The 144,179-nt window shown below is 36.8% G+C and overlaps 3 protein-coding genes across 4 annotated transcripts; all 3 read left to right on the top strand.

The window, feature by feature from the left end:
* The first annotated feature begins 13,524 nt into the window (after positions 1–13,524).
* KERA (keratocan) lies at positions 13,525–32,343 on the top strand. 2 transcript variants are annotated; one of them, XM_082636257.1, is made up of 4 exons: positions 13,525–13,770; positions 24,870–24,920; positions 26,240–27,134; positions 31,381–32,343. In XM_082636257.1, exons 3-4 carry the CDS (start codon positions 26,249–26,251, stop codon positions 31,554–31,556), a joined length of 1,062 nt encoding a protein of 353 aa, XP_082492383.1. In that variant the 5' UTR covers positions 13,525–13,770; positions 24,870–24,920; positions 26,240–26,248; the 3' UTR covers positions 31,557–32,343. The 2 variants fall into 2 exon arrangements, with proteins under 2 accessions (XP_082492383.1, XP_082492384.1); XM_082636258.1 differs by lacking the exon at positions 24,870–24,920.
* A 37,692-nt stretch (positions 32,344–70,035) lies between these two features.
* Positions 70,036–104,847, top strand: EPYC (epiphycan; the record flags this gene model as incomplete). Its single annotated transcript, XM_082634955.1, has 6 exons — positions 70,036–70,200; positions 91,291–91,462; positions 96,735–96,893; positions 97,730–97,932; positions 99,235–99,330; positions 104,677–104,847. The coding sequence occupies 6 exons, from the start codon at positions 70,036–70,038 to the stop codon at positions 104,845–104,847; spliced, it is 966 nt and encodes a 321-aa protein (XP_082491081.1).
* A 6,706-nt stretch (positions 104,848–111,553) lies between these two features.
* CCER1 (coiled-coil glutamate rich protein 1) lies at positions 111,554–112,685 on the top strand (the record flags this gene model as incomplete). The annotated part of the gene is given in 2 exon segments (XM_082636243.1): positions 111,554–112,596; positions 112,598–112,685. Coding segments are annotated over 2 exon segments (1,131 nt in total).
* Positions 112,686–144,179: the final 31,494 nt, after the last annotated feature.

Raw genomic sequence — 144,179 nt, 5'->3', positions numbered from 1 at the left:
TACAGAGTGAAGTAAATTGGTACATTGGTACAACTACTTAGGCAAACAATTTGGCATCATCTTGTAAAGTTGAAAATTCATTTATCCTGTAACCCAGCAATTCCTTTTCTACAGTGTTTCTCAAACCTCAATGTGCATACACATAAAACAGAGATCTTGGTAAATTGCAAATTTTCAAGAATGTGCCAAGATTCCATGTTTTTAGCAAGGTCCCAGGTGATGCCCACACTGCCAGTCAGCTCACACTTTTGAGTAGTAAGACAAACCCAACACGAACTTTGCATATGTGCAAAGAGAGATGTGTATAGAATATCCATAATGGTCCTTTAAAAAATAGCAAAAGAGTAGTAAAACCAGGCTTCCCTCGTGGCGCAGTGGTTGGGAGTCTGCCTACCAATGCAGGGAACACGGGTTCGTGCCCCGGTCCGGGAAGATCCCACATGCCGTGGAGCAGCTAGGCCTGTGAGCCATGGCCACTGAGCCTGCACGTCCGGAGCCTGTGCTCCGCAATGGAAGAGGCCACAACAGTGAGAGGCCGCGTACCGCAAAAAAAAAAAAAAAAGAGTAGTAAAACCCAAATGTGCATCAATAAAAAAATTAATGTAGTATCAAATGGAATATTATACAGTGGTAAAAATAATCAACTATGGCCAAACAGAATAACATGAATGAATCTTGGTAATAGAACACTGAGTGAAAAAGCAAATCTGAGAAGACTGATATATTTTTTATAAAGTTCAGTATTAAGTAAAATAAGGCAATATATTATTTATGTATAAATATATATGAAACAATTATAATTATGAAAGCAAAACCAAAAAATGATAAACACAAAATTCAGGACAATGGTTTTCATGGTGGGAGTGGCCATTAGAAGGGTAGCATAGGCACTAAGGTACTAGGCTCATGGAAGTGACAGGTAACACTCTACTTCTTGGACTGGATGCTTTACCCATGGGTATCATTATGTTATTAAAAAATGAATTTCAAAAATACATCAAAATCGAGAGAAAATAATATCTAATAGTATATATTTCAGTACTTCATATGTATTTTATATCTTAGAATTTATCCTCTCAACATTCCTATGCATTTGATATATCATAAAATTACAATGAAGAAACTGAGGAAAAGAGGTAAGGTAACTTTCCAGGATAATAAATGATATCCAGAGATTTCTCAAGACAGCAAACTAGAGAGCACCCTTGCTTCTTCTCTTACTCTTGTACCTCACATCCAGTTTATCAGCAATTTCTAATGAATAGGCCACCAAAATGTACATCAAACTTGTCCATTTCTCCCCATCTCCACTTCTACCATCCTAGTGCAAGCTTCAGTTGATCTGGCCTGAACAACTGCAAAGTTTCTCACTAATCTTTCTGCTCCCTCTCTTACTTCCTGTTATGGGTTGAATTTAAGCCCCCCAAATATTCATATGTTGAAATACTAACCCCCAGTACCTCAGAATAACTATATTTGGAGATCTCTATAAAGACATGGGCCAAAGCCTGTATTTTTAACCACTTCAAACACTGTTCCTGTCAGGTTTCCAGAGTTAAGTTGCTTTGCTTCAAGGGCCCATACATCACTGAAAGATTTGGGCTAGGTAATACCCAAAGAAACTTTCATTCTAAAGTCCCTCATAGACTAGCAGATTCCTTGGCTGGAAATAACCTATTCAGAGACTGTCTGGTATTCTAGTCTCCCTTAGGTGTTATGCAGATTCCCATTCTACATCAACTCAGTTTTAAATATTGCTGTTAAAAGATGAAGGAGAGGACTGGAGAGATCATTTGTTCTGCTAATTACACTTAGCCAGTTAACACTGGCCAAGGATTGACACTCCTTTGAGTATTTCTATTCCCCAGACAAATACATAGTCTAAAAATCGGGGCCATTTTTATGGGACCTGAGCATTTTGTTGATAGGAGTATGGCTTTTCTTCTCTTTAGTTAGAAAGACTAAAGCTTTCCAAGATTTTGCAATCACTTTTCCCATTTGTCAACTCACTGGCAAAAAAAAAAAAAAAAAAAATTCCATCTGTCTTCTCATTTCTATTCCTTGCCATTTTCCCAGAAAAATTCTGGGAGGAAGGTTCCATTTCAATTTTTTTTAATGGCCTTTAGTCCTGAGTACAATCATCTTAATTCTAGGTTTATTATTAAAATTTTATTGTTCTAAGAAAACAATAACCTTTATTTGTCTAAGATGGAAATTACAAGTACTATGACTTCATGGCTAGTAGGATGTATAAAGAGGTGTTCAAATGTCTTAGCCTTGAAAATGGCTTTGTCCAAATTCTTAACTAAGACCTGCTTAAAAAAGGATTATTTTAAAATTAAAAGAATGGGAAATCTAATGCCATTTGCTAAACTTTTTGATCATGACTTAGATATCACAATTTAGATCATTTCAATAAGAGACATTGCCTGGTAAATAGACCTCCAGATTTTATCAGGAAAGACTGCCAGAAATGCAAATAAATCACCACACTCTCAGAAGTTGATGTACCCACTTAAATTATTTTCCAGATATATATTTTGAAAAGCCCTTGGGGGAGAGTTTCTTGACTATTATAATCTTAGGAACTACTTCTAACTCCCAGTTCACCACCATTTTCATTGCTGTTTAGGCTATTGCTAAGGTTGGAGTTTCCTCGATTACTGCTAGCATAGTTTTAGCTATTCCAGGGTTGTACTTTCCCTCTATTCACCTCATTCCACTATTTTAGCAACAGCTGAAAAGGTAATACTGTAAAAAAAAGAAGGTAAGCCTAACGAATGCCAGAAAGTAACTCTAGAGAAATTTTAGCTTATCTTTTTGCAATAGGTATATTTTTAAATATTCTCAATTTCAAACAGGGCAACCATTCTAAGTTTGCCTTATCTCTAGCCTTTCTTTATCCTTCCTCAGACAAGAAACAAGTGGAATTAGATTTCACTTAGACCTTGAAAAAGTAACTGGAGACACACTTCAGGGCTATTTGTAACCATGATAGATGTCACCACACTCAGTACTAGAGAAGCCTTTCATTTATGTACTTTTTTTTCTAAAGTGTATCTAATTCTCGCTTCAGAGATGAAGTATCAGGCAGCAGTCAGCCAGGTTCCAATTCATTCTTTTACTGTAGAAGTAAAATGCTTCCTTTGTTTCTCAAGTAAACCCATCTAGCACCTGCTGAGCTGAAGTATTAGATACACAAATTCCAATAGCATGAGTCCAAGATCTCCCTCCTTGAGAGGGTGAGAATGTTTAGCTTATGATAAAAGAATTCTCTCTCACTTGTACCTTTTCCATGTCGAGTTTAGGGTGAGGACAAAACTGGAAGGTTTGGTTATTCACTTGCAATGTAAGCTGTTATGCTGTCTCCTCTCTCTCTTCCTCCTCCTCTTCTTTCTTCTTTTTCTTCTCCTTCTTATTTTATTTATTTTTGCGGTACGCGGGCCTCTCACCGTTGTGGCCTCTCCCGTTGTGGAGCACAGGCTCCAGAGGCGCAGGCTCAGCGGCCATGGCTCACGGGCCCAGCCGCTCTGTGGCATGTGGGATCCTCCCGGACCGGGACACGAACCCGTGCCCCCTGCATTGGCAGGCGGACTCCCAACCGCTGCGCCACCAGGGAAGCCCCTCTTCTCCTTCTTCTTCCTCTCCTTTCTCCTTCCTCCCCCTGCCCCTCCCCCCCCTCCTCCTCCTTCTTCTCCACCAAAGACAATATAATGTAAGTATGTAAGCTGTGGCAACAAACAAACAACACTGATAAACGATTCCGTCTGTACAAACAACCCAAATACGCTATTTTAAAAAATCATTAACAGTTTTATTCAAAACCCTAATATAATTACCTCCTTTAAAAATCAAAAGAGTTCCATGAGATAAATCTTGCCCTTATTTTACACACCAGGAATTTGAGGCTCAGGGAATTTATATTAACTAGCCAAATTTCATACCGATGGTGAGATCTGAAGCTGAGGTTTAAACACAAATCTGTCTCATCCTAAAGACTATGAACTATTCTGTAGACATTCACACCCATTTTTGAAAAGAAGAAGATGAAGCAAAGTTTCCTGGCCAAGTAGGTGGTTTTACAGAGCAGAAAGAACACTCAGTGGGAATGGAGAGGCCTGGGTTATAATCACAGTTATGCCACTAAGTATCTGGCTGAGTGATTACTTCTTTGATCTTTGTTATCTTCATACATAAATCAAGAAGACTGGAATAAATGAGCCCACAGTCTTCCGAGCTGTAAGAGTCTATGAGTTTTAACTGATTCAAGGCCACAGAGCAAGACTTTGGGATCACCATGTGTCTTGACTATCTCAGTATTCTTCCTATTGGTCCCCTTGATGACACAGGTTACCCAGGCAATTGCAGGGAGCAGGGCTAGACATGTGCCATCCTACAAAGGAGGGGAAGCTGGACTTTGGCTCATCCTGGGCTGTTGCCTCTTTCGCTGTCTCTCCACAGCTTATTGTTTCCAGACTGTCCACTCAATCTCCAGTAGCCTTATCCTACCTAGAGGCTGCTGAGAGACACTAAGAAGGACACCCCAGGCAGAAAATAACCCATGGGCTCTTCTTGATTCTTATACTCTTAAGAAGAAACAGGTTACTCAGTTTTGTAGATAGATACAAATTGGTTCCTCTCTTTCATTAATTCAAAGGCCTACTCCATACTACTTACCCTTTTCCATGACCTCACCTCTGCAAAACTTTCCCACCCCTGTAATAAGCTTCCTCTGCCTTCTATGGTCATTCTGCTTTTACTACAACCTGAGATGAGTCAGTAATGTTCTTTCCCTTAAGAATATAAAAAATCCAAAGGAGACACAGAAAAGAATGTGGTCATCGCAAGGTAGCTAAAGATGAAATCCATCAACTCCTGGGGCAGAAGCCTGTGGGTAGCTCTTTGGTAGTTTCCTTCTAAAACTATAAAGTATTTATTTGTTTGCTTTGTTTGTTTGTTACATATTTGCTTATTTGTTTTCTCTTCCTTGCTTATGCATGTAACCCTGGTATCTTTCTAATGAATCTGCCTCTATGTTTAAACTAGCCAGAGTTGCTTTTGGTAGTAACTCAAAGAACCTAAATTGATTCAGAATGGTTTGCTTCCTTCAGATCCTTATAAAATGTCACCTTGCTCAAATTCCCTTAACTAATTTTTGAAAGCTCTTCACACATCCTATCCCATTCCTCCACACTTGTCACCACCTAATATGTATATTTTATTTAATTACATTCTCTTATTAACTGTTTTACCCCTAATAGAATATAAGTTCCATGGAGGCATACATTATAGTCTTTTACTTCTAATGCTCTCTCTCCAGGGCCTACTGAAGCATTAGCTCCTGACACATATAAGTCACTTAGTAAATATCTGTTGAATGCATAGACGTTTATGGGACTAAAGTGTTGGGGTATTGTTTATCTCTCTCAGGACATTGAGTCTCCTAATAATAAACTCTTCTCTCTTCTCTTCTCTTCCCTTCTCTCCTTTCTCTCTTTCTTTCTCTATCTCTCTCTCTCTTTTTTCCACAAGGCTAAATTGCTTGTTAGTTTGCCTGTTTGCTAGTTGACAGATTTGTAGGATGACACAGAATAAAATTTTCCCTACCAGACTTATATATACAGCTCACCATTCTCACCTATCTAATAATATAGAATAGAAAAATAAGATTTAGTTGTGGGCTTGGGGTCTCCAGTGTTGCTGGCCTCTGATGTCTGACCCTCATCTAGAAAAAGAGTGTTTTCCATTTGGGCCAACAGTGTTACGGAGTAACACTGGGAGTAAAAAATCATCTCAAAGAAATTTTCATCTGTATGGCTTTGACTTCCGTGCATTTATTCTCCAGATGCCTGGGGTGGAGAAGAAGGGTGGAATGCAGGACAGGATAGAGACATGATGAGTCCTTGGTCTTGGCCATCATTCAATATCTTTTTCTCCTTGGATACGGGAAATTGAAAAGTTAAAAGAAAAGACGAATGCTCAGAAAATACAATAAACAGAAACAACTTGATGAAGACCAGATTCCTTATTCCACATGTAATCCATCAGGTTTTCTCACATTATTTTTTAAAAAGTGCTAGAACATTCCATTCAAAGAAATAAAATAAGTTCATTTATAGTATAAAATAAATATGCACAAATTCTAGACGACGACACAAAACTTTTTCCTTTGTTTTGGGAGATCCTCTGTAATGCTTTTTTTTCCTTTCCGACAGGAACCACAATAGGGTCAGCAAATTGTGACATTTAAATCAATTTTACTGATTACAGGAGAAAAATGGAACACCTGAAAAATCTCTTTTAAAAACCTTCTTTTTCAGAGATTAACCGGCCTTGCTCTTTATGTTTTCGATAGAGAGTAAAGAAAAATTTGTGATCTAGTGTCTTGATTAGGTAAGAGAAATATGAGAAATACATTCAGGTGTTACCAAGGGCCCATAGTTTCTTACAAGTTCTTTCTGATCTAAAGTGCATTTCTTTACTCCTTCTGAACTGAAATCTTTGATTTCTTTGCACCACCTCTCCGTTCTCTCCCCCAGCTCTTCCCCTAGTCTCTGAGGAACGATTCCTTGCAGAATCCTCCTACAGGGGACAAAATATCACTTAAAGAAACCTGATAGAAATAAAAGTATATGAATTCATCTACTTAAGTTGTAAAACGTGATGCAGGTCTAGTTGTTCTCAGACATTGTCAAGATTACGCATTTTTAATAAAAATCAACATTACTGACAAGGATGAACTTTGAGCATAATCTCATGAAAAAACCGACCACGGCTAAGAAGTTTGAGTCCTTATCATCATGTGCTCTAAATGTTAAAGGAGAAAGAGAAGTTCTCAGGTGCTCAATGAAAACTGTTCTCATTCTCTATAGCTCCCTCCAACCCATATTTCATGCCCTAGAGAACATCCCTGGCTAAATACTGATCGACTGAATGTAGTATCTGGGAAGGTGTCCTCAGCAATAATTCTAACACTCCTTTAAAGACCTAGTCTGACCACTCAATACTCTTAATACATCCTACTTTCCCACCTCCATGTCCAAACACTTTAGGGAGGATTTAAATGCCACTTTTTCTGTAAAGTCATTATTGCCTCCCATCATGAAATCAAATCACAGTCTCTTTCCCTGAACTTCCTGCCTGTCTGTCCCTCTCCCCACACCTCTAATTCTTTTTCTTTTCTTCAGGTGAGCTCTATGACAGTCCCCACTGTCTCATGCCACAAACCCTTTTATACCTTGTGTTAAGCTTGTTTACACACCTCTTCTCCACCTGTCTGGAAGATGAGTTCTATGGAAGAGGTGTTTATCTCCATTTATTCAAATGATTACTAAGGTAACACGTTCACCCAAAAGTGTTCTTGGCTTGGGGGACAGACACAAGGTGGCTTCCCACCTGTAACTGATGTCTGCTAAATGCACCAAAGCATCTCTTGTGCTGGACCAGTGGGAAAAGAGGAAAGTTTCCTTTCTCTACAGCCAGGGAATAAGCTCATGATAACAAAGAAGCCAGCAAAATGAATTAATGCTAAAGACTAATTATTATCTTTTGCAAAGATGTTTATAAGTTTCCCAAGAGATAGATTCAGTGCCTAGAAATAGGGATCCTGTCAGTGCTGGAGCTGACAGTTTGTCTACAGCACACCCCTCCCAGCCTGAGCGGCTTTTAAAATGGATTGTTATGATAGATTCCATCTGGTGAAAATGGAAAGAAAACCATGCAGGTTTTTCATTACAGTCCCCACATTGGCATAATGGCCAACTGGCAGAGTGTGCATTCAAGGTTTCTCTATTTTTCTCTCCCTTCTCATAAGCTATGGAAAGTTCTAAATTTTAAAGAACAACAAGGCTATATTTCAGAGGTGCCAGAGTGAAATTCTACGCTGTTCTCTCTACCTCAAGCTTAAGTAACTCTTTAATAACCGATTATAATATAGCTAAAGAAAATTCCCCAGCTTTGAAAACTTCTGCTGTAGGCACTGGTCTTCCAGGAAACACAAGGAAAAAGAAAATGGTTGAGATCAGTAATCACAATTTAATAAAAAATAGACAGCAAAAATTTTCAGAGTGTTTTGTTTGAACAATCTGAATCAGTGTCACCATGAAGTCATGATAAAAGTACAGATTCCTGGGCTCCATCTCAAATTTACTAAGTCAGAGTCTCTGATACTAAAGCTTTGGAATGTGAAAATTGGACAAGTTCCCTGGATGATTCTAAATTTTAAGAATCCCTTAGGTAAGGGTATGGAAAGAATATTGAAAGTTTCTAGAAGGAATCTTCATTTAAAAATGTGCTTCTTTTTATCTTTTTGGATAATTTATAGAAGGCATGATTTTTTTTGAATTTTATTTATTTGTTATACAGCAGGTTCTTATCAGTTATCTGTTCTATACATATCAGTGTATATATGTCAATCCCAATCTCCCAGTTCATCCCACCACCACCACACACCCACCCCACCACCCCCCGCTTTCCCTCCTTGGTGTCCATACGTTTGTTCTCTACATCCGTGTCTCCACCCCTGGAAGGCATTATTTTGAAAATCTGAATTTAGATCATTGTTTTTCTAAGAATTTAGAGAAGGGTAAGATGTGTATTTAAAATTACTTTGAGGTACTTTCCCTAATATTCATAGATTGAATAAATTAAAAGCAATGCAGTTAGGTGGCCATTAAAGGACTTAAAAAGCCAAAAAAATCACATATTCTTGCATAAAGTTTATGAATTTGAGATAAAATCCTAGAAATGATTATAGGGAGTGAGTTGTCAACTTATGAAGCCAACAGCTTGGAGGCTTTTTGAGCAATTGAAAATGAATTTAACAGTGAAAATATTTATTGTCCTTTGGCTGAAAACGTTATTTGAAATGAATATGTTTGGCTTGGGAGAAATCTGTGAATGTATAGTGGATTATGGGGCCAGTTCTTTTTAGATTTATAATATTTCAGATACAATCTGCAATATTCTACCTGAGGGGAAAAATGCTTACTAGCAAGTACTCCCAGCCAAGTCACTTTAGATTCCAATAACTTTGCTTTACTTTACAAGAATTTTTTTTTTTTTTTTTTTCCCCTGTACGTGGGCCTCTCACTGTTGTGGCCTCTCCCATTGCGGAGTACAGGCTCCGGACGCACAGGCTCAGCGGCCATGGCTCACGGGCCTAGCTGCTCCGCGGCATGTGGGATGTGGGATCTTCCTGGACCGGGGCACGAACCCGTGTCCCCTGCATCAGCAGGCAGACTCTCAACCACTGCACCACCAGGGAAGCCCACAAGAATTCTTTTCTATAAAATGTGTATGCTTGTTCAATTTTCCCCTTGGATTTTTCTTTTTCTCTAACAATTCTCTTTAGCTAAATTCCAAGCAGATGGAAGAATAACTTTGATTATAATGGAAAATATACAAATGTGAGAATAATAACAATCGTTTCATTTTGGGTACGGATCTCTTTTTAAAAAATTTTATTTTTATTAAAAAATTTTTTTATTAAAGTATGGTTGGTTTATAATGTGTAAATTTTTACTTTTTTTAAAATTTATTTTATTGGATACAGATCTCTTTATGAACAAAATGCTTAAGCTCACTACGAACTTTCAGGTAAATGTGGAGAAACTATTTTGTAGTTTGAGGAGGGAAGGAAAAGGATATTTTGAAAATCCAATGTCTATCGGTCCTCTTGCTGAGGTGTTAAGTCTGATTTAAGTGTGCAGACAGTGTAAAGACAAGTCCAAAGGGCTTCAGACAGTCATTTGACACTGTGATAGCTCAGGTGGCCCAGCTGATCATGTTTCCCCAGGCAGAATTAGAAAGTGTAAGTTTTTATAAAATTTTAATTTGATATTGGTTTTTCCTTACTGGTTTAATAAGGTAAATCCATCTTTACTAACAGCAATCTCACACATACACTCTCTCTCACAAGCACAGAGAGACTGAAATATTAAGGATTCTAGAAATAAGGTCTTCAGAATCAATAGACACAGTTAAAATGATATGGTAGATAGCATTCCCTAGAATCTTCATAGTAGAAAAGCCAAATATGAGGAAACACAGCTATTTGAATTGGATTTGCGGAAAAGTTCTGATTGTGTGACATTTCTGTTATAAAACTAAGAACTGTCTCAGAAATGATTTATTCCAGGCTCCTCTAATACCCTAGCACACATTTTGTACTTATTGCATATGATTATTTCATAATAGCCTTAAACACAAATTATGGCACAGAGACTTTGAGTGGGTTTGTTATAACAAATTAGTCTTTGGGAGACTGAATAACTGGCAAATGGATGAGGAAGTAGTTTGACATCTCAGTTCTTAGGAACTGTGGGGTAAACTATCTCTTCTATATTGTTTGTACCTTTTATAGCATTTAGCAAGGTAAATGATGGTAAACTTGATTTGATATGATCTAAATCTGAAATATTGTGACATTTCTTGGCTTAAAAACTTGATCCAGCAGCCACATAATCAAAAACTTTCCCCAATATAAACTTTCCATTTATATCTTTCACATTGTTTTTCTTTACACACAAAAAACAGCTCATGTTAAGGCCATCAGTTACTGCTATCAAATTCTAAATTAATTACAAGCCAAGTAAGTGACCAAAGACACTGACCATTTCAAAATCTTTATGCTCCTTGAACTTTCTGAAGCACTGAACACTGATAGATAATTGGTAATAAAATTTCAATAAATGAAGATTCTTTCTATTATTGACCTTGAATCACACAGCTTCTTCTTCCTGTTTTCTCTTTTGTTCATTTAAATACTACTTTGTTTGCATTTTCACCAGGAAAAACAGGAAATTACACTGTATACAAAATTGTGAAAAATAGTATGGTCCTGAGAGGTACAAAATTAGTGATGACATTTTTTAATGCAAAAATAGTTAATTAGTTAATAAGTTTTCCTTCAGACTACGAGAAGGTATCTTTATAAAAAAACTGGTCAAAGAACAAAAGGCATTTGTTTGAGGTTTTCACAGCACAACTGCAATCACTTTATTTCTGCTTCCCTAACTTAGCAGATAGAGTGAAGAAAGGTTGGCTGTATTACCACCAGTGCAGTTTATTTCTTCAGATTCAATAAATGAAATTCACAGTGGTTTCTGGAATTTCCATTACTGTACACTGGCACCAAGCATAGAATAACAAACACATTTTATTTGGTTTTATTCAAGAAAAGTAGGTTTGTATTACACTTCTTCAGTACTTTAGCTATGGTAGTCAAACAATAGCACCAAACATTTTTTTCTTTAGAGTTTCTTAAATTTTTTTTTGATCCCTCAATTAGGAATGGCATCCTTCTAGTAAAAAAAGAAGGCATCTTATCCAAAATTATGAATATGGAAAATATGGATGTGGTTTCTAGCCAGGAACATGATATTCCAACATGAACACGAAAAGAACATTGTTATACAACACCCTAGCTGTTTTTAAAAGATCTGCTAAAGAAAAAGCCAGGCTTTCAATTACAGGTCGTGGACAAGATGTACACATTGTAAGGTTGAATCATAAAAAGAACTCGCTGGTTTAAAAAGTAAGAAACAGTGAGATATAACCAATAACATTTATATAAATTAAAAATGCATTAATATAAAGATACATATTTTAAAGGAACAAATACAAACCAAAAGGTGTATATTAGATTAAAAGTATTGTTCATAAGGAGGGGCACAAGAAAAGCGAATGGTAAAAACTGCAAAATATTAACAAAACACATGAGAGGCCTATATGGACAATTAACACAATCAGCCACACTTGAAGTCTGGCTAAATAAACAAACAGAATGCCAGTTTCCTGATTCATTAAGATGTGTTTGAGGCACATTTCTTACTTTTAAAAAAAGGCACTTCTTTTTCTTTTTTTATACTTATTTATTTGGCTGTGCCAGGTCTTAGTTGCCACCTGCAGGATCTTTAGTTGCGGCATGCAAGCTCTTAGTTGAGGCATGTGAACTCTTAGTTGCAGCATGCATGTCGGATCTAGCTCCCCGACCAGGGATCGAACCTGGGCCCCCTGCATTGGGAACGCAGAGTCTTACCCACTGGTCCACCAGGGAAGTCCCCCGAGGGACATTTCTTGAATCAGCTTTTCACTACAATTCCAGTTAGACCTTTCCCTTTAGCGTTCTGACGCTCTTATTCCTTAAAATAGCAGTGATGTTAACAGCTAAACTTTGATGATTGCCAATGTTCTATGTGTTTTTTTTGTTGTTTTTTTTTTTAATTTTTTTTTTTTCTTTTTTAGCGGTACGCGGGCCTCTCACCGTTGTGGCCTCTCCCGTTGCGGAGCACAGGCTCCGGACGCGCAGGCTCAGCGGCCATGGCTCACGGGCCCAGCCGCTCCGCGGCATGTGGGATCTTCCCGGACCGGGGCACGAATCCGTGTCCCCTGCATCGGCAGGCGGACTCTCAACCACTGCGCCACCAGGGAAGCCCTATGTGTTTTATATATTGATTTATACCTAATTTTCAAAACAACCAATGAGGTAATGTCATCATTGCCTCTATTTTACTAATGGAAAGGGCTGAGTGAGTGACCCAAAGTCACAGCTAGTTAGGTTCCTGACTCTGGAGACTTTCTTAACCATTATAATCCAGTTCTCACTGAATTCTTGTGTATAGTTGAAGCCAGTGTTTAGTGTTTAATTACATACTATCTTTAGCTATCCTTTAAAAAAATAATTTACCTTCCAGTGAGGAAACTACTACAGCAATGTTTTTATTTAAAACTATTTTTCTCTAACATATTTTAAAATCTGAGGAAAATACAAAAAGGCCATATTCATAGGTGATTTTTGCCCTAAAAGTTTTACTAAATGCCTAAAGTATTTAGTAAAAAAAAAAAAAAAGGAAAAAAAGGAAAAACCTATACATAGGGAAGAAATTAATTGGAATATTCAATCCCAGAGAGTAATTACAATCAGTAGAACTGAAAATTCCTATTGAGATAAATGATAAATATGCTAATTATTAATAATATTAAATATTTTATAACCAAGTCTCACAATGGAGAGAAGAGTTAAGAATTAAATGCTTAAGATTCAAGGGGACAGGTAACTGAAAATTATTTTGTTAGGGAGTTAATATTGGACTAAAAGGGCTATGAGAACTATTGACCGAATTTAATTTATCTTCCTCATCATATAAGCATCCGTTGGGCCCCTATGATATACCAGCACAATGCTGCTAGTCAATGGGGGAAAAAGGCAGAAAAAGAATCGCCTGCCCTTCTCCCTGTCCCCTCTCCACTCCTTCTTCCTGCTGCGTCCAACCTGTGGCTCCAGGAAAATCAAGTGGATCTGCGCTCAACTGTCCAGGGCCATGGGGAAAGCATATGAAAGTGATCCTTCTCGGAATTACAGCTGGAGGCTGCTTGACAGATGCCGGCCTCACAGCATACGGCAGACGCTGGGTTAAGCTGCGACAACAGCGCTGCACGCCACCAGGCAGTAAATGGATTTCAGTTCCGCTTTAATTTCTAATGAACGGCCATGACTACGCCACACCCATCAGCAGGAGGAGACGATCCTGCCGCACTGACAGCCTTTCTTAATGGCTGCCCTCCCGCTTATCACACCTCAGCCTGATTAAATTGTTATATAAAGAGAAATGTTTTTGCAATAAATATCTGTCGGGAATTTCAATCGGGTTCCAAGGCCAAAAAAAAAAAAAAACAAACAAAAAAAGAATTGCCTGTCATCAAGAAACTTGTAGCCTAGAAGACAGAAAAACAATCACAAATTGTTAGCTGGAATTGAGTCTACATTGGGTAAGTAGGTTCTAACAGGAGCATGCACTTATTTCTAAAGGAGAGTAGTACTGAATGCCTTCGTTGAGGAAGTGATGCTGTATTTGAGTGTTGTGTTCTACGGACGGATGGGTGGTAAGGGGATTTTTGGTTGAGCAAGCATCATGAGCAACGCTTGGAGCGAAGATATAACAGTAAATTCAGAAAACTGCAAAAATCTGGGTAAGGCTATAGCAGAGGGCTTGTGGATGCAGGGTGGGGGACCCATCGAGACAGAGTCCTGGAGTAAGCAAGGGACAATCATGAAGGCTTCTGTGCCAAAAAGTGTCCAGTTCATGCTTTTAATCAGGGAATTACATATTCCTGAGTAAAGGTCTGTCCCAGCTCCAGACCTTTTTCTTATATGTAGAAAACTGCCCTTGACTGTAATCTTAGTGGGGCTCAGTAGCCCCCAAGTATCTCTTCTCTTCCCAGCCTCATAAAGCCAGGGTGGAGTTTATGGCAGGCTTAGCCAAGGAGAGGCGTGTTCTTGGCTTAGAATTCATCTGCGGTGGCCCCCAGTGAAGGCTGTTGGTAAGACCCTCTGCTTCCAGTGATATTCAGCAGTAATGGCAATGCGTCCTGGCCAGATGATTTCTATCTAGTTTTTAAAAGCTTCCTTATCTTCTGCCTGTTTTCCATGTTCACTCTTCCAGCCTCTTCTCATGTATGTGATTCCACCTATCACTTTCAAAGAAACTCTTTTTTTTGTTGAAACACCCGGAATTATTCTCTGGTATTTATAGCCAAGGAGTCTAGTAGAAAAAGATACCAATACCAGAAATCCATTATTGACATCAGATTGTTGGGAAATATTGGGGAATTCACATTGGTTATCTGCATAGCTTAGGTAAAAAGCAGTCAGAACCCTGAAATTATTCAGAGGTAAGAGTCTGGATGACAGTGACCCACAAAAATGGGACATGGGCCCTGTATAGTTACCAGATATGACACATTTCCTGAGGGTAAGGCTTTGAAAAACTATACAGTAAGTCCCCTATGTACAAACGAGTTCCTTCCAAGAGCACATTAGTAAGTCCAATTTGTTCATAAGTCCAACAAAGTTAGCCACTGATCTGGAAATAGAGGGCCACCCAAGAATTGGCATAGGGATTAGACAATAAGATACAGATGAGAAGGAGTGGTCATGATTCCCAGCCCCACCGAACCTCCTTTGTTTGCTGAAAGAGCCCCACACTACTTGATTTGTAAAGCAACTCCTTCCTTTTTGAAGATGCAACTAGTTCCTCAACTCAAGGCATTAACTTTGCGAGGGAATTTATTCTTTTCATGCCCCATTCCCCTTAACCTTCAATGATTCCCACCTACAATAAGAAGGAGCAACAGGGTATCAATTAGAAAGTAAAATCTAGAGATGGAAATACTGTTATAAATGAACTACAGAAATTGCCTAACTTATATTGGCTAAATATTAGAAAAGATGGATGGATTCTGAGGGTACTCAACCAAGGAGAGAGAATGACAACATTAGATAAAGCTGAATTAGTTACATGAGTGTACTTTCAGAGACTGTGGATCCATTAACATAGTTTAAGGAGTTGGGAGTCTGTTAGTTTGCTGAAACACCGCAAAATGGAACTCAATGGAAGCATACATTAAGGGAAGTTGATTCCTCGGCATAGTATAGAAGCACAAAGTAAAATTTTTCACAAAATGGAATTCTTATACTATATGATAAAATGGGTTTTTATCATGTATAATCCACCCATCCATCTTCACCAATTGAGACATATACTGGAGATGGGAATACCAGTATCTTTAAAAAGACTTTAGTGATGTCCATGAATTGTTGGTGGAAGGCATAGCAATGAAAATATATTCCCTGATTTCAGTGAGGAAGGGCAAATCTGGAGTGGAAGAGATAATGTAGTGTCATTTAATGAGTAAAACAGATACATTTTCCATTAACAGATATCAGGATCAGTACAAAGTCAGAATAGTCTGATCCAAAAAGAACTTAACAACCAGTTGAGAATTAGATTTCTGGGAATGAAAGAGATGTGAAGTCCTCTGTAGAGCTATTTGATTTGTGAAATTAATAGCCCTCCAGAACTGCTCATCAGAGCCTTGGGTGTGTCATTTTGACATATGATATGGAATTTCTTCCCTCCACTGAATTTTTAAAACATAGGTAAATCATGGACTTCAAGTCACCAGAATGAAAGAGAGGGCATCTTGTCTTAAATAAGTACTTTACAATGATATCTCAAGTGTGTGCTACTATTTTTTTTTTTAACCTAGTCTTTGCCTAAAAGAACCAGAGTTCGTTGCCAAAGTAACTGTGCCCTGTGAAAGAAAACATGGTTTTGAAACACAACTAATTCCTGGGGACACAGGACACTTCTGCAGTCCACTAGTGAGGGTATTTTGATGCTAAAATGACAAGTGGAGAAGCTACCTTTATCCTTCCCATATTTATTACCCAGGTTCTTGTACAGCTGGAATAGATGACTTCAAAATATGATGGATTCTTACATCAGCTCTGTAACCCATGCAAAAGGAACATTTTGATTGGAAATACCAAGTTGAAAATTGCAGAGCTTTCTACTCCTACAAAAATATTAAATTAATAGCAATAATGCTTCAATAAAAATCAGAAATATTAGTGCCATCTTTAGTGCCTTAAAAGTGCAGGGCTAATGATCCTCAGCGGATTCTCATTTGTGTTTAGTAGTGGAAGGATAGTTTGAGAAGATAAAAATGGATTTTCCAAAGTTTAATTAGATGGCAACTTCTGTTGCCACTGCTGTTCCATATGGGGTCCAAATCATTATAGCTCTTAGTACTTTGTATAAAGCAACTGATCTGAATAATGTCTTTCTCCTCTATTCCAATAAACAAAATTACTAGAAGCAGTCTGTTTTATTTCACCAGGCAGGAACAGTAATATAATTTTGCCATACTGTTTCTGGATTGTGTTAACTCCTTGGCTTTATACCACATTATAGTCTGCAGAAATACCATCTCACAGAACATCATGTGATACAACCTAGAGGGGAAAATTTATTAGCTAGATACATCAATTAGACACTTGAATGCCAGCACATTGGAGCCAAATACAATGGAAGACTATAGGGCTGTCAAGTTACTGATTTATTTTAAAGGTTAAGAGGTCTAAGGAAAGTTGGGCTAGCTCTCTAAAGGGAAGACAGTTTGCTGAACCACGTCTCTATGACCACTAGGAGCATGAATAGTCTCTTTGAATTTTGGAGGCCACATATTACTGCATGTGAGTCTGGTGCTGAGAAGCTGTAAGATTGGAGTTTGTCCCATGGCAAGAGAAGGCTCTCCAGACAGCTGAGGTCACAGTGATCCTGCTAATTATCACTCATCAGATTAAATGATGTTTAAAGGGTTCATAGTAGGTCAGGTTGCTATATGTAGTGTGTGGTAAGCCTTAGTAAGAGAATTAAAACCCTAGCTTTCCAAAGCAAGGATATGCTTATATTTAGCAAATAATTACTATCCTTTTAAGAAACTGGACCCAAGGGGAAGCTAAACAACAGTTTGACGTTAACTACTCATAAACCTAGTATTACCTGATCTATCTAGCCTAATCTCAATTGCTCAGCAGTGCTGACTCATAAAGTACACGGGGGCTCATGGGGGCTTTCTCTATGACCAGCTGACTAAGAAGAGTATAAATACAATTATAGTTATATAAATTATAATCAAAATTATACGATATGTAGGAACAAATTGAGAGTGAAATGCTGCAACAGTATAGGACTGACTGGGATGCCCTGGAAGGCAGTTTGATAAGAAGCTAAGGAGAACAAGAATACATATTTGACTCAATGGATCTCCTCAACATACTGGAGACATGATGAGTCTAATTCTCACTATTCTGATGAAATGCCTTCTTGTAAGAGACCTCTTCTGAAGTGCTTTGGAGGTGAGCTTTAAACTAATTGGCTTTCAAGTTGCTCACTTCCTGTTATCTTAGTATCCTCTGAAAGCTAATAGTGCTAAGGTGGAACATTTGTAGAAATGCAGAGAGCTTGAGAAGCTGGAGGAGAACAATCCTAGAGCATATTGGTTCTGGATAGTTGGTAACACAGCTCACCCAAGAATCACAGAGATATTTTTATTTTTATTTTTTGATTAGGTATTGAAAGTCTTCTTGTAGAGTCTTGGAGGAACCGGCACCAGAGAGAGTCATAAATATCAAAGTTGAATCAAAACATAAACAGCTTATAAGTGACAGGGTGTGCTACTAGTTTCAGATAAATTTTGGACAGCATAGCCTCAGGACGCTTCATATACAAAGGCTAAGCTATGCATGGAAGGTTATTTGCTATTTAGTCACAACCAAAAAAATTCATGTTAGCAGTTTTAATTAAAAAAATCAAAGTTATAAAAAGTACACTAAGAAGAATAAGTGTTGACTTTTTCAATTTATTCCCAATATGTGTGTGTATGTGTGTAATTTATATAAAAAAGAGAGACAGAATACCTGACCCTTAGCTGACAAGTGCTATTGATTCTCACAGATCTTCTAATAAGGTTACTAGTGCTTCTTCTTAAGTATCAAAATTCAGCAAAGCACCATCAGCTATGTGAGGAATGTTTCCAATGTGAAATACCTCTATAGGTCAAATCAAGCCAAGAAAAAAAAAGATATCAAGGGAAATAAAATTCTTGCAGGGAGCAGAAAAAAACTCACAATACTATCGAAACCTTGTTTTTAGTCTTGTTTTGAAGAGATTAAAAGAGAAGGTAGTAATTACATAAAAGAAAAGAATGCTTTAGGAAGGGAACAACCGGAGAATGTTTCCAAAGTAAATACATGAAGTATGATATAGAAATTTTAAAGAAGACAAAATTAAGGAAATCTGTTGGAAAGCATAAAAATCTTTTGATAATGGAAATAGAAAAGAAGAGATAAAAGATTTAGACAGTGTAACAAGGAGGTGCACCATCTAAGACTTTCAAAAAGAGAAAACAGAAAAAAATGGATGGACCATATGGACGTGAATTTCCAGATTGAAAGGACTCCCTGGATACCCAGTGAGTGAGTGAAATACACCCTCTCAAGACATATTGTTGTAATAGTTCAGAAACTGAAGATGAAAGGAAAATCTCAAAAGTTTAATTAGAGCAAAAAAGGTCACATTCTAAAAACTGAAAATTAAAATTTTATTAACCTTTTCTATTTCAACTCAAGAAGCAACAAGACAATCACTTTCTTGAGTATCTTCAAAATTTGGAGGGACCAATATTTCAAATTACAATTGTATCTAGTCGAAATATCAGTTAAGCGGATGGGCTGAGTAAACACATTTTTATAAACGTGACTTCACACACACACAAAAAAAGAGAGGAAACTCACGTGCACAGGAAGTGATCAGAAGCTGTGTTCCCCCAATGCAATGGAGTTAACCAAGAAAGAACAGAACACAAGATTCAGAAAGTAACAAGGGATCTAACCCAGGAGATGGGTGAAGGAAGTCCAGGACCACAACAATCTCACTGGACCAGAGACCAAGGATTCTATTATTCATAAATGTACTTGAAAAGACAGTACTTTGTCAGAGACAGCTGATTTTGTTGTTTGGTTTTTTTTCTTTGACGTATCGTTGATTTACTATGTTGTGTTAGTTTCAGAGGTACAGCAAAGTGATTCAGTTATATATACATATATCTATTCTTTTCCATTATAGGTTATTATAAGATATTGAATTTGCATTAGTTTTGACACCTTAGGTAAGCTTAGTTAACATTTGAAGAAATCTTATAATGGAGACTCACTTCATGAATTTTTAAAATATTTGGTGCAAAATAAAGGTCTGTTATGTAATGTACAGTTGAACTTATTTTCATCAAACTTAACACCTCTTTGTAGGTTGTAGGGGAAGATTCCTATAGCCCTCATTAATTATGAGTCAACTGAAATGTACCATAAAGAACTTAAAAATTGTCATTTACCAAATTTGCTTAGGTTGGTCTACAACAGCAAGCAAACTAGATTGAAGTAGGAGGATATGGAATTCCAGAAGAAATATCTCCCAGGAGAAAAAAGTGAACTTAATATTTCTGTTTGTTGTTTATTTTTTTTATGAACACTTTTACCATGTTCTAGGTGCTTTAAAAATACTAACCCATTTAATTTTCATAACAATCCTATGAGGTGGTATTATTACTATGATTATTTACATTATTATTATCCTTAATTTACAGATGAGAAGACTAAGGCAAAGATAAATAATTGTTCAATATTTCACAGCTAGTAAATAAGAGAGATTTATTCAAGCCCAAGCAGATCTGACTTTTAACCAGCACACTATGTTACCCTACCCTCTGGGTGCAAAATATTTCCAAAATGGTTTTATAATTCTGTTTGAGAAACAATTCTGTTATGGAAAATATTATTGACATAGATATATATGTATAGAGAACGTCTCATATATATGTATGTGTGTATATATATATATATATATGGCAAATAAGTGCAATACAATGAAGGAATTAAACTAATTTTGCACTGTTTTCTTCAGCAGTAAACAATATTTATATTATGTAATAACATGCAGTAAATATTTAATCAAAGTTTGTGGTATACATACATTAGGAGTTATTGAAAGGAATAATGGTTGCAGGTGGGGTAAGAGTGGGAATGAGCAAATGTGCTAAATCTTTATCTAATTGGTGGGGGGGGTGGAAGGGAGGTCCAAGAGGGAGGAGATATATGTATACATATAACTGATTCACTTCATTGTACAGCAGAAACTAGCACAACACAGTAAAGCAATTATACTCCAATAAAAAAAATTAAAAAAATAAAAGAAAATAGTTGATGTTTAAAATTCATAAGTTAAACAAAAAGTACAAGCAAGGATATTGAAGTAAATATTAAAAGAAATCCAGAATAGAGTTGAAAACAATGGCCTCTTGGGAGCGGGACTTACACCGAAGTGTGGGGTGGGGGATTGCTTGGTTCATTATCAGTTTTGTAGTAATTCTGACCTTTTAAATGTGTCATTGCTATATTTTAAATGTATTATATTTTGAAAAAATTTAAATACACATGTATATGCATGTGTGTCAGCTATATATTTTAGTGGATTCCTTTTATATTTTTAAATTTTTTGACAGAATATAGTTAAACAGGCTAAAATTGATCTATGAAGAGAAAATTATTTCTCTTAGTAAACTTATAGTCAGTTGGACATAAACATAGGTCCTGGGAGCACCTAACAATCCAACTATTGCTAACATAGAATCATCAGATACATATGCCAACAAATTTGAAATCCTACTAGAGTTTTGTGTCTTTTATACCTTTATGCATCGCCTTTTTTAAATGTCAGCGATCTTTAGGAATGCAACAAGACAAATTCCCCAGTCTAAGACAGTTTAGCAAAGCATCCTCCCTTTTACTAAGAAATAGAAGCAAGATAAGCAAATAGGAAACATCAAAATGTGCTAACAGAAGGAAAAGAGGTTAAGCCACCAAGACTTTAACTCCATATCAAGCTTCTAGGACTTCTCTCAGGAAGGCCAAGATACCAACTATCACATTCTCTGCTGAAAGAAATTTCTGGGCCTTCTGACATATTCACCTTCATTATCTTCTTTGATTTTCAAACAACCCTTCATAGTATTCAGAACAGGTGCATTATGGGTAGACTTAGGCTTACGATGGTTAAATAACCTGTGCCCGCACAAACAGCTAGTAAGATGCAACAGGAAAACTCTCACATTTTTTAACCATATTTTGAAGGTTCTTCACTATATTCCTATTCACATAGTAGTTATGCCGATCAAAAAAATCATAATTATCAAAATGATACATGCACCTTATGTGTTTATTTGTTCATTTGCTCATTTGGTAAATAGTTATTGGATACCTACCATGTCCAAAGCCCCGGGGACTTCTAAAATATTAGTCTGTCATTAGAAGGACAATTTCAAAGCCACATCATTACACATTAGGCTTCATTTTTCCCTCTTAGCAGAGTCAGATAAGACTGGGCAGAGTCTTCCATTAATTCTTATAACTAGCATGACTCAGAGGTTCGCACCATTGGCTTAATTTAACTTATTGAACTTCCACTTAAGCAGTCCTCATGAAGAGTTAAGTCCCCATCCTTCAGGAAGCAGTAATCAAAGAAGAGTAGATTGAATTGTAATGGGAAAAATTAAGACACAGACAAACAGAGATTATACTAACAGTGGAAGACATCCTATATTTTAGTCTGGAAACAATGATACCAAACCTGGCAAGCATTGTAGATGATCATTTTTATTTATATCATGTCTCCCAGGGTCCTTAAAATGTGATTGCTATCATATGCTCACAAAATGAGAAGGAAGAGTTGAGAATGATTTCCAGATTTCTGGTTTAGGAGACTGAATAAGATGATAGTGTCACTCAAAAGTATAAAGTGACAAGAGCAGTTAAAGGGAGATAGTGAATTTCATTTTAGATATATGGCTGTGAGACCTGCAACAGGAGATGTCAAGAAAGCAAGTGGATACACACACTGCAGTGCAGTTTTTCTTCCGGAAGCTAGATTGAAGAAAGAGCCTCAGAAGTCATCATAATAAAGGGAATGGTTAAAACCTTGGAATCGTTTAAAAATCTTTGAGACCTTAGAATCTCAAAGAGACTTAAATGCTAGAAAAGCTTTTTAAAAAACTGTTAGAGGAAACAGAGAACTTCAGAACATAGATAGAAGTCACAAGGAAAGGGGAGAAAAAACTAGGAGAGAATGTAGTCCAAGAAACATTTTATTAAAGGGGTGGGTCTGCATTGCCAAAAGTCACAAGTCAAGTAGGTGAAACACTAAAAGACTTCAACAGATTAGTAAATATGAAGGTTATTGCTTTTTTGTTGTTGTTGTTAGAGCAAGGTGAGGGAAGCAGAGGAATTAGAAACCTTATTTTGATGGGTGAATCATGGGTGGAATGGTGAATAAGAAACGGAAATTGGAGGCAGCCAATGTACAACTAATTTTCCTACAATGGACACAGCAAAATTTGTGTAATAGAATTAGGAAATGACTAAAATAAGTTTGGCTAAAAAAGAAAATTAAGAAATAAGAGAGTAGCTACAGGGGGCCGTGCAAATTCAGAGATCATCTGTTGTTTTATACTGAGGGTTTAGAAAAAGAAGAAAGAGAAAAGGAAAAGTGCAGTAGAGAGAGGAGATCATTGTTGTGACAAAAGCAAATTAACACTTGATTTTTTTTCTTAAAATATGATAGGAGTGTACCTGTTGGGCTACTAAGAGATCATGTCTGAATTTGATCTTAAGCTATCAAGGCCCTGAAAATTAAAGGTATTTTTCAGTTGAGAGTGTAGGGCTAATGCTACAGACAACAAATTTACAACAAATTAGGGCCAACCTTGCAAGGTAGTCCAGCAGTATGTTTTTGTTTTTGTTTTTGTGTTTGTTTTTTTTTTTGCGGTACGCGGGCCTCTCACTGCTGTGGCCTCTTCCGTTGCGGAGCACAGGCTCCGGACACGCAGGCTCAGCGGCCATGGCTCACGGGCCCAGCTGCTCCGCGGCATGTGGGATCTTCCCAGACTGGGGCACGAACCCATGTCCCCTGCATCGGCAGGTGGACTCTCAACCACTGTGCCACCAGGGAAGCCCCCAGCACTATGTTGTAAATGACAAAACTGTGTTTAAGAGAAAGGAAGTAGGTGGTTCAGAAAAAGGTTTTTTTTTTTTTTTTTTTTTTTGGTACACGGGCCTCTCACTGCTGCGGCCTCTCCCGTTGTGGAACACAGGCTCCGGACGCGCAGGCTCAGCGGCCATGGCTCACGGGCCCAGCCGCTCCGCGGCATGTGGGATCCTCCCGGACCGGGGCATGAACCCGTGTCCCCTGCATCGGCAGGCGGACTCCCAACCACTGCGCCACCAGGGAAGCCCAGAAAAAGTTTTTTGAGTCCAGTGCTCTCCCCTCTTCACTGTGTTCTATCTTTGATAATATTTATGTGCGCAGTGTTGAATGAGTCATATCAATACAACTCCCTTTTCCCAGAATAAGATAGATTTTGAAAAACAAAATGATTACAATCAATCAGCAGGGTAATATCTGAAAATGAGATTTTCAAAACTTTTTTGTCTTTCCTTAAGAGGCATACCATTTTTTTTCCTCAAATACAAGAACTGGAAGACATATTATCCTAAACTTGTATGTTAAAGAAAAACAAAAAACAAAACAGTGCAGCAGAATGTCCTATAATGGCCTAAATGCAAAACATTTTTTATAATGCAGGAAAGAAAAATCTCATTTTAATAATTATTTGGAATAAAGCTCCCAATATGAAATAGAGACACAAAAATTATTTCTATAAAACAGTTATTTCTGTACACCATATTTAGTGCCAACATCAGGTAGAGCTTTCCTGATTTCACTTTTAAATTTTTCAAATACATTTTTTATCTTTTTCCCCTTGACCAAAAACAATATGTCTAAATAGAATCCCAGCATCTGTTTTATACAAAAAAATGAATAAGATATTTCCATATAAACAGAAAACATTGGTCTTTATGTCTTTGTATCCAATTTTTAAAAAAGATCATCTAGAGAAAAATGCTTTAAAATCTTTTTGTGGTAGTTGAATTCAAAACTGCTTTTAGTTTCTTGCTGTTAGATCAGGTCTCCAGATCAGTGCATTACAATATCTTTGGGACTGTGTACTCAGAGTGAAAGTTGCACTGAATTTTGTCATAGGTTCTTGAGATTAAAGTCAGAATTTCCTGTGCTGGGCTACCTAGGTACTGAGGTGCTGTGGTTGCTGGAGGGGTTAAAGCTGGAGCCATGGATGCATATATATTAGGGAGGATTCACAAAAACACGACAGTGGAGCCTGGGTCAATCCATTACTATGAATGAGCAGTGACCAATAGAAAGGGACGAGGAAGATCCAAGAAAACTGAGGTAAGCGGTGTTCTGAAGCTCTGTCAAAGTGGAAACAATAGATCAAAGGTGTTCATAGTGACTGGTCAGAGGAGGTTTTATTTTTTATCGTAGGAGGCTAGACAGCATAAAATAAAAAAATTCTTCTAGTCAAAGATTTTTTTTTTTTTTCTTAACTGATTTTAGCAAACTTCAGATCCAGACACAGGACTCAGCGATACATTCCTGGACAGCAAGGTAAACTATTTTACGCTTTTCAAAACTCTTAAAGTTAAGAATTCAAAGTTATGATTCATCACAGGCAGGGTTACAGCTTCAATAACTAAAGCAAATCCCTATTCTGAAAAAAAATAATGTTTTAATGTGTCTCTGTTGGAAGATGACCAGAGCAGTATTCTGCAATCGCAAGAAATTTGACAGCTTGCGGAAGCTGCCCTGCGCTTGTCATTTCCACTCGATTTAGTGGCAAAATTGAAAGATCAGCATTTCTAAATGATGCTGATTTTATCTCTTCCTAAGGAATCAGTGAAATTTATTTGGTCTTTATTACCAAGTGTTTGAACTAAATGTACATTGATAAGAACGTTATTGTTTATATAGATACATATTATTTTCCTGTTAGGATAGTTTTTTGTTCCCATAACCTTGCTGAAACTCAACGGGGAGGATTTATGTCTTTTAAATGTATCACATATCAGTAAGTGTTAACCTTTGCTCTGTTAGCATCCATACTGAAAATATGGAGATCCACCTGTATCCTGAGCATGTTCTTTGTTTTGTTTTGTTTCTTATCAACCATAGTAACACCGCTTACTTATGTAAGTGTGATATATATCTGTATCAACATCTATAGCTATATCTATATAGAGAGTTTCATAATCCAAATTTCTTGGCTAAACAACTTGATCCTCTACTTAAAATATTAGAAGTCTTTCCCTAAACCACCAAAATAAAACTTACCTGAGAAGTTGAGCAACAGAGCAAGAGATTAATCACACATTTTCCTTCAAATCCTAAAATTTTCCTTCACAAAAAATTGCTAAAATGTTCTTTGATCTCTCTATTTCTTTGGTTGAAGGGCCAAAGAGCCTGGGAAATCTCATCCAGATGTTCTGCTCATTTAGGAGTAAAAGTGAAAGCATATGCCAACTTCTTAGGAACAACATAGACTCTAAATTTGAGTTATTAAAAGGTCACTTTTTTGTACTCGTGTGTTTAACTCTGGATTTCAGTTAACTTCCTTGCATTAAATGGCTTGAAATGGAAAAGCACTTAAGAGTTCCTAAAATTTGCTTTTTTTTCCTTGGTTTTCATTGTGATTGGGTTAAAACCAGAAAGTTACAAGTTGGTGAGTCAGTTTCAGTGTTTGCAAAAATGCTTTGCAGATAGTGCCCACTAAATAGATGGGTATTCGTTGATAAATACGTATAAAATGCTGACATGTCTTTACCTCCCCACCCCCCTTGAAGAAGCAATGTTTATCGATCATTTTGGTGCATGCAGTTATCTAAAGGTCAAGATCTTTAAACATCTAACAATTGTATCCCTTACTCTAGGTACTAAAAATGGCAACCACAATCTGTTTCATCATCTGGATGTTATTCATAACAGATACTGTATGGACTCGAAGTGTGAGACAGGTTTATGAGGCAAATGATCCAGAGGATGGGATGGTGCATGACTTCCATTGTCCCAGGGAATGTTTCTGTCCCCCCAGTTTCCCTACTGCTTTGTACTGTGAAAACCGCGGTCTCAAAGAAATCCCTGCTATACCATCAAGGATCTGGTATCTTTATCTTGAAAACAACCTGATAGAAACCATTCCTGAGAAGCCATTTGAGAATGCCACCCAGCTGAGATGGATAAATCTAAACAAGAACAAAATAACCAACTATGGAATTGAAAAAGGAGCCCTGAGCCAACTGAAGAAGCTGCTTTTCTTATTTCTGGAAGATAATGAGCTAGAGGAGGTACCTTCTCCATTGCCAAGAAGTTTAGAACAATTACAATTAGCTAGAAACAAGGTGTCCAGAATTCCTCAAGGGACCTTTAGCAATCTGGAGAACCTGACCCTTCTTGACCTGCAGCACAATAAACTATTAGACAATGCCTTCCAAAGAGACACCTTTAAAGGACTCAAGAACCTCATGCAGCTAAATATGGCTAAGAACTCCCTGAGGAATATGCCACCAAGATTACCAGCCAATACTATGCAGCTGTTTTTAGACAACAATTCAATTGAAGGAATACCAGAAAATTATTTTAATGTGATTCCTAAAGTGGCCTTCCTGAGACTCAACCACAACAAATTATCAGATGCTGGCCTCCCTTCTAGTGGTTTTAATGTATCATCAATTCTAGATCTTCAGCTGTCTCACAATCAACTCACAAAGGTCCCCAAAATCAGTGCTCATCTGCAGCACCTTCACCTCGATCATAACAAAATTAAAAGTAAGTAACCATCAGGGTGTGTCTTGGACTAAGATATTCATGGTTATTAAATTTATTCTATATCTTCTTTAAGAATATCAATAATGTTCATTTTCTCTCCAGTTCTCATGCCCTTAGATATTTTTTTAGTGTATTTTCAAGTTTTGTCTATTCACAGACAGTGTCAATGAACCAAGAAGTTCAAATGTTCAAACTGCGAATTGAAAAGTGGATTTTAGTAATCTACAGAGGGCTATTACCTGTTGGAGAAACGAAATGTCTCTATCTTCTTTTACTCTGAGGAGATTCTGATATTTCTGCTTCAGTGGGCAGACTCATTGAAGAAAGTGTACCAGCCACAAGCAACCTCATGAATAGTAACAGAAGGAATATGATTTAGGAGGTATCAGGAAGGGACCTCTGTCCTAAAACCTACAGGACAGCTGATGCCTACAATCACCCTAGTTAGAATTTCTGCTTTAGATCAGTGGGTTTCTCAAACTTTAGAGTACACAGATGGGTGGCCCCATCACAGAGTTTCTGATTGTGTAGGTCTGGTGGGACCTGAGACTTTTCATTTCTAGCAAGTTTCCTAGGGATGCTGAGATTGATGTTCTGGGGACCATACCTGGGAAACCAATATTGTACTTTAAGGCTTTGCTCAATTGAAATTGAAACAAATGTCCCTGAAGTTGGCAACTCCTTAGGACTAATGGCAGTCAACAAGGTAGAATACACACTCCTTTCCTGAAAATAGCTTTTTTAAAAAAAAAACATCCTTATTGGAGTACAATTGCTTTACAGTGTTGTGTTAGTTTCTGCTGTATAACAAAGTGAATCAGCTATATGCATACGTATATCCCCATATCCCCTCCCTCCTGCGTCTCCCTCTCACCCTCCCTATCCCACCCCTCTAGGTGGTCGCAAAGCACCGAGCTGATCTCCCTGTGCTATGCGGCTGCTTCCCACTACCTATCTATTTTACATTTGGTAGTGTATATATGTCCATGCCGCTCTCTCACTTCATCCCAGCTTACCCTTCCCCCTCCCCGTGTGAGAGATGAGTGCAAAGTGTCTTGGAGGAAGAGGTGCCATGAAGAGAAGTGGTTATAGAAAGAAGGGGCTGGAGAAATTAAAGGCAAACTTAGCATCTTCATAATTATGCCTGAGACCAGGCTGACTCAGGTGTAGATGTAGACAATATCTTGGTCCAGCTACAGGGGATGATACCAGCCTGGCAAGTATCCATGCATGCTCCACCCTAGCACAAGCCCTTTAGAAAGCTAATCTTGAAGAGGTTTCTGAACAGCCTTATAAAATACATTCCTAAAATGAGAATCAATTGGATGGTTTGCAGGAAAATGACACAGATAATTGTCAGAAGGTTGTGATGCCTGCTTATTCCTCACTAAACTTTTCATTAAGCAAATAATTACATAAACATCCAACCTATAAGAATAGACTATTTTGCACTGGGTATTCTTTAGTTTTTCAATATTTTTTGTTTTTTTCTAACAGCATACTTGAGCATAAAATCCAGGAACTCATGAGCAGGCTGCTCCCACAGCAGTGACTTTTTTCCATGGTGATGAGACACATTGTTTAATCTTGTAGTTAAAGCAAAAGATGCAACAGGAAAAAAACATATTAATAGCTGAATCTGTGCACTGAACCAAATAGTACAGCAGCCAATATCAACCTAAATAAATGTAATTTTTTCCTGATGAAAGTTCTGTGCTTCTACAGGTGCATTCCTTACCTGACAACAAAAGTCCCATAGACATTTGATGTAGGAAGTTAATTTAAAGGGATTCCACATAGAGCCCTATTTGTGAATTAGGAATTCCCCTGAAGTGGGAACTTGAGAATAAGAGTGTTCAGGAGTGAGGTAGCAAAATTCAACACATAGTTGGGCACCCATGCTAAGTACTTACATAGTTTTACAAAGTTACACAAAGAAGAGGACACTGTTCTTCCTCCACTTTTATTTTAGAGAGTTTTTTTCAAAGTTTTCTCATATATTTCTATTTTCCAATCATTCTCATACCTTAATGTGCATCAGAATCACCTGGAGGGCTTATAAAACACAGGCTGCTGGGCTCCAGCCTCGGGGTTTCCGACCTAATAGGTATGGGGTGGGGTCTAAGCATGCAGTTCTCAGGTAGTATTGATGCTGCTGGTCCAGGGACCACACTTTAAGAACCACGAATTAATCATCAAAAGAACCTTGTGTGCTATTATTAGGAATGTCTGAAGAAAGAAAAATTGAAGCTCAACTAAGTGAGGCTATTTTTCCAAGGACAAAGGATAAGTATAATAGCCAGGACCTGAACCTAAGGTTCCCCATATTAGGTGTTTTTTCCCCCACTCCAACATTATTATCATAGCACATTTTTCTTCAATGCCTAGAATATGAGACTTAAGACAAATTTCTATCAATAGAGGCAAAAATCGTTTTCACAGCAACAACATCAGCAAAGAGAAATTGATTTACTTGCTGCTTAATGTAGATATCAAGCATGGTCATTTCTATATTCCAAGAAAAGAAATGAAAAAGAAGAATTTCCCTGGCAAGAGTTCTTGGCTCACCATTATATCACAATGCATTATAATAACTGCTAAAGTACTTACTTCTTCTTACCTCATAATCTAGTCTAGTTGTTAATGAAGTGGTTGCCAAGAAACATACCTCTTATATGAAGAGTTCTCAGAATTTATAGGACAGTGAACTTTTCTTATCCAAAATGATGGAAATATTTATTTCTCCTGAACACCTTAGGGGACTTTAAATTTGACAAAAATGTTATCTATTTGAACAAGTTACTTCTTGGTGCTCTCAGAAACATTAATTAATTTATGAAAATATAATTCAATTTAGAATGCTTGTTTTTACATTCTATTTATTCACACATGCATGGGTTACGGGTCATGAGGGTGATAAGGATAGGAGATAACACATCAGAAAGGACATAATCTCTCCAGCAGGCAAGGGACCCTGTGTAGTAGGAAAGGGATGAGGCTGGGACTCCGCTCTGCCACTTACTTGCTGAAATACCTGGTGCACATTGCCTTACCCGTCTGAACCACTATTTCAGCAATGCCCAGGTGGGGAGAATAATAATGTTGCCCAATACAGGTTGTGTCATGATAAGGTTATAATATATGTAAGAAAAAATACCTCGATGAACACAAATCTGCTATAAAGAGTCATAATTTTTAGCAAGTTGAATTCACAAAATGGCATAAGATCAGAACAAAGCACCCTCACTGTAAGCATAAAATCCTTCAGAACAAGTCAGGACACAAAAGGAAGGTCATTGCCAAAGTTAGTTGGGTCTTATCTTCCAAGGGAAGATCTCTTCCTCAAAACAGTTTCAAAATAGGATTTAAAAGGAGTACATGAATTCATGGTTGAGATCAGCTATTATGCACACTTGTCAGAATTCTGCTGCTTTAAGAGGCTTTCTCTCCTGAATGCCCCTAAACTTCAGTATAGACACTGATGCCAAGGGCTCTGATCCAAGGCAGGTGCATGATTTCTCACATCTTAACCATATGAAAAGGCTGATGGAATAGTTTCTGGTTTGAATTTTTGTAATTCAGTTCTTGGCAAATGTTTCCTTTCCAATTAAATACACTTAAGTATGGAGATTCAAGGTTGTTTTCTGCAAATATCACATATATAAAGTTATATTAATTGCACTTTTTAAAAAACTTATCATCATGTACTACTAGTTTGAGTGTTTGCATTTTTTTAAGGTAACTTTCAAGAACCTTCTCTAATAATAGACTGGCTTTCTCCCTTTGCATCCATCTACTCCTCCATTCCACCATGCACCTACCCATTCTTTCAGTACCAGCTCTGAACCACTGTTTCCACCTCTAATGCCCAAATACTACCTTTCTCATTCTACAGTAATCAAATCATGCCTTATCTGGCTTGCTAAAGGAAGAAGACAAGGGATAAATATTATACACCTTTGTTTCCACCACAACTTTTAACAATATGTCCTTTCTAGGGCTCTGTATTAAGCATAGCAAAATATGGACTGAGATGACTATGTGTACACTGCACATTTTTTCAGGGTTACTTCTATAATACAGATATGCATAACTTCCAGCTTACACGAAAAGGGTTTGTCTCTCTGCCACTTTCATAGACCAGGCCACTAGACCCTCCATAGGACTGTTATAATAGCTCTTGGTCTTCCCATCCTTAGTCTCTTGTATTCTAGTTCATTTATTCACGTTTTCTTTGTCTCCGTAGATGTGAACGTCTCTGTAATATGTCCTACCACTCCTATCACATTGCCTGCGGAACAGGATTCCTTCAGTTATGGACCTCATCTTCGCTACCTCCGTCTGGATGGAAATGAAATCAAACCACCATTCCCAATGGATTTAATGATCTGCTTCAGGCTCCTTCAGGCCGTCATTATTTAAACATGTCTTCAACAATCTAAAATTCATTTAATGAGTTCATATTTCTGACCTGAAATTTGGTTGCCATTCATAGGTTTAAGATAAAAATCACTTTTCTAATTGCTTATGGCCACCATTTTTATTTGTATGGCTTACTTTTTTTCTACTCAAAGTTGCTTTTCCCCATGATATGTAGCACAGACTGCTTTTCTTTAATTAATAAAACAGACACAGAGTTAAGATAGTTTATCAACTCAAAGATAGTTCCTTTTCGTCTCTCTCACAGCTTATTAATACCAAATAATACAAATACATTGTGATTCAATAGGAAGGATATATTTGTTTGCAAATGTTCAAAATTGCTTATGCAGATATTATATTCACAGTATAAACACAACATCTAACAGGAGGTAGAAATTTCTAGAGAAAATGAAAAAATGAGATTCTTCTTTATCATAATTATAAAGAAACAATTAAATTCAGATTGTTAAGTAACATTTGTGAGTATAAGTTTGGTATTTAGCTCAAGAATGGGTATGAAATGCATCGGATACTTTATAACAAGAAAATTCTAGTCATTTAATATCATATAACAGAGCAATAGTCATTTTTAGTTCATTACTATTTCTTATACCTGCTGTTCTTAGATATAGTACAGTGTACTCTAGCAATTAAAGTTTTACATTTATTGTAACACATTTCTGACAGAATATTAGTGTTTTAACACTTGAAATCCACTTGAATTGCAAATTGTTCAGTCTTTATATTTGCCAATGCTTTTTGGATTTTTGAAATAAAAAGAGTGAATGCTTTCTAACAAAACAGAAGTAAAATATTTATTTCAGGAGGCTTATTCACAAGTCTTATTAAGAATATATTTTTAATAAAAAGTGTTATAGTAACGATTAGTTCCATTTTTCTAGCATGAATACATTAAAATATATTTTCTCCTACCCATTTTCCTCTTTTATCCAGTGAACACAAGAAAAAATTTATATTCTAATCACTTGACATAATATACCTGTTTCTCATGAGTCAAAAACAAAACAAAACAGGATTTTGTTAAGTAACAAAGTACAGTTTTCTTATATTTCTGATTTTGTTAGGTATATGTTATTAACAATAAATATTCCATATAGATTCCTACATCTATTTATATATATTTTTCCAGACATTATTCTGAAAACTTCTCTAAATATATTTTCTTGGAAAAAGGGTCATAAACGTTTGTGAATCACCGCATTAATGAAAGCCCAACATGTTACTTTAATCCAAGGCTTCTTAGAAAATTAATATGTTATTTTGTTATGTGAATTCCCAAGAAGAAAATATAATGTGCAGGATTGCCTATGTATTTTCATACCAAACTTTATTTGGGGGTGGGAGGAAAGAATAATGAACATACATTGAACAGTTTTTTAATGCTGGCTGAAGGCAAGACATTAAGAAAAAGAATAAGTTTAAAATACTTCAAAGCACATAAAGAAAATTATGAAAATAATGTCATGTAAAATTATGTCATAAAAATACAGGTAGGGCTTCCCTGGTAGTGCAGTGGTTGAGAATCTGCCTCCTAATGCAGGGGACACGGGTTCGAGCCCTGGTCTGGGAGGATCCCATATGCCACGGAGCAAGTAGGCCCGTGAGCCACAACTACTGAGCCTGCACGTCTGGAGCCTGTGCTCCGCAACAAGAGAGGCCGCGACAGTGAGAGGCCCGCGCACCGCGATGAAGAGTGGCCCCCGCTTGCCACAAACTAGAGAAAGCCCTCACACAGAAACGAAGACCCAACACAGCAAAAATTAAAAAAAAATTAATAAACTCCTACCCCCAACAAAACAAAACAAAACAACAACAACAACCAAAAAATACAGGTAATCAGATATCATGAGGCCGGGGGAAAAGAATATGTTAACAGAAGCTTAATAACTTTAAATGTTTGAAAACTTGCTATGTGAAAAGAGGGATGACACATATTCCAGGAAGCTCCAAAATGAAAGTAAGTAGAACATACGAGTGAAATTTATAAGGAGCCATATTTCATAGCTAGCTAAGGAAGAATTTTCTAATATTTGATCAGAGTCACCCAGTGATGTAAGCAGCTCTTCCTAAGGTACAGTTACCTACGACTGAAACTGTTCAGAGAGACGATTCAAGAGAAAGGATATAGCACAGGGAATTATACCCATTATCTTGTAATAACCTATAATGGAATATAATCTGCAAATATACTGAATCACTATGCTGTACACCTGAAACTAACACAATATTGTAAATCATCTATACTTCAATTTAAAAAAATGAGAGAAAGGATGTGAAAAGATTTCCTGATCTGAAAGCAAAATTGTAAAATGTTCTTTTTAGACCTTTTCAACTCTAAGAATTTTCAGCCTTCCTTTTTTTCTTTCTTTCTTTCCTTCCTGTCTTTTTTATTTCATAAAATATATATTGAGTGCCCTATATATAATAGACCAGGGGTCCCCAACTGGTCCTTGGCCTGTTAGGAACGGGGCCACACAGCATGAGGTGAGCGGCGGTGAGCAGTGAAGCTTCATCCTCCACTCCCTATCACTCACACTACCTCCTGAACCATCCCCCGACTCAACACCTGGTCCATGGAAAAGTTGTCTTCCACGAAACCGGTCCTTGGTGCAAGAAAGGTTGGGGACCGCTGTACTAGACTATACTACACACAGGGAATACAACAGTGTGCACAATTTATACTACAGTGCATGAGACACAAATTAGCTACATAGTCACAAAAATATGTAAAATTTCATCTGTGATAAGTTATATTAACAGAGAGCTGCATGGTGCAAAGGAATTTGAAAGCAGGATTCCCTAAAGAAATAATGGTTAAGGAAACACATAAAGCATGAGAAGTATTTAACCACATAGACTGAAAGGGAAGAATATTCCATGCCGTGTTTAAAGAGTCTATAGTCCTAAGAACAATCTGGAAGTCACTGAAGAGTTTTAAGTCATAAGAGATTACATTCATTGAGGTAATATCACGTAGTGGTAAAGAATATTAATACTGAAGCTAAAATTGCTGAGTTCAAATGCCAGCTTCACTGTTCTGTGGTCCTGGGCAGAATTCTGTGCCTCAGTTTCTCCTTATCTATAAAATGAGGATAAATAATAATACCTACCTTATGGTGAGAATTAAATGAGTTACAATATGTAAAGAGTGCATAACACATGGTAAGTGATAAATAAGTGTTTCTTATTATCATTGGGTGCATATGTATACAATATAAATAGATAGAGATATGTACTAGATAGATATATACAATATATTTATGCACATACACCAAAGTTTCTTCTTGGCTCAGTGAGTGAAACAATTTGGAGGAAACTAAGACTAGACAGGAGGAGATCAGTTAGGATTTTAATACAAATTAGAAAAGAATGGTATCTTGAAGTGTAAGTTCACTGATCGTGGTGGTAGAAGTAGAGAGAAGTGGACACGGTGAGAAAATCAGGAGGTAAAATTATTAGGATCTGATGGCTGATTGGACAGATGGGAAGAGAGCAAGGAGGTGAGATGTTTTCTGGCATGCATAATTGAACAGCTGGCAGTACATTTCCTAAGGAGAACACATTTAGAAGAGAAGATCATGAGTTTGATTTTAGATGTGGTTAGTTTGAAAGTATTTTTATTTATCCAAGAGGAGATGTCATGTAAGTTGTTGAATGAGGTCTATGAGAGGCCTGAATAGATATATAAACATGTAGGAGAAATTTTCTAAATTTTATTGATATTTCCAATAATTTTGTAAGAATTCTGCATTGAAGTATTCATGCTCCCATGAGGTAAGACTGAGTCAGGGACAGAGGATGGATTACGAGAATGCACACATAACTCTAAGCATTGACACATGAAGCTATGAGGAATAGAATGAGCTTTCTAAAATCAATTCCTTCATTTTTAATTTTTTTAATATATGCACAAAGCTACTAGAATGTCCCTAAAATTTACGAATCTTGATGTATACACTGTGACTATTAAGGAAATCGAGAAGAATGGGAGATGAACCCAAGCCATTTTAAAAATTATGGGATCATAATAAACTCTCAATCCCTCATTTATGGCCCTAACTAAAACACAGAACAAAACAACATTATCCATGATCTCTGCATGTAAATATCATGAACATATAGGCAAAAAAAAGAAAGAGAAAAGGCAGTGTCCAATGGTAATGAGAAATGTTATTTACATCAATAATGTTTAAAAAAATAAAGATGGGGGTCTTCCCTGGTGGCGCAGTGGTTGAGAGTCCGCCTGCCGATGCAGGGGACACGGGTTCGTGCCCCGGTTCGGGAAGATCCCACATGCCATGGAGCGGCTGGGCCCGTGAGCCATGGCCGCTGAGCCTGCGTGTCCGGAGCCTGTGCTCCACAACGGGAGAGGCCACAATGGTGAGAGGCCCACGCACCGCGAAAAAAAAAAAAAAAAAAAAAGAGATGGACTTTTAGTAGTAAGAACTTTATAACAGAATTTTTTATTTGATTTCCCTTAAAAAAAAAAAAAAAAACTAGACAGAACAATGGGCATGGTGGAAGAAAATTCCCAGATGACATCTTTGACAAAACTGGTGTCAAAGAATCCAATGAATTCTCCCAAATGGTTGAATGTAAATGTGTGTGTGTGTGTGTATACTGATAGATAGATGAGAGATGAATATATGTAAGATACTTAAAACTTAAAATGTTCTAGAACCATGCACTGACAAGGAGGAGTATAAAGTTTATTGGGTAAAGTTAGGATTGTATATAATATATAAGGAATAATTTTTTAAATAAATTTAACCACAATATATAGGTAAAGAATGTATAACTGTCAAACTAATACAGAGAAAAATATAACGACAAAGAGTATTTATTGAGTCCAAAAGAACGCAAGGAGGAAAGGTAATAAAAGGACAATAGAATGCATACAAAAAAGTAGTACATTTGAAGCCATGTATATTGGTAACTACATGGTACAGTGGTTAGGAACTTGTGCTTTAGAGGAAAAAGATTGAGTTTCAAATTCTGCCTGTGACATTTACTATTTGATCTTTGGAAAATGTCTTAACATTTCTAAGCATTGGATCCTCATCTGCAAAATAGAGAACAATATCTACGATCCTACACTTTTGCTATGGAGAGAGAACAGATGTGCAGTTCTTCTCACCTGACACATAAAAAGTACCCGATAACTGATAGGTAGAAATTTTATTATAAGTAGGGACTCCAGTACACAAAATTGAACACATTTTCTCCAAACCAGACCATTTTACATATAAGGAACTGAGAAAAATGATTGGACTGATCCAAGTTATAGGTTTTAAGTTTTAGTGCATTGGGAGGGTAAACAATGAAATGGAGTTGAGGGTTAAGGAGTGGGGCCAGTGAACCATGAGACTGAAGTTGGATAGTGAAAGAGATGAAATCAGGAGGGGACAGGAAAACTGGAAGAAATAAGACTGAAGTACAGGTTTGAGGGGAATTACAGAATACAAGACCTGGAAGAAAATGAGTGGTCTGAGCTTGGGAGACTATACCTTAAAATGTCTTGAGTCCCAATGCTAAGACATGAGATTCTCAGTGTGGCTATGGAAAGGAACCACTGAAATGAGGAAGTGAATGTCACTGGGGTCAAAGAGACCAAAGAACTTTGAATTTATAAGAATCTCAGATGCAAGTGCTTCCAGTTTATTTTAGCATCCTGGAATCAGAGAAGAGTCAGCACAAAATGAGAAAACTTTCAAACAATACAAATAGTTTTAAGTATCTTTGTTCAGTGTCATGGACCTGCCGAATGGTAGATACAGGATTTAAACCCACGTAGTCTGGCTTCAGAGCTCCTGCTTTCAATCACTATGTTATACCACCTCTCATGATAAAATATGCCATTATGGTTGAAGAAAATTAACAAAATTATTCTAAGATATTACATATATACTTACAGTAATTGATTATTAAAATACCAGTTTAAAAGTATGTGTACTATGAAATTATATTTTGCACAATATCTGAAGCACTGCATGTATTGAAGGCAATTTATAATTTAGCAAAACAACAAAATGTCATATTTACCAAAAAACTCTAGGAAATTTTTGTTCTTTATGCATCTGAGACAGATCTCAGGAATACTTTGCTCGGAATATTTCCGTACTGGGAAAAGAAGGAAAATGATATATTGATATTGTTGATATAGCTGATATATAATATCAGCATATTGTAGAATTCAAAATTGTTAAGTAAATATAACACGTAATTTATAAAATCACAGGACTATTATCTTGAATTTTGAATTTATTGTTCTACCTTTGGAAAAATATCACTTTCTTTGTGACATTCAGCTGAGTAAACACAATTCAAGTGTAAAAAAGAGACTCGTTGTCAGTTCTTAAAGATTTCTTAAGACAAGTTAAAATTATCCTGGAAAAAAGATCAGAACAGTACAATCACTAGCAGGAGTGCCTTTTGCAAAACTCACAGGAAAAGTTATCTGTAGTGTATATAATGGTGCCAGGGTTTGTTTCCAACAGGGCAAGAGTCCTGCCATATATTCCATTTGCTGGCCTCCAGCCTGCATTAAAAGTGACACAACAAAGCTGTTGGTCAGTGGGAATATAGACCAGGAACACTATCCAGGTTGAGAAGTAGAAACACTGACTTCAGAGAGATGGAGCAAACATATCTTCTATACAAGATTAGCAAATTTAGATCAAACACACAGTTTTCTTTTTTTTTGCGGTACGCAGGCCCCTCACCACTGTGGCCTCTCCCGTTGCAGAGCACAGGCTCTGGACGTGCAGGCCCAGTGGCCACGGCTCACGGGCCCAGCCGCTCCGCAGCACGTGGGATCCTCCCGGACCGGGGCACAAACCCGAGTCCCCTGCGTCGGCAGGCGGACCCTCAACACAGGTATATATACAGATATACACAGGTATATCTGCTAGGTGCTTAGTGCTTAAAGGAAAATCTGACTGCATTAGTAGCTATTGCTATAAAAATCTTTGCATACAAGACAGCCCAGAAAAAGGAAAATGCATCAATCGCTACTAGATTTGACCCTCAGTTATCAGCCCTACAAAATACATCAAACTTTAAAATATAGACATGCATAATTTCTGATAGAAATAAAACTAATTAGTGTTCTCTGAAAGCAGTTCATTGCTTAGGAAGATGAAAATTGGTACTCTCAGAATCTAAGCAAATAAACCTTACGAAGAATGAATACTCAATCTAAATTATTAGCAATACTAAATGGCCAAGATAGTTCAACAATTCCTAAGTTATCTGACAGAATCTTTTGGTCCTAAATAATAATTCCAAATATTCCAATACAAATATTTGGAAAAAGATTTCAACAGAATAAAATGAGAATTGCCAAGTCAAAGCTTCTGTGTTTATAATGGAAAACAGCTGTGACTGAGGGCACTGAAGTAATATTCCAAGTTATCTTTCTGAATTGGAATTATGAATTTGAACATGTTCACAAGAAAATAAAATAAGCCCACACCCATTTGAAATGATCTTTACAGATGCTATGTAAATATATACGGATCCACTTTGCAATTAAATACCACATAATTAGTTCAGGGGCTTCATGCCAAAAGTATGTTGTAATTCTACTAAATTTAAATTGTGCATAGTGGTAAATGAGAATAAACATTCCAAAATGATAGCTCATTTAACATTTTCACACACACAGACACAGACACATACACATGCACAACAGAATTAAACCAATGCAAATCTGGAAATAATTATATCATCTCTTTACTGGCAAACCCAAAGGAAAAGTTCACAAGAAAACTAGTTTTACATTTAATTTCTCATATTTCATGCAAGAAATATGAAAAAATAAATGACGGCAAAAAAATGGTTTCTATATATCTTTTGTTGCATAGATTGCTTATTCTATGAACATATTGTAAAAATGTCCAAATGTTCTTTATCTTCTTTACTAAATGATAAGTATTTTAATTCCAGATGGTACATATTACAAAATATCATTCATTGAAAGCTGTGTGATTCCAAGCACATAAGACCCTTTTGCAAGAAAGTAACTGCTCTACAGTTCCTTTCTTTTTTGGTTGTTGTTTCTATTTCTTTCTCCCCTCCCGTTTTTTGCAAGAGACAACAGTATTAATTTCTGGGAGTGTGACACCTAACAGTACCTTTGAAAAGCAACAAAGATTCAGACACCACGAACTATTCTTTTCTAAGTGAAAAGTTAGCCTTTAGTCATGATTCTTTTAAGAAGCATTTCTTAAGCTATGTACTTTGTCTAGGGAAGTCTGAAGGGCTCTGCAGTGGAGTAGCTAAAGTGAAAAAGCAAGCAAACAATCAAACAAACAAAAACTAAGAACCCTTACACAACAAAGAAACTGATCAGTCCAATTTGAGTGGAAGATAATGTGTCAAAGATAGTATGCTATGTCTATATGAGATTTTATTTTAATTAGAAAGTAGAATTAGAAGTGCTAGCAGAGTCCTAGGTCCTGATAGAATCAGTTTCCTGTAATCTATTAGCCCATCAGCTCAGAGAAGATAATTTAGTCCATGAGGTTATGGCTGAGATTAAGATGAAAAATACACATAAAGAAACAAATGGCTGCTGTTTTTAACCACCAAAAGTAAATTGCTATATATATTTATAATGTTATGAATATACAATATCTAATATGTATTGAGCAATAAATAGTAGAAGTTTCAACTGCACAAACAAATCAACAAAATTTATAGCAAATCAAAAATCAAATATGTTATCTCTCAGTCTGGAAAGAAAGAGATTGCAGAATCAACTAAAGCAAAAGAAGCTCAGCTCACTTCTATTTTTGGTTGACTCCAGCCACAGGGAACATGCTCTCACATCCTGTAATTGGTGGCAAGTAAACAACAGATTATACTTGTTCATCACACCACTGACTTCTTGTATGATTTCAGGCAACTACAACCTATCTAGACTTTAATTTTCTCAATTGTTAATGAGATTAATAATAGGTGCTACAGCAAAATGGTTGGTCGGTTATGTCAACAGCCTCTGCTGATTCCCATTTTCTATTTTCCACTTCTCTATAGACACTGGAAAGGCTAAACACTTACTTTCCAATTCTCCCTTTGTCCTAATTTCAGTTGTCCCCAAAGCACATTCTGAGACAAAGATCTGGATGTGAAAGAAAAGAAAATAATTTAGAAGGAAGTGAAATAGGAAAGCCAGTAAAGGATGCATTAATAAGCAATCACCATGGAGGCAAATAAGGATCCAACACTATGTGGACTCTGAGAAACTATGGAGAAGATCTCCCAAAATTATCCAGTGAGAGATGAGGAAGCTGGGGGTTCTTGTATAACTACTCCCATTCTTACCAACTCAACTTTCCACCTCTGTAAAATGGACAACTGAACATGACTGCACTGTGAGAAATTGAACACATAGGCATAGTTTTTAAAAGTTATATTAAAAATATGTGCTGTGCAGTATTACAAATTTGCCTTGGTAGTAGAAAGAGTACAGAATTTGATCAGAGACCTGGGTTTTATCTGGTTCTGGCTTTGCCACTAGCTGATAATAAAATGGAGTAGCCTCTCTGACTGGGCCTTAGAGTTTTGTTATTTGAGAAATGATAAGGTTGGATTGCTGATGATACTAACTGTTTTTCCAGTTCTAAGTCCCAAGAATCTTTGATTAAATGCATTTTTATGATGTTTAGAATAACTTTACTCTTTTCTTTGTCAGACCCTAAAAGTTTTCATTGCTGCACAAACATTTTTCACTAAATAGAAAATAGAATGCCTTTCCAATGTCAGAAAGCCCTCTGTATTGTGAATAAATTAACGTGGCTAAAACAAAATCTCTTTTCAGGACAAACCAAATTATCTGTTAAGGTGACTGAACATAGCTCACACAAATTTTCATAATAGTCCATGTAGTACAAGCAATGTTACCTGAAGACTTGAAATTAGTCAATGTTTAATTTTGAATTTTAAAGAGAATGGTACCAGGTGTTAGTAATAAAGCTAGAATCCCAAACAAACCAAATCCTCAAAAAAACCTTTATGATTAAAATTGTTTCCTAAACTACCATATTATTGATGCCAGATGTTAATCATGAAAACAAGATAAAGAACTTACGCAGAGAGAAATTTCCATTTTAAACAGTAGGACACTAACTTATGAAAGTAATGAGTCAGGGTAAGTCAGATTAGCCAATAAGCCTCTGTAACTTATTAAAATGAACCACAGTTTGTATAGTCAAAATCTTTTTTACAGGACAAAATACATAATTTTTTTGGATAAAAGTCTTAGACTTGTGGAGGTTAGTGACTATGTGACAAATGCACAAAAAGTTACATTTGAGAGATTTGGGGGACCTTTTCCCTTTTTTTGTATTTTGTTTTTCTACAATGAGTTTAGAGTCTCATTTATGGTCACTAGCTATGTCTCCAAATCCTGCCTTTCTCTTATAGTCCAAATCCACATTTCACAGCTTTTGTAACATCTTTACCTGATTACTGCTTTAGCACCAGAGTCCCCACAGTGTTTGATCCCTTAGTATGTCCAAACTTCTTTTCTCTAAAAGTTCTTTCCTCAGGCTGATTTCCTTTTCATTCAATGAGTTCATTCATTCAAGCATTGCTTCATTTATTTATTATCTCTTCACTCAACAAACAAGGGATTAATATGTTGGCAGAAGCTAAGGCAGATATAAAGAACAATAAAATACAGCCTGCTCTTGAGGGGTCTACCAGGGCAGTATCATACAGGATAGTTATAATAAAATGGAGTAATCCTATAGTTGCTATTAATGAAATCCTAAGCACTTCTTTACTCTGTAATTGTCAAGAAGTTTCCTCAGAGAGAATCAGTTGAATTTTGAATGCTGAGTAAAATTTTCCAGGGTACACAGAAAGGCAGTGGTACAGCATAACCCAAGTCAAAAAGGAGAGGGAAATAAAAAAATGATAGCATGCCTAAAATTTAGATTCATATTTCAAAAAGTATAATTCCATTTATCCCTCATCCTTTGTATTGCTATTTTTGTGTATGTATATATATCTACATATACATATATATATAACATCTACATATGTCATAGTTCCCATAAGAGTTTATCCAGTTCTACTGGATACAAATACTCTTAGTTTTCATTTATTGACAATGTCTTTATTTTACTCTTTTAAATTTTATTTTTGAACATTTTTTTTTCTGAATATAAACTTCCTGGTAGGCATCCTTTCAGCATTTTAAAGATGTCAGTTCACTGTCATCTGCCCTCCATAATGCCCTATAGGTAATGTGTTTCTCTCTGCCTACTTTTAAAATAGTCTCCTTATTTTTGATTTTCAAGTTTTATCATTATAAAACTAGGAGTGTTTTCTTTATATTTATCTTGCTTGGGTCTGTTAGTAGATATTTGTTACTACATTTGAGAAAATTTTAGCCATTATTCCTCTGTTACAGACTGAATTAAGTCCCTGCGAAATTTGTATGTTGAAGTCCTAATGCCCTACTTGACTGTGTTTGGAGATAGGACCTATCAGGAGGTAGTAGAGGTTAAATGCGGTCATAAGGATGAGGCCTTAATTCATTAGAACTGGTGTCTTTGTAGAAGAGAAAGAGACACTAGCTGTCTCTCTCTCTGCATGCCCACAGAGGAAAGGCCAAGTGGGGACACAGTGAAAAGTCATCAGTCCACAAGACAGAGAAGACTCACAAGAAACTGACCCTAATGGCACCTTGACCTTGGACTTGCCTCCAAAATTTATGAGAAAATAAATTTCTGCTCTTTAAGCCACACAGTCTGTGATATTCTATTACATCAGCCCAGGAAGACTAATATATCTTACAAATATTTCTTATTTCCCTTTCTTCCTCTCCTCTCCTTCATGGACTCCAATTACACATATCTTAGACCTTCTGATATAATCTCACAGATCACTAAGAATCTACTGATTTATTTTCAACCTTTCTTCTCTCTGTTCTCTATTAAAATTGGATATTTTCTTTTGATCTTTCCTCAAGCTTAGTAACCACTTATTTTACCATATCTGACATTCTTAATACTACACATTGTTTTGCTCAGTTGTAGAATTTCCACTGGGTTATTTTCTAGAGTTTCCATTTCTCTTCTGAGATCCCCTGTCTGCCTATTCATCATCATCATATTTTACTTCAAGTTCCCAAACTTATTTATAATCATTTATTTAAAGTCCTTGTATTCTAATTTCCATGTTCACAGTATTTTATGATTGTTTTCTGTTGACTGCTTTTCCTCTTGAGTGTGGGTCATAATTTCTTGTTCCTTCTCATTGTCTACTAATTGTTTATTGCATAGTGGACACTGTGGATGACCACTGTAGAAACTGGATTCTGTTATCTTGTTCTAAAGATGATTATTATTCTAGTAGTTAATTAAATCGATTTGACACAAACTCAAAGTTTTGGCTCCCCTGAAGTGGGCATCAATGAAATGACTCATTTATCTCAGTCTTCTGGCTGTGTTTTTCACTGAGAAATCTGAGCTCTCCACACATGTGAGGTTCAGTGGTTAGCAAATAATTTGGATAAAGTTTATAGACAAATGTGGGCTCTCTCCTCTGTTAGTCCCTCCTTTATTGAATCTTCCTCCTTACTCTACTCAACCCAGTAAAAATACGGCTTGTACACTAACTTGAGAGTGCCGTCAAGAGAAAAGCTAGTGCAGTTTCCTTCTTTCATGGGTCAACTCCTTCCAGTTTCTGTCTACTTTGTTCACCATTTCTTCAAATATTTTACCCAGTGTTTATAATTTTTATCTGAATTAGGATTAGTAATGTACCATCTACTCTACCATTATGGGGATAAGAATTTATAGGAAGGTTTTTAGTAATAGTTTACATTTTTAAGATAGCTATTGGACACATCAGATTTTTTTTTCTTTGCTCTCTCTCTCTCTCCCCCCCCCTCTTTTGGTCATCTTTAATAATTTGTCTTTTGTAAGTACTTGTTTATTTCATATAGTTTTGTGAAATTTATTGGCAGAGACCCTGGGTTTCTTAGTTATATTATTGAGTGATATACCATAGAGTCTGGTGCTTACTTTGCCTCTGGATTTTGAGTTGTTGATTATGTAATATTACCTTATAATATCATAAATTTGATTCAGACTTTTTTATCTGAAAGCATCTTGACTAAAGAGTAAGAATTTAGTAAATATTGATATGAATTAAATTGTCAAGATCCAGAATTTTTTACATTAAAAATTCACTTTATTTATATATTGACATCATATAAAATCTTCCAGATGAAAATGACAATTTCCTCATTTCAATTTCAAATGGTCCCATAACTGGCATCAATCTGTGGTCGTACAAGAGGAATGTGAAAATTTCCACTATTTCCTTAAAAAGTTTAAAATAATTTACTTTATTTAGTCCCTTGTGGATGCAAGTAAAACAGAATTATTCAAGTTATCACCAAATAATGGGAGGCTTACTGTAAGGATACAAGTGGATATAAGGAAGTATGACACTCAGATCTGAGGTATAATGGAAACCACAGCAGTGCCTGGTATCACAAAGGCTGAAACTGGATTCTAAGCAGCTCTAAGTAATGCAGTAGTGACTAACCTTTAATGAATTTTTACAAACATCTGCTTTTCATTCTTTTCCCCAAACCAATCTATTTCCTTATAGCTTTTGCTTCCTCATAACTTTGATTTTTTTATAATTCCTTTTCTCTGCTTTATGGGTGACCTCTATCTCTGTTTCTTTTTAGCTTCAGATTTCTTTGCCTATGCATAAATTTTCTCTGTATTAATTGGGATACTTTCAATTGCAATTAATAAAACTGCAAAGCAAATTACCATTAATGTAAAACAATTTATTGTTGTATATAACAGATAAGTAAAGGTTTACCATTGCATTCAGGAATGGTTGATGCAGGGACTGAATAATATTTCTCTCACTCAATCTCTCTCTCTCTCTCTCTCTCTCTCTCTCTCTCTAGATAGGTAGGTAGATAGATAGATAGATAAATAGAGATAAAGATATATACATATATATTAGACCAGATTGCTCCATATGATGGCCATATTGACATTACCAGTCCTAGAGTTACATTATATCTTCTTAATGACCTGGATGAAAGAGAGTGTGTATTCCAACAGCTTTAACGTAATATCCACAAGGGGTATTCTGATTGACTCTAATTAACATAACATATTATGTGCTCATCTCTGAACCAATCTTTGTTTCATACCTATGGCAGTAGAAGCAGGGAGAATGCCAGCCCCTCCCAAACCACATCCAGTAAGTTTCTAATAGGTAAAATTATCATATTCCTAAAAGAAATATGAAAAGAATTATTGGACATAAACGCAAAGAAGGCTAGCATACTAAATAGTTCCTAGTTCAGATTTCCAACAATGATTATGTTGCCATTCAGAGCATTTTCCACTGGCCACTCTCATAGTCTGGCATGGATACACTTCTTGGATTCAGTCATCGTCTAGTCAGAGGTGCTTTTGAGTAGTATCACACGGTACAAAACTAGGTGTACAGAGCAATGCTGTGATAAAATCTCTGAGTGGAATTGTTTTCCCTTAGAAGTGTTTGTGGGCTTGGAAGACATCGTAATCATCATTTAACTATTATTTCAGATGAAGGAAGTCAGTTGGTTACATTAGTTTTAAAAACACCAAGATTCATTATTATTCTCTCATAATTTCCATCTAATATGTCTATAAATCTATGCCTTAACTCTTATTAAATGACAAATATTATAAAATCCCGACATTTTTGTAGATATACTGGCATATACCATTTTTTATTAAGTTTAATATTTAGGTTGACTAGAGAGGCAAGAATAGAGTTATAACCAGAAAATTGTCTCTTATAAAGGAACTGTTTGAAGCCCTGGTTTGACTGTGATTCATTTCATAAAGTTAAACAATTCCAGGGGTTATAAATCTTTATTGAAGCCAAAGATAATGTTTATGCAAAAATGAACATTTAGACATGGAAAGGGGTAGAACAAATTTCATACAGAATGATGTCTATGTTATTATTTGTACTAAACTCTAGTATGTGCTTAAATTCTGAATGTTCAACTCATAACTTAATGTTTTAGTATTCAAAGCACACTGTGCCTAGAAAAAAATGTATAGAAAAATTAAAGAAGGAGACAAATCACCTTACAAAGTTGTCTGGTTTTAATATAAAGTAGGATACCAACTGGGCTCAAATATGTTTCATATCTTTAAGTATTTTCAGTAAAACAATTGGAGCACACACGATTTGAATACCAAACAGAATAAAAAGTAATATTTCATTCAGAAAACAAAACACAAAAGAGAATCAATGTTCCTTTCCTTTTTATCTCTCAACCTGGGAAAAGGCTTAACTTTGAAATGCAAATTCTAAGTTTGGCATTCAATAATTCTAAAGCTTTCTCAATGAAATTAAAAGGAAATTATCTTTCCTCGACTAAAAATTCCTCCTGCATTCCTCACAGGAAGAGATAAGATTTTACTTATCCACTCACCTATCATAAACACTTGTATAAATACAATTTTTCCATAAAGTTGAAAACAAGTTCACCCTACTTCCCAACTCCACATGTCTGAAATATTCCACAACCCTTACCTTCTTTGAGAAATAGCGACAGACACATCTGTCACTACAAACTTTCCTCACAGTGTTTTTTAACTTTGCTGTATCCAATACAAGTCTTTTAAAACAACAGCAGTAGTACCAAATTCATCATTTGGTTTCTTGGATATAATATTTGCAAAGTACTGACCTAGGCCTCCACAAATGAGAAATAAAAAGTGATTCCAGGATGGACCACATTCCTCCAAGTCCACAGGTAGGCCAGTGACCACTGCGGAATTGGAGTTCTCCAATGTAATATTTGTGGTAAATTGGTTTTCAATTAAACTATGATCTTCTATTCATATCATTTTATAAGACTCTTCCTCTAACTGTGCAATTTAAGAAATATGAGCTTGAGTCATGAATATCTATACATATAAACATTTATATTCATATTCATTTTCATACTTGAGAATATATATGTAAACATATTTTAAGAATTTGATATACATTTTAATTCAAAATTTTGTAAACCTAAAGAAATTTAATAAAAATAAAGCATTGCACGTTGATACAATTGTGTAGTGTTTAAAGCTCACCCAATACTGTCTTTCTTTAGCTATTCTTTTTTTCTAGAGTCAAATTTCATGAAAATTTTGTCCTCGCATTCTTTTCCTACTTTTTCATTTCTCTTTACCTCCAGTACTCTAATTTGTCTGCTGATCCAACTAACATCACTGAAGCAGTTTTTTACCAGTGTCACCAGGATCATACTTGTTGCTAAATTCAATCATAAACTTAACCCTGGTGGTGTTAGTTATCCAACCAATATCCATTCTTTAGATGAACAGACCCCAGTTAATCTACTGGTCCCAGGTGGAGCAGAACAATTGCACTTACAGCAATCTCTTACCTCAGGCAACCTCAGATCCACGGGAATAAACAGCTGATATTTGAAGCTGCCGAATTCTTGGATTATTAGCTTTTTTGTTTTTTAATCAAAAACCATCAACACTTTTCAAAGAAATATATTGCAAACAGTGACTTTTACTAAAGAGGTGAATTTGTTCTAAATGAAAAAAAATTCCCTCCATGAAAGAGCAAACACACATTTACCAGACAACTTATACTGCATTAATGATGTAACAGTGCACAAATAAGGACCATAGGTTTTATTTTAATTAGGACTGAAAGACCAGTATAAATGCTGATGGTGGGTGGGTGGGGGGTATGTTTTATACCCTGAGCTCCAATATTCCAACTCTGTCCTGTCCTGTTGTTATGATTTGTAAAAATCTTTGATTTTTTGTAACTTCAGTGATGTGTTAAAGGCAAAGAGTCTTGATTTGAAAAATCTGTTGTATCCAAAGGCCAGAATAGCACTCAACCCTGATGAGTAAATACATAAAATGTTGGGTGATTCCTTCATGTATCCAATATCTTATTTTTTAATTCTGAAGTGGCAACTGTTTAATTTTTTTCCATTATAGATTCATTTGCCTGTTTTCAATTTGATAATAAAGTGTACGTACACTTTGTATAAATCTTTCACTCACAGTAATGTTTTTGAAATTCCTTTAGATTGTGTGTTTATCTATAGACCATTTCTTTCAATTACTATGTAGTATTCTTTTGTATTTTACCTATTCTGATAACATTTGCCTTTGCTTTTATTTGTTTAGTTTACTAACCTTTAATGGAATTATTGATATTATCATTTTGGGTCTATTATCTTACTATTTGTCTTCTGATTATACTCTCTTTGTTTTTTGATCCTCTATTCCCTTTTTCTTCTTTTTTTGATTATTTGAGTATGTTTTAGAATTTAACTTATATATTTACTTTTCAGTTGTATATATCCCTTTTTGTTATATTTTTAGAATTACTTTAGGATTAGAATATGCATCCTGGAATGTTCTTAGTCTATTTAGATTTTATATTGTTGCTGGTTCCATTCTGATAACTCATGTTTGAATAAAATGATTTTTTTCTAGCCTGATTATTTGAAGGAGGTTTTCCTGAAGAATGGGCCAGTATTATATTCCAGGCTGGTAAGAAATGTTTTTATGCTCTAGGTTGGTGTGCATGAGAAGTTTATTAGCTTTTACTGATCCAAAAATTAGCAACTGGCAGGCAACTCACAATGATGTGAAGTGCCTCTCATCTCTCCTTGGACTGACCTGCAATGTAGGTTGTCTGTGTGATTTCACACTCATCCTTTTCCATCTTCTTTTCCTCAAAACAGAGCCAGTTCGAACGAAGCTCCCCATGTGCTTCAGGCACCCTGTTGCCATTTTTGCAAACAAGAAACTGTTGCTTTTGAATCTCAAGCTTGTACCACCTACTTAAGAACAAACAGTGTTTATGGCTTTTTCATTGAGTTCTACAACCACAAGGATCCTCTCTGTATAACCCTGTTGGTCTTCATGGTTTGGACAGTCCTCTCTCCTATTTAGGAATTCAGTGTTGCTTCTTGATACATCTGAGATTTTATTCATATATTTTTATTTAGTTTCTAATGGACTTCATGTTTCTATATCTTATCCTCCTTGTTGCCTCTGGATGATTGCCAAGAAGAAGAGGGGGGATGCTGATTATACTTGTCCATATTAAAATAAAAGTTTTCACCGTCCCAGGAACTTTCCTCTTTTAACCTGTTTTATTTCCTTTGTAACACATATCATTATTTAAAATTTATTTATTTTTTCTTTTTATTTGTTTGTCACCTCCACTTGACAGTAGACTCAACAAAAGCAGCAGTTTTGACTGCCTAGGTTGTTTCTGTATCTGCAGTGCATAGAACAACTCCTGACATCATAATTCATAAATATTTGTTGAAGCAATAGGAATCCAGGAAACATCCTTTTTTTCAAGTTTTTATTTTATATTGGAGTACAGTTGATTAACAACATTGAGTAGTTTCAGGTGTACAGCAAAGTGATTCAATTATGCATTTTTCCATTTAGGTTGTTACATAACATTGAGCAGAGTCCCCTGTGCTACACAGTAGGTCTTCGTTCCCTGTGCTGTATAGTAGGTCCTCGTTGGTTATCCATTTAAAATATAGCAGTGTGTACATGTCAATCCGAAAAATAAATATCTTTTTAAAAGCTATATTTTTACCTACATAAAACTAATTTTTCCCCAAAGCATGATACACTTTCAAGTGGTTTATGAGATACATATATTGGCAGTTTACATAGGGAGTTTTAAAATTTATTTTTAATGTGATATGCACACAACAATAACAAAAACATGATTTCACAGAAATCATGAGATAGTATGAGGCTAAACTTTTAAAGAAATCAAGTTGCATCTGATTTGAAAAAATATTAAGTTTTTATATTTAAAACTTAATGGGTTCATGGGGATATGACAAAATTCATTTGAGTAGTCTGAGAATAAAGGAAGTTTGGAAAATACTGTATTGATTCATATATTTAAGCATGAAATTACGAGGCCATCTAACTCCAGAGCCAAGGTTCTTTACCTTGTATTAGGAATAAAATGCTCTGAAACCTGTAAATAAATATCAGTTATAAGGTAGTGTGATAGTTAATTTTGTGTGTCAACTTGTCTAGGCCAATGTGCCCAGTTGTTTGGTCAAACACTAGTCTAGATGTTGCTGTGAAGGTATTTTGTAGATGTGATTAAGATCGATAGTCAGTTGACCTTAAGTCAAACAGATTACCCTTGATTATGTGGACGGGCTCCCCAATCAGTTGAAGGCCCGTAGAAGAAAAACTAAGGTTTTGAGGGGAAGAAGAAATTCGGCTTCAAAATTGTAATATAGGAATCCCGCCTCAGATTTCAACTTTCATTCTCCCCTATAAATTTCAGATTCAAGGCTACCTCAACTACTGCCTGAATTTCCAGCTTGCTGGCCTGCCCTAGGAATTCTGAGCTTGCCAAGCCCTCACAATTGTTTCAGCTCATCCCTTAAAATGAATCTCTATAGAATACACATAGTTTCTATTGGTTCTGCTTCTTTGGAGAATCCTGACTGATATAGAGGGCATTTGCACCTACCCTAACTTGCATCATGTACATCGCTGACAAGGAAAGGTGTTGGTTAAAAACCTGCTTAAATCAGACTGTTATAACAGAACCCATAAATGGCACCATCTTATGTTACATGCTGACTCATGCTGGCCATTATAAATCAAAGGTGTTTTTTCATGCATACTTTCAGAAATCCTACACGCTGCTTTGAAACTATACATGACTTTAAGATTTCAGGCAACTTCAAGGATATCACCTTAGATTTCAAACGATAAATAAACCTCCCTTGGCCCATTCCCACTGCCCCCAGGCTCCACACACTTGCTCCCAAATTCTTCTTGATTGCCTTCAACGAAACCTCATTTGAATACCCCACGAGAGGCATTTACATATTGTACATTTTACATTCCTAGAAGACCTTTAAATTCCCTGTAATTTTAGAGATTTTGAGGTTCTATGTGGGATCTTTGCAATGACTTGCTGGGTTTGAAGAGATCCACTCTTACTTTTTCTCGCTCAAGTTCTGAACTAATTAGAGTTGACCATAAAACATAGGACACTCAGTTAATTTAAATTTCAAGTAAATAATAAATGACTTTTTTAGTATAAATATGTCTCAAATATTGCACAAGACATACTTATACCTTTAAAACATGTCACTCACTTGAAGTTCAAATTTCACTGTGTTTGTTGTATTTTTATTTCCTAGATCTGGCAACACTCACTAGTAGTTGAGAGATATAATTACAGAGTTAACCAAACAGGAGAGTAAAATGTAACATTTGCTATTGATATAATAATCAGTAATATTGGCAAAATAATTAATAACTGCCAAAGATTTTACTTTAATTTTTATAAGAATACTATAACAAATTATAATCATAAAAACTAATTAAAGAGCTTTGACTTTTCCAGGTAGCATATAGTTCAATTGACATTTTGCTCAGAGCTGATGGAAGTTAACGACAGATAACACTTCTTCAACTTAAATGATAATTTTGAAAAATGAAAGTTGTATAAAAGATAAAAAATGGTATTGTCTATAATTTTAAACCATATAGACAAACATCTATAACTTGGTATATTTCCCTCCAGTCTTTGTGTGTGTGTGTGTGTGTGCATGTGTGTGTATGAGTATTTACACAGAATGTGGTCTAGATGTGCACAGGCAGAGTGAAGAATTGGTATCATAGTCTCTCTACTGCCTCCTCTCAACCTCTCCAGCTCTAAAGTTTATCATGTTTATTAATTTTTATTCCCAATGACTTTTGGGTGACTGGCATATCATGACTGATAAAGACTTCTTGAATGAAAAAGGGCTCTTATGAAACGGTGAGTAGAAGAAAAGTTAGGAAAACCCAACAGTAATTACCCACTGAGTGGCTAGAATGGTGTGTCTTTCAACCAAGTGTCAGCTCAAGGACTGACACAAGATGTACTGAATAATCATCAGTACCAAGTACTGTTTCCAAAATAGACACTTTGACCGTATGAGGAAACAGTGATCCAGGTGGTCTTTACTTGGATCCTATGTATTTCTGTACTAATTTGTATTAGTATTGTATTTCTATACTAACTTGACTCAATAAAGCTGAATGGCCTGAAGAGCCTTACAATTTAAATTTTGAAATTATATCTTATGTATTCAACAAACATTGATTGGAGCCCTCCTTTGTTCCAGAGAAGAGCTAGATAATGGGTATCCAAAGGTGGGAAAATAAAACATAATTTTTGCCCCCATTAAAGTACTAACAGTGGGAAAGGTAGTACCCATAACAATATTTACCTCATTTCAGTTTTGTGGAAGTTAAAATTGATAGTACATAAACACAAAATATTTGATAAGAAATATGGTAAAATAAAGCAGGATGCTATGGAGAAGAAGCAGCACTTGAAATGGGAATGAACTTGGTGTACTGGAGGCAAAGAGGACTGATGTGACTGAATCTTTGATGAGCAAAAGGAACACAGCAGGATAAGATCAAGTTGGAAAGGTACTAGACCATATCATAAAACATATTTCAGCTATATTTGTGTTTTTCTATTTAATTCTAAGCATAAGAAAGAGTCATTGCTTCATTTTGGATATCAATCATATTATCAGAGGGTTATCTTAGTAACTCCGGTGTAAAACGATGCACTGTAGACAACGTAAAGAAACTCAGACCAATGCATTAATTAGAAATATAAATTTAGTAGTCCTTCAAATGGAAAAGTTCCTTAGTTGTTGTAAACAGTTTGTCTATACTTTCTCTTGTAAAGAGAAGCATTTATGATTCTTTGAGGCATTTACTTGGAATTTTAAATCATAATAAAAATGACTAAGTAGAATTAAATCTTTAGGTTTGGTGTCCATACCACCTAGTGTACTATACAGTTGCTTTTCAAATTTTCATCAATTATTAATAAACTTCCTAAAACCCCATTCTAGCTCTCTTTCTTAGGTATATTTGTTTTCTTTTTTATTATCTATCTTTTTGTTAATGATTTTGGTATTAAATAATTAAAACACAAAGTCTAAAAAATGATTATAACTGGGGAACCTGTGAGAATAGGAGAGAAAATCTTAGTAGCAACTTCTAAAACCTGTATTGAATGCTATCTGAAGCGGCAAACACCAGAGTAAAATCAACATTTGAAACAGAAAAGAGTGAAAATTGGATGATATTTTGGGATCAGGATCAAGCTTGAAGCAAAAAGCCTGTTCACCTACACCCGCTGTGAAGGCCAAGATGAAAAACATAATATCTTGTAAACAAGTACATGAATTAACTTATTCAATCCAGAACAAGTGATTTAACCAAGTTAGACAACACAAAGTAACTTCAGCCAAGAGAAGACTAGATATTAATTGTAACAAGAGCCAACAAACATGACTTAGAAAACTTGGGAATGAAGTGCTAAGACTGCTGGCATTTATATGTCTGTGCAGACCTTAAAAGTTAGACGTCAGAAAGTATTTTCTAGTAAGAACATCATAAATGTACTGTGTGATACGGTTTCCTGCTCTGATAAAAGCCTCTTTTGATTTCAAATGTTTTCCTTTAGCAAATATTTGCTAAAGGAGACAAAATTTCTCAAATAGGTATATAATGTACACAGTGTGTGGGTTACCCCTGAAGATTAATGTAGGAAACATACATAATTAAAGTAGCAACAGTGGGAAAGGTAGTACCCATAATAATACTCACCTCATTATGAAACGTGGTCAATCTTTAATCTGGTATACTACATACATTTAGTCTAGGTTCTTTCTACGTTAGGAGAATTCTGTAAAGCCATATACCCCAAGTACTGTGTCTGATATATAATAGGCACATAAAAAATGAGGCAAATTAGGGAGTACATTAATATATTAATCTTTTTATTGGTGTGAAATGAAAAGACTGGATATTTAATTTTTTTAGAACAGTTTTGGATTTACAGAAAAATTGAACAGATGGTATAGAGATTTTCATGTTACTCTCTCCCATCCCCTGCACACATTTCCTCTATTATTAATATCTTCCATTAACGTGGAACATTTGTTATAATAAGTGAACCAATATTAATATATTATTATTAACGAAATTCCATAGTTCATATTAAGGTTTGCCACTTGTGATGTACAGTGCTATAGGTTTTGGCAAATGCGTAATGTCAGGTATCTACCATTACAGTATCGTACAGATTAGTTTCCCTGCCCTAATAATTCACTCTACCTCACCTCTTAATCCCTACTTACTCCCTCTACTCCCCTGGCAACCACAGATCTTTTTACTGTCTCCATAGTTCCCCTTTTCCAGAATGTCATATGGTTGGAATCATACAATATGTAGACTTTTAAGATTGGCTTCTTTCACTTAGTAACATGTATTCAAATTTCTTACAAGTTGTTTTATGGTTTGATAGCTCATTTGAAAAAATTGTTTAGAAATGTTCCACTGTGTGGACATACCAACTGTATATTCATTCACCTTTGAAGGATACCTTGATTCCTTCCAGTTTTTGGTGATCATAAATAAAACTGCTATAAACAGAGTATTCCCAACCTCTTCCTTCCATCCTTTATAACACTGCTGTTATTTATTTTATTTGTCCATATGCTATAATCACCTAAAACATTATTGCTATGATTATTTAAACAATTATTTATTGAATTAAGAATAAGAGAAAAGGTTTTATCATCATTTATTCCTTCCCTTATGCTCTTCCTTTCTTTATGTAGATCTAAGTTCCTGACCTATATCATTCTTCTCTCTAGACTTCTTTTAACATTTCTTGCAAGGAAGATCTGCTGGCAACAGATTTCCTCCGTTTACATTTGTCTGAGAGTATTTCTCCTTCACTTTTGAAAGTATGTTAAACGAATACATAATACATTAGGATTTGGGTTTTTTTCCCCTCAACACTTTAAACATTTCACTCCATTCTCTTCTTGCTTGCATGGTTTCTGACTATAAGTCCAATGTAATTCTTATTCTTATTCCTCTAAAGATAAGTTTCCTCTACCATATAATAACTTTTTCAAGATTTCCTCTTTGTCTTTGGTTTTCTGGTGTTTGCATATGATATGCCTAGGTGTAGTGTTTTTGGTATTTATCCTGCTTGTTGTTCTCTAAGTTTTCTGAATCTGTACTTTGGTGTCTATAAATAATTTTCGAAAATTCTATTATTAGTGCTTCAAATATTTCTTCTGCTCCTTTCCTGTCCTTCTTTTCTTTCTCATGTTTCTATTATACATATGGTACACGTTTTGTCATTTTCCCACATTTCTTGGATATTCCATTTCTTTAATTTTTTTTCTTTTTGCATTTCACTTTTGGCAGTTTCTATTGGCGTATCTTCAGGCTCACTTATTATTTCCTTTGCCATGTTTAGTCTACTGATAAGGCCATCAAAAGCATTCTTCATTTCTATTACAGTGTCTGTGATTTCTAGAATTTCCTTTTGACTCTTTCTTGGAGTTTCTATCCCTTTGCTTACATTACCCATCTGTTCTTGAAAGTTGTCTACTTTTTCCAATAGAGTCTTTAACATCTTAAACATAATTTTTTTAAATTCTCTATCTGATAATTTCAAAATTCATGCCATATCTTAGTTGTGTTGTTACGTTGTTTGCTTTGCCTCTTCAGACTGTTTGTTTGTTTTGTCTTTAGAATGCCTTGTAATTTTTTGTTGAAAGCTGGACACGATGGATTGGTTAATAGGCACTGAGGTAATTAAGCTTTTAGTGTGGGGCTTTATGTTAATCTGGCTAAGAGTTGGGTTGTGTTTAAAGTTTGACAGAAATGTAGGTGCCAGAAGCTTCTAGTTTCCTTGTCAGACTGTTTCCCTCCTGTTGCCTTTGGGTTTCCCTTGGAACTCCTTAAATAGAGTCTGTGACTCTCACTTGTAATCTGTTTTTATATTAATGCCCTGTTGGTGTGGCAGTAAGGTGCTGGGAAGGGTAAGAATTCTATTGCCCTTTTCTCGAGTCAGGTAGGGTAGAGTACCTTCCTACGGAGGGTGTTGTTAAGTTTCCTTTGGGCATACTTTTAAATATTTACTAAATCTGTAGAATAGTGGCAGAGTTAAGAAAATATACAAAAAGAGTGAAATAATAAACAAACTGAGTGAAAAATGATGGTGATGGAACAAAGCAAAATGAGTTTCAATACAACATAATTATTATTCCAGAAAAATGATTACAGTGAATTAAACAGAAATAAATATTCAAAGGTACGCTAGAAGAGATTTGTCCTGAAATTAACAATAGTAATTAACCTGCAAGTGAAAAATGGACCTTCTTCTGGAAAGACTGATATGACACTGTAAAGGGCAAAGCATCATTTGTGATGTTACCAAGGTTCAAAGTCTAGAAAACATCTTGTGAGCCTCCAGAGAGGAAAAGTAAGTGACCTAAAAAGTGACTCATCAATCGCCCACATAGGATGAATAACAACCATTCTACTATATAACCCAACCCTAACCCTACTAAATTTACTAATCTACATCACAATAACTTTCATCATGTTTATATTATTCATCCAAAACTCAACTACCACTACATTATCACTGTCTCAAACATGGAAGAAAATACCTGTCACCACCACCCTCACTATACTCACCCTACACTCCATAGGACTCCCTCCACTTTCAGGATTCATACCCAAATGAATAATTATCCAAGAATTAACAAAAAACGATATCCTTATTATACCAACATTCGTAGCCATTACAGCAGTACTCAACTTGTATTCCTATATACACCTCGCCTACTCCACAGCATTAACCCTGTTCCCCTCTACAAGCAACATAAAGATAAAATGACAATTTCACTCCACAAAACGAATAACCCTTCTACCAACAGCAATCGTAATATCCACAATACTCCTACCTCTCACACCAATACTCTCCATCTAACTCTAGGAGTTTAGGTTAGATCAGACCGAGAGTCTTCAAAGCCCTAAGCAAGCATAATTTACTTAACTCCTGCCCAATAAGGATTGCAAGACTATACCTTACATCAACTGAATGCAAATCAAACACTTTAATTAAGCTAAATCCTCACTAGATTGGAGGGATACATCTCCCACAAACTTTTAGTTAACAGCTAAATACCCTAGTCAACTGGCTTCAATTATTTTCTTAGACTTTTCCACTGCAACCTTTAGTGCAAGAAGACAATGAAGCAATGTCTCAGTATTCTAAGAAAAAAATGTTACCTAAGAATAACCCACCAAAGTATTTTTCCTTAGAGTAAAAAGTTCACAGACATTTTAAAAAATGCAAGGACTCAGGGAACATAGCACATAAGGGATGGAAAGGAATATAGCTTAAAAAGAGTTGTATCAAAATTGTACATTCAAAACTGAAGCAGATGTGAAAAAAAAAGAATAGGTCATTGGTATTAAATACTATTGTGTATATATCTAAGGTCAAACATAAGACACATAATTGTATAATGGGACAAATAATTGGTCTGGATCCAGATTCTTATATTATAGTTTCAACTCTGATGCATTTTAGCTGTATAATCTTGGGCAAATTAATAATAAGAAAGATTTCAGGAGGCCGTTGTGAAGATTAAATGTGTTATAATATGTAAATAAAAGTGAAGGAGACATTAGAACCCCTCAAAATATGTTAGCTAAAGCAAGCAAACATGTGTATTCAGACAAAAAGAAAAATTATCAATCTCTGATAAGTAAAATATAACAAAATTGGAAAGTGAAAAGAAATGCAAATGTAAATGAGTGCATATAAAGTAGAAATATTTTTAAAAGATTTAACTCAATAACTTTCATAGTTTTTAATCTTTAAATGGCTAATTTTGAATATTTTCTGGATAAAATGTCTATCAAACTTTTACCAATTCCTTAAAGTTCAGTAAATTTTTCTCACATTAAATATAAGTAAAGTTAAATATTTTAAATAAAATATATCATAGTATTATATCTTATAATATTATTTACACCTACTTCTTTCATCCCTTTTTATCTGTAAATATGCAGAGATAATAACATTTTGGGTGGTAAGCATGTGGATGATTATTTTGCCTTTTTCTCAAAACTTATAGTCCTTGAATTTTCATAATGATGAATAGGTATAATTTCTACCAAAATAATAAGCTTTTTTTTATTGGAGTATAATTGCTTCACAATGCTGTATTAGTTTCTGCTTTATAACAAAGTGAATCAGTTATACATATACATCTGTTCCCATATCCCTTCCTTCTTGCGTCTCCCTCCCTCCCACCCTCCCTATCCCACCCCTCCAGTCGGTCACAAAGCACCGAGCTGATCTCCCTGTGCTATGCGGCTGCTTCCCACTAGCTATCTACCTTACGTTTGTTAGTGTATATGTGTCCATGCCTCTCTCTCCCTTTGTCACAGAATAATAAGCTTTTTATAGAAATTCAACATAAAAAAGACAAGTAGGGCCTCCCTGGTGGCGCAGTGGTTGAGAGTCCGCCTGCCGATGCAGGGGATACGGGTTCGTGCCCCGGTCTGGGAGGATCCCATATGCCGCGGAGCGGCTGGGCCCGTGAGCCATGGCCGCTGGGCCTGCGCGTCCGGAGCCTGTGCTCTGCAGCGGGAGAGGCCGCAATAGTGAGAGGCCCGCATACCGCAAAAAGAAAAAAAAAAAAAAAAAGACAAGTAAAATGTAACAATTCAGAGTCTCAATTATGATAAAATAAGCATTAACAGTATCTAAAATTGTTATTTTAATTTTTACTGATTAAGCATGAGTAATGTGAAAATGACAAGGAAACTATAGTATACCATAAACTATGCATGAAGCAGAGATTTAATGATACTACCATAACATCTTGTTCATCAATGATTTGTATATATCTTACATCCAATTCATTTGCAAGACAGGTAAGAATCAGAAATTTAGCAAAAGAAACAGCCAAAATAGTTTTCAGAAAGTCCATGCACAAAAGTTAAAAGACTTTGTGACTCATGGCTAATTCACCCTTCTTTCACTAGTTTTTCCTGGGAACTACTCTTCACTCCCTTTTCAGTCTGTTGCAAGCTCAAGCAGAAAGCATTTGGCCAAAGGTCCAAGTCAGCTCATTAATTTATTCAACAAATATTTATTGAATGCCTAATATGTGCAATGTACTAGAAGTACTGCAATAAACGTAACAGATAAACCATGTTTTGTGGAGATAACATTCTGGTGGAGAAAATAAATAAACTAATAATTTATGCATTGTTACATAATTATAAGCGTTATGAAGAATTTGGTGCTCTTTTATATGGAGTGGTCAGGAAAGGAGTAACTGAAAGGTAACATTTAAGCAGAGCCTCAATGAGGTACAGATTCAACCAAATAGACACCAAATTCTACCAAATCTATTGTTATTTTTTTGGTGTTTGTTTTTTGAGTGATGAACCTATGATTTGATCAGAATCAATAGCACAAATGGAAATATTTTCTTGGGTTATGAGAATAAAAAATTGCCGCTTTCTCATTTGATTTTAACCTAAAAAGATATAAGATATGGAGCAGATATAGCCAACACCTCCAAGTGAAGACCACCAATTATGACATCAACCAAAAGGAAGTTCTTTGAAAAGAGAGAAACTTGTACTTTTCAGTTACTTGGGTCAATTAGCTTTTTTCTTTTTCTTTTTCTAATATATTTATTTATTTGTTTGTTTGTTTATTTTTGGCTGTGTTCTGTCTTCATTGCTGCTCGCAGGCTTTCTCTAGTTGCGGCGAGCAGGGGCTACTCTGTGCTGTGGTGCGTGGGCTTCTCATTGCGGTGGCTTCTCCTGTTGCAGAGCACAGCTCTAGATGCACAGACTTTAGTAGTTGTGGCACGCAGGCTTAGTTGCTCCATGGCATGTGGGATCTTCCCAGACCAGCGCTTGAACCATGTCCCCTGCACTGGCAGGAGGATTCTTAACCACTGTGCCACCATGGAAGTCCCCAATTACCTTTTTTCTAAGTCAGTTTGATTTGGAGTTGTCTATACTTCTATCCAGCGGTCCTAAGTGGTATGGAACTCTCTCAGATTCTCATCAAAAGTCTGTACTATAGGGCTTCCCTGGTGGCGCAGTGGTTGAGAGTCCGCCTGCCGATGCAGGGGACACGGGTTCGTGCCCCAGTCCGGGAGGATCCCACATGCCGCGGAGCGGCTGGGCCCGTGAGCCATGGCTGCTGAGCCTGCGCGTCTGGAGCCTGTGCTCCGCAACGGTAGAAGCCACAACAGTGAGAGGCCCGCATCCCTCAAAAAAAAAAAAAGTCTGTACTATATATCTTTGTATGTAACACAAGAAAGTCTTTAGCAAATAAGCATAAAGCCTTGCTGCATGAGGCCCATGAGCAACGGCTTGAAAAGTATCCCCAACCAGACAGATTGGCAGTTAGCTAGAACAGAAAAATGCAATTAAAAAAAAAAAAAAAAAGAGAAAGAAATAAATTTAGCATGTTAACCATGAACCAGTTATCATAAGTGGAAGCAATCCTATATATCTTAGAATAGCCCAAGGAAATCATTACAGTTTATTAAGTGATTGTTTATTATTTTGAATTACTTTGCATTTGATTCATACAGTCAATCATTAATTGATTGATTCATTCAAAAAACACTGGGCAAAAATTGTGGGCCAAGGACTACTTTAGACATTAAGGATGCAACTGTGAATATGACCAGTAAAGATAATGCACTGTGGAGTTTGTATTCACCTGAGAGAGACATATATAAGAACGGAAAAATATAATAACAGGTTGTAGCAAGTGCTATGAAAAACAACTGTGGTGAGGCATCACCTTCTTTTCCCATGAAGGAAGTGGGTCTGCTTTGATGGTGAGGGGGACAGGGAAAGGCCCTTTGAAGTGACATTTATGCAGAAATGTAAACTATTTAAAAAGTGAGCCAGTCATTCTAAAATGAGGGGCAATGATATTAAGTGCAATACTTGGAGAAAACAATGATTGGGCGTGATTCAAGAACAGAAAGGTCATCCATATGACTGCAGCAGAGTGACTGAGGGAGAGGTGTTTGATCTCAGCTTAGAGAAGTAGGTAGGCCCCAGCTGATGGGGAGCTTTCCAGGACATGGCTCAGGAGTTTAGATTTTGTTCAAAGAGAAAATATAAAGCTACTGAATGTTTTCAATGAAAAAACGTGGAGTTTTATATATTTACATTTTAAATGACCTCTTGCTGGTCTTTGGAGAGTAAATGATAGAAGCAGAAAAGAGGAAGCAAGGAGACCCAGAAGTATGCTTTTTTGGTAGTCCATAGGAGAGAGGATAGTGGAATAAAATATATTTGAAGCAGAACTGATCTCTTCGATAGATTGGATGGAAGGAAATGGAAGAAATCTACAATAATTGTAAGCTTTGGGCTGGAGTCAACTAGAGAGATGTGATATCATTTAATAAGATGCAGAATAGAGGAACACAGTTTAGGGGGGTCCAAAGGCCATTATTTCAGGCATATTGTGATTTTCCAATTAGACATCCAACTGAAGATGTCAAGTTCTAAGTAGTCAGTGGCATAAAAGAGTCAGCAGCTCAGAGTGAACCGTGCAGACTGGAGATGTAATGCTGGGAAATTTAAACCTAAGGCGGTGGTTCAGGGTTGTGGTTAAGAACTTGGGCTTTGCTGCCAGATGGCTTCAGCTCTGATTTTGGCTCAGCCTCTTACTAGCTGAAGTCACTTAATCTCCCTGGACCTTGGTTACCTCTGCAATAAGTGAGGATGATAAAAAATGCCAGGCTCATAGTGAGCATTCAAAATGGTAGTTATTATTAAAATTACTTCTGTTTTTGTTGTAATTTTAGAGTGGAAACAGATGAAGTCACCCAAAGACTAAAACCTGAGGTACTCCAACATTTATAGGCCCAGTAGAGAAAGAGACAGCTGAGAAAGGAATTGAGAAGGTATAGCCAATGAGGTATGGACACCAAGGTGGGCTGCCAGGACAGCAGTAAAGGCAAAGCCAGAAAATTGCCCATACAGAACCCCGAACTACAGTACAATGAAGAGTGAATGGGAACAGAGCAAGAAGAAAGAGCAAATGCATACCATAGTTTTTGAGAATTTTTTCTGTAAAAGGGGTCATAAAATGGGATAGGAGGAGGAGGAAAATGTGGAGTCTAAGAGCCATTATTTTTTAAAGATAAGACATAATATCTGAAGTTATAATTGAAGAATTTATAGGATGACTCAAGTCCGTAGATACACTTCTGGACTCTGGAGTGTTTTAAAATAATTTGATTTTGAATTTTATTTCAGAAATGGCATGTGTTCTCATGGCTACTACTGGACCCACTGTATTCTGTTTTTTCATTCAGTTCACTTGTGTTACGTAGAATGCCTGCCTGCCTGTGCACAGACCATGTATATTTGTACATAGAATTGACCTACTAGGGAGGGGGGATGCTGAGGGGGAGGAGATAATTAAAGAAGTGTAGACCTTGAGAAGAGGAAAGGGAATTAGATCCTGGGCATCATTTGGGGAATTTACTTTTAAATTCTTGCACTGTCACAGAAGGGAAAACAAAGAAGACACATACAAGTGCAGGTGGATTTTATAGGGGAAAGTTGATTGAACACTTCTCTGATGACTTCTACCATCACTCTGTTGATGTTCCGTGAGGAGAAAAGGAATATAAGACTTTAAGGACAAAGAAAATGTTATAATGTAGTCATCTTAGAGTGTTGGAAAGGGAATCAACATCAGAAACACAGCAGATCTGCTGGCTAGGGTTGATGCTTACCTTTGAGAATTTAAAGTAACACCAATTGTTGTACATGATTTTTACTAGGAATATACAGCTGCTCAGATGCAGGAGAGAAGAGAGTTGGGTGTTGTGTTCAACTGAAATTTAAGTCTTCATAAATGAGTATGATAAAAGGAAAAAAAGAAGGAAAGCAGAAAGTGCTTGAAAGGGAGTAATTATGACAGTGGTCCATCAAAACTAAAGTTAAGGAAGGATTTGAAGATAGGAGATTTAATAAACAGTGAAAAAGAGATGGAGTCTGTGGAATGAAGTTCTCACGAGGCGAAAGGAAAAATGATTAACAATACCCCAGTACTAGGGTCATATAATGCCTGGTGATAATAAGCTGGAGGATATGACAATAATAGTGGGTAACTTTACTACATATGAGGAGATAAGGCAACTCCTAGGCCACCACAGTACGTGGATTATGCACATGGAAGCACGTCACCGGACATGATGACCAGGTATCGGTAGAGAGTATGAGTGAGGCAGGAGCAAAAGTCATTGACAAGGAGAGGCTCGACTAGGAGGTCCAGCAGCTGGGGACGGGGAAGAGGTTGTAGATAATTAAACCAGATGTCATGAGTTTCAGAATGGATAGTTTTTTGAAAGAGTAACAAGAAGAAATTGTTTGAAAGAGAAAATGTAGAGCACGGAACAGTAGAGTGTTCTCTGAGTTATGTGAGGGAAGAAGAAAACACAGCCACTACTTTAAAGGACTGCAGTGCAAAACCTTTGTCAGGAGACAGCCAGATACTTTTAAGATTAAGAAAAGCAAAGGGAGGGCTTCGCTGGTGGCGCAGTGGTTGAGAGTCCGCCTGCCGATGCAGGGGACGCGGGTTCGTGCCCCGGTCCGGGAAGATCCCGCATGCCGCGGAGCGGCTGGGCCCGTGAGCCATGGCCGCTGAGCCTGTGCGTCCGGAGCCTGTGCTCCGCAACGGGAGAGGCCACAACAGCGAGAGGCCCGCGTAGCGCAAATAATAATAATAATAAAGAAAGAAAGAAAAGCAAAGGGAAATTTTCCAAGAAAAACTGAGGACAAAGGAGAGTCTTTGGGTTGCGGCTCAGGCTTGAAAGTTTCTGGAAGAGGAAACTGGGTAAGATTAGGGAATACAAGCAGCACATTGTATATGAGCTTATGGTGATGTTGGAAGACCTGGAGCTTTGGACTTCTGCTGATAATTAGGTATCTGAGGCAACAAGGGAATTCTTCATAGTGGGGCAGCTAATCATTTCAGGCAATGGTTTTATTCCTCATAATCAGTGGAGTGGGATATCTATACCGTCCTGCAGGTCTTACTCATGTGGCCTTTGGGGCCTGGGGACAAGGGCAGAGAGCAGAGGACTGTCCTCAGAGTGACTGCTCCTCTCTGCTCACCACTGTTACAGAACAGAGAGAAGGCAATCATTAACAGAAGACCATTCTGTTTAAAATTAATTCTGCCTCAGCAAGTAGGATGGTATTTAATTAATTTTGTAGAGAGTTGTAGCCAAAAGGATTTGTAAATGTTTGGGGACTTTAAGGGATAAAGGCATAAGGCCTCTGTTACTAGGTAATACAACTTGTCATAATAACTGATCTCCCAAGGGTGTCTGATAACAAAGTTCAGGCTCTATTAAGAAAATTATCATGAAACTAGAAGATATTTACCAGGGATATGAAAGGCTAGAACTGGTAATTAATCCTCCCTCACTGTTCAATGGAGATTAGAGCCTCATGAGGTGGTTACAAATTTGAGCTCCCACAGTTAAAAACAGATTTTGAAATATTGGAGAGAGTCCAAATAAGAATAAGATAAATTACTTTTTAAATTGTCCTTTTTTTTCTTTATTTTTTTGTAATTTTTATTGGAGTATAGTTGATTTACAAAGTTGTGTTAGTTTCAGGTGTACGACAAAGTGAATCAGTTATACCTACACATATATCCAAACTTTTTTTTTTTTAGATTCTTTTCCCATATAGGCCATTGCAGAGTAGTGAGTAGCATTCCCTATGCTATACAGCAAGTTCCTATCAGTTATCTATTTTATATATAGTAGTGTGTATATGTCGGTCCCGATCTCTCAATTTATCCCTCCCCTTCCCCCTTATCCCCTGCTAACCATAAGTTTGTTTTCTACATCTGTGACTCTACTTCTGTTTTGTAAATAAGTTTATTTGTACCCTTTTTGTTTTTTTAGATTCCACATATAAGCAATATCATATGGTATTTGTCTTTCTGTGTCTGACTTACTTCACTCAGTATGACAATCTCCATTTTTATACGGAAAGAGAATTTGGAAGAAGAGAATACTGACAAATGATCATTTCTGCTTTCAATTCTATATTAAGACTCATACTTGTCTTAATATAATGTTAATTCTGTATATAGTATTACTTCTATACATAAGACAAGTAATTTGGTTATTAAATCATCATGAAAAAACTGCATTTGTGCAGAGTGTTCTGAGGCCTACAGAAGACATCACTTAAACACCAATAGTTAAAGGATAGTGTGCAAATGTTATTTCTGGAAATAGTCTTACAAAGTCAGCCAGAGCCTTCCAGAAAGCAAGGAACTAGGTAGATCCCACCTCACCGTCACCTGACAATGTGTGCAGAGTACTAGATTAAATAATGCAGGAAGAGGAAGAAATATTAGATATTTTCATGGATATTTTATTCATCTATTTTTATTCTAAAGCATTTGAAAGAGCTGAAACACTAGTGACAGGTAAGCAGTTTTCGAATCTAAGTAACTGAGAGATATCTGCCTTTTTAAGTTCACCGATATCCCTTAGATGGGCCCAGTAACATCTGGGAACTTGTCCCAATTGATTTTCTCTTTGCTTGTGTCAAATGTGACACTGGATAATTTAACCTCTGTAAAGAGTGATGATCACTCTGATTGAGAATGTGTTAAAAGAATTAACAACATATAAAATCATCTAACACACAGTGTGGGACATTGCTGCTGAACAGAGCCAGTGTAGGAATTCAGATTCAGGCCTCTTTCCAGAAATGCTTCTGAAAGCAGCCTCTACATGACGTGGTAAGACTGCCAGCATACAGAACTGCCAGGAGGAAATCACTGCCTCCAAGATGGCCTCACTACTGCCTGAGAGGTCTTGGTAGATTTCATACTTTACCTTGTATCACTGCTTCCATTACAAGTAAAGCTGGTCCCAAGAAAAATAATTCACACTGAGAACAAATTATTTGGAAGCAGGAATAGATGATGGGAGTAATGACTGAGAGTGCCCTGAATAGACGGGCAAAGCAGTCTGAGGGAGGAAAGCTGGGAGGGAAGCAGAAAGGGGAAGAGAGTTCTGAAGACACGCCATCTCCTCTGTCAGTTTGTTCAGGACCAAACCTGTTTCCAAAGTCTAGTACGTAAAGCTATTCATCTCTGGTCACGAGGAAAGATTCCTGATGCACAGGTGAGAGCTAGATTTACATAACGCATACCAGAATACAAAATGCAAGTTTTACCTTTCTCTACAACTTCTGCAGTGTGAGTGGAAGTGAAGAACAGAGATTTAATACAAATATATTTTCTCTCCATACCTGTAATAAAACTCAGTTTCACAAACCATGTCAGGTACCAAAAGCCTAAAACAAATCTTGTACTCTGGGAGAAAATTTTTTTTAATGTAATTTGATTTGTTTGGCTCTGATAGATAAAAGAGAAGAAAAGGAGCCTTCTTTTCAAAACACTCAGATTATATTTATGCATTATTTCTGGGCATAATTTTTCATAAATATTCATGCAAGAGGTTCATGGTTTGATTGCTCTCAAAGCATTCCAAGCAACCAAAATATTTTGTTTTGCTTTGTTTTTTGCTTTTACTTACCCAACATTATACAGGTAAGGGTTTTGCAACATTTACTAAACTTCAGTTAACATTACTGAAAATTGAAGAAAACAATTCAAGATATGCAAGGTTTGGGAAAATTATTTCTTATTAGAACATTTCTGAAATATCCATCTATAGTGTCACTGTTTACATTAATGTCTTAATTGGTGAATTGGTTATAGATGAGATATGTTAAAACCAACTTTTTCCATTAAAAATTTTTAAGGTGACACATTTGCAATTATACCTCCTTTAACATAATTTCAAGAGCTTCATATACTCTGTCGTTTGAATTCTACTGCTTAATTTGAGTGATTATAAAGTAATTTGGAGTTTTTAGAGACTGAGAAGCATTTCCCAAGGTTAGCTTTTCCAAACAGAAAATTGAGTATTATAAATTCCACCTCCCACAGACCAGAATTCACAACTATTGGTCAGGGGCAAACACCACTGGTTCTGCGTCCTCAGTCACTGTGTGCCATTTCACCAAGTAGGAGCCAAAGGTAAGTTTTTACACTTGCTTTCTTCTCAGGTTATACACTTTTTTCCCTACTATAATAACCTTTAAAAAAAATAATTCAACTTGCTTTAATATTTTGTGGTGAACTTTGATTCAATCAGCTCTTTTTTAATATTTTTTTTGCTTTTTTTATATTTATATTATTCTTGGAAAATCCAAAATTCTGGATTAGCTTAGGAATTCATAACATACAGAAAAATAGTTGATCTTAATAGCCATGAAAATAAAATTAGATGCCAATAAAATTATAGTAGTTTCCAATATATTCCTTAAGTCAGGTGTCCTGACATGGAACACATTCATTGCCAGTATTGACAGGTACTATTGATTGTTATTGATTGAAATATTATGCAAAAGAAGAAAATGATAAGATTTCAGGTGTTTAAAATATATTGATGATTATATTACAATTTTCCATTTACAATGTCTTTTTAAGCTATATATTTTAATTTTTTATGTAAGTATAAGCTATTAAAATGTCATTAAATGGTATAGAGTGGACAATATGTTTAAAGTTTCAACAAAGACATTACATTAAATACTAATGTAAGTATTCAAAGGAAGGAACATGCTTTTTTAAACTACACATGGATATGTGTTCTTCATATTTCTAAGGTTCACAGACTGCATTATTGATGACAGCTTTAGGGGATATGTCAAATGCAAGTAAACTCTAATATGCAGATATATATAATCAAACATAGAGTATGAAGTGAGAAAAAGAATAAGCAAGTGCATAATTTTTTTGAACAATGAATGTTGCCAGAACTGTACAAGGAAAATATATATATTTTTAGGTTAGTGGTGGCCACTGTTAATGCTTCCCATCTGAATATGGGAGAATGGTTTCTGAAAGATTTGCAAATCACACTGTTTTATTAAGTAAGACTTTGTTGATAATTGCATAAAACTGTTCCAAATCTGAGATCCTGCAAAGACCTCTGCAAAGGCAAGTAAAATAGAGGCTTAGTTTATCCAGTATGAATAAAAAACGTATTTGAAGAAAGCATAGGAAAGGATAAAAAGGAGCTCCTTGTACTACTTCCTATTCTCAGAGGAATTTCATATCCTTCTGCCTAAACCTGCTTCATAAAGACTTTCTTTCAAGTAACTGAAGGTCAATTTGTCTGCCAGTGCATTCAAGTTTGAAAGTAGTATTTATCATGAATTCCTTTTTGTATGTGTGCATAGGTACAAACACCACATGTACTGTTCTTAAAGTAAACCCAAGAAGTGTATCCAAAATACAAAACCTTTAAAATTAGACATGCTTGATAAAAATTTTACAAATACTTTGCTTCCTCAATGAATGATCACTAGGTAACACTTTTCATAGGCCTAATTTAAATGTTTAATATTAAACATAAGAGATTTTTTCTAAACTAAAATGTATGCAAAGGAGTACATACAGAATTAAAATAATTAAAATGATAAGATCTTGACTGAATCCCCCAAAAGCATGATGTTACCATGGAAACTAAGAATAGCATTTATTAAAGAATTACAAAACAAAAGATTGCTCTAATCCCATGTGTGTGCAACTCCTCCTCTAAGGAAATCTTGCTAAATGGTGACTTTTAGACATGTATTCCTATTGACTCTGAGTTTAAACTTTAGATAGCCACTAAGGATTGAAATAAAACACTAAGGACTAAAGGAAAAAAATAATTTTCCTGTCTGCTCCATTTAGTTAAGACAAGCTTTGAAAATATTGCATTAAATATTAATTTTATGTGTGTAAATATTAAATTATGTATGTATTAATGACACCCAGAGGCAACAAAGAAGTAAAAGAAAGAAAAAACAAACCTTCATTATTTTGTCTGGAAAAAGCCCTAAACTTAAATGTACAAGAAACAGTCCTAGCTGTATTACGAGCCAACTCTGTCTTGGTTTCCTCATTTGTAAAGTGGTGTGACAATTATAGTGATTATCATCATCATCCTCATCATCCCTACATCCCAGAGTTGATGAAAGAATCTTAATGCTTAGTAAGTGGTAAAACTCTTAGATAATGTGAAGGCTTTTGTGAATAAGTATACCACAGTCTTTCTGCATACCATTTTCTCCATGTTTCTCTATAAAATAAAATCAATTTCACCATAATTCCAATATCTACTGTAAAAATGTGGACAGGTTTGTGAATTCATTTGAGCATCTGACATCAACAGTCCTCGAAGCCACACAATTTCATGTGCTATGTTTATAAATTATCCATGGAAAGAAAGTTACCAGCTTGAGTTTCTCAGTATTGACAGTGATTTATCATTCCTATTTAGTGAAAACTGTTCCTAAGTTATTATCAATTAAATATGTATGTGTTTTAATATTTATTGATTAGGAAAGTTTGAAAAATGAAAACATTAGCAAGACTCGTTCTGGGACTTGTCATCTTGGATGCTGCTGTGGCTGCCCCAACTCTAGAATCCATCAACTATGACTCAGAAACCTATGATGCCACCTTAGAAGACCTGGATAATCTATACAACTATGAAAACATACCAATGGGTCAAGCTGAGGTAACTGATTCCTCCCACTCCTGAGACTTTTTAAAGCATTGTATGAGGAATTATTAGGGTTTCTTCTCTTTAAATAGATTTTTGTTTACTTATAAGTGGAGATGTTCCATCTTAATAATTTCATATTAACTTTTTCTCCAGAACATGTTCAATGTGATGGAGGTTAACATTCAGAAACTCTTCTGCTTTCTTTATACTTCACTTTGTTTTCTTTATATTTCCTCATAAAATTGAAAAATAAAAGAGTTTCTATCAAGTTAGAAGAGAGAAAATTAGGGGAAGAGGCAATCAATGAGGAAAAGGTGAATTCAAATAGTACACCTAAAATGATAAGGAAGTTTGGGAAGTTTGAAGTAAAGAAAAAAGACATGAGATTAAAATGTAATAGAAGAAAACTAAAAGAATGCAGAAAAAGGACAATGATTTGAAACTTTACTGTATTCCAAGCTCAAATACGCTTCCCTAAATGACTGATTACCCTCAGCAGTAATGTAGGCATTGGCAAGATTACAGACCATTACCTAAATCTGATATGACATGTTCCTAATTAAATGGTAGGCTTTGTACATAACTAAAGGATACAGACTAATTTTTCTGAATCAGAAAACAAGCAGACCTTGAAATGCTGGAGTCTAATGAATGTACAACATTGACAAAAACGAATTAAGTACAAATAAACCAAAAGGGAAATTACATCACCTTTACAAGATCAGAACATATTTGGGGCAGTCGTTCAAGTGTAAATTTTCTTAGAATAACTACTTTTGATAACTAGGGAAATGAAATATTTAGACAAAAGCATGTATTTAAATTGTATGGGACTTAGATACATCTTTATTAAAACAGTAAACATTCTCATTATTGTTTATGTTGCCTTCTAAAATACAAGAATTAGATTTTCACAGTACAGTAGTTTTTATGTATTCTCCCCCTGCACTATTCTTTTCCTGTCTTTCTCTCTTTTGCCATCTGTCTCTCTCTATCTTTCTCTTCCCCTCTTTTTAGTAAAGTTTCAGGCTTGACAGCAGGCCACTTTTCTTCTGAACATTTAGTTATGACTCTGTTTTTAAGTCTTTATCAACATTCAGTGCTTGATTCATTTCACTGTGTGGCTTCTGTGAAGGGGATTTTCTGTTGAGAATTTATAGTCATTAATACCAATCCTGCTATATGTGATTTCTGTATCTCTAATCTAATGCATCAATGTAGAGTATAAGAAGAAAGTTTTTCAGTGCTTAACTCATCTGCCCTGTTCCTTTTTCCATCTTGCAGAAATATTAAAAAAAAACAAAACTCAGTGCATATCTGCAGTTATCTACCAAATTAAATATTTTAATTTAAACTTATTTGTCATTCTTCCAAAAAATATTTCATCGGATTGGTGAGTACCATAGTGAATTCTTTATTTTAAGTAGGGCTGGGGAATTTGGATTCAAGGGTTTATTTATTCACTTCAGAAGACCAAATGCATAATAGAGGGACTACCATTTGAGACCAAGCCTACCCTAGGCAAAACTGTGAAGGAAGTGTATTTTATCTGCAGACTGCTTTTAAGCTATGCCTTGCTGTCAGAATCCTTTTTGCTGCCCAGGAGGCCCTAGACATTCTCATGGGAGTCTGAAGTTCTTCCTGCCATCAAGTAAAATTAAGCGAATATATATATACATATTAGCTTAATTAGCTTAATTATATATATAATACATATATTATATATTAGCTTAATTATATATATATATATATATATATATAAAGATGATTTATTATACAACCTTTCCGCAGTATTTGCTTATTCTGGAATAACAACCTTCCTGTAAGGTACTGAATATGTGGCATTGTATCCTTACACACCCTAGCCCTTACGTCATGCAAACATTTCTAATTTTCACACTGGCTAAGCCAGACTCAGAAACCCTAACAACTGAGGGTTTCAGAAAGCCACTGCTAATCCCTTGTAGTTGACTGAAATATACAAGTCGGCCCTGATTTAACAATCCTTTGTGGTGAAGTCATCATCAGCAAACTGGTTTTAGGTGGATGATAGATATAGATACAGATACAGATATAGATATATACATGTGCTATAATAAAACTATAACACATTTGAAAACATCAACTATACATAATTTTTAAAAGATATTTACGAAGTTGTTCCAACAGCAAAAATCAATCAACCAACCTACTCACCCACCACCTATTGGAAAAAAGTCCCCAAACAAACAAAATCAATATGATAAAGAAAATAAGATGACATAAGGAACAAAATTCAGAACTTTAACTCAGATCTCAACAACTTATTACTATAAATTCTTTACAAACAAACAACTAGCATATAATTCCCTATGGGAAAATATGAAATAAAGCCAATACTTCCAGTCATGTGAATGGATTCTAGAATGTGGTTAACATGGCATGAATTTCTTTAATGCAGTTTTGTAAGTTCAGATTCTGGAAGGTCAAATACACTTATTTATCTTGTCTTTATAAATTAAAGGCAGTGGTTGCACATGTTCTTGATCTTATGTGACACTTTTTGAGTGAACGCTGATCACACACCCATATAAGGTCCAGTTGATGAAAAAGTTCATAGTAAATGACAGACAAAGGGAACGATGGGATCAGAGTCTTCAGTTTTTTGTCCTTGATGCCAAGAGTATGGTTCTGCATAATTTAGCCTAGAATTGATTTCAACTGTACAAAAGACAACTTTATATTCTAAAGTTGTAAATTTATAGGATAACTGCTTCTAAATGCCAATTTCTTTCTTTTAAAGTCAAAGACTTGGCATCTTATGCCAACAAAGTAGACCCTTTGGTCTAAACTTGGAATGATTAATACTTAAGGCCTTTGATATATGTGGTAGGTAGAATTCTAAGATGTGCCCTAAGTGGCCCATTCCCTGATGTGTCCATGCTCTTTGTAATTGTTAACATCATGAATATATTGGGGTATCACTCCTGTAATAGGTTATGTTATATGGCACAGTTGAAATTTAAAAAGGGAGATTATCTTGGTCAGCCTGACCTAAAGTCATGAGCCCCTTAAATCAGTGTCTTGAGGTTAGGGACAAAATTTGAAGCATGAGAGAAATTCAATGCAAGGGAAACTGTTTCTGGCTTTAAAGATATCAATAGATGGGTCTATGTTCATAACAAGAATGCAGGAATTCTCTAAATGCTGAGGAGAAGCTTACAGTCAGCAAGCATATAAGAATACAAGAAACTCAGTCCTAAAGATACAAGAAACTTCAAGTACTTCAAGTACTACATGAGGTTACAGCCCTGGCCATCATTTTATTTTGGCCTTGTGAGACCCTAAGCAGAGAACCCAGTCAAGCCATCCTTGGACTTCTGATCCACAGAAACTGTGCGTTTAAAAATGGGTATAGTTTTAAACTGCTAAGTTTATAGCAATTTGCAATGCAGTAACAGAAAACTACTACAATGTAATGATTTAAACTTTTTTTTCTGAAAGCCAAATTTGAATTACTATAAGGCTGCAAGGCTTTCATTTATGAGTCCAACAATTTACCTAGTCAGTGAACCAAACCACCCCTGATTCCCAGGGTTAGAATCTCAATAGAGCTTTATTGATTTCTATTGGTGGTAGTATATTCATTACCTCCTCAGTGGTTGGAAAAGGGTAATTGAAAGTATTTCTGTTTTGAAAATTATATGCAGCAACAGTATTTCAGATTCATGACTTACGTGATTTCTGATGATCTAGAATATCCAGGATCCATTGGATACTATGTTAGAAAAAGATTTTAGGCCCAGCAATTCCATCATAATGTTCTATATTAGCCAGTGGATAAACGTGCTGGTATAACATAAAAGTTGTTGCAGTTTTTACTGAGCTTTCATTTTACTTTAACGATATGGATAGGAACTGGTTATAAGCCATAAGACCAAAATGCAGACGTTTTGCTTACTGATGAATACTAGCTAACCCTGAGCACTTATTATGTGTCAGTAGTGTTCTAGGAATATCACATGTATTATCTCATTTATTCCTCCCAAAAAAACAATGAAGTGCCATTATTATTCCCACTGAATATAGATGAGGAAGGATATCGAGACAAAGAGCAGTTAAGTAACTTGACCAAGATTACAGTTATTCATAATGTATAATCATAGTGATGTTCTCATATCAGAAAATAATTTCCAACAGACTAATGAAAGATTATATTATCCTCCCTCCATTTTTTTACCACTTTCTAATTGTCCTTTTAACTTGAACTGGTTTTGGTTGAGCTGAATGCCAGGTGCATTCTATACTGCACTCTTAGAAAGAAAAGCATTCTTCTATGGGTGAATAATGTGAACTAGAAGTAACATTTATAGACAACTGACTGTTATCTAATTACTGTAAGAAAAAAATGGCTTAGACTAACTACTTAGTCTATACTTCAAAGAATAATTGTGAATATGTATTTGCCAACATATATCCAAGTTATGAGTAATAACCTGAATATATGCATATATACACACATATACACACACACACACATATATATATATATTTGGGAGTCTAGGATCCAGGGAAACATTCCCCTATTTTCCTTAAAGGGTTCACCAAAAAACTAAATAGTTCAAAATTCTGTATTCTTTGAGTGGCTTAAGTTGAGACTGCATTTTTGACCAAGGCAGGTATTTGTTTCCATTTTCATGCTATAGTTTTTGGGTTATTGATTTTCCATTCCTCTTAGGTCTAAAAAAACATTGGTCCTGACCATGAGTAATTTATTTTGCCCAGAAAAGTACTCAGTGACTGTATTAATATTTATGGAAGGTCTGCTGAAAGATATGAACTTCCATTCCTCCAGGAAATTCTCCTTGGCTCCAACCAGATAATTAGACTTCTCCTCACCTATATCACATTATTTAGTCTTACATAATTACCTCTAATTAAGTGAGCCTGCACTGTTCCTGCGTCTTCAATAAATACCAGGAATGTTATACCCTGTGGTCCCATGAAGCACTTGATTGTATTTGCTGTAGGGTGGCGTGAGGGCATTTACAACGCCACACAATGCTCTTTCATGAGAACGTGGAGGAACAGGTTGCAATTTTTAAGAAATCTGTTTATTTTCTGGGCCATACGTCTTGTAACTAAGTGTGCTTATCATTTTGCTCAGAAAAATGGCTCTTAATTGTTGCCTCATTCTTCGCTGGTGTCATATTATTTCCCACACCTTTATTTTCCTATCATCCTAATCTCCTCATGGAGATTTTTTTGAAGTATTACCATACATGCTTTAAAAACTGCCTTATATACTTTCTGGAATGAGATAAGGTATGTATTCATAAGTAAATAACATTAACAACTAATAAAAAAAACACATCAGTAACAATTGGCCAATAGGAAATTTCTTGAATGAGAAATGCTTTTCTTGCTATTACTCTCCATTGATCTTAAAATGAAGGCCAATTTTTCTCTTTCACAGAAAGAACAAGTGGCTAGATTGTTTAAAATTAACCCTATAAAGAAAACTCCCATTGAAATAAACACTTTCAGCTTCAAAAATAGCATTTATGGATGAAGAAGCTATAAGCTCATCAAAGGGATGAAAATTAAATTTAGTGAAGTTATAGGAATGGGAGAGAACTCAGTGAAGGCAGTTGTATCCATTAACAATGGAGCAATGATTTCTTTTCTCTTGTCATAACACTGTGTTATGCAACACATGTTATTCTTCTTTTAGAATACATATTGATGGTCTGTAACACCTGAAATTACTTAAGTAGAATCAAACTAATTTAGGACTACTTATAGAAATCAACATCCACTTTAGATAATGATATATAAGAAGGATCTTAAAATTAGGTTATCTAAGTATAATAAATTGATATAGAACTTTACGAATGCTAGAGAATAGTTTGTCTCAAAACTCATCTTTATATTTTCTGAACAAAAAGTAATTAAATTACAAATACTTCTACAATTTATTTCCTCTGGTGAAAAAGGCATGCAATACTTTTATCTTTATATTTGGAATTATGTCTCACTTTGGCCAATTTATACAATATGTTTTAAAGTTTCAAATATATGTTTGGCATATAAAATACCTCTTACTGGAAGAAGTAACTTGTTAAAGTGTCAGTCAGCCTGAAGTAAATATTCTTTTCAGGATATGGCAAAAAATAAAAGCTAATCTTTCTCTTTACCCTCTCTTTTCACTGAAGATGCTCTGGAGGATGAGAGGAAAGAATTTTGCTGATGATCTTTTAATACGGTTGTCTGACTGACTTTCCATATGCTTCTTTCAAAAGCAGCATTAAACCATTTGATTCTTATTGTAAGCTATTTGAAAACCTTAAAAAAACGAAGCAACAAAAATGTACAATCATGGAGGCTCACAGGAAAAAAAAATTATTCATAGTATTTGCCAGTGATTTGTTTGTGTATCTGTATTATACATTATTTATGAGACCACAAATATAAGTTAATTATCATAACTGTCCCTTGAAATAAGACTTGTTATTATTATTATTATTAAAAACAACTAAGGATCAAAATGTTGCCCAAGGTTATTCAACTAGTAAGTTTCAGAGTAAAATTTAAACCAGGTTCTTTTAACGTCAAACTAGAGAGACCCTGGCACTAAAACCTCCATTATTTTCCTGTTCCTTCTCTTTCATCTTTACTTCTTTTAGCTGTGTCCAATATTGAGGTTTATTTTCTCTGAAATTAAGTAATTTGATTATTAGGAATCAGAAAAAAATTTTCAAGTGATTGCAATTAACACACTATCTAAGCATCTCTCTTAGCTGTCAAAGTATTTAAGGGAGAGACAGGACAGATGATCCTTCTGAACTGAAAGCAGCTTTGTCAAAAATATGGGGACTGAGCAATCTTTGCCAAACACATTTCTTCCTCATTCATTTTCAAGATAAAGTAGAAAATAAGATACAGCTTTCACTGCCAATGTTCATGGTCACATTCTTTTAGATAATTAACATGAATCATTTAAATCAGTTTGAGTACCAGACTTATCCTTAGAGCAGAATTTCACTGCACTTAGCATACCTACATGCCAGCATGTGGAACCCACAAGAATATTCTTTAGTAACTCAGGCCGAACGGCTCAGGGGCTTTTAACATGTTCAGAAACCAACTTCTGATATAATGATAACAACAAAGAACACTTTGAAGACTGAGTAGCAAGTGGTGGGATAATTTGGGAGAAAGATAAATTTAAAATTCTGTTTTGTTTTACTAATATCTTACTTAGGGTTAGAGTAAAATTCCAAATAGCATTCTGGATTTCGAAGACTTTAACAAAAAGGAAGATGGGCCTATAATTTAAATATTATGTGCTGAGGAACTGAGCTTATTGGTTAGGTATAGACTGGCAGGGTGGCGACCCTAAACTAAGCAAATAAACAGATGAGGACTTTTGCTTCTCACTCTGGCTTTGCCTGGGCACTTAAGTCATTACCACACACACTACAAAGAATGGTGGGAGAAACCACTAGCTTTGGGTGTTGCTCATGTGCACACCCCATTCATCCTTGAGAGCCAGTTTTTCACAGTGTTGAGTGACATGGGCTATGGAGTCAGTCTCCTCATGTGTGAGTCCCAAGTCCGTCACACCAACTGTGTGGCCTTGGACAGTCATACAACCTCTCTGAGCCTCAGCTTCCTATTTATAAGAAAACTCGTGAGAATTAAATTAAAAACTTAACGGTTTAACTTAGAGCCTGGTACATAGCAAATGTTCAATAAATGTTACTTTTTACCATGGAATCAGTCATTGAATCAACAGCCACGGAAGCTTATGCACTGGTGATCAGAGAAGCCGTCAGGGAAGGGATGGGATTTGCGCTATAATGAAGACTAACTCTACTGGGCATGGGTTCACCTTGCATCCGCTTCCCAATCTCTTGCTGAGAGCCAGGAACAGGAGCAGGTAAATCAGACCACGTCCTTCCCTGTCCCTCAGTATCCCTCAGTCGTTATCTTATAAACACAATTTCAACACAATAAAGGAAGTGAAAAAATAAGAATAAACAAGATTAGTAGTTATTGGGACATAAGGTTTCTATGAGTTGTCACAAAATATATACATATGCTGAGAAATTATGTCTCCAAACCTGCCATTATTTTACTTATATGTTTATCTACCACCTTTTTTGAACAGTATGTAAGTCTACTTACATGAATAAAAGCTATAATGAATACAGAAATAGATATATAAATATATATAATATAAATATAGATAAAATTAGATTAAATATAAGCTACATACAATAATATTATCTCATAAAATAGTTTATAATATATATATAATATAGAGTATATTATATTCTCCATATCACATCTTATATTGTATATTATTATGTGTTATATTACATTATAGTATAAAAATATAAATTAGGAGAGTGAGGCAAAGAAAAAATAATAGTTGAGAAAATAATATGAAGCTGGGGCCAAGTACATATTTGAAAATGCATACCATTTTGCATTATGATACATATAGAGACTTATAATATTGAAGTTTTCTGGGCAATAGTGTTAGGTTTTAAGGAACCTCATATGTGCTTCTGCTATGCCCTACCTAACTTTAGAATCAACTGAGGGACAGAAATGGGACTCAGACAAATAACATTCCAAATATCCCCTTTATTACTGATAAAGGCTAGGTTGTAATATATGCCTTAGGTGTGAAGCAACTATGGGCTTCTTAATACAAAACTTCAGAAATAGACTAGGTCATCAGTCACAGGCAATGCTGGCCAACCACAGGCCTCAGAATACCAGTAAACCTTCGCACATACACAGAGGGGCAAACCAGAACTTATGCTCCTGACAGGCAGGCGACTCCCCTAAAGAAGATGAACCACTCAGGCCAAGCTCCTTCTCTCACTCACCAATCACGCTGGTCTTTCTTCCTCTCATAGGAGGAGTGAGTCAAGGGGCCCACAGAGGATATTCCCACTCCCCAACACGGTGGCCTCTCAAGCCATCAGCCTTGCCCATTAGGTTCAGTACAGCTTTCCATGTCGAGAGAGAAAAGCAGCCCACTTCTTAGGACAGTCACTCCTACCTTCATGAGGCCTGCCCTCATGCCAACTGGCACTCTTAGATGTCCTCTGGAAGTCTGTAGATTTTGACCCCAAAAAACTCTCAAGTGGATCCAAGAACATCAGTGAATTTATCTCAAAGGCCTCTCTGCACCTAAGATTGAAATTTCACTCTCAGTTCTACGTTCTACCTCAAATTATATCAAGTCACATTATCTAATATCAGAGTTTATGAGAGTTTCTGCAATGAAATGAAATGCTAAGTAAATACACTCCAATAAGACAATTCCAGAAACACAGAGGACACGGATTAGCATATAGCTCTCCTACCTCTATAAAGTTTTTGAGGAAAAATTAAAAACTGCACATTAATGTCTCTTACATATTAGAGTCTAAACTTGTTTAAATCCAAAGATATTGCTGTACAAAGTCAGAATTACTAGCCTTGTGATTTAAAAGTCTAAAGAATATGCAGTCCAAAACTCCCCTTTCTCAATTTCTTTTGCTTCATCACAGCTAGATGAATTCTTTTTGCTTGGGTCAAGCTGGCTTCTTTCAGTAACTACAACCTGAATAGCCTCTACTAGATACAGATGTAGTTCTTCAGAGGCACATAAATTGCTATTTGTTCATTACCAAGTCTCCCATGACCTTGATATTTAAAGAGAATGAAGCATTAATTGCACATACAATATTATCACATTATTGACCTTAACCCCTATCAAATTTTTAAAAACCAGATAATCCTGAGTCCCTAAAATAGTTATTCTAGGCAAGAGTATATTCCCCAAACCAGTACATACTGTCCAGAGACCAAGAAGACAGTTGATGGTACCTGAGAAGTTGGAAGATGGAAGAAATCTTGGTTTGACCTCATCAGATGTTGGTCAGCATTGTCTCTAGTCTGCATAGTTTGAGCTCAAGTACAAATGGGAGAAATCTCCCACCAGGAGTTAAATTATGGTACTGTTTTACCATGATTAGAGCAGCTGTTCTCAAAGTGTCAGCATCTCCCGGGAGCTGGTCAGGAATGCTAATTCTCAGGTCCCACTCCAGACCTAACGAATCAGAAACTCGAGAGGGGGGCCCAGTGATCAATGATTTAACAAACCCTCCACATCATTCTGATGCACCTACAGTATGAGCAGCACAACGTCCCCAAACACAATGGCTCTTCTCTCAGAGTATTATTGGAGATATTCCTGTTTATTAGCACAGTTTTTATACATCCTGTTTTCTAGCACAGGTGATTGAAGGCAGGCCCAATTACCAGGTCCATCTTGGGCTTCTCTTTCTTTCTGCATACTGCCTTTGAATTCCCATTTTCCTGCTAGGCCCTGGTATTCTGGTACCTGGTGTTGCATTGAGTATGTGTTCTGTCAAGTGACAGATTCTGTGATAAGCAAGGATTTTCAGCCAGGGGTTTCTCCAGTCTAGAAGCTACGTGCCCCAAGGGCAGGGGCTTTTACTCTTGCTTCAGGCTGTGGAATTCAAGAAATCCGCCTCCCAGAGAGTTTCCACTTCTTCCCCATGTTTTTGTTTTGTTTTGTTTTGTTTTTCAGCTGGAGAATCAACCTCAGCAGATTCCTGAACTGAAACTGCTGTTGATGTTTCTGATGCCTGTGGTCCTTGGGAGGCTAGTAAAAAACAATCCTTCTACCATATTCTCATCAAGACCTTACTCAACATTTCAAAGTTCCAGGACTTAATTAGCATTTCTGTCTCCCACATCCTATTCTGCGGAATTAATTTCCCCTCTAGTGTAGTGGTTCTCGACCTCGGCCATATGTTTGAATCACCTCTAGAGTTTTAAAACATTTCAATGCCTAGACCATACCCTAGACTATTAAAATCAGAATCTCTGGGGGTAAGACCCAGGTAGGGTATTTGACATCCCTCAGCTATTCTTTCAGTGTGTCAGGTACTATTTTTTTAACCCGTTTAATATGCTTTTCAATTTGGTCCCTTTACTTCTCTTGTACTGTGTGCTAAATGACAGCTTTTTCTCTTTTCTTTCTGGTCCAGATTTTTGTTTTTCTGACATAGTTCTCCAGATTTTGTCTTGTGGCATCTTCCACAGAGACATTAAAAAAATCAGTAAACTACAAATCTGCCAAAAGTAACATTGTTCAAAAAGTCTTTGGAAATCTTCACATTTCTGAGTTGGATAATCCTATCCTGGACGTGTTCTCCTACCATACTAATTTCTAACCCCAGATGGAACCTGACCTCTTATTGCCCTACATAGTCTTTTTCTTAAATGCCTAATGTTCATTAGACCCTCCCTAATTCCACAAATTTCTCATTCTAACACTCCTAGGCCAAGTTATGGTAAACCTTGTTTTGAGTTTGCCAGGAACAGAGAGGCTTACACTGTTAAGGTACACGCACACACAGGCATTGAAATCATTCAAGAATTACTACTTGGTAATGCTGTCATCCATCAGGTTGTACAATTAGTGGCTTGTGATGTCAGTGTACTCCACATGAGACGCAGATAGGCGGGCCCCAAAGGATAATCACAGTGACAGCTATCAGTATCTTTGTTAACATTCAATATGGGCTTTAAAGAGGTAAATGGTATATATGCAAATATATTAAACACTCCATTTCTTAATGCATAGAAGGAGAAAAGCAAATAAAATATATCTAAAAGATTTTGAGGATTGATCAACTCTTTTTTAAGTGTGTTTTCTCTGGAGTTATGATATCAAAACTCTGATCAAAGACATAAACACGAAAGAAATCAAATACAGAACATTTAAGATAAAAATCCTTCACAATAACTATATTGAATCTATAACATATATGGAATGGAAATTGAAGGGGATCCGTACATTTTTGTACTGAGGTTAAAAAGGAAGATCAGGGCTTCCCTGGTGGTGCAGTGGTTGAGAGTCCACCTGCCGATGCAGGGGACGTAGGTTCGTGCCCCGGTCTGAGAGGATCCCACATGCCGCGGAGCAGCTGGGCCCGTGAGCCATGGCTGCTGAGCCTGCATGTCCAGAGCCTGTGCTCCGCAACGGGAGAGGCCACAACAGTGAGAGGCCCGCGTACCGCCAAAAAAAAAAAAAAGGAAGATCATAGAGTGAAATATTGCCAAAGCCAATTAACTGTTACTCAGCAGCCTTCTCCTATTGGCAGGAGGATCTCTATCATGTTAATGACTGCAAAAACTTAACGATAGTCAGCAAATATAAGGATTTTGAACCCTTGAAAGACAGTCCTTCCTTTACATTATGCTATTATAGAGCTGATACACCCAGGGTCCTTTGTTCTGCTCCTACGAACTTTTGATTATAATCAGGCCCCCAAGTGAAGCTACAGAGACTACAGAGAACATATTGGTGGCAATAACAGGGTTCAGGTTAGCATCCTGGTTTAGTACAGTCTTTGGAATTTGTTTAAAGTAATTCTTCCCCTGAGAGATAAAGTCAGGTTTCTAAATTTGTAAAATTTTTCAAGCCTTTACCACTGAGACTGTACATTAGGGAAAAAAATAATGTAATAACTATCTATTTTGAAGGCAATTGGCTACTAGCTGCTCCTCCCTGGGACATCCTCCAAAATGCACTTTTTCTTATTCAAAATGTCTATAATTACGTCTGATAATATATACATCATCAACATCATCATCAATGAATAGCAGTTGTATGCAGAGAAGTTCTACATATTAAAAGGCACAGCTTGTTATAGCTTGTGCCTCAATAAAGTCTGTGTTAGAAGGAACAATTTGCTTTGTGTTAGGATGGGAAAGATTGAAACTTAAAAAAATACTAAATTACTTCATCATTAAAAAAAAGAGCTAGCATTTGAAAGGTTCTAAATATCTTGGTTTTCAGTCCAACTTCTTTGTTTTCAATTACTGTGATTGACTGCCTCTCCCTGTCCCCATCCTCATGAGATTACTGATTTCAGCCTACACTAAATGGTCCTGGCATCCTTACGTGGGGAGCAAGGGCAGTAAGGGGAAAGGGAACATGAACTGACTTTGCTATTAAATAATGTTGCTACAGCCTTTGCCAAAGTTCCCTACCAATACTATTTGGAGACATTCAATTAGAACTAGATGATACATTTTGTGAGAACTAAGATATTGGAAACCTATTAAGTTTCTGGAGTCTAAGGGGATAATGGTGAACAGAGTCCTGAATAAACTGGGATAAAACTGAAGTAAAAAATCTTTCTGGCAAGTAAAAATGAAATATTGCCATTTTCTGACAACAAGGAAAGGAAATGAGAAAAAAAAACATGTGAACAAAGAAAAAAATGCTGAGGTCTCAGAAGAGACACAGACTAGGGAGGGTATGATTAAACGGAACCTTTAAATCATCAGCTTTTGTTTCTTTTGCATTAAATTTTTCACTTAAACAGTGCACTGAATACAAAGAAGCATTACCATGTAGAGTTATCTATGAAGAGTAACCATACATTAGGATAGATTAAAAGAAAAGGAAGCATTTACATGTTTTCGTCAGTACATACATATCTCAGCAAGTCAATATCAAATGTTATGATTATTATATGCTATTTTGATTAAACAAAAAGCCATTAACTAATTTTGATTTTGACTTGCAGATATTTATTCATTATATAGATTTATTAATTTTGACTTAATAAAAATTTAAAAATAAATTGAAACAATGGTGAATTCACTAAAATTAAGTGATATAATATTTCAGTAAGTACTATACCAAATAACCAAGATCAAAGAACAGTTCCTTGTAAAAGAGAAATCAAAGAGGATAGAGAGACAAAAAAATGTGCATTTATTTTTTCTAATGTCAATGATATGTGCTAGATAGCTCAACCCCCAAAATATTAGAAACTGTTCCATCAGTTTAATTAGGAAACACATAAGAAAACAAAAATTGAAAAGGTCTATATTAGGGCAAGTTACATTAGCAGCTGTAACAAACAATTCAAAATCCCAATGGCTTAACACAATAAAACTTTATATCTTGCTGACATGACTACCCAATGCAGGTCAATGAGTTTACTGTCTTCTAAGTAGTTATTCAGGGATTCGAACATCTTTCATGCTAGATCCACTTTGTCACAGTGGATCTTCTGTTGACAGATTAAGGGAAGAGAAAGATCTGAAGAAAGTATGCTTATTTTTCACTGAATTTGACCAGATGTTGCACATGACCTTCTCTCCCCATCAGTTGGCTAGAAGTAGCCACATGACCCAAGCTAGAGTCAAATAAATTGGAAAATTTATTTTAGCTGAATGCCCAGGAGGAAAACGAAATGATCTGGTGAATATATGAAATTGTCTTAGCCATCATGTTTAACCAGACTAGAGTTTCATTCTACATAATACTTATTTCTCACGAAAGTGAGAGATAATTATAATAAATGTGGCTTGAATTTTACACTCTACCTACATCACTGTTATGTGATTTTTTTTATGCTTGTCAATTTCAGGGAATGACTGGCTGCCAAGTGCTCCCATAGGGCAACATGGCCTTGGTAGGGTGTTCAGCCTTCAGGTTCAGCAACTGACTAACATAATCAGTCACCATCAGAGCTGGTGGTAGGTTGATAAATGACACCAAGAAAAAAAATCACGTGAGGCTTAAAATATGTACAAGAAAGTCCATTTATGAATTTATAATGTGAAGTCATTCCCAGCGATGACAATGTCCACTTTTCCTATCCAGAGCTCCTCTTCCTCAGAATGAAGATATTTAAGAAGTTAGATTATTCAGCATAATTTTTTTTTTTTTGGCTGAGTACAGAATCAGTAAATATTAAGGGCGTTGTGCAGTTCTGTGGCAACGATAATCAAGTTCAAATCCTGGCCTTACTACATAGAAGCTATGTGACCTCAGGCAGTTTATTTAACCCTCCCTCCTTCCATCCTCAGTTTACAAATCTATTAAATGTGCACAATTATTGGTACAGATTTTTGTGTCGTATATGTGACTATTTAACTAATATCTATTTCCCCATGAGGGTCAATGTTATATACCTTATTGTTGTTTTTTCATCATTATATTTGGTGGCTTAAAACAACCATTTATTTAGCTCACAATTCTGTAGTTCAGCAATTTGGGCTGTGCTATGTTTCTAGTTTGCACTGGGCTCACTCATATATCTCCAACCAGCTGTTGGGTTGGTTCAGGGATGGATGGACTAGGTTGGCCTCAGCTTACATGGCTTTCCTGTACTCCATATGCTCTGTCATTTTCCAACAGGCTGGAGCCAGCTCGTTCATATGATGACTGGGCAGGGTTCCTAGAGAGCAAATGAAAACATGCAATATTTCTGGAGAACGACCCTCAAAACTGACACAACAATACATTCTGTTGACTGAAGCAAATCAAGAGGCCAGACTAAATACAAAATTCAGGAGATGAGAAATTACCCTCTACTTCTTGATTGCAGGAGTTGAAAAGTCATGTTGCAAAAGATCTTAGAAAAGGAATAACTGCAACAATCCAAAAAAAAAACCACACAAATCTACCATGAAATCAATGGTGGATGTGCCAACAGAAGTACACAAAGCTCTGAGAGCCACTCATCAAACATGTTTGTCTAAGTCACAAAGATCATGAGATGTTTCCTTGAGGAAGTAAGACCTGAACTAGATATGAGGGGCAAATAAGCAATTACAAGGCAACTTCGGGAGGTGGTGGATATTATCTAATATCTTGATTGTGATGACGGCATCACAGATGTTTGCATATATCCAAACTCATCATGCTGTACACATTAAATATGTGAATTTCTTTGTACAGCAATTAGACTTTCAATAAAGCTGTTAAAAATAGAATAAGGGAAAAAAAGCTGGGGAGTGGAGGGAGTTCCAAGCAGATGACTAGTGCATGCAAATGTCCTATAGCAGAAGGAACATGGAGAGTATAAGAAACAAAAGATGGCCAGTGCAGCAAAAGAGAACAATTGGCAGGAGATGAAGGCAGAGGACACTTGAAGGGCAAACCATGCAGGACTCTGTGAATCACAGAGTTTTAAATTTATTTTAATAATAATAGCAAACCTTTCCATGGCACTTACTACGTGTCTGACATTATTCTAAGTGTTTTATGTGTATTAACGTTTTCATCCTAACACAGCTGCAATATTTAGATCAGGATTTTACAAATAAAGAAACTGAAGTCCAGGGAGGTAAAGTAACTGCCTGAACAGCGAGGCTAGATTTAAACTCATCTAGTCTGGATCCTTCCTCATAGTCAATATGTTGCAGTGCTTCTTCAAGGCCATTGTTCTGTTGGTTATCACGAGCAATAAAAAGCCACTGAAGGCTTTCAAACAAGGGTGGACATGATCAATTTTGTATTTTTAAGAGTTTATTCTTGCTGAAGGTTGAATATATAGTAGAGGAGATCCCAACTTCCTGTAAGTAGACTATGACTGTATTTCAGGCAAGAGAACAAAGTAACTTAGATTATGGTGATGGTAATAGGGAGAAAAAAACAATGGTATTTATAGGTGTTTAGAAAATATTAATGATGGGTAAAATGGACAGTTGATCACAACTTAAGTGTAATGTTTGGCACAGACATTCTTCAGTCTGGTTGATTAGACAATTATAAAGACTGGTGAACCTTCCATCATTTACAAATTCACTTATTCATTTAGTGATCCTTTCACTCATTCATAAAGATAGGAATCAAATCTGAGTAACAAATTCTTTCATAGCGTTCTTCCCATCACACATATATTACATTTTCGGGTTTTTTTTTTTTGCGGTACGCGGGCCTCTCACTGTTGTGGCCTCTCCTGTTGCGGAGCACAGGCTCCAGACGCGCAGCCTCAGCGGCCATGGCTCACGGGCCTAGCCGCTACACGGCATGTGGGATCTTCCCGGACCGGGGCACGAACCCGCGTCTCCGGCATCGGCAGGCGGACTGTCAACCACTGCGCCACCAGCGAAGCCCTCAAGTCCTTTTAATCCTTGGTTTTCTAGGTTCAAATATTCTGTTCCTTTACAATGACTTACACTTCCTCCAATTGCATTTTTAGTGAAAAGTATCCTTTGTACCACTGCGCCACCAGGGAAGCGAGTTCCTCACTGGAAACTTAGTGCAGATTAAACGCAGAGATGAAAAAATATTAAAATATCAAAAAACAAAATACATTCGTTTTTATTCATTCAAACACAATGCTTAACAGTAGCAAATGGTTTGTGACTGTTTTGAACACGTGTGAGCAGCATGCTCAACAAGAGGTCTCTACTGAAGGAATCAGTGGTGAATGAGAGTTAGGAAGAAGTGTGACTGCTGTTTCTGAACATACTCATTTTTCATATTTTTACTCTGAAATTAAGACAAATAAGAGGCTTAACAGTAGTAATATGGTTAATATGGCTGTATGGATCATTTATATGTGCTTTTTGCTAAGGGACAAATGGAGATTTGATTGAAATTTGTTTTTTGTTTTTTTAAGTTCATTTTTATTGGAGTATAGTTGATTTACAATGTTGTGTTAGTTTCAGGTGTCCAGCAAAGTGAATCAGTTATACATATACATATATCTACTCTTTTTTAGATTATTTTCCCATATAGGTCATTACAGAGTATTGAGTAGAGTTCCCTGTGCTATACAGTAGGTCCTTATTAGTTATCTATTATATATAGTGTGTATATGTCAATCCCAATCTCCCAATTTATCCACCATCACCCCCTTTATGTTATTGTCACTTAAAATGGTGCTGAGTACTTTTATAGGAAGATTCTTCTATGGGCAACTTTGCTGACTATTGGAGAATAAAAGTCTCAAATCTTTTGCAGTATTATTAATAACAATATAAATATTGCTGAACTGTAACTGACTCACTTTCTACTGAGATTCCTTATTTCTCCAGGAGCAGAAACTTCATCTAAGACACCTCAGGGTCATTTCAGCCCTGATTTTCCTGAAATTGCATTGAGGTGCTGGGTTGCTTCTGTGGAGTCAAGTCTGTGCTGGGTGTGGAGGCTGAGGCAGGGTGGAGGACTCCTCTTGGCACTATTATCTCTCCAGCCTGACGTCTGCTGAGACGTCACTCTACCCAGATCACTGTCTATGGGCTATGCATTTGTCATCCCTGGTAGAGATATACCTCTCTCGTGGACACGGAAAGTGCTTCTAAACACAGTCCGCCATGGCATCAGTCATCTAAAGGACAGTAAACAAGAGAATAGAATGAGAAGACAGTCAACTCAAAGATGTACTCTGCTGGTACTGGGTCAAGAAGATAAGCAAGTGCAGTGATAACTAAGCTCAAGGTCACATGTGGGAGTGACCTTGTATTGTGTTTTTAAACTTTAGGGAAATATAATGATTAGATCAAAAAGTCAATTCAGTAGGGAGCAAGTCAGAGTAAAATAAGGAGGCAAAATGAAAAAGAGTGGAGAAAAACTCCAAAAGAATGAATATTTATATCAGAGGCTCAAATATGTTTGCATTTGAGTGTTACCAATTGTAGCCTGAGAAAGGGGGGCAGGGATATTTTCTGGCCATTTGTGTTTATTCCCAAATTTAGGTTTCTGCAGCATAAGCATAAAAGTCTGCCACATGGAGAGCCAGGTGGTCACGTTTCCCTGGCCTCATTTCTCTCTGTGCATGGCCTCACAGCTTCACATCACGGTATGAAAATTGTTAAAGAGGAAAAGACGACAGAAGCCTAAATCACTTCTATTCAATGTGAGAATAAAAGGTGTCTGCAATGCAAAAGGCTCTCCAGACACAGTACTTTGAGGTTACAGTTCTGTAATTTTGCTGAACTGAAAAAACATTCCTTTCCTTTGGTCTTAAAATTTACTCAACATTCACATTTTATTAGCAAGTACGCATAAACAAAACAGCTTTTGATAAACACAAAAGTTATTTTGCCTCATTATACTGAATGACAAGTGAGACCTTACAGCTTCACGTCAAATCAGTGGAAAAACAATTATCTGTAAAAAGTATGTGCAAACACTTTTCTACAAAGCTAAAGATTCAAGGCAATGTGTCTGGAATGTGTTTCTCCCTTTAGGCTGCCTCCATTCCATGAAAGATCTGTCTCAATTTCCGCTCTTCCCAGAGCCTCCTTTTGGTCTCTCTGCAAATCCATTCCTTCTGAATCTGCCTCCTTCCGACCCTGCAGATGGAAACCGTATGTTTCTCTGTTTAGGGAAGTGTGCCTAATCTTCTCAAGCAGAGATTTCTGGACACGTTTTATAATATCTTCGTGTATGGCTTCCTAATGCACCAAATACACTGTAATTTGCTTTTGGTTTGCTTTCAACACATTAATACATTTGTTGATTTTTTCTCAGCAAAATCTCTAAAATTAAGCATAGAGCTGTGAATTAGATTTATTTTGGACAAGCAAAATTTTTTAATTATTTTCAGTAAGTACTTGTTGATCACCTACTATGCTACAGCCTTGAGGTACAAAGATAAAAGACATAACTCGAAGCGTACCATCAAGTAGGCTTGGGTTGGCAGAAAACTGATGGAATCAATCCCATACAATGTAGGAAGGGCTGAAATGGAGAAACTACAGAAGCATAGAAGGAGACACATCCAGAAAAGTAAACTGACAGAAAAAGTTTAGCGTTCCTTAAAAGGATAATTTTCATTTGTGAAGGAATGTATTCAAGTGTATAAAAGTGACATTAAATCATAAGTCTATCTTAAAATTGTATGGTTAACTGAAACATCTATCTAAAATATTCAGAAAATATCTAGCCTAATTATGTACTTACTGTACACATGAAAGTAACAGCTTGCATATCACTTTGACATTAAATAAGTTAGAAAGCAATTTGTGTGTTTTGCTTTTTTAATGAAACCAAATAAAGGATGGAAAGAATCAGGAGGCCATATCAAGGTGATAAAGCGAGAATTTGGAATTTCTGGGATGCCATGAAAAAACTAGGCCTCAAAGGGTGGTTCCTACATGTTGATAACTAATTGTCTTGAACAGATTTCCTGCCCAAAGTTACAAGGTTGGCAGGAATGTAGGGTAGGGAGGTAGGGATTTACTAAGGGATACAAAGGAACAGACATTGAGATAAGGGAAGAAAGTTAAGAGTAACTGGTTGTTTTAAATGCAAACAGCTTTCTTAGAAGCAACAACTCACTACATAAAATATGCAAGTAAGAAGAGAAAAGCAAGTGTAATCTAAAATAGAAGCCACGAAAAAAACCTTTGAGAAGCTTTTTAAATTCTATAAAAGTGCCTCCTATTGTCAAAGCTCTCAAAAAGGTCAATTTTAATACCCAAATATTATTGGTAAAATTTGTTATTCAAATAATAGTGAAAATATATGAGAAATAGCATTCCATAATCAAATCATGTAGTTTTCTTGTCTCCATATATTTTATTTTAGTACAAAGGATACTTTTCACTAAAAATGCAATTGGAGGAAGTGTAAGTCATTGTAAAGGAACAGAATATTCGAATCTAGAAAACCAAGGATTAAAAGGACTTGAGGGCTTCCCTGGTGGCGCAGTGGTTGACAGTCTGCCTGCCAATACAGGGGACACGGGTTCGTGCCCCGGTCCGGGAAGATCCCACATGCCGCAGAGCGGCTGAGCCCATGAGCCATGGCCGCTGAGCCTGCGCTCCACAACGGGAGAGGCCACAGCAGTGAGAGGCCCGCGTACCGCAAAAAAAAAAAAAAAGGACTTGAAAACACACATCAATTTCTTATTGGTTATTGTCTACCAGAGGAGTAGAACTGGGGCTGCAGGATGAAGGGGACTTTGGATTTTACTCTGCACACTTCTGGACTGATTTGAATCTTTCACAACAATAACATATTCTTGCAATAGTAGGTATTTAGAAAACAATAAACGAGGTTATTTTTAATGTTGTGAAGAGCAGTAAGACCAAAATTTAAAAGGCATTGGAAACTATTACTAAGATTTGAGAAACAAAATTAATTAAAAACAGTAACAGTAACTGGAACCGCATGTACCTTCCCAGGCAAGCAGGCGTCCCACCTTGTTCAACTTCAGAACACCAGCGACCTCTTGCGGCAAAGATGGATACATTTTAAATTTGTGTAACTGCCACAGAGGGTGATTGAGAAGGTTGCCTGATGAAATTCTGCTTCTTCTTCAGATTGAAATAGCGACAGCGATACCTTGGGGGAACAGAGAGCTCCGCACCCCGCCACCACAGCCAAAGGAGGCTGAAGAGGAAGAGGAAGAGGAGTCCACCCCCAGGCTGATTGATGGCTCTTCTCCACAGGAGCCTGAATTCCCTGGGGTTCTGGGCCCACACACCAATGAAGGTCAGGTCCATCAAAGCTGGATTGTAATGAAGTCCACTTGTTCATTCCTCAAAACTGACAAGCTCCAACTCTGCAGGGAGCCCCCATGACCCAAGGAGTAAACTTTGTTATAGTCTACGTTTGAAGCAGGAGATATACCTGTATTTTGTATTAAAATATAAAGCTGTTTTAATAATTCTGCTTTGGCATGATGGAAATGATCAAATAACCAAAGATTTGGGGTCAAAATACTTGTCTGGCATCACTACTCAGAAAGCTTTGTGGTGGAATGCATTTCTAGAACAAACGATACACTATCAGCAAGATCAGAATCCGTGTCTGAGAGATCAGGCCCCAGCAGTTCCAGATCAAGTGATGATGGATGATGATGATGATAATGATGATGGTGATGATAGTAATAATATTTTACATTGACTGAGCACATGCTTTCTGTGGGCCATAATGCTCAGCACTTGACATTATCTCGTTTGACTATTGCAACCTCCTTGTGAAGGTATTAGTATTAATTTTTTTCATTATTACCAAGGAAACTAGCTCAGAAACCACAGGAACTTTCCAGAGATCACATAGCTATCAGGTTCACACACCGGGTTTGAAGCAAGCCTGTTCTGATTCTTGTCTGTGTACTTATTAGAAAACAGGCTTCTTTTCACTCAGTCCTGGGAAGCAGCAGGAAAAGGAAAAGAGAAGAAAGTATTTTATAACATCGGACTCCATCTCGTAGGGCCTGAAGTTGATGTAAACCATGGCCTTTTATTTAGGTCATGAGAAGGAATTCCTGGTGCTGAACCTGATTCTATGATTTGTCGGTATTTCATGTTAGAATTTGTCAGTGTCAACCTTGGGGGCTGTTCAAGTGGACTCACACCAGAACACTTTTAAACACATGGAGAATGGTGCTGTGAGGGGGTACAGAGTTCCCATTGCAAAGGTTTGGTTAGTATCAAGAGTCTCTGTACTAGAAATTCTGGAGATACAAGACTTACCTTAAAATGACTACTGTTTTCACAGATATTTCTGTCTAGTACAGAGAGACAGACATGTAAACCAACTTAGAGACAGTAATGTGTTATAGGTAATATAAGAAAAGTTTGTACAGAACACACTGAGAGAACAGAAGAGAGGAGAGGGCATTCAAATCCCAGCTTTGAGACTCTGCTAGATATACAGTCTTGAGCAAAGCATTCAATATTTTTTTGCCTTTGTTTCCTCATCTAAAAACTGGGATAATAAATAATAGATCTTACCTCATAGAGTTGTTGTAAGGATTAATTGAATGAAGTTAGTGCCTGGCCCACAGTAAACATCATAAATGTTAGTTTTTCTCAATACTCTATTCTTTTTTTTTTTTTTTTTTTTTTTGCGGTACGGGGGCCTCTCACTGTTCTGGCCTCTCCCATTGCGGAGCACAGGCTCCGGACGCGCAGGCTCAGCGGCCATGGCTCACGGGCCCAGCCGCTCCGCGGCATGTGGGATCTTCCCGGACCGGGGCACGAACCCGTGTCCCCTGCATCGGCAGGCAGACTCCCAACCACTGCGCCACCAAGGAAGCCCTCAATACTCTATTCTTGATAGAAGAGTATACCTTTTCTGTTTACTCTCAACAAACTTTTCAGTGTGCAATACAGCATTGTTAACTATAGGCACTGTGTTATAAGCAAATGTCTAGAACTTAATTCATCTTACATAACTGAAACTTTATACCTGTTGAACAGCTGTCTCTTTCCCCCTCCTTCCAGTCCCTGGTAACCACCAATCTACCCTCTGCTTCGGTGAGTTTTTAACTGTTCACCAATAAGTAGTGTAAAAAAGTTGTCTTTTGTGAAACGCTGCCTATACGCCAGCCACTAAAGTGTTTTATGTACATTAGCTCTTTGAAGAGATACAACCATACTAAGTAAGTACTAGTTACTATTACCTTCGCTTTATAAATAGGAAAACTAAAATTCCAAAATACTATAAAAGTTGTCCAAGGTCATGGAAGTGGTACGTAGGGGCGCTGGCATGAAAACAGAGGCCACTAGGTCCTTTCTTTAATGAAGACGCCATATTCTTTCCACATAGTCAGCTTTCTATGAGGAAGCAGAACACGCTACAGACAGAACCGGGGAGATACACACACAGTGAGAAGGAGATGTACGTATCCAGCAGAAAGTCCTCAAAATACGGAAATTAAATACCTCTAGAACAGTATTACTTTTAAGTAATTTCAGATCTTTCAAAAGTTGACTGATCTGGCATCATTACCTAATGAGCCGGGAACAGCAGAAGAGCAGAATGTCCAATCGTTTTAAAAGCTTTAGTAAAACTTATGGCTCAATAATGTCAGTTTTGAAACAATATAAGAAAAATTATGACAAAAAAACTTTCTGTTTCTAAAGGAGTCTGAGAATAAGTAATGAAGTTAAAATTTTAATTCACATTTTACTTTCCAAAGAGGAAGCATCTCTCAAAATTCTAAACTTTAAAATTAAATTTAAATCTTATAAATTTATCAAAGGCAAATAGTTTGGAAATATTTAAAACATTAAAAATCAAAATATTATTTGTTACTATGAATGTCAATTTCTAGAAATAGTGTTCTGAAGCCACATAAAGTAGGCTTGAGTTATGAGTGGAAAAAACTAGAATTAAATAATAACTGGTGTGACTATATATAATTATCCTAAGTGATTATTAAACTAGCATGACCATGAATATATAGAAGAACAAAATGCTTTACTTTCTAAAAACTGTGATAAGTAGCAAATATTCCTTTACAGTGATTACAAAAATTAGCAAGTATTAAATATTGCATAGCTCTCCCTTAAAATTTTTTCCTAGATTTACATTCCTAAAATAGTTTTCATTCCTGAAGTTGTTATTATAAGTGATTTTTTCTATTTAACAACAGTAATAAGACCTTAGTAGGTGCATTACTAGTTCTTGATCTCAAACCACGAATGGCTCCTTCAACGAAGGCAACCAAATGTCCCGATTTGCCTGGGAGTGAAGGGATCCCAAGACCGGGGGCTTCCAGTGCTAAAACTAGCAAAGTCTCAGCTAAACGGGGATGAATTGACACTGAGCAATCCCAAGAAAGTCTTCCATCACTTTCTTCTTCTATCTCTCATGGCTAGTGCACTTTCCCCATCCATCTCACGTCTCAAATTTTTTCTCCTCCTCCCTAAACCCCTCGAACTCATCAGAGAGCTTAGCCTCCTCTTTCATAAAGAAAATGCAGTCTTCCGGTCAGCAGTTCCTTGGTCTTTCTGTTTGCAGACATATAATTTACCTACATCTACATCCATGCATCTCCTCCTATTACAACAGAGGAACTGTCTGTCCTTCCACATGTGGGATGTAAATTCTTCCGATTGTGTTTTTTTTCCCCTACTACACCTATGATTTATTATCAGAATTTTGCACTCTTTTTCCAGTAACAGTGGTAGAATTACATTAAGTTAGTTCATAATTTTTCCAGGGTATGACTAGTGACCAGAAGCAACTAGGAAATCTGACAAATTATAGAACAAACTTTCTCTCAATGAACTAAATGATACATACAGGGATTGAGCTAGGAACCGTGGTTTCACAGATGCGTCCTTCACACCACAGATTTTAAATTAAACTGAAATCTTCATTCTTCCCATTGTGTTTTGAGTCCCATTTCCTGCTGCCCTCTCAGGATCCTTTTTACATTGTCTCTCTTCCTCTGGATTCTTTTCTTCAAATCTCTCCCACTTTAGCCCATTTCCTCATCATACACACCACAAATATGTCTTCTTATAGTTATCACCATCTTTCTTTCCTTTTTCTTTACAGTCAAACATCTCAGTAGCATTGTTTGTATGTGCTGTAACTATTTCCTCACCTCTAACTTCCTCCTTCAGTGGCTGTAATCCAGCTTCCAGCCTCATCACTCCACAGTGTTTACTGAAGTTTCCTATAATCCCCACAGTAACCAATCCAAGAGACATTTTTCAGTCCCTAACTGGCATCTCAGGAGGCTTAGATTATTTTCTATTCCCTATTCCTTCAAACTATCTCTCCACTTGGCCTCCGTAACATCGTCCATCCTACTGTCCTTCTTTTCTTCTGGCCATTGCTTCTCTATCTCCCTTGAAGCTCACTGGCCTCTACATGACCAATAAACAGAGTGTGAAGGACAGGTAGGAGTGTGTATGTACGGGGGTGATAGAAAAAATTAGATTAATAAGTGGAGATATAGTCCAGCCTGACAACTCTTTTGGATCTGTTGTCTTTTCTATCGCTATTATCCTAGCCAAGCAACCATCATCTTTTATCCAGATAACTCATCTCCTCTCTGTCTACTGGCCCTCCCTCAGTCTTCCAGCTTACCTTCAATCAGCGTGACATCTTAACATGCAAATCTGATCATGTAATACCCCTGCCCATCCTTAGGATAAGGAACAAAACCTGTACCACAGCCTGTAAGGCCCGTGTGTATTATGTCTTAAACACTGCAATGCTCGCTGTGCTGTAGCTACAGGGACCATCTTTTGGTTCCTCCCAAGTGAAGGGACTCGGCACCTGCTGCTTCCTCTGCCCGCATGCTCTTCCCTCTCACCTGCATAATCAAGTCTTGTTCTTCCTGCAGATTTCAACTCAATTATCACCTCCTCAGAAAACGATGATTCTCAGACTAAATCAAATTCCTGTAGTTTATGCTCCTATGATATTTCTTGACATTTACCACAGTCATCATTTTATTTATTTGTGTGATTAACATTCATCTTACATAGCAGATTATAAAACAGAACTGTCTCTTTGGCTCACCCCTGTTTCATCAGCTAGCACAGTGCCATTTACAAAGAAAAGATTTAATAAATGCACATTGAGTGAATTAATATTAATGATTATTACCCTATCTTTTTCTTGATTTTGTTTCAGTGGGTTGTTTAAATATTGAATGAAAGACCTAATAAAAATATTACATGTGATGTTTTAAATTTATAAAAACCACAATCTTAATGTTTACATTTGAAAATAGAATTTCCAGTAAATATAAGAGCAACAACCATGCAATATTCACTCAGTAATTTAAAATAAAATTTTAAAGCATTACAAAGAATATACTAATTATTGGAGTAGCCTTAGTTGGTATATTTGACTTTAATATTCCATTTAAAGAAAACTATATGAGAAAATATTAAATATGCCAGAATAGTCTGTATGAGACTCAAATCTTGTTTAATAAATATTCGTAATCACATAATTTGTTAGAAGTTGCTTTTGTTGCTTACATATATTGTTTGCCTCTTTCTTTTAGACTTTCCAACCTGCCTTCTGTGTACTTGTATAAGTACCACTGTATACTGTGATGACCATGAACTTGATGCTATTCCTCCGCTGCCCAAGAACACTGCTTATTTCTATTCCCGCTTTAACAGAATTAAAAAGATCAACAGAAACGATTTTGCAAGCCTAAGTAAGGATGGTGGCACTAATATCCTTCTCTTCACAGACTTTTCCTAAAATGTTTGCACTGTGAAATGCTGGTACTGAAAATGAAACTTGAATATCAAAATATGACTCAAATCAATTATTTTTACGTTTGAAGGTTTGTTTTATGATAAGAAAAAATGATGATTAAAGGTTGTTATGAAACTATATAGTTGTTGATATTCTCCAACTATTTTCAACTAAAGAAAAATCACAAATAGTTCTATTTTATAGGTTAAAGCTCATGATCATGTTGTAACAATAAGAGTAGAAAGTCATGGTCATATATTTACTAGGATCTGGCTTGTTTGAACAGACTTCCAGTAAAGCACAATTGCTTTATGATTGATGAATGCAAACCTAAATTCTGACTTTATAGTTGTTGTCACCTTTGAAGAATTTTGGTACTTGTCTTCATTAAGTGTTTTAATCATTCGAAAGTTTCTTTTTAATGCCTTTGCATTTTAATGCTAATACATCTATTACTATTAGAAAATACAACAATCTGCCATCAGTGAGAAAAATGCTTTAAATAGAAAATCCAGACAAAGTTTATGAAGAATATAGGGAAAAGACCAGTTAAATATAATGAGTCGATTTCTTTCCTAAAATTACACTTTCTTATAAGAGCATAAATATGAATAGTATTTTGGGGAAACAAATTTTTATAAAGTTGTTAGAAATAATTGTTTCATTAATTGTCCATTGCTAATTAAATTCATATTTATATTTGCTTGTATATGGGAAAATTTATATTCCTATTTTTATGTGAGCAGAACATATTCAAGAATATTTAACTACTTCCCTCATTTTTTTTTCCAGATGATCTAAGAAGGATTGATCTGACATCAAATTTAATATCTGAGATTGATGAAGATGCATTCAGAAAGCTGCCTCAACTCCGAGAGCTCGTCCTGCGTGACAACAAGATAAGGCAGCTCCCAGAATTGCCAACCACTTTAACATTTATTGATATTAGCAACAATAGACTTGGAAGGAAAGGAATAAAGCAAGAAGCCTTTAAAGTGAGTTTTAAGTTTAAATATGAAAGACTTTCACCTTCCCATTCCCTTTGCTATCAATGACTAGCCTTTTTACTTCCACAAAGGGGATCAATTTGATGAGACTTTTAACTCCTAAAATAAACTTTACAACATTATGTATCATGCTTTGGGGAAATACTGTGTTCTGGTACATTCTGAGGCTGCTCAAACACCAAGAACAGAAAGCAGAGCTGGAATAAGAAGTGCGTGGCTATCTGAAGCACCACTCTATAAACTGCACCTGGAAATGCTGTAAGCTGGATGAATTGTAGTTACCAAAAACGCCACTTAAGAAGAGTATCTTATGTGGTTGGAAGGACAACTACTTGTACAGAGTGTGGGTGGTGCCTTTGAGGGTAGAAACCTTCTAAATTATTTTGTAAGGAGAATGGATTCAGTTAATTATGCATTTTGTTTTTTAAGTGAAGGAAACAAGTTTGGGGTCAGAGTGACTTGCTTGGAATAACAGCATAGAATCTGAGAATAGTAACCAGATTGGCTTTCTTACCCACTCTTACTCCATTCATGCTGCTCCTCTAAATATATGTTGAACAAATAAATTTAAACTACTGTTTGAAGGGACATCACATGACTTCCATGGAGGCTACAGGGGGTTATGTGGACCCGTTAGCACTGAGCAATGGTGGAAACCCTGTCTCTCCACTAGCCCTCCTGTGACACCACCCTGGTGGGCCAGGAAGTTAGGGCACGTCATTAGAGCCTGGCAAAGGTCGAAATCTAGTCTCTCCACTCAGATTTTGTTGGCATGGGTGGTAGTGAGTCACAGTTTGTCCTGTGATGTTTGGCTAGAGTGGACCTGTTATTGTCTAAACTTATTCTGTCTTGCTAGGCTGCCCTTTACCTGGTACTTGGGCTGGAGCGAGCAGGATTTTGTTGGGGAGAACTTTTCATTTCTCCATTCCTGTAACATGAAGGAAATTCTTGCTATGTCTCACCAAAATCCTCAAAATCCTATTGCAGAGTGTCTTATGTGGGAAGTCGCTGCCTTGCTTAAATAGAGAAAGTTAGAGTGGGCAAAGAAAGCTTCTGCCTAGAGATTGAGAAACATGTTTCATTTGCACAGAGAGGTATTGGCTTGCTATCAATTCTTCCAAAACTCATCTGAATTGTCCAGTAACACAGGAAACTAATTTGCCTCAATTTTACACAACAAGACCTGAACAGGCATGTATTACTTCACAAATAGTTTCACAGACGGGGAATTAAAACTACAGTGTAGCACTACTAAGTTTTATTAAGACCCTCCATTCGGAATGTTTACAGGATATGCCTGATCTCCATCATCTCTACCTCTCCGATAACAACCTGGAACACATCCCTCTGCCACTCCCAGAAAACCTACGGGCACTTCACCTCCAGGTAGGCTTCTGCTAGTAAGTTATCCCCAACACCTTCACGGAAAACAGAAGCAAACAGGTGAAGGTGGGATGCAAAAGCTGTTTATAATGGCATGTTGATACACTGTGACAATTTTTCTCTCTCCTGTCTTTAATTCATTCTCTCTCTCAATCTGAGTACAAGGTAATTGTACATTCATGACTCTTATCTCTACTGATTTACTTCTGATAACTTTAGTCTTTATTTTCATTCTTTGCCAAGTCATAATGCATCTTTTTGACATACAAAGCTTCTTTAAAAAAAAAATAAGAGCTTCATCTGCTGAAGAAATGTGTAAAGATTAGAAATGGAAGAGAAAAAGAGGGCAAGAAAAATCTAATTTGACTTCTAGCTTTCAGGGGGAAAAAAATGTCCGTTTTAGCTCTTGATTTTAGGTTCCATGTAACTGAGGAAAATTCAATCCTAGGGCATTCCTATCTGCTGAGAGATGACAGACTTCCATCTCTCTGGATTAAGAAAATGAAGTTTTTTCTAAACAAACATATTTGAAAGCTTGCATTATTTTAAATCCCTTTAAGCTACATTTTATCTCTGAAATAATGAGTGAAAACACATTTTCAAAATGCTATGATCTAATATTTTCTAAATATATTAAAAATATGATCAATTAAAACAAATGTTTTTGGTTATTGAAACAAAGAAAGATAAATTATTTATTTCAGATGAGTAACTTTTGTTCTACAGCTGTAATCAATGTAATAATTTCATCTGTGGAATAAATCTGTAGGGAAGACAACCATTATGCGCTCAAAGACACGATATCATGGTGTAATATTACAATCTTTTAGCAAAAAATAAAGTATAGACCATCACAAGAAGTGATTTTGCTATGGGAGAGCAAGTCTGATTCTTTTTTTCTCTGTGGATCCTGTAATTATTTACCTCTGTGAATTTTATTTTATTCCTATTTATATCTTTCCATACTTCTTTTTGGTGTCTTTTTGTGAATAACTGTCTATGTGTCTTGTCTGAGTCTGTCACTTTTGAGAGTTTTTCTGGCTGTGTTAACTTCCTTAATATGTATTCCCTTTCTGGTGCTCGTCCTGTTTCTCTATGGCTCTCTCTTGGTCTCTCTTTTCCTGGGGGTGAATTTCTATAAATATGAGGATTTCTTGCCTTGTTTAGGCTTGGAAGAGGATTTTCAAGGGCATCCTCAGGGAAATTTTGGAACTTTTTTTCCAATTCTGAATTAAATTTTATTATTATTGTCTTTGATGATATTGACTTCTACAGAGTAACCAGGTCTCTGATGTTATATTTAAACTGAATGTGCTTGTGTATACAATATAAGATTTTTTTGAAGTAATTGGCTTTACAGTCCCTATTCTAAGGTTTAGAAAGGCATTAAGTGAACCTTTTAAAATATTTCTCTTTCACAATCACCTCACCAATATCCAGTATAAAGCTGTTTTTAATTTAAATTATCTTCATTTTATATTCATTTTTAATGCTCATATAAAAATCTCCTTTTTTGATTCATTTGAAAAATGTTTTTCAACATATGGTATAGTAATTAAGAATGACAACTCTGGCAAAATCAGACTCCCTGGGCTGAAATTCTACTTGACACTATGTAATGATTGGACAAATATCTAAACCTCCCTGCATCTCAGTTTTAGTTTATAAAGTGGGTACTGCATTTACTGATACATGATAAGTATCACTTAAAGGTGAGGCATGATAATTATTAACAACGTCTATCTATTACCTAGCAAAGAAAATAGTACAGTGCATAGGCACTAAATCTGTATTATTCCTTATGGGCACTTTGTAATAATAGAGAGTCAATCTATCAGAAAGATGTAATGCTTATAAACACATGTGCACCTAACAACAGAGCCTCAGAATTTATAGAGATTACACTATCGGAATTACACGGGGAAAGAGACAATTCAACAATAATAATTGGGTTCCTCAATACTCCACTTTTAATAGTGGATAGAACAACTAACCGTAAGATCAACAAAGAAACACAAGACTTGAGCAACATTATATACCAACTAGCCCTAACAGTCATCTATATAACATTCAATCCAACAACAGCAAATATACATTCTTCTCAAGTGACAAGGAACATCTCCAGGATATACAATATACGAAGCCACAAAACAGGCCTCAACAAACTGAAAAGAATTGAAATCATACAAAGTATTCTGATTACAATGAAATTAAAATAAAAATCAACAACAAAGAAAACAGGAAATTCACAAATACGTAGGTGTTAAACAACACCTTCATTAGTAAGCCATGGATCAGAATAGAAATCTAATAAATTAGTTCATCAATATGACAGTTTATAAAATCAATATATAAATACTAATATATATGTATATACTAGAAATGAAAAATCTGAAAATAAAATTAAGGAAACAAGCTTATTTATAATAGTCACAAAATAATAAATTACCTAAGAATAATATTAATAAAAGAATGCAAAATTTGTATACTGAAAACTATGACATATTGTTGAAAGACTTCTGCACAGCAAAGGAAACAATTAACAGGGAGAAGAGATAACCTATGGAATGGGAGAAAATATTTGCAAATCATACATTTGAGAAGGGGTTGATATCTAAAATATATACAGAACTCAAACAACTCAATAGGAAAAAACAAATAAGCTAATTAAAATATTGGCAAAGGAGTTCATTAGACATTTCTCTAAAGAAAACATACAAATGGCCAATAAGTATGTGAAAAGGAGCTCAACAAGACCAATCATCAGGGAAATGCAAATCAAAACCACAAAGAGATGTCACCTCACACCTGTTAGAAGGGCTATTATCAAAAAGACCAAAGTTAAGTGTTGGCAAGGATGTGGAGAAAAGGTAACCTTTGTACACTGTTGGTGGGAATGTAAGGTGATACAGATGTGGGAAACAGTGTGATGTTCCTTCAAAAAAAATTAAAAACAGAACTACCATATGATTCAACAATCCCACTTCTGGGTATATGTCCAAGGGAAATGAAATAAGTATCTTCAAGTTATCTGCACTTCCATGTTCATGGTGTCACTTTTCACAATAGCCAAGATATGGAAACAACCTAAATGTCTGTCAATGGATGAATGGATAAAGAAATTGTGGTCTATGTATACAATGGAATATTATTAAGCCTGAGAAAAGAAGGAAATCCTGCCATTTGCAATAACATGGATGAGCCTGGAGAAATAAGTGAAATAAGTCAGCTATAGAAAGAAAAATATTATATGATCTCTCCCATGTGTAAAATCTAAAAAAGTCAAGCTCATAGAATGGTGGTTACCAGGGACTGGGGGGTGGGGGATATAGGGAGACGTTGGTCAAAGGGTATAAAGTTTTAGTTATTCACAATAAATAAGTTCCGGAGGTGTACCATACAGCATGGTGACTGTAGTTAATAACACTATACTGTATACTTGAAATTTGTTGAGAGTAGATCTCTAGTGTTCTCACCAGACACATACACAAAAGGTAACTATGTAAGGTGATGGAAATGTTAATTAGCTTGATTGTGGTAACCATTTCACAATGTATACATAAATCAAAACAAAATGCTGTACACCTTAAATTCTACAGTTTTATTTGTCAAAGATACCTCAGTAAACCTGGGGGGAAAGAAAGCTAAATAAAGGAAAGATATCCCCATATTCATGGTTTGGAAGTCTTAATATTAAGATGGAAATACCCCCCAAATTGATCTACAAATATTTTATATAGAAACTCACAAGTAATGTATTAAATTATTTGAACTAATAAATGAGTTCAGCAATGTGGAAGGTTATAAAATCAACATAAAATATCAATTGTATTTCTATGCTAGCAATGAACTAAACCACAATGGGATACCACTTTACACCCACTTGGTTGGCTAAAATAAAACAGACAGACAATTGCAAGTGTTGCTTAGGATGCAGAGAAAAATGGAACCCTCATACATTGCTGGTAGAGGTGTAAAAGAGTGCAGCTATTTTAAAAAGCAATTTAATACTTCCTCAGAATATGAAACATAGAGTTATCATATCACACAGCAATTCAACTCCTACGTACATATGCGAGAACTGAAAACATATGTCCACACAAAATTTGTACACAAATGTTCATAGAAGCATTATGCATGAGAGCCAAAAAGTGGAAACAATCCAAATTCCCATTATCTGATAAATGGATAAACAAAAATGTGGCATATCTATAGAGCAGAATATTATTGAGCGATAAAAGAAAAAGTACTGATACATGCTGCAGCATGTATGAATCTTGAAAATACAATTCTGAGAGGAAGAACCTAGTCACAAAAGATGATATATTGTTTGATTCCCTTTGTGAAATGTCTAGAATAGGAAAATCCACAGAAACAGAAGGTAGTATAGAAGTTGTCAGGGGCTAGAGGTTGGGGAAAATGGGGAGTTATTTCTAATATCTATGGGGTTTCTTTGGGGGATGTTTAAAATGCTCTGAAATTAAACTGTTGTGGTCCTTATACAAGTCTGTGACTATATTGAAAACCACTGAACTGTACACTTAAAATGGGCGAATTTTATGGTATGTGAAATGTACTCAATAAAGCTATTTTTAAAAATCTAGGGCTTCCCTGGTGGCATAGTGGTTGACAGTCCGCTTGCCAATGCAGGGGACACGGGTTCGTGCCCCGGTCTGGGAAGATCCCACATGCCGCGGAGCGGCTGGGCCCGTGAGCCATGGCCGCTGAGCCTGCGCATCCAGAGCCTGTGCTCCGCAACGGGAGAGGCCACAACAGTGAGGCCTGCATACGGAAAAAAAAAAAAAAAAAAAAAAATCTAGTTCTGGGCCCTGCCCAGATCTATATCTTCCTGACATTTGCTCACTCTCTCCCTCGCTTCACTTCAGCCATGTTGACTTTTTTTCCCATTCTTAAACTTTCCATACTAATTACTCAGAATTGGAACTTGGTGTTCTCTCTTCCTGGGATATTCTTGCCTCAGCTCTTTCCATGCCCATGTCTCCTTGTCACTCCATGCTCAGCTCCACTGTTGCCTCTTAAGATAACTTGTCACAGTCACCATCCTTTCTTCTGAGTTCACATCGTTTTTGGAAATAACTTGTTTTCTTTAAATTTGTTTTTTCACCTCCTTATTGTATATTCCCATTACTGAAGTACAAGCTCCGTACTTGTGTATTATGTTAAGTGATTTATCCCCACTGTTTAGGAAGTGCTTGACATAACGTGCATTTTTGGATGAGAGAAGGAATGAAAGGGTAAAAACAGGGGTGACGCAAAATGCACTATATTATTAATCAATACTAAGAATATGTTATATCATGTCTAATCATTTATTTTAATCTTTTTTAGAATAACAACATTCTGGAGATGCGTGAAGATACCTTCTGCAATATTAAAAATTTGACTTATATTCGTAAGGCATTAGAGGATATTCGATTGGATGGAAACCCTATCAATCTCAGCAAAACTCCTCAAGCCTACATATGCCTACCTCGTTTGCCTATTGGGAATCTTGTCTAATTTCAGATAATGGTCAGCGTTATGATGCCTGCTATAGCAAAACAATTCTTACCGTTCTCTTCCAAAAGAAAAGTCAGCATGATACTTTCAAAATGTGTTCTGAAAGATGATATAATTACATAAAATACAGCTAAAAGTTTTAATATATGATAGCAACTTAGTAATCTAAGAAAACACGAGATGAATCAGGAATAAACTAAAAGATGTACAGAAGGAGCAAAACTAAAAGATAGAAAATATTTCACAGATATTCTTATATATCACATGTAATTTGCAAGTTTTAGGGATTCATATCCTCTATAATTTTAAATTAATCATATAATAAAAATTAAAAATTAAAATTTTAGGTATATTGCCAAGATTTAAATGTTTTTAATTAAACTTTTCTCTCCTTTTTTTTCACTAAAACATGTTTCTTTTTTCAAATTCATTAAATAAAATGAAGAAAAGAATAAAAATATTTGAAAATTATAATGGCTTTGTGGAAAAATACTCATTATAACCACAACATGCAAATAACCATAATAATACACATAGCTTCAGTATTTGAAAAATATTTTATCATCTTAAAGGCCTGCCAACTCATTTTAGACCTTTCCTAAACTGACTAGTTACTTGGCATATTTCTGTGCCTGTGAGAAAAATAAAATATACAAAATGGAAAACATAAACAATGATATGAAAATCACAGTAGGGAAGAAGTTGAGGAGTACCTTCTAGAAAAAGTTGATCTTTCTGAAATGTATGATAATAATATAGGCATTTGCTTAAAAACTGAAAGATAACAAAAGAGTATACAATGCAATGTGAGTTTCCTTCCAGCAGCAAACCCTAAGCTCCACTCCTTAGAAACAGTCAATAGTTTCTTGCATACTTTTATCCAGTTTTCCATAAGAAAAAAAAACTTGCACATAAATAATTTCCCTTTTTTTACAGAAAAGTGTCTGCGCTTGCTACATGTATATATATACCACCAATATGTATGTATCAGTACATGTAAACATGGATTTTTACGCACAAAAGATAATCACTATTCTGCACCTTGCTTATTTCACTTAAACATATTTCTTGCTGATGTCTGTCATCTCGGCACATACAGCTCTACTGACTCTGAACAACGCGTATCAGCCCATTACATGGATGCACGTTGTTAGAACAGGAGCCGATTCTCAGACACAAAATACGTACCAGGCATCTACTAAGGTGTTCTGCATGTATTAATTCACAACATCTTAGGAGCTGGAGATAGTAATGACTATTCCAAGTCACAGATCGGAGACAGAGTTTAAATAATTTGCCCTGGATTAAGGGCTGACTCCAAAGGCCTATCCTATTCCACCCCACTGTCCCGCCTCAAATACTATGAGTGTGACTTTTCCCTGTTTTAAAATACAAGAAAGTGGTGTACAGGCTGGACAGAGAAGTTGTCATGAACTGAATGTTTACTCCCAGGATTCATATGTTGAAGCTGTAACCCTCAGTGTGATGGTGTTTGGAGATGGGGCCTTTGGAAGTTTAATTAGGGTTAGATGAGGTCATGAGACAGGGCCCTCATGATGGGATTTGTGCCCTTAGAGGAAGAAAAAGAGATTACTCTGTGTGTGTTTGTGTGTGTGTGCGTGTTTATGTATGTGCACATGCACTAAGGAAAAGCCATGTGAGGACATAATGAGAAGTCAGCCATGTGCAAGCCAGGGAGAGAGCTCCCATTAGAAACGAAGTCAGCTGAGACTTTGATCTTGGACATCCTAGCCTCCAAAACTCTAAAACTGATCCCTGATTAAATACAATCCTTTTTTTTAATGACAGCATTTTTTTCTTTATGAATTTGCTACACACATTTACTTTTCTCTAAATATTACAGGTTATTTTCCAAAAGGGAGGACACTGCATTTTATTGCCCCGTATTACAGTGTACTTTAAAACTATTTATAAGCAAACATTTCCATTTAAAATTCCTAAGTAATTCTTACTGAATACACAGGTTTTTCAGATGACAGGCCTAAAACGTGTTGTGTTAACCCTCTGAAAACTCTGAGTTATTATAGGGTTAGTAATATTTTCAAAGGACGACAGCAAATAATACCTACCTACACATAGTACTATTATGAGCGTAAAAGTCACAGCCTTACTTCTCTTTAAATCTGTAGCAACATTGTCTTTGTAGTTATCTCATTACAAAGTTAATTTTCCCTTCCTAATTTACTTAAATAATATGAGAATTCATAAATGTTTCGAAAATACTGCAGTGGTATTCCCTGACGTACAACATGCCTCACCAATTTGCAAACTAACCCCACAACTTCTCAAATTATGAAGAGAAAGCAATGAGTTATTTTAAATCCCTTTTTTCTCACTTTCAAAAAGTCAGAGAGGCTTAATGCCTTGTATTTAGCCTCTGGAACTGCTAGATGGTTTCAAATTACATGATTATATTCACGGTGGAAAAAGGCACGTTTCTGAGAGTGCATAAAATGAGTTCTATTGACATTATTTTTCGTATAACATAGCAATGCATTGGTTACAAAGATAAATCTGAAATACTTGTTGTATTTCATTTCTCTGACCAAATGTATCAGGTATATCCAACTTTTCTCTAAAGAATTTTATTTACAAGTTTAATTAGCTGAGGTTTGAGTTCCAAAAGCCAGTCAAAAAATACTAAACTCTAATAAATATACCCAAAGCCACCATACTAGAATAAATAATACTTAATATTGGCAACCTGGAGTAATTTAAATAAGGTATTCGTGATCAAATGTATTTATACAGGGTCTAACTTCACGCAGTTTCTTTCATATAAGGACTTCCACTGACTGAAGTTTGAACGAGTTACTACCGCCATCAAGTGTTAGGATGCATTCTTTTCAAGTCACCCAAATGCACAAAAATCAACACCAAGACTGCAGTGTTTTCAACTTAACAACATAATGCTCTGAATAACAGAAAGCACAGCAAAACCAATGCTGTCACATGGCACTTATCAGAATTTCAAAATGCAATATCATTAAAATCTCCCAAATAAAGTTGTAACTAGTTAATATGAAGGACATATTTTACTGCACTGACTTGAAACATGTGGCAAACAGACTCTAAGTTGATCCTTAATGATTTCCTGCCTCTTGGTGTTCATGCCTTTGTGTAATCCTCTGTCCTTGAGTGCTGGTAGGACCTGGGTCTTGTTTCTAACCAATAGGATATGGCAAAGGTGATGGGTGTCACAAAAGTCAAGCTCCACGATTATAATACACACGTACGTGTGTGTGTGTGTGTGTGTGTGTGTGTGTGTATTCATTGTGCTAGGAAGCACTAAGGAGATGCTCTTGGCTGGCTTGATGGGGTGAGCAGCCATGTTGAGGAAGCCCATGGAAGGGAACTATGGGCAGCGGCTAGAATCACTGCTGTCCTCAAGGACCTGCACGTTGCCTCGAAACCTGAAGGCTTCCTTTAGCCAACAGACAGCTAAAGGGTACAGACCTCAGTTGTACAGCCACAAGGAAGCAAATTCTGCCAAGAACATGAATAATCTTGGGAGCAGATTTTCCTGAATTGAGCTGCAGGATGAGAACCCAAACGGCCAAATGCTTTGACCACAGCCCTGGTAAGACCCTGAGCAGAGGACACAACTAAGCTGTTCCAGGATCCTTGGAAACTCTGAGATAACAAATGCATGTTGTTTTAAGTAACTAAGTTTGTGGGAACGTTTTATGTAGCAATATAAATGAATACAATATATAAAAACATGGTGTGTTATAGTTTAATGCTGAATCTAAATATATTTTGCAGTATTTAAAGAGTATGGGTCCATTTTAAAAGTCTTTAAATTTTCTTAGTTGCATTTCTGACGGTGGTTTTTAACATGTTCTGGTGCTAATTTCCTTGGGTGATTTACCAGTACATGAACAATCTGTATTATAATGTCAATCTATTGAAAAAAACAATAATTATAAATTGTAATTTGCTGCTTCTCTTAAGAAAGAGTAGCACAAGACAATCCTGCATTAATGTTTTTTAATAGGGAGGATGAATATGAAAGATATATATCTCACCATGAAAAAAGTGTATAAAGCCAGTATTATTGGTATAAAGTTCACATCAACTGTTCAAAAAAATGATGTCCTTAATTACCTGTGAGTTAATCTTTTTTTAAAAAAAAGAAGAAATTGATGGGAATTCCACTAAGCAACATGTTCAATTTCTAAAGCTCTTAATTAAAACTCAATATCATATACCAAGTATATTCTTAGAAACATAAATCTGGATTATCACCATTCCATTTCAAGTTAAGCAGATCAGAGGCTGAGGCCAAGTGTGTGAGTCTCCATCCAAAAAGAGACATTGGAGGCTAAAAATGTCAGCATTCTGCATTTTGAGTCAAGCAGGCTTGTCTCCTCAGCAAACCACAGAGCAAATGAACTTGAATGATACCTGTGGAATCTATAGGTCCCATAGCAAAGGGTGGAGGGCTGAACCAGGAATCCATGTACGGTTCTCAATTTTCAAGCAGGAAGGCATAAATGACCCTTGCAAGCATCAGGGCTTCCTCTAATTTTGCTTCTCTATCATTCAATGGAAGCTTGTATGGACTCAGGTTCCCAGTGGGCAGTGTTCCATTTTTGCACTGTTCCACTCAACACAGGAAGGTGATAAGGAGATATACTCGGTGGTTTTCTGTAGGATCAAGGCTGGTAGCACTTTCTTGATGTTTCTCAAAAGTGGGACAAGAAAAGGACACAAGGATGGGGATGTCTACTTTTGCATCAGGCACAGGGTTAGTTATCTTTACGTATACTGTATCAATTTCTTTACAAGTCCTAAAGCATGTAAATATGATAATGATGATAGTTCACAGTTACTGAGTGCTCACAGGGTACCTGTGCTAAGTGCTTTAATCAATACCTTACTTAATCCTTAACATAACTCTTTGGAACAGGCACTATAACTATACTCATGGTATGGGTAAGGAACTGGAGGCTTCCAGCGGTTAACTGGTGAGTTGAAGTTGAAACACCTCTACTTTTAAATAGACCTTGTTTTTTAGAGCAGCTTTAGATTCACAGCAAAACTGAGAAGGTATGGAGATTCCTCATACACTCTCTCCCCCTACTCATACATGGCCTCCTCCATTATAAACATCCTCCACCAGAGTGGTACATTTGTTAATAATGAACTTACACTGACACATCACTATCACCAAAAGTCCATAGTTTACATTAGGGGTCACTCTTGATGTTGTACATTCTACAGATTTGGATAAATGTATAATGACTTGTATCCACCATATAGTATCATTCAGGGTAGGCTCTTGTCTATTTAAATCAAAGCCCATATTCTTAACCTTGATACTATAAAAGCTCCCAAGGTACCACACTGTCTGGTTAACAAAAGGAAAAATGTAATTGCCATACTAGCATTTTTAGGTACAAACCTATGGTATACATCCTGGTAATGTTTAATCAAGGGGCGTATGTTTTGCATATGTTACAATGAGTAAACTGCTTGTCCATACAGATTCCTTGTATTCAGCACCAGAGTCCTATTTAAGGTGCTTGGGCAGTCTAGTATAGTAATCTCATGGAGAATTTGGACTCTGAGGTCAAACAGGCTCAGGTTTAAATACTAGCTCTGAAATTCATCAGTCCCACAGCCTTAGGTAGATTAATTTCGTTTCCTAATCTATGAGATGCGGTAACAATGTTTACCTCCCTGAGTAGGTGTGAGGATTATGTGCCATGAGCCCACCTGCGCGCAGTAAGCACACGCAATAAACCTTTGCCGTCTTGTTTCAGGTACGTTGACACAGAGCTCCTAGGATTTAGAAGAGTGGGCACAGGCCACAAGGAGTGGGGCCCAGTATTCTGACTCCGAGGGCTTTCTCTTTACCCCCTGGGCTGTCCCAAAGGTGTAGGATATTGTTTTTCGATACACAAATTCTTCCCCAACCCCCACCTCTGGGTTCGGCCTAAGGTCCATCTTCTACAACCTCGCACCTCAAGGTCGTTTAAGGGTTCAAATAAACTTCCTCAAGCGTTTCCTAACGTGGGCAGCACAAACCCAGCCTCCAGCCCCTCGCCACCTCTCTCAAAAACTGCGTCACAAGCCCCCTGAGAATGTTCACAGGCAACCTCGTTCTGGGCGGAACCCCAACTCCACGCCCAGAGAGAATGACCTCAACCCCAATTGGCTGTCTCCCGGGGCAACCAATGATGCGGTGGGCGCACGGGGCCCCTGGCCGGTATTTAAAGGCTGCCGCTGCCCACCCCCACCTCAGACTAGCCAGGACGGCGACGGTGAAGCACCTGGGCTGAGAGGGAGCCGCAAGGTAACGCACAACCCCTCCCTCTCCCGTCCCCAGCCCGAGCCTCCAGTGAGGCAGGGGTGTGTGGGACCCGGGAGCGGGTCTCACTGCGCGTCGCCCACCAACACCTTCCTCCCGCACCATCCTTACCCAGCCCCAGTCCCACCCAAACTCACCTGGACGAGACAACCCGGGTGCCAAGGGGCAGAGATTACGTGGAAGAACGATCGAGCGAGCAGAGAAGAGGGGTCCTTTTGGAGAGAAACGCGTGATCCCAGCGGCAGACACGTGGTGCTGCGCAGAAAGAGAGAGAGAGAGACACGAGGCTCTTCAGACCGTCAGATCTGGCCAAACTTGACGGCAGTTTCTAGGACGCTTCCGTTTAGACCTCTCAGAGCTCCCTGAATCATGACCCAGCCCCTCTATAGAAAAGAGGATCCTCTTAACCTGGGCCACGGGGGGGCGTCCTCTGCCCCATTAAACACCCGGTCTTCCCGCCATCGAAGGCGCAGAGGCGCTCAGGTTTACAGGCGGTGGCATCGCTATGGTCCCAAGGCCGCGTATGAGCCCCGGAGGAAACAGCCGAAGCAACAGCACGGCTCAGGACCTTGGTTCCATCCACCCAGGTGTCCCTCTTGGGCCGTGTATTCTAACTGGGGGCACTGGGGAGGACCCTGGCACTCACCTCCGGAGGGATTCCGGAAGCCCCCTGGCCAGGTGCAAGTGATCCAGGTGTACGGCCTGCTCCCATTCTGCCTTTGCTGCTGCTCCTGCTGGCGCGGGCCCTGGAACCCCGGCTGGGCGAGGCCCCCGGGCAGGAAGAAGCGCTGGGGCCGCCGGGGCCGCGGCCTGCGCCGCGACCCTCGCCGCTCCTTCCAGAGAAGCCCTTCAGAGGATCTGAGCACGCTGCTGCGGCCGGTCAACCTGTGCAGGTTGCGGGTCCCCGGCCTGCGGGCACCGCGGAACACCACCCAGTTCATCATGAACCAGGTCTACGAGGATATGCGGCAGCAGGCGGCGCTGCGGGCGCAACAGGCCCAGGCGGGCGGCACCGCATCCGCGGCCGGCTCCTTCGGAAACGATGCGCCCCCTAGCGGTGGCGAGGAAGACGCGGAGCTGCGGGCAACTTTGTATAGCTTTGGGCAAAATCCGTCTCTAGCCTTCAGTCCTGACCCGGATGAGGCAAACCAGTCTCCAAGCCCACAGCCGGTAGAGGAAGAGGAGAGAAATGATGATGAGGAGGCGTGTGGTGAGGAGGAGTGTGACGGCAAGCAGTTGGAGAGCGAGGAGGAGGATGCAGAGACCGACGCTACGGACGAAGAGGAAGCCGAAGAGCCTGACTCCGTGGAGGAGGGGGCGGAGGGGGAGGAGCATGAAGAGGAAGGGGAGGGGCTGGAGGAGGAAGAGCAGAGGGAGGAAGAGAACCGTTTGCCTCTGGAAATGCCTTTATCTTATAAACTGTACTTATTTAAACCCCAAACAGATAATTCCCAAAGTGCCACAGGAAGCTCTCATCATGGCACAGGACATTCACTGTTAGACATCAGGAAAGGGACTGGGGAATGAGATGGAACTGATGTGAGGCTAAAATGAATTAGCAACTTATTAAAAACTAATTAAAAATGAGTTCCATTAACAAACATATCTCTGTAAACCCTTCTTTGGCCATTATAAAACGTTTAAAAATCGGTGTGCTTGTGTATGTCTATGAGTGGGGGAGGGAGAGCTTTCAAATATAATTTAACTGGAAATGGTTAAAGGCCAAATAGTCATTACTACAGTTTGAATATTTTCATTTGGTGTTTTCCCCTCTAGATGCTTGAGTTTTTCGGTTTTCATTTTTAAATTCTGGCAGTGCTGAAAATGTTTCTTTTTATAACAGATTTATACATTCCATGCCTAAGAAGCATGTGCCATGTCTTTTGAATGTACATCAGTGCTCATAACATGATAGCTGAAACCTTTTTAAAATGTCTATTTTAATATTTTTTTCTTGTAGTTTTTCCACCTTCAGAGTTCATTTTTGAGGGTTGTATCTTGGTAACCCCATTTGCAGTCTCTTGTGGCACCACTCATTTATATTCCTTGTTCCACAGTGCTATGGATCTTCCTCAGAAGAACGTGAAGTTGCTTCTGTGGAACTGGTTATCTGCCATGGCCTCAACAATCCATAAATCCATGAATGGAGAGGATTCCCCATGGTCAGAAGTCAACTTGCACACCTAGTTAAAATCCAAGGAAACTGCAAACAGTGGAACATAGCTTAGATTTTGAAGCCTTGTTCCTGGATACATTCCTTGTCATAAGTTCACAGGAATAATAAAAATAGTTTTTGCAGAATGGATTTTTTTTTTTAAGATGATTGGCCTTGGGCTTCCCTGGTGGCGCAGTGGTTGCGAGTCCACCTGCCGATGCAGGGGACACGGGTTCGTGTCCCGGTCTGGGAAGATCCCACATGCCACAGAGCGGCTGGGCCTGTGAGCTATGGCCGCTGAGCCTGCGTGTCCAGAGCCTGTGCTCTGCAACAGGAGAGGCCACAACAGTGAGAGGCCCGCGTACCGCAAAAAAAAAAAAAAAAAAAAAAAAAAAAGAGTAGTATAATACTGACCACCCATTATGCATTTCTAATGCACAGGGGGAAACCAAGAATCCTGTTGCTGATATTGATCAATAAATCCTTACAAGTCATAGTCCCAAAATACTTTACCCATGATCCTCAATCACTAAGTTCTCATTAAAGAAACACTTTCATTTAGGACTGAATTTCTTCACAATCATATCAGGACAATCCTCAAGTTATTCTTATAAAAGATTCCACTTTTACATTACAAAATTCAGCGCACATTAGCTGCCTCCACATACGCAAGACATTACCCAGTAGTCATTGAAAGGCATGCAAATATGAGCAGTGCCTCAAGAGTTTCCATTCAGGAACTATTATTTAACAAATAATTATGGAACTACTAGGGGCCAAGCATAGTGAATAGTGATAAGGATACAGTGGTGAGTAAGCAAAATCCCCAATCTCATGCCGCTTGTAGTTCAGTTGAAAGGACAGACAGTAAATGAAGTTAGCAAATTAGTCACTGCAAGAATTCTAAAGGAAACACACTATTATGAAAGTATATATGACAAGGGAACCCAAGAGTGAAGCTGGGGATGTTTACTGTGGACAGAGGGAGCCTGAGGCTAAAGGTCGCTGAGAGCTGGGAGGAGCTTGGTGCCTTTGAGGAACTGAGGACAGAAGGACAACAGTGTCCTGAAGGAGTGGCCAATGAGAAGTGACAGCGGTGGGCAGAAACCATATTACCTGCTCATTTCTGCACTATCCGTATCTTCTGAATAGACACCAGCAAAAAATTAATGAAAGGAGAAAACAATTAGTCATTGATGATTCTCTACCTGAACTCATTTCTTTTTATTAGCCAGATACTGTGATGGTCCCTATACTAAAAATGAAGTGATTAAATCAAGTCGGGGGATGGGAGGGTTAGACATCCCAGTACACCTATTACACTTTTCAGAGACCTACCCACCCACTACCATGTAATGACAGGGTCCTAGGCATTGCTGCTCAGCATGATTGGAGCTCCCTGGAGATGCTCCACACCACCTGATAATGATTCAGGAGTATCAGTGTTACTGTGGCTCAGAATAAACCCCGTCTTTAGTTTTAGAGGTAAGTATGCTTGAAGAAAATTCACAATTTTTTTTTTTTTTTTTTTTTTTTTTTTTTTTTTTTTTTTTTGCTGTACGCGGGCCTCTCACTGTTGTGGCCTCTCCCGCTGCGGAGCACAGGCTCTGGACGCACAGGCCCAGCGGCCATGGCTCACGGGCCCAGCCGCTCCGCGGCATATGGGATCCTCCCAGACCGGGGCACGAACCCGTATCCCCCGCATCGGCAGGCGGACTCCCAACCACTGCGCCACCAGGGAGGCCCGAAAATTCACAATTTTAAAAAAAATTCTCATTCTCAAAATCATTTCAAACTTGAGTGGACACAATGCTAATGAGGTGCCACTTATCCATGTCCTTCAAGAATGGAAGTATTATTTCCTTTGTCAACTGTCGGAAAAATAACAATAAATCATAAATATATTTAGAAGGCCTAGGTTTGCTGTCTCTTCTCAGGTGTTTTTACGTGAGAGATTCTGGTATTTTCCTTTCCAGTGACTGACAGCATTTCTTGATTTATCTTCATTACTTTGTCTCCACAGTAACTTAAAGGGATTTTTTTTTTCTGTGAAAATATTAGTCTTCTAAGGATGGTAAATACACTTGACATTTAGAGATCAACTCTGAATTCTGAGTATGGTTTCATAAAATTTTATAACATCTGCCTACGAGGACAAGCATTATTCCAACATATTTAGTTCCATGAAAATAAACACAAGAGGTTAAATAACCCAGCTATACCAAACCCACAGAGTCCGGGAAGAATATGATATGAATATCACCCCTTAGGTGGTCTTGGGGCAAGGGAGTGAATTGCATGAGAAAATAGCTTCTTCAGTTTAATTTTGATTTTAACAGCATAATAAAATGATATATGTGGCTAAATTGTATTTTTACAGGTTCAAATTAACGTAATCACAATTGAAAATTACTCTTAATATTAATGCTTCTGAATCATTTTGGCCTTGATTATCTGCGTATTTAAAGCAAAATCAGAATGTGGCTGTATCTTAGCTGTTTCAGTATTAACATTTTTCTACATCTATTTAACTTTCAGCCAGTTAATGGAACATAGCTTGACCTCAGGGTCAGCTGATGGAAGAGAAGAGTTTGGGCATCTGTATGTTGTCACTGCTGCCTGAGAGCGGTGGTGGTAGCCTTGGGTCTCTGTTTCCTCAGACATAGTTGTCCTACCTTATTACCACTCACAACGATTGTGAAGACAAAATAACCAAATATTTAGGAAAAACTTCCATTATATACTGTTAAATCACTCTTATTGTCCACAAAACTACATTTTATAATCAAAGCCACCATCTCAATTTCTTTTATTTATGTATTTATTTTATTTTTTCCTTTTTTAAATCATTTTATTTTATATTGGAGTATAGTTGATTAACACTGTTGTGTTAGTTTCAGTTGTAAAGAAAAGTGATTCAGTTATACATATACATGTATCTATTCTTTTCCAAATTCTTTTCCCATTTAGGTTGTTACATAATATTGAGTAGAATTCCCTGTTCTGTACAGTAGGCCCTTGTTGGTTGTCCATTTTAAATAGAGCAGTGTGTACATGTCAATCCCAAACTCCCTAGCTATCCCTCCCCCCCACCCATCCCCCCCGGTAGCCATAAATTCATTCTCTAAGTCTGTGAGACACTTTCTGTTTCGTTAATAAGTTCATTTGTATAACCTTTTTTTCAGATTCCACATATAAGTAATATAAGGTATTTCTCTTTCTCTGACTTACTTCACTCAGTATGACAATCTCTAGGTCCATCCATGTTGCTGCAAATGGCATTATTTGCATCAATATTTTTTTCGATCCATCTCCCGGAGTAATGGAAATAAAAATAAACAAATGGGACTCAAAAGCTTTTGTACAGCAAAGGAAACCATAAACAAAATGAAAAGACAACCCACAGAATGGGAGAAAATATTTGCTAATGATGTGACTGACAAGGGATTAGTCTCCAAATTTTACATCATCTCAATTTCTGAACATTAGGTCAGTCTCGATCCATTAACAAGGCTCAGGAAACCTCATCTCATTTTAGTTTTGTTGGACTGAGGTATCTAGATATTACAGTTGTTACTAACTGAACTAAGCATGAACCAGCTTGTCCTGGAAATTTGGTTTTGATTTCTGGTAAAAAAAAAAAAAAAGTGTGCAAATGCAGTGCCCTGGCGCCTTGATATTGAAGCTGTGGTCCATGGACTAGCATTAGGGGCAACACCTGACAGCTTGTTAGAAATGCCGATCACTCAGACCTACTGAATTAGAATCTGCTGTGTATAAAGACGTCTAAGTGATGTGCATACACATTAAAAACCTAGAAGCTCTGTGGGTTTTTGATCCATCGTAGAGCCCTCTTGGGAATTTGATGATTGAGACTGTGGCTTATGGGTTCAAAACTTCTGTTATTTACTACCTGTGTGACCTAAGGCATATTCTTGAAATTTCAGCTTCTCATTTTCCTCATTTATAGTGTCTACCTCATGGTGGTAAATGAGATTATGATGATTAAATGGGTCAGTGCTTACCACACACTCAGAACAGTGATATATTCAATATCTACCAGTTATAATAATAAGTATTTAATACATTCACAGATGATACCACTGACATCTGGTATCTAAAAGTCACCTGTTAGTAATTAGAGCAAGTATAAATGTAATATCTAATAAGATAACTAACAAAACCATTCACTAACTGTCTTGTTTTCTCTTAGATAACTGGAGTCAGATACATTACTTTGAGCTGCATATTTCATTGTGCAGGACTGTGAAAACCACTTAAATCTCTAGAGCTGAACTCATTCCCCAAGTACACTTTCTGTCCTTTATATCCTCCCCTTACTACCAGGTCATGATGTTTCCTTTGTTTTTATGGCTGACATTAATACTCTAATAGCTAGAGCTAAGAATTATCCACTCAAGTCAAGATCATTCCTTCCCATACAGGCAGTGCTTCTTTTCAAAATCAAAATGCGTGTATCATAATGCTTAAAGAGGAAGGTTCTGTCTTACGCTATACCTGAAGATAGTGAAAATTTCAATAAATATTAAATACCTACTATAAGCCACTTATGCAGAACGCAAAAGCTATTCAGAACAGAGATCTAAGAATTCAAAAGACATTTAAGCAAACGCAAGATTTTAACATGCATTATCACATATAACCACACTATGAACTAATGCTTTATTTTCCTTTTACAAATCGAGGACCTGCAATTTAAAGTAAGTTGTTTCGGGACTTAAAGTCCTCTATTCTGAGTTCAAAGTTGTGGGTCCACTGTACAGTATTATTGGAACATAACTCCCTGTTGTCTTATTTAAGACAACCCTTCTAGGAACAAAATTTCCCTTAATAAGCTTAACCTGAGTTCCAAAGAGGGTAGAAAAAAATATAGTCTCTTCAGTGTGTGGTCGGTAACGACGGTACCTAAGGAAGAAATACTGATATCTCCGTCTCAATTATAGTTGTTAGTAGTAGTTTAATAGCTTATATAGTTCACATAACGACCATCTAACAAACTGTTGATTAACAATTAAAATATTAATTGTTGATTAATATTTTTATGTATATGTGTACCACCATACACATATTTGGTGGGAAAAAAATACCTGAGTGGAATAAATTAGCCTAAGATACTGTGCTGTTCATCTATAATTAAAGTAAAATCGAAATTTTACTGTAGGAAAATATTCATAAAATTTGTAGGTAATTTTATAAGTGTATAAGATAACTGGTTAACATTCATAATATTACCACATTATTGAAGGTTCTGTCTTGTGCTACACCTAAAGATAAACTATTGATATTAGCATCTTCTGATGTTTTCATATGGCATTTGAACTTTTATGATTGATACTCTGTTATCATGAAATATTTGAATATCTCCTCCTATGAATATATTTAGATTTTAGCATGTTACTTTTAGTTCTAGTAATTTAAGACTTTTAACTGATGCTAATTTATCAATTCTCACAAAAATCACTAGTAGATTTGATAATTCATATGGCATTTATCATTAAATAGCACTACCAAATGCAAATGGAATATAGAATGCTGCTATATATAATTGTATTTTTTGTGATTTTCTATTGATTGTAGCATTCCCTTGAACTTAGAGATTATACTATAAAATAACAAGCTGAGGTCAAGACTAAATGGCTATACATTTTCCCTTGCTCCCAGTGGATTTTCCAAAGTCAAGCTTGATTTTTTATTTTTCCTTAAAATAGTTTATGTTTTTCTTTTTCTTAAAAAAAGTTTTATGAATTCCACACTATTTCCTGCAATAAACCCATGACCTCAAAATATACACTAGCACAAATATTTAGATACAAAACAAAGTTAATAAAACTAACTTTCCTTTCTCTCATTTACTTTCTATTTTGCCTTCTTATGCAGAACATATGCTCACCAACTATTAATATTTAGGTGCCACCTAGTGGCAAAGGTATTGGATTGGCCAAAAAGTTCATTCAGGTTTTTGTAACATCTTACAGAAAAACCTGAACGAACTTTTTGGCCAACCTAATAAAACCTTTAAATAAAAATATTAATGGTCATGGTGTTCCTGTCATATTTACAGATGCATTTTTGGTGACACATAATACATTGACACATATAAAAGGAGTATTGCAAATGTGTTGGCACAAAGGGTCATATTAAAATATTTATATTATTTATTTGAATGTGTTGCCATACATTGTGCTGTTTAATAATAGTATCTTTTTGCCCAATGAGACTAAGCCACAAAAGTAAACTATCAAAGTTTGTAAAGGAAAGAGGGATAACATATAGACCCACAAGAGGCCTTGGATTTCCATGGATTATTTTTTTAATATTTATAATAAATTTCACTGTTAATAAGAGTTTAAAGGCATTACTCCAAAAATATCTATTTTGGATTCCCTTTGACATTAACTCCACTACTTAACATTAGCAATCTGCAATTATCTGTGTTTTGCTTTTAATACTGACAACAGAGAAGAAAATTAACAAATCTGGAATTTATATGTTTACATTTTAAATCCAAATTCCTAAACTGCATATTGGTGACTGCTGCATCCTCAACTGCATTCCTAAACTGCATTCCTAAACTAAATAAAGCTTAATACTTTAATCCTGATAAATAAAATGAGAGTATATGTCCCTTGGCCTAGTTTTAAATGCAAGACTTGTGAAAGTCAATCACCTCCTAGGACTTGAGCATCATTTAATTTATTAATGATCACAGCCACTTATTAGAGCACAATTTGTTAAGGAAAGAGACAAACCTGTTTATTTGTCGGTCTGGTACCCAGAGGATAATTTGTATTTGTATCACTGCCCTATTTCCAGCTCTTTCCAGCTGCTTAACCACTTCTATTGGAAGCATAAATCAGTGCTAAGGACTGGCTCTGCCTTAGACAGTTAGTTTCCACATTTACAACTTTCTTAATAATGCATTCATCAATTGTTCCAGAGTAGGTACTCCCGCTTTGTACTTCCTTCACACTCACTCCATTAATAATTCCATTATCCTTTTACGATTATAGTTGACTGTGGCTCTTTTCTGCCTAGAAAATCCTAGAGGGCAAGGAACTGATTTTCTACTTCCAGTGCAGAGTCTTACATATAAGAAGTCCTCAATAAACGTTTTTAATATTATGAAAAAATAGGTATAACTAAATCATATGCAATGAACTATGATTATCAGGTAGTTCGAACAGGGAAGCATAGTGACTTATTCATGATGTGTGTACTAAAACCACTTTCAGTAGGAAAGCATAAAGAAGGGTGAGCAAGGAAGGAGCTGTTAGAGTAGCAGGTACCCGACCACATCTCTTGCAGCCTGAATTCTCTGTTACACAACAGACTGGTCCTCATGGACAGACAGATCCTTATAGGAACGGAACACAAAACCCTTTGATGTAATAGGGAAGCTCTTGGCTCCGACTTGCTGGGCCACAGATTCATGAGTATGAACCTCCTTGATAGACAGATCCTTATAGGAACGGAACACAAAACCCTTTGATGTACTAGGGAAGCTCTTGGCTCCGACTTGCAGGGCCACAGATTCATGAGTATGAACCTCCTTGATAATGCCCACAGCAACGATTCTCCTCTTAGGTGCACATTATAATAAACTTAAAATGTATTCTACAGTCTAAAGTACCTGGCTTGGAAATTGAAAACAGCCAACACATTTTATTCCATGTTTAAACTAGCATTTGCTGAGCCCTTACCCTTTACCACGGCCTGGGCTAAGCACATGTGCGTAGTTTACCAATGAGAAAGCTGATGCTAACAGCTATTGAGCAACTTACCTAAAGTCACACAGCTAATAGGTGACAGAGGCTGGAAGCCACACAGTCTGTTTCCTTATGTCATTAACTCTGCTCTGTGAAATGGATGGGAGTATGATGAAATTTTAAATTCAGTTCAGATTATTCAAGGATATAGTTCTGAGTCAATATTCAGAGTCAAATTTTTGCAGGCATACTGCATATTGTAATACTGTCCTGGAAAAATGCTGAGTCTCAGTAATTGATGTCCGAATGTTCTGTGATAAATTATTTATGAGATGAGAGATTTCAAAGAGAGAAAAGAAGCAGAGTGCAAAACTGCTGGAATATTCACATCACTAGAGAGGTTTCCTGGCCCCTTTCCTCTTTCTTCTAAGGTGAAAGTATAAAACTCACTCTTATTGCAGAATTCTTAATTCTCTAAATTAGGAATCTGCTGTCACTAATGGAAGTGGGTGGAAATGAAAAGTTGCTACCTACTGGCAGGAGAAGAGCCTAAGGGCTGACACATGGCAGTCACAGTTAGGGGAAAGAATTAAATACAGTATAAAAAGTAAAAGCAGTCACCAGTATCAGGAAGTCAGTTGAAAGCATTTGGGTCTGATAAAGAATCCAAGTGTAAAAGCTGAGGAAGTTTCGCCATAAGGAAAGTATCAGGAATTAGAGTAAGACTCTAAATAGGAGATGTGGATGAAACATAAAAAGAAGTAAGAATTTATCTAGGAATAATGTCATGTAAGGTATTACAACTCCTATGTCCCTAAGATTACCAACAGACCCAGCCATACGTATAGGCAAAAGACAGGGTGTCTACATCTTGTTGTACTTTAAAACTCTATTTTCTTTAAAATAGTTTCTACTGGTCACTGGCATATTCATATTCTCTCTAGCTTAAACATCTCACCTTAAGCATCGCCACTCCTTTAGCTTAAGACAAATTTTATCCTTATAAGTCAACTATTAGATTCTGTATATATCAGGAGAGAGTTGGCAATTAATAATTCCTGGTGAATATATTAGTATATTAGTATGGTTTTGTTTATTCAGTTTGGTAAAGTTGTTGCTTTGAGGGAAACAGAGACTGTAGGGAGTATAAGAGAATAAGATTTGATGGGGATTCAAATGTGGTGATGCATTGCTGAAGGATAGGAGGAGAAAGCTGGTTGGTCTAGATTACATATACAAGACAGAGACACAGGGTTTTGATAAAACCTTGGAAGTCAAGGATGTTTTAGAATGCAGAATTTTTCAGCATTTAGGGTGTTCATTACTATTAGCCATTTTTACAAAAAAACTAGAGCACACTAAAGTTTAGACTCATAACACATCTACTCTGCAGACAGAAGTTAATCAGTACTAGATGGATTTGACATACCTTAGGGGTGTTACATGTGAACTGCCAAGTAATTTAAATAATTTTACTAGGCAGTGATCAAATGTCAAGTTTAGTTATCTAGGTAGATAAATTTATAATCCATCTTAATATATTTAAGAATCTTTTCTATTCTATTACCAAAGTTACTACTCATTCCTAAGATTATATTTATTTGTGTATATATATAATTATTTATATATATACATATCATTATATGATTATACATGTTTACATATAAATACAATTTTGTATGATAAAATAGTTCCCTTCGGTGACCATTATCTTTTGATTACCTATAAAGATGCTTAGTCTAGTGATAACCTAAAAAAAGGGATGAGAATAATTTATATTTGCCTTTGCCTTTACAAATGTTAATTATGCCTTCTACAGTAGATTAACTTCTTAATTTTGTTCTTCTATATTTTGTGGAAAAGTGGTACATTCAGTAAACATACACAAAGCAATGGGTAGGTCCAGTTTTGGAGGCCATTCACTCACCCATTATGCTTTGTAGCCCTCCTAAATGTCAGGCACTATATACATTCTAAGTGGTCTAGATACATGTATGGGTTATATTCAAAATACTTAACCACTGGTATTTACTATGGGTACCAATTAATCAGAACAGACACTGGCTCAATACCACCCTGGAAATGACTGCATACAAAACAGAGTCTCTGCCTCCAAGGAGCTTACCATTTAATGGGGAAGACTGAGGAGTTAATAGCCAGTCACTAAACAGTATGACAACTGATCTAATAAGGGTAAACACAGGACAATAAAACTTCTTCAAATAATCCATAAAGTTGTCTTCTCTCTGTTTATACTTTCACCTATTCTATAATACTTGATGCATTAAAAATTCACAATCCTGAGGCATCTAATTAACAAAAAATCATCTTCAGAACATGTGATTTAATTCGAAATTACTTTTAAGAGGTTTTTTTTGAGAGAGTTAACTTTTGACGGTAGCAGCTTTTTTTTTCTTTAAACAGGACATAAACTTCTCACAGCTGCTAAATCATCCATTCAAAACTACCTTAAAGATTTTTTGCTTTCAAGTTCCCTTATTTGTAACATAGCATATAAAGATTACTACATGGATCATATTTCACGTTGAATTGCTTTCAGAAAATGCAGTGATTCAAAAACAGAAATTGAAGCAAAGAAAAATAGCCTATATTTACCTGAATCAACCAACTAAATTATCTCTCACTCTACTTGTTCTGATTTGGGACTTAGGCAGAAATGCTCAGAAGCAAATGAGTTTAAGGAGAAAATGTTTTTGTTAATTTCTAAGACTAAATTGACATAGAAATCTTTGACATGTTAGGCTCAAACATTTTCAGGGTCCTAATTAAAATTCCTCCTCATTTTTAAGTTGAAGAATTTGCCCCCAATGTAACTTTTATCCCTGTAATCAAATGTTAGGATAGCTATTTTCTAAAAGTATTTCTAGATATTGAGGAAAAAATTAGAAGTCAAGCCCTAATGCATAAAAAACTATATGCAGTTCTAATGTTACTTACAAATAAACATAAAATTAGACACAAATATTCTAGGGCCACCAGTTAGTATGGGTTTCTTAGGTGGTTCACCTCATTTACTGAAATATGAGAACATTTTACATGTTTTTATTCTTAAGTATGTCACCAGGTATTATGCAGCATGTGTGGTGCATTGCAGATGTTGCTTTGACTCATAATTTCCCCTAGGTGGCGATCTTTTCAAAGAAGCGTTGCCTGCACCTGCACCTAAAAGAACTGAGCTGGTATCAGCACCTAATATTTATACCCGAATCTAGTTGCTATTTTCATCTCCACCGGGAGAAAAAAAAGATAGAATTTGGGGACACAGTATGATTTTGAATTTTGTCTCCAAAATCTCAATAGATTGAAGAGATGAATGTTATCTACTTTAAATTTTAAATGCATGTTTGAGAAAAGATGTTTCAAAAACATTAGTTTGAATTAAGCTGGGGTTTTAATTAACTAAAGTGGTGAGTGAAGCATTTTACTCAAATTTTAGTTTCTGAACTGTCTAAAACTCCTTTTCTAAAATCCTGACATTATTATTTAATGAAATGTTCATCGATCTCTTTAGATTGGTAAATTTATTTTTTCTTTTACACTGTCCACAGTTGCTCTTTTGTGGGTATGCCACTGGTGAGTGAGAGAAGGTGAGTTAGTAGGGCTAAGCCCCCTTGCATTTTGGACTTTTCCATACTTACTGAAAAAGAGAGAGAGAGAGAGAATAACACAGAGAAAGAGAGACTACTTAGATGTAAGAACATGATATGGAGTGAAAAATATTCTAAAATTCACAAAGATACAACCTTTTTTTCTCTTCCCACATTCTTTTTACCCTGATATATATCTTCTAGGACAGTCACTCATTCACAATTGACATTCATATATATATAAACTTACCTTTCATCTGCTTTGGAACTTACCTTTTGTTTTTGCTTGGTTTGTGTTTAAATTTTTCATTTCATCATCAAGAGGTTTAACCTTCAAGAGGCATAGAGCTGGCAACGATGAAGCATGACTCCAGCATCTCTCTCTTAAATGCTGTTACAGAGTAATTTGAAGTACCCCATAATCCTTCAAAAGAAAAAGAAAAGAATATAGAATTAAAGTACCGATTAATATTTATGTAGCTGTTTGCAAGGCAATTTCACATTTATTAAATACTTTAATGCTTAAACAATTCTCAGCAGTCAGAAAGCAGGAATTATCACTATCCCCATTTTACAGATAAACTTCAAAGAAATTAAGGTCTGTAATCAGAGTTAAAAATTGTTTTTTTTAGCACTCAAAGACTGTTCTTGTTTCCTCTGTAAGCTCAGTGGTTTGGGTTGTATCCAGCTCTTTACAATGAGACCCAAATTCTGTCCCCACTGCCTTCTCCTGGCCTCTACCTGCCCACGCATACCATGAGTTTACTGTTCTATTCCACAAGAGGAGCTGTTTCCAATATGAAGTGCAGTTTCTCTAGCTAAATGACCCCTGGGAAAGGATTTATTGAACGAGCTTGTAAGAACCTCTCAACTTTCTGTTTGGTACCCTGAGTGGAAGCCATCAGCAATAAAGCTGAGCACTAGAGTTCAGTCCACTTACAGTAGACTTGTCCCAGAGTTCCATTTAGATCTGTGACAGGGTAACTTCCATGTCTTTCTGTTCCTCAGCCACTGCTCAAAATACAACGTCCACCATCCCCTGTTGTCTCAGTTTATCAACCCATCCTCCTCCTCTCCTAAGGTCTCACTCATGCCCCTTCTCACCAATCCCTCTACTCACTATTGCTCTCCTATCATCTTTCCCGTTACCTTTGGAAACCTCCAGTCAGGACCTGTTACATAATTTGCAGGACCCAGTGCAAATGAAAATGTAGGTCTCCTTGTGCAAAACAACAAGGGGAAAAAACCCTATTTTTTCCCTTTCTTTTGTGATCTCTCTCTAAACCCATTCTGGTGGTTTTTATTATTATCATTCTGTGTCGAGCTCCCTCAGGCGAGGGGTGAGTATAGCCGTGCCCAGGAGCCCGGCACAAGCCTGAGTGTGGGGCTTGTATTGCTAATCCCCATCCCTCCACAAGCCCCTTGCGAGGTCCCCTGGAGGTGGCAGCATCACTGGACAATGGGGTGGCAGCCAGGGGAGCAGGCGGCTGAGGTCTTGCCCAGGGAGGCGAGATGACAGGTGAGCTGTGGTTCTAAGCCCCCTATGCGTTCTCCATCATCCCACCAGATCAGATTTCACTTGCAAAACACAAATTCAGGAATACAATTGAGAAGAATTTCAAGGTGATATCCAGAGTGCAGAGTCCCTTTTGAGAGCGAGACCCTGTGTGTGGGCCCTAGGAGCACACATAGGAAGCCCAGTGGACCCCGCCATGGTGAGCAGCTTTCCCAGCATTCCCGGCGTTTTCTCAGACAGAGCCTTCTGTCCTCCTGAAATCTGGTGCTCCCTCGAGGAACTTGGCGTCTTTTGAAGCTGCCTGAGCATGCCCTGCTTACTCTCACACGCCCATGGGAACTGGGGTGGGGGTGGGAGACACAGCTCCCAGCTCCACGATGTTGCCTCACTCAGAAACCATGACTCTTCCAACCTAATGTAAACGAGGTGCACAGCATGATGGTAGCCACCATACACGTTCTCTTCATCCATCAGCCTCCTGTATGCTGTCCATCTTCCACTGATCATTTACTGCCTCTAGAGCACAATCTTCCTTTCCACCCCAAACCCTGCCATCTTCCTAGCCAGGTTAGAAACCATGCACCTGTCCCTATTTCATGGGCTCTTGACCTCAACCCCACTGTCCTTCAATCCCACCTAGTCACTTAATTTGTTGTCATATCCTCAGACTTGCCGTAATTGAGAGCCACCAGGCCAATGAAATCTTAAAGTTTAACCTCCTGTACTTTGGCAACTTTCTTCCCTTATTCTGTTCTCTAACCCCTTATGCTCATAAAGAGTGAGAGGAACCGATTCTTTGGATGCAGTCGAAATGAGCTTTTGATTTTGTCTTGAGGGTTTTAAATTGTCCCATATCAAATTATCCTGTGTCATATATTTCACAACTTTTGTAGTTGATATCATGTACTTTTGATAATGTTATCACATTTCCAACTATTATAGACACACACATACACACACACACACAGACACACACTTCCATTCCAGAAATTAGAGGAAAGGGAACACACTTTCTTCTCCACTCTCCATCCTGCCAACTCTCCATGTAGGCTCACTACACATTTTTCTTTGACTTCTTTGAGACTCTCAGACCCTCCAACACTCATTTTTCTTTCACTCTGCCAAGTCTTTTCTGGCTTCACGTTAATCAGTAATATGTCTAAATTTCACAATCTATTACTTGAACTGCTTTCTTGAAAATATCCTCAAATCCTTTGCTTTTCCATTGAACCAGCCCAGAAAACTGGTTGAACCCTAGGTCAACAATGATCAAAAATAGTACAAGACATCACATGCTTTACATGCTTTATCTTGATTTTATCTAATTTAATCTTCACAATGATTGAATGAGGTGAATATAATTATCCCCAATTTACAGATAAAGAAACTAAGGATCAGTGAGGCTCAGTAACTTATTCATGTTATTTCTAAAGTTAGAATTTGTGGTTCTCAAACTTCAGTATATGAAAATATCATCCAGAGTTCTTGTTAAGTAGGGTTTCTGGGTCCTGCCATGGAAATTCTCATTTGGGAAAGTTTGCACATGGTATGGGATTTCTGCATGTTTCATAAGCTCCCCCAGTAACTCTGACTGTTACACTCACTTTGGACTTCCATAACTAACTTTTATGTAGGTGTTTGTTTGGACACTTTTGGTGAAGGGGAAACTCATCCAGAGGGGGATGGCAGCTTGGGGAGCCCTCATTTTTACTTCTGGACTGTGGCTGTCCTATTACTATTGCCCTCTTGAGAGCAAAGTGAGATTAGAATGATCTGTGTCCAAAACCAAATTGACTTTGAAAAATAAATCATGCAATGAATACCATAAAATATCAACTCTCACTACCAATCATATGAAAAATAATTTTATTTAAATTATTGACTCAACTTGAAAGTGCAGCATTATTTATTAGTAAGTATAATGCTTTTTTCCTTTTTTTAAAACTGTTTTTTTCTATTGTGACTTTAAAAAATTTTTCAACAGTATTCATAAACTGTTGCAGTACTTCTTGTTCTGACCATGAGAAAGTAAAACACGTGGAGATATGCACTGACTTCTCTGTATAATTATTTGCATAGTGCTATGAGTTAGAGAAACGTTATAAATACTATTATAATGAAGTTTTACATAAACATCCTACATATAATCATGTCGTGATTTTAAATACATCAATAGCAGAAACATCCAGCATTTTGTTTTTGTTTAATATCCTGTGATTTTTTTTGGTGTTGTTAATAATGTATGTGTAATAAACACTATTGGCTTTGAAAGTCTGGGATTCTATGTGCATTATAGGGGGTTTCACTCTTCCACAATCCCTACACTTGCATGTCAACCTGATTTAACTGCATTCACTTTGTTCAAAAGTCTGCAGTGTATCTGAAGAACCCCTGAAATGTTATATTCCATTCCTTTTTTTCCCCTTATGTCAGTGGCTGCTTTATTAGATGTAGACAGCTGGGATAGCATATGTTTCTTTAAAAGAAACCTTTAAAATTAAAATTTGGAGAGCACATTTTTAAAAGCCACCAAAAGTAGGGTGAATTTTCCTTCTTATGAGACATGAAATGTCTGGAAGGCCTCAAACATCAACATGTAAGAAGCTTCACTCTACACTTGAAGGTACACTGTAATAGAAGTTAAGTCCAGAGATATTTTAACTTTTGCTGCAGTTTCATATAAAACATTTAGATTAATGGTATTATATGTCTTCACTTATAAATTAAAGATAATAATGTTTGCCATGTTACCTTAGAGTACATTTTTTAAGACCAAATGAAGTGATGAAAGTAAAAGCCCATTGATAAAGATAGGAGACAAGAGGTGGGGAGAAGCAATAGTGTTTATTAGGTGTCCATTGTGTTCTAGGCATTATGCCAAGCACATCACATATATTTTTTTCATTTAATTCTCACAATCTGCTCACTGGAGTAGACATATTGGCCTATATTTTAAGGAAAGAATACTAAGGCTCTAAGAAATTAAGTAGTTTGCTTAAGGCCAAATAGTAAGTTGTGGAGCCTTGATTAGCAAATTCTTTTAGTTCCACCTTCCAAATGTATCAAGAATCCAACCACCTCCCACCACCTTCACTCTTACCACCGTGGTCCAAGCTATCACCAGTTCTCTTCTGGACGATTGCAATAGTTTAACTCTTATCCTATTTTTGTCTCTGTCTCCCTGCAGTCTGTTCTTAACACATAAGAGGGAGCCTTTTACATTTTGTCAGATCATTCACACCTCTGCTCAAAACCCTCAGATAACTTCCAAACTCATTCAGAATAAATGCCAAAGTCCTTAATGAGTCACAGAGCTCGTGCATTATCTGGGCTCCAATATCTTATTATTTCTTTGGCTTTGATCTCTTACCATTCTGTTCTTTGCAGGCTGTGACTTGGCCACACTGGCCAGCTCCACACCCTCCCCTCCCCTGGCAATTCCTCAAACATTGCAGTCATGCCCCTACTTGGGGCTTTTGCACAGGACTGTTTACTCCAACATAAATTCTCTTTCCCCAGCTGTCCTCATGTATCTCCTCCTCATCTCTTTCCAACCTTTGCTCAAATGTCTCAAAAGCTTAATGAAGCTTTACCTAAATTGCCTCATACCCAACCCTCCCCCTTGAACGCCCTCTCCCTTGCTTTACTTTTTTTTCTTACAGCATATCACCATCTGCCATAGGAAAAAAAAATATTACGTTGACAGTTTCTCCCATTTATCCACTAAATAAGCACCATGAGGGTAGGTAGTCTTACGTATCTTTACACTGTTTGTATCCTAGTCCTCATCCATAAAAGGGATTATAATAGTACCTTTCTCAGAGAATTTTTGTTAGGATTAAATGAGATAAAGCATGTAAACCCCATCCTGGTCCCTGGAACATTTAAGTTCTTAGTAGATACTATAAAAATAATTATTACTGTTACTATTTATGCAAGAGATGTAGTCAACTTTCTAAATCAAGAGCCTTTCTTCCCATAGCTTGGTTCAGATCTATTACCAGGTGAGAATATTAAGAAGGAAATAAATGGAGACACCTTTCTTCATCTTCCCTGGAAAAATATGTGTGAGAGTGAAAGTGAGAAATATGAAAGTAGTCATGATGGACACAGGTTAAATAGATTAAATAAAACTATAGTCACAGACTTCTAGATCAGAAAAATAATGTAATATACCAGTAAGTATTATAATTCTGTTATAGTGGTTAAAAGGGCAATGAGTCCAGCCCACTGTTCCTAGGCTGGACTTAGTTAAGTCATTCAAAGCAGTTTGTCATCTAAATGATTCTAATAGATAGGTATGAAAGAATATTTCAAGATCTTTTGCTGAAGTTTGTTCCAGTGTTTAATCATTGGATCATCAGATTCTCCTTCAAATAACTTTTCATCTATTTCTAGAATTTTAATCTATTTTACCCAGTTTTGGCTAGTATACTAATGCAGGACCACTGGTATCTGTCCTTTGAGTCTCCACTTGAGTACTTTAATTAATCAATGAGCTATTTACTGAGTCTTGTGCCAAGTATGGGGCTGAGCTTAACAACAAGTTCTAATTCATGATCCTCTTTGCTGTTCTCTGACCTCCTTGGAGTCCCCAGAGGCCTTTTCATCTTTTCTAATGGTCTCATTTTCATTTTTGTTGATCTTCTTTGAATGAGCTCCAATTTCTCTACAACTCTCATAAATACTTCAGGAAAGCCTTGATTATTGCCAAATAAGGGAGAAAGACTACTACTCGTGATAAGCTTGACATACTCCTATTAAAATATATTCCAGCCTAATGTTAGCTTTTTAAATAATTGCTTTACGCTGCTGAGTCATCAATTTGTGTTATATGATGAGGATTAAGCCATCCCCCCACCTCCACAGTACTTGAGCACACAAAGTCTTTCTTAAACCAATTGAGTTTGTTTTTTTGTACCTCACTGTACTATCTTTCACTCAAACTGATTAAATTCAGTCCTATTTTTTAAAGTTGTTTTTCTACATATTCAAGTTACATTCTCATCGTTTTTAAATTTAGCAATTCTTCCTACACCCTTCCTAGTTCAGTTCAATTCAATGCAATATTTGGCACCTATTATGTGCCAGGCATGGTGCTAGATATTAAGGCTACAAAATGGGTAAATGTAAGTCTTATTAAGAAGTTCTCAATATAGAGGAGACAGAAAATGTATTAAATTCCATGTGCCAAGATAGAGGAATGCATACTTTCAGGAGATCACTTTAGTAGGCTTTCTGGTGGAGATATACTAACTTGAGCTGTTAGGATTAAATGGGAATTAAGTAATGGAGAAGATAGTACAGCATTGCAGGCAGAGGGAACTATATAATTAAAAGTTTAGAGGCTTATAACAGTGAATATATGTGGCAACTATAAACAGCTCCTTACCTTTAGTATAAAATGTGAGCTGAGGAGCTGTGAGAGACTTAATAAACATCATTTCAACTTCAGTAAGAACTAAAAAAAGATTATATAATCTTTGGCTGCCTAGTGGTTGAATTGTCCTTAGTACAAATGAACCTCATAATTTGCAGATTCCATATTTGTGAATTCCTCTACATGCTAAAATTTATCTGAAACTCCCATATCAACACCTGGGTGCTTCTACCTAGACATGTGCAGAGTGATGACAAGTTTAAGTCACCCAACCTGCACATTCCCAGCTGAGGTCAAACAAGGCAACTCCTCCATCTTCTTTTTTCAGCTCTCATACCGTAAACAAGTATCCTGTTCGAGGTCTACTTAGTGAGTGCCATGTGTTTTTGCCATGTGCTTTGTGTTAGTGGTTTTGCTACTTAAAATGGCCCCAAAGCATAGTGCTGAAGTGCTATCTAGAGTTTCTAAAGTGAAAGAAGGATGTGATGTGCTTTATGGTGAAGATATGTGTGTTTGATAAGCTTCATAATTAATAAGGCTTAATTAACAAGAAGTGAGCTCCATCTCCCAACAAAAATCATGGCAGTGCCTAAATGTCTGCATTTCATCAATGTGAAGAGTAGCCGTAGCTATCTCATTTCATTATTTAAATGCAGTGACATTGTCACCAAGACTTGCTTAACTTTGACCATCACCACCAGTGAAATCAGGGAGTAAAATCTGCATTGGGTCTGTGCTGACCACACTCAGTTCTACCAAACCGGGCATGCCTTGAAATTGCAGACATTCAATGGCTCTTTCTTGATAATGAATATACTTACTGGTGGTGATGTTGATAACCAAAAGCAGAAAAGTGCCTGAGAAAACCTTTCACATTCACCTAAAATGGAACAGCTGTACCCACATTAGGAAAATACATGCTTTGAGGGTGCGTTCAATAAAATTAAATAAATCTGATGCTTAGTGAACTGCTTCTGCATGCATGACTCTGCAGTAGCATCGGTTAGGGACAGCATAGCCTCTGCCCACAAGAAGTTTAAAATCTAGTGCATTTTTGAGGGTAAGACAATTATTTACTATAATGTACATTAAAGACGCATAGAAAGAAGGGATTAAAATGCTATGGAGTTTTAAAAATAGAACTACCACACAACCCAGCAATCCCACTACTGGGCATATACCCTGAGAAAACCATAATTCAAAAAGAGTCATGTACCAAAATGTTCATTGCAGCTCTATTTACAATAGCCAGGACATGGAAGCAACCTAAGTGTCCATCAACAGATGGATGGATAAAGAAGATGTGGCACATATCTACAATGGAATATTACTCAGCCATAAAAAGGAACAAAACTGAGTTATTTGTAGTGAGGTGAATGGACCTAGAGACTGTCATACAGAGTGAAGTAAGTCAGAAAGAGAAAAACAAATACCATATGCTAACACATATATATGGAATCTAAAAAAAAAGAAAATTGCCAGAAGAACCTAGGGGCAAGATAGGAATAAAGATGCAGACCTACTGGAGAATGGACTTGAGGTACGGGGAAGGGTAAGGGTAAGCTGTGACAAAGTGAGAGAGTGGCATGGACATATATACACTACCAAACGTAAAATAGATAGCTAGTGGGAAGCAGCCGCATAGCACAGGGAGATCAGCTCGGTGCTCTGTGACCACCTAGAGGGGTGGGATAGGGAGGGTGGGAGGGAGGGAGACACAAGAGGGAGGAGATATGGGGACATATGTATATGTATAACTGATTCACTTGGTTATAAAGCAGAAACTGACACACCATTGTAAAGCAATTATACTCTAATAAAGATGTTTAAAAAAGAAGAAGAACCAAAGATACATTTTATCAAATTAAATAAGTTCTCTTAAAAAAAGAATGCTATGGAGTTTTAATGGTGATCGAGACCATACTTGGTAATGGGGAAAAAGATATCAGAAAAAAGCTTCATAAGGGAGATGATGTTCCTGGAAAGAACACACTCCAAGTCCAAAAAATATGAGGCATATCAAGACTTTGTGAAGGTTAAGAAACAGGAAATGTGACTGAAAACCAGGCTGGGCTTGTAAATGTAATTGGAGATTTTTGATCAGGGGAATATTATGAGCAGCATCCACTTTAGGAAGGGTCATCCACTTCATCCAGCAGGTCAGCGGATTTGGATATAGTTCCTGAGTAATTTTGAGGCCTATGAAAGGGTGAGAGCAGGAGAAACGGAAAGGAGGACAGGCACGTGAAGCTTTGCAGAGGTTTCACACCTAGAAAGCTAAGCCTCACAGCCTGAGTTACTAAAAACACATGTGAGCCATTCATGGTCATAGGAAATTCAGGAGAAGCAACCAACTGAATTCCTTTTCATACTGGATATATGTGCCAACAGTCATTTAAGTGGAAATGTAAGAGTGGGAAGTTGGTAAATTGGGTATGGATCATGCAAGAAGTTGGAATAGGGTTGATTATTTGGAAGACATCTTAAAGAAACAATCTTAAGCCCTTTAAAGTAAAAATCCTTGTGCTATAAAGTGAAAGCAATCAATGTATGTTATAAATGTAGAAACGTATGCAAAATACATAGCATATGTATGTTGTTATTTATGTGTTCAGATGTGCTTCTTTATTGAATCCCCAGTGTAATTCTGTGGGACAGTTGTTACAGAATGAAAAGGAGGGGGAAAAGTCTTTCATTTAGAAATCGAGAAAAAAAATTTTTTAAATGCTCCCCCCACCTCCCCCCTACCTACCAAAAAATAATGAGAAGGATGAAAATGAGGCTGGAGGGCTGTAGAAATGGCTTTTATTTGTGAAAGACCTTTCCTTGCTTTTGTCTTTCTCCAGGTGCCTATTACCTCTCCTCTGGATTGTTAGGAAAGGATTCTTACTGGGTTTTCCTGCCTTATAATTCATTCATGCTCCCTTCATCTGCCAGGCTAATCTTTAAAATTTCGGCTATAATATTTTGTCCCTCTGCTTAAACACCTCCAGTGGCCCCTTCATTTTTATTACAACATTAAAGTTGTAATAAAACGTCTCATTCCCACCACCCTAAGCTCCAAGCTCACTCTGGGGCACTCAGCATTTCCCAGACCCAGCCATGTATGTTCAGATCTGTGACACTTTTCTGGTGTTGCTATTTCTGCCCACAAACCTCCTTCCTCCCAGATACTCCTAGCAAAATCTTACTTAGCCTACAAGTTCCAGATCAAATGTAATACCCTGAGACCATTTTCTGATTTCCATACCCCAAGCAAATATTTAGTCCTGTGTTGCCCAAGAAGCCAGACCAGGCTGATGTTGGTAACAACTTGAGATAAATCTCTGTGCTCATAAAAGCCTGTCAGGACTGAGTCCTTTGAGGGTACTTTATTGCACAAAATTTAGCAAACGGACATGGTATAACTCTAGGTTTGTTTGTTTCTTTGCTTTTAGCAAAAGTATTAGGACACTTGCAAATTTGAAGCTATACCTATGTTAATATTATCAGAATAGATTTAATTGAAACTGGCACTGGGTGTATATGAAATCAAAGTGCAACCAGTATTCTTTGCATTTTGTACAACATACACCTGCTCAGACATGAGGAGTGTCATGATAAATGGCAACTTCAGCAAATATTTGCTGCAAACCAGGGTCTGCTTTAATGTCTGTCTGTTTTGGAAAAGACTGTATGGTCTTTCAGTCAGACCCTCTTCATCACATACACAGTCAGATTATAAACATTGTCCACAAGGTTATATTTGAATTTCGATCACAACTGTAAGGGTATGATATATAAAATAATAAAAATGTTTAGTTTGATTCCTTTGGGACATGACTCAATAGGCAGGAAGCCCATATTCAACTTCTAAATCTTACTCAATGGGTGTGATCCTAAAATCAGTGGTCTAACTGCCTATGAATTGAATTCTCAAAGCGGATAAAAGAATGTTACATTAGTGAAGACACAGCAGAGGCAAGAGAAATTTTCAGAGCTTCGAGCTATTAATATTACATTTCACTTTTGTCCTTTTTAAAATGGACAAAATGGTATACGAGCTCCAGCATATACCATGTCACATCAGAGTCAACACAACTTTCTAAGCTCCACAATAAAACAAGAGTTTTGTGTGCTAGCTGAACTGTAATGCGAATGCGTATTTTAAAAAGTTAATCTACTGAAGATAATTTGCATGTTGCACTTTCTAAGAATTTTTCCAAGAGAGTTTTATTGTTGTTGTTGTTACAGAACTGGGAAATATTAAAAAACATTATGGTTTGGGGAAATAAACTTTGCAAAGAACAAGTTAATTAAAATACTAGTGAACACTGAAGAAATTTTAATAAGCATTAGGAAAAGGTCACAACTTCGGACCTTAGTAGAAATTCTATTTCATCTTTTGTTCTTACCCATATTCAAACCCTCCCACCCTCTACTTTGTGTAAAAGTGTTTCCAGTCAACCCCATGATAAATATTGCTTTTGTCTCATAATTTGTGTGTCCTCCTCAATTCTTCTGTCATTTCTGGTAGGGAGATAAGCAACTCCAATTATAGCCCTGCTACTTACTTAAATAACCCATTCTGCAGTGGTTCATCTCACCTCACTCCTTTTCTCCCCTCTCCATTATGAATAAAAAATTCACTTCTCCCAAAACTTTTTTTTAACCCTCTCCCTTTGTCATCCTTTTCTACTCTGCAGACAGATTAATTGTTCTGTTACGCCATGCCATTATTTTTTATTTATCACCAAACTGGAGGATCTACTGGGGTCAACTTTTTCTTTGCTTCTTATTGTCATTTTTAAGAACATTTAAATTGCTACTTTAAATAAATATACACAAGTTCATCACATTTTTTGTATTATTCTTTTAGATTCACTGTTGGCACTATCCGTCCATTTACATGTTTCTCCTTCATCCTGTTCATTGAATCAGTTGTATCCATTTTAGCTCCCCAGTTCCTTAGGACAGATTAACCCCCCACAGGACTGCCTTCTCATGGCTCATTATACTGGAAATAAAACATTAAAAGTTGTATCTTCTGTTCAATCTCCACCTCAGTACCTAGTCTCTTCCACCATGTGTTACTTTCAATTAATACTCCCATACAGCAACTTTGGAACCTAATCATCAAAAATATAATTTAAGCATTTAGGGGCTTCCCTGGTGGCGCAGTGGTTGAGAGTCTGCCTGCCGATGCAGGGGACACGGGTTTGTGCCCCAGTCCGGGAGGATCCCACATGCCATGGAGCAGCTGGGCCCATGATCCATGGCCGCTGAGCCTGCGTGTCCAGAGCCTGTGCTCCGCAACAGGAGAGGCCACAACAGTGAGAGGCCCGCGTATCACAAAAAAATAAAAAAATAATAAAAATAAAGCATTTAGAATCATAGAACAACAGAGGTTTCTGTAGCATTAACCCCTTGCCTCTTCTAAACTTTTGGCTCAATTATGTCAGACCTAATACAATCAATGCCCTCACCCGCCAGAAACTTTTCAAGCCATCTATGTTCATCCCAAATGAGAATTCCTTCCTAGTAACCACTGCCCAAGCTCCCCGAACAAGCTCACTTAGTAATCCTTAGGGAATATTCAAAATCATGAAGAATTAAACAATTAGAGATTCTTGCTCTCCATTTTCAACTGGCTTTGCCATTGTCTTGTACTCTTCCTATTCACGTCTTATTAACTCCCCAGTGCATTCTCCACACTTGCCATTCTTTGTCTGCTGAAGTGTTACTGGAAGTCCTCATTCTCAGGATTCCTTCAATCCTTATAGTTGACATTTAGATTTATTTTATAGAGTTGAGACTATTTGTCACAACCAACCAACACTAGGGCTTCGGATGCTACTGCATGAAACTGAAGGACACTAGGACTGGAAAACAATTACTATACCAGATGATTCTCACACATGACCAGAGGGTATACAAAAGAGAGGATGATTGGCATGCAGTCCATAAAGGCAAAGAGCTTGAGAACTTTCCACTTGAGGAATAAGAGTAAATAGTATTCTAGGCCATCAGTATAAGGAAGGAGATTTAGGGTGGTAAAACAGATCCTCCTTGAAGGACTTGGTGAATATCTGAAAAGCCATAACATAGGATCTAAAATATAGGCTGGGGACATGGGATGGGGACAAAGGAAAAGAACTCTCACCACTCAGATGCAAAGAAAGTGGGAGCATGATTAAGCACAGCCTGAGCAGTAGATGTAGAGCCCGGGAGCAAGCATGATCTTGATGCCAAATCATGTCTTATGAGGTCAGGAGCCTAGAGCTAAACCAGTTCTAGGAGGCAGGAGGTAAACTGGATCCACTAAGAGTAGAAATAACCCTATGGTGGGAGGGAATACGGATGAGGATAAGAATGAAGTGAAGAGAATGAGCCAAACAGCATCTTGGCATAGGTTCTTTCATCCCTCTTCCCTCATGTCTTTGCATCAACATATATTTATATCTTAAAAAAAATTTTTTTTCAGATTCACAAGAGAAAATTTCTCCAAAGATAGCTATTTAACTAACTGCTTTTTTTTTTTTTTTTGCGGTACGCAGGCCTCTCACTGCTGTGCACAGGCTCAGCGGCCATGGCTCACGGGCCCAGCCGCTCCGCGGCATGTGGGATCTTCCTGGACCGGGGCACGAACCCGCATTGGCAGGCAGACTCTCAACCACTGCGCCACCAGGGAAGCCCTGCTGTGTTTTTTTGTTTTTTTTTTTTTGCAGACAGGGCATTTTATCTTGAAGAGTCCATGGAGGATTTCTTGAAATATTTTAATATTCTCTACTTAAAAGCTGTGCTTTACACCAGCACAGACTCATGATTTTAGTTATCCATGCATGGTTAAGGGCCATATTATAAAGAAGAAGACAACAAGGAACTTATTATTATATTAACATTTTATTGACCTAGGATGAGTGAACAATAGTCTCAATTTAGATTCATTGAATAGTTCTTATCCTATAAATAGCTGTGGTTTCATATGAGTTTCTCTTTTTATTTGTTTTAGTTTTAATACTTCACACCATTCACTTGGATTAGAATATGGAAATCACTCTGCAAACTAGAGAGGCTTATATGAAGGTTAATTAATAGCAAAAAAAAAAAAAAAGGAACAAAATTATAGGATGTTCCTGAGTCTCTAACAGCTGAGGCCCCCAACAGCCAGTACTTGCAAAATCCATAATATTCTACTAATAAAAAATAAAGGTCACCATTCCACCTGGATTGTAAAGCAATCTCTTTCTACTCCTTCTAGAAACATGTTCTTATAGTGCTCTTCCTAGCAGTCTCATATGGGTTCCTGACTTGCCTTCAATTTTCTCCACTCTTTGCCTTATAAAAAATTAAAAATATTTTCTGACTATATTTTCATTTTAACTCTCTCTTTTCTTTTTCCTGGCAGCTTTTAAGTCAAGCACCTGCCATTGTTAGAACGATATTGAAGAAATTGTACTAAGTCATGTGGACCTCTCTCTTTAATATAGAAAAGTCTAGCCAATGATTCTTAAATGTTTTCTTGTAACAAAGTCTTATGATTCTGAAAACATAAGTTTTTAAAGAGCTACAGTTTTAGAGAATTTTTAGAACTAAAAACTATAAAAGATAACTTGGTTTAACTCCCCATTTTACAAAGGAGAAATTAATTATTGTTTAGGATATAGTATATGCTTGAATAATATAGTTTTTCTTCACTGATTTATACTTTCCCAATTCATAACATCAATATATACTAGGTGAAGGACTAAATAGGGATCTGTATATCTTATTTTTAAGAAAATGAAGTACAGCTCTTTAAGTACATATAGTAGAATACCATTGTACAAATATTATACTCTTTTTCAAGGTACCTGGGATTTAATACATCCAGTAACTGTTGCACTAAAGTCCCAGTTTGAGAAATGTGGATATCTTTTGTGCATATTAATTATGATAGAGGCTAGTATAAGGTATTTTGACCTATTTACTCACTTTACTGGGTAGAATAGGAGACCAAAGTATGTCATAAAAATATCCAACATGTATACCATACTTGCTATGTGTCAGACACTATCCTAAGCACTATACATACATATATATGTGTGTGTGTGTGTGTGTGTGTGTGTGTGTGTGTGTATATATATATATATATATATATATATATATATATATATATATATATATATATACTCATTCAGTCCTCACAACAACCCTACAAGACACCTGTTTTTGAGATGAATAACCTAAGGTTCAAAATGGTTAAGTAACTTTCCCAAGGTATGCGGAAAATTTGGAATTCAAATACAGCAGTGTTTCCCATGATTTTTGCTTCTAAGGATCCATTCCTGTGTCTCTTCTAAGGATCCTCTATTTCTGTCTATTTCCCAGCTCTGCTTGTCTCTTCTTAGCTCAATTAACATGCTATCTCCCTTATTCCAAAATGGCCACTGGCAATCCTGATGGAAAGATAGAAACTTTACTTGAAGGTGAAAAGCTCCAGGAGGGAATTTAATCAGTCTAGCTCAGTCACTGTAGCCAAGGAAAATGTGGTACTGTGATTGGCTGGGTTTCAGTCATGGGACAACACTTTAACTGATCAAAATCGATTCTACAAAAACCACTTCAAGATAGATATTAGGATATTCCTATAATTTTAAATATAGCAATCTTTAAAGTAGAATGTGGATTGGGCTAAATGAGAATTGAGGACTCTGAGGAATAAACTCACCTCAGTTCACTGGGATTTTTCTTTTTTCTGGTGAATGTAATTCAAATGCAAATTTTAAGAGCCAAAGAGAAACCCAATCATGTTCCCTGGGTTCTCAGTTAATTGGGCTGACACAAGATCTTTTGGTCTGGGTATAGAAGTTTTTATGGCCCCAAATCTTTCATGGTCTTCCAGAAAAATATTTGTATATTACATATGCCTCTGAAAGATATTGAAAGGAAAAGAGATGGGAAGAAAAGACTTTTGGTATGCCTTATAAGCATTGTTCACTTTTTGGTGTTTTGAAAAAAAAATTTAGCATAAAGTTGCATTTTTCCCTAATTATTCTAGATATCAAACTAACGTTTCTTTGAATGGAAAATGACAAAAAGAGCCACAGGATGCTTGGGCATTATATATTTTATTATTTATATATAATATAATTTATCACATTATGTTTGCTCAAGACTACTGTGCCTATTAAATGATGTAATGTATGTAAAGAATATAGAACATAAGAAAAAATTAGCATAGGTTCTTTCCCTTTCTTATAAGTTTAGAAATGGGGAGAGGAAGAATCAGTCATCTGCATTCCTCTTTTTCATTTTCTAACTTGATGTGTGTCACCTCCACATTCTTGTTCCTAAAGTTTTCAAAAATACTAAATCCAACATGCTGCAAAGGATGATTGCAAAATGTGGTTTCTCAGATCAGCATTATCAGCATTACCTGGGCACTTAGAAATGCAAATACTGGTGCTCCATCTCAGACTGCTGCGTCAGAAACTCAGGACAAGGGGTCCCAGCAATCTGTGTTTGAACAAGCCTTCCAGGTAATGCTGCTGTACACTGACAAGAACCATGGGCATAGGGACTTTTTCTTTTGCAGGGTCTCCTTACCTGGCCTTGGGGATAAGAGATTGCATTTACTAATTAGTATTAAACAGAAATTTATGCCATATATTTAACACGATCAATCCCATATTATTCTCTTCCCAAACACAGAAGGTAAGCCTAGCTCTTCAACACCAAATTGAGAAAAGATTTCTTGTCTTAGCTATTTTGTGCTTGCCAACAACGCTAATTTGACATCAGTACTATGTTCCCTGTGTCTTGTTTATGGTATAAGGTGTTTATCCCTTTGGGGAATGTTATGGTCTGCTTCGATGACTGATCCATAAGTTCAATGGGATTCTTTTTATCCATAAATTCAATGGGATGCAGTTTGATTTCTCACTGGGTGAAGTTCCCAGAGTCTCTTTGCATGACCCATGTAAACTGCAAACATTCGAACAGTAGAACAGGCTGTTGAGAGTCATTTTTAGTGACTACTCTGGACAATTTATCATTTTTCCTACAATGTCTCCAGCATATTATTCATAAATATTTGGTTGCCTCTCACAGGCTAGACATCTCCTAGTGGATGATATAAGATGATATAAAGTAGATGTTTTTGTAATAACCAGCTAGATCATCACCCACAATAACTAGCTTACAGTCTTCCATTGACACAGTGTACTCAGCTTAGAATCAATATACCACAAGCCCCGTGGAAGACAAATAGGTCTTCTTGGTTTAGGTAGGGTAATCTTGGTTACAACAGTTAAAGTTATACATCACTATGCATTTACTCTCTAGTTTCTTTTTTGTTTTTTTTGTTTTGTTTTGTTTTGTTTTTTTGCGGTTTGCGGGCCTCTCACTGTTGTGGCCTCTCCTGTTGTGGAGCACAGGCTCCGGACGTGCAGGCCCAGCAGCCATGGCTCCCGGGCCCAGCCACTCCGCGGCATGTGGGATCTTCCCGGACTGGGACACGAACCCGCGTCCCCTGTATTGGCAGTCAGACTCTCAACCACTGCACCACCAGGGAAGCCCTACTCTCTAGTTTTAAGAATGAATCCATACTTACTCACCTAAGTAGCTTAATAGCTTGACAATTTGCAGGTAAGCTATTCAACAGTATATACTTTTCTGCTGTAAAGGACAAGCGTATGCCTCATATTTGCACTGGGTCTGTACAGAGGTCTACCTACATCCAGCTATTTCGGTTACAAATAATATTTAGTTGAGTGATTTCAAGAGAAATATTTGTTTTAAGTATAACATAGGAATCCATTTTCCAATATCTTAGGTGGGATGCCATACTATTTTTATTGCATTATTCAAATAATTATGCAGAAGTTCCTGTCAACTTTCTACTTAGGGTCTAGTCTTCCCTGTTGATGTCACAGTTCATGAAACCAGCTTCTGAGCACTTAAGTATGTTCCAGGCATTAATTTCAGAGCTGAAGGCATACTGTGGGGAAGCATCCCATGGGAGAGTTCAGAGGTGGCTTGGGTTTGACATTATTCTAGACACATACTTGGGTGCAGGTGGTTCAAAGCCTGAAAATGCTGAAAATGGATGACTTCTGCATAGATGACCCCCTTCAGGTGAGGTTATGCAGGCAGTCCTCTAATGAAGACTTTGCTCCCACACAGCTCCTGTCATTCAGACAATTCTTCATTCCCTGGTTAGTACCTTCTGGGTCTCATCTTCACTTATGTTTGCTCTCCAAGCTTGGGCCTCCCGGCATTCAGGCTTTCCTCCTTGCTCTTCCTTTCTTCCCAGACTGCTTTGGCATTTTATACATACTCCTTTTTTACTCCTTCATATAAAAAACAATGGTTCTTTTTGGACAGTAAGATGGATCCTGCTCATCCATTCAAACTTGCACCCCAATTATTAGCAAGGGAACTACTTCTTCCACTCCCACTAGAGGGCAGTGAAAGCTCAATCTTCCTAAAGACAGTTGCTTGGTATCCTTTGGAGAGTGTCAGGGTCTCAGGTGGCTTTAATCAGATGGCTTATTCTAGAAAGAGTTCCAGAAAAGGTGAGGAGGGTGTTTAGGAGTAGGGAATGGATTCCATATAAACTCCCCCTTTGGAGAAATACTTTATTCCTAAGATCTAACCAATGGGCTTTTCTACCTTCCATGCCCAGTGTGTGAACAAAGGAAGCCATGGATGGCCTGAACATACTATCAAAGGGTTCTGAGTGCATTATAGGAATACATCAGCCAGTGTGCTACATAGACATTGGCTGTAGCACCTTCCCTGACCACACTCACTTCTAAACAAGCCCACCTCTGTGACAACATTGGCTGCTTGAGCTGTCATGTATCTCACAAATGGTCCCTTGACTATAGGCTGGCCAGGCAACAATAAGCCCTGGTCTGACTTGAAAAGATGACTCAGTTCTGTCTAGTTCTTGCTTCTATAAACTTAAATTTGGAATGAGAAGCACATGAAATGTTTTCCAGTGAGCAGTGTGAGTTCAAGGTGAAAAGTTATGATATAGAGAAAAGGTCCAACAAATTGATATACAAACTAAAATTACGAGGAGCATAAAATAAGGAGGAAGCTGATGTGGTGTAGAGAAGCAGATACAACCCGAGGGAGGAGAAAATAGGTGATTGCCATAATGAGCTTTTTATGGCTTTCCGCTTACAGTATATGCATATCTTTCTTTATATAACAGGATATGTACTCTCAACCAGTTTTGATTTTAAAAACTCAGCTTCGGGCTTCCCTGGTGGCGCAGTGGTTAGGAGTCCGCCTGCCGATGCAGGGGACGTGGGTTCGTGCCCCGGTCCGGGAGGGTCCCACATGCCCCGGAGTGGCTGGGCCGGTGAGCCATGGCTGCTGAGCCTCCGCGTCCGGAGCCTGTGCTCCGCAACGGGAGAGGCCATGACAGTGAGAGGCCCACGTATAGCAAAAAAAAAAAACAAAAAAAAAACACTCAGCTTCTTTTTGATATATTTTAAATAGTCATTGATCCTTTTTGGGTCATTCTCTACCAGGTTCCTCTTGTTCCCACAGTATTCAGAATCTTATCAGTTTCCTCATCACGCCAAAGGCCTTCTCTCTATAGTTAGAGCTAAAGCCTTTTAAACCTGCTGTCTT

This window comes from Mesoplodon mirus, assembly GCF_964341445.2.
Source record: "Mesoplodon mirus genome assembly, chromosome: 11".
Lineage (NCBI taxonomy): Eukaryota > Metazoa > Chordata > Mammalia > Artiodactyla > Ziphiidae > Mesoplodon > Mesoplodon mirus.
The sequence above is the reverse complement of the archived record's forward strand: the minus strand, read 5'-3'. Positions and strand labels throughout refer to the sequence as shown.

Bases quoted from the DNA above. Each gene is read 5' to 3' on its own strand.
- KERA (XM_082636258.1), top strand. From the start codon at position 26,249: ATGGCAACCACAATCTGTTTCATCATCTGGATGTTATTCATAACAGAT. The intron at 27,135-31,380 runs GTAAGTAACCAT...TTGTCTCCGTAG, and splicing joins CGATCATAACAAAATTAAAA to ATGTGAACGTCTCTGTAATA.